Here is a 144,179-nt window from a genome sequence, read left to right on the forward strand (position 1 = left end):
ACGCGTCCAAACTCCGGGCGATGGGGACCAAGGGGACAATCACGTCAGACATACCGGCAGGTGGGGCCTTGCGGCGGGGCAGAGCCTGAGGCACCACGTCGAGGTGGCTCAAGCCCCGTAGCTGTGCTGAGTCCAGGGACATCGAAGCACTTACCTGGCTCCTGATACCCACCATAAGATTGGCCGGGGAGGGGGGGGAGGAATATCATCCCCGCAGTCCATCGGAACCAACCCGATGTGGCTGTGTTCATGCCACAGCTGGGCGCGCAGGGGCGGGGGCCCGCTGCTGGAGCTCCGAACCTGCCGAAATGGGACGGTGGACAGCGGTCATGACAACGGCCGTGTGCACCGGATATATGACCCAGGGAACAAAAAAAACACTCTTTTGTTGAACTTTTGGGTACCGCAGCCTCTTGGGCATGCGGCAAAATAAAATGAAACAAAAGATTCTCCTCCCAGCCCTCCACTGGGGGATGGAGTGGTCTTGTCCCTGGGTCGCCCGTCTCAGGAGCGCTTCGAAGCCTTCCTCGGGTTCTTGGTGGCCGGCCTAGAGATGGGTGACGTCTGCTTCCTGCGGTGGGCTCCACGCCGGGGCGGGCTGCGGCAGATCCGGTGTTATTGCTGCAGGAGGACGCCCTTGGCGACGAGCAGATGGGGTGTGGGGTCTTGAGCCACGCTGGGGCAGGATGTGTTGAAAAACCTCCGTCTGCTGCTTCACCGCCGAGAACTGCTGGACAAAGTCCTCGATGGTGTTGCCGAACAGGCCAACCTGGGAGATGGAAGCGTTAAGGAACCGTGCCTTGTCATCCTCTCTCATCTTGAACAGATTGAGGAATGCGGCCGTGAATGGTGCTCTGGGCCCAGGAACCAATCATCGAGCCACGAGGGTTCAGGGGAGAGTGGAGGGTTCAACTCTAGCCTGACGCTCACGGCCACCCAGGAAAGCATGTCCGTCAGCTCCGCGTCAGCCTGAGACTGGGCGACCATACCTGAAGGAGGAAGCCCAACCGAGGCCTCCGTGTCAGACTGGACGAACCCGCTCTCTGATGCTGCGATCGAGAGCTCATCGTCTTCCCGGGTTCCGAATAAGAGGTCGAACTCGCCCTGAGACGAGCCGGCAGTCTCATCCGAGAGCCCGATCGGGGCAAGCGAGCGTGCTGAGGAATGGTAGGTCCGTGGGGGGTTACTCGGCGGAGGTGCTCCCATTGAAGTCTCCAAATCACCCCCAGTGCTAACTGACGTGGCCTCATACCCGTAGGTAGAAGGACCAAGGCGGGGAGCCGCTGGGGTGGCTTGCCCTCTTACGAAGGAAAGCCGCGACCGCAACGTTGCCATAGTCATGTTCTCGCAATGAGGACATGACCCATCCACGAACGATGTCTCTGTGTGGGCAGCACCCAGACACGTAAGACAGCGATCGTGGCCGTCAGACGCGGAGAGATAATGACCGCAACCAGGAATAATACACAAACGGAAATGCATCTTTAAAAAGATGTTCCGTGTGTGCCAATCTTTTAGTTAGAAAATATACTCTTTTTAGAATATACTCTTTTTGTACCCAGGGGCATTCTCTGCTTTCCACGGGTACAGAGGGGGAGAAGCCGCTGAAATGCGCCTTAGATCCAGCAGTTTAAGGTGAAAGTAGCAAGATTGAATTCAGTGCACTGAACGCAACCGCTCGGCTCCGAAGAGAAAATCTGAATGAGTGGTTGCGAGCCAGCTCCTTTTATACCCGTATGTCCAAAAATTTTAATTCTCTAATCATTTACTCATCCTCATGCTATCCCAGATGTGTATGACTTTCTTTCTTCTGATGAACAGAAACAAAGACTTTTGAAAGAATATTTCAGCTCTGTAGGTCCACACAATGCAAAGGAATAGATGCCAAAATCTTGAAGCTCCAAAAAGCATATATAGCCATCATAAAAGTAATCCATATGACTCCAATGAACTAATTAATGTCTTCTGAAGAGAAATGTTAGGTATGTGTAAGAAATAGTTCAATGTTTAATACTTTTTTTTACTAAAAATATAAACTTCTGGCCAGATGTGGTATGAATGGTCATGAAGGTGGAGTTCAAATTGCCTCTCGTGTGACGTAAGTGCATTGGCATGTCAATATTGTCGGATCCTTTGGCTGGTCTGAAATCGGCAGGGGAAAAATGTTCACTGCACACCCTCAATATTTCGAATGACTCAAAGGGTGTTTTGATATCCCAGTGAAGAGCAAGCAGCCATAGCTTCAGTCGCTCAGGATTATTGATAGGGAATCTGTGAAAAGTTGGTCTTTCCTCTTGCGATTATACCCGCGGACATAATCTAACATTTTTTAGTAGCTTGAGGGATCCAGGATAAGCACACATAAGCATCATCTTGAAAAAGAAACAGATACAAATGCAGCATCAATTCAGTTTCTGTATAACATTCCTCCTCTGTTGTAAACAACACTGTGCTTCCTTATTTTTCATATTTCACGCATCAGTTCTCGTGTGAAATTTCCATCTCGCTTAGATCATGCGAGAGACAGTGTGTATTCGACCCTCGTGACCTTGCATGCCACAGCTGACCGGAAGTGAAATTTTATAGTTAACATTTTTTAAATATTGATCCTTTAAAGGGATATTTCACTTAAAAATGAGTGTGTAATGAGTACATATTTTGCATTATTCTCACCCAAAAACGATTGGATCACTTCAGAAACATTGAGTAAACCACTGGAGTCTTATGGATTACTTTTATGATACCTTTATGTGATATTTAGACCTTCAGGGTTCTGGTCACCATTCACTTGCATTGTAAAGACCAACAGAGCTGAAATATTCTTCTGAAAATCTTCGTTTGTTTTCTGCAAATGAGAGAAAGTCATACACATCTGGGATGGTATGAGGGTGAGTAAATGATGAGAGAGTTTTCATTTTGGGGTGAACTATTCCTTTAAAGGATGTAATACAGTAAAGAGGAATGCATATTTTATCAACTATACCACAAACCTAACCATCAGTGGAGAAAAAAATTAAATCTTTAGGCCGATATTAGTCTTAAATTTGTGATCGGCGATCTTGTCTAGATTTAGGGCCGATTTTTTTTGCAGCATGCAGGGAATCACACATACACTGCTACTCTAATAAATGAGTGCTTGCTCAGCCCTTGCTCAGCCCTTGAAGCATGACAGAGTGCATGATGTTGTTGGCAATGATAGGGGCAGTGGTAGCTCAGTGGTTAAGGCTCTGGGTTACTGATCAGAAGGTCGGGGGTTCAAGCCCCAGCACTGCCAAGATGCCACTGTTGGGCCCTTGAGCAAGGCCCTTGACCCTATCTGCTCCAGGGGCGCCGTATCATGGCTGACCCTGCACTCTGACCCCAGCCTAGCTGGGATATGTGAAAAAGAAGAATTTCACTGTATATGTGCAAATGTATAATGTGTGATAAATAAAGAAAAAATTATAAAAAAAAAATTATAATTCTAAGCATTCATGAATTTAAACTTTCAGACATGATATATTCAGATGAATATTCAGTTTTGTTTTTAAAAATGTGTAAGAATTACATGTGTATGAATATTAAGTTGCCCATTTTCTAGAGTCAATACAGTAGTTATTCTGACTCACTGCACAGTGAGCAGGAAGAGGATAAAGAGGCTGCTAACGGGTATAAAAACAAAATAAACAACAAATAAACATGCAAATACAAATCTGAGTACACGTGATGTAATGTGAGTTGTCACAATCAGATGCCTTGTGGAGTGATACAGACTGTTTGAGCCTTCATGAGCGCTTTTAGCTTTACTCTCTTCAACATAAGTGCTCTCGGTGTCAATCAAACATGCGCACTCTCCAGGTGCTCTCAATATCTCATAATCAGTCACTCATCCCAGCACTATTCTGTGAGGATCCCAATTTAAATCAGATTAATGTTGGTCACAATACCACTAATCACAGCAATTACATTTTAACCATAACAGCACCGGGTCTTCACGCATTTGCTTAATAATTAGTGATTTGTGTTACAGCAAAATGCCAAAGACAGTAAACAAATCATAGATATTAATGATTTCTCACTGGAGCAGTTTTAGAGCTTGTAATGGATGTCTGTCTTATTTTTGAACATACAATATTTTGCCAAAAGTATTCGCTCACCTGCCTTTAGACGCATATGAACTTAAGTTACATCCCATTCTTAATCCATAGGGTTTAATATGATGTCGGCCCACCCTTTGCAGCTATAACAGCTTCAACTATTATGGGAAGGCTTTCCACAAGGTTTAGGAGTGTGTTTATGGGAATTTTTGACCATTCTTCCAGAAGCGCATTTGTGAGGTCAGACACTGATGTTGGACGAGAAGGCCTGGCTCACAGTCTTCGCTCAAATTTATCCCAAAGGTGCTCTATCGGGTTGAGGTCAAGACTCTGTGCAGGCCAGTCAAGTTCTTCCACACCAAACTCGCTCATCCATGTCTTTATGGACCTTGCTTTGTGCACTGGTGCGCAGTCATGTTGGAACAGGAAGGGGCCATCCCCAAACTGTTCCCACAAAGTTGGGAGCATGGAATTGTCCAAAATCTCTTGGTATGCTGAAGCATTCAGAGTTCCTTTCACTAGAACTAAGGGGCCAAGCCCAGCTCCTGAAAAACAACCCCACTCCATAATCCCTCCTCCACCAAACTTCACAGTTGGCACAATGCAGTCAGACAAGTACCGTTCTCCTGGCAACCGCCAAACCCAGACTCGTCCATCAGATTGACAGATGGAGAAGCGTGATTTGTCACTCCAGAGAACGCGTCTCCACTGCTCTTGAGTCCAGTGGCGGCGTGCTTTACACCACTGCATCCGACGCTTTGTATTGCACTTGGTGATGTATGGCTTGGATGCAGCTGCTCGGCCATGGAAACCCATTCCATGAAGCTCTTTACGCACTGTTCTTGAGCTAATCTGAAGGCAACATGAACTTTGGAGGTCTGTAGCGATTGACTCTGCAGAAAGTTGGTGACCTCTGCGCACTATGCGCCTCAGCATCCGCTGACCCCGCTCTGTCATTTTACATGGCCTGAGTTGCTGTCATTCCCAATCGCTTCTACTTTGTTATAATACCACTGACAGTTGACTGTGGAATATTTAGTAGCGAGGAAATTTCACGACTGGACTTGTTGCACAGGTGGCATCCTATCACAGTACCACGCTGGAATTCACTGAGCTCCTGAGAGCAGCCCATTCTTTCACAAATGTTTGTAGAAGCAGTCTGCATGCCTAGGTGCTTCATTTTACACCTGTGGCCATGGAAGTGATTGGAACACCTGAATTCAATTATTTGGATGGGTGAGCGAATACTTTTGGCAATATAGTGTATGTCTACTGTGTGTGATGCTCTCATGGTTTTTACTGCTTACCAATATGTCACAATGACCTTCTGATATTAACAACAGAACTATCCATAACTGTTTTCAATACAAATAAATGTTAGCAATTCACAATTAATGTAATTTTAATGTAATTTTGGTAACTTTATAAAAAGGTTTCATTTCTTTAACATTATTTAATGTTAGGTATCATGCACAAACAATTGCAATTGTTCATTGTTAGTTCATGTTAGTTCATAGTGCATTAATGTTAACTAATACAACTTTTTGATTTAAAAAAATTATTAGTATATGTTGTAACTAACATTAAGTTAATTAGTTGTTAACTACAGTAATGTTAAATAATGTTAACAAATGGAACCTTTTTGTAAAGTGTTACCATAATTTTATTGTGTGGGGCATAAACATATACAGTAACTGCAGCATATAACTTGCAAAAGTATGGCAAAGGCCGATCTTAGTGTTAAAAAAATGGAGATTGGTATCGGCCTCAAATTTCCTGATCAGTGCACCACTAGTAATCCTAGAGGGAAAATGGAACCTCAGAATCGCAGTCATCATGGATAATGCAAATGCAATTTCTTCCTGGTTTTAACACAGCACACGAACCTGGGTGTCCCACACTGCTGATGCAACGGGCTTCCAGTCATCCCACAGGGGTTGGTTTGGTGTGCAACTCAAATATGAATTATGCTGCAACAAATGCATCACTGTCCTCCCCCAGTATGGCACTTGCATTTGAAATGTTTTCAGTTTAGAAAAATATGAAATGAAGTTTGAAAGTTTGAGGGTTGAAGTTTCATGATGAGTTAGGCCTATACCTCAAATTAATATGTGCCCCACTGCCAAAAACAAACAGTATCAGTCAGAATACTTTGAATGTCAAGTAGTTTTTATTTGTATAGCTCTTTTCACAACACACATTATTTCAAAGCAGCTTTACAGAAAATCATGCTGTAACAGAAAATGGAGCTGTAATGTCTTACAGTAATCATGTGGTTTGATGAAAAACATGATGTAATTTTATTCATGCCAGTAACTGTAATCAGATTACTTCAATTTAAAATGCAACACACTTCACCACTGCACTATTACACTACTTGGTCAGCAGCCATATCACCCTGTAGACTGGTTGCCCACTGAAGCAAAACAGTGTTGAGTCTGGTCAGTTCCTGGATGGAAGACCTCCTGGGGAAAACTAAGGTTGCTGCTGGAAGAGGTGTTAGTGAGGCCAGCAGGGGGTGCTCACCCTGCAATCTGTGTGAGGCCCAATGCCCCAGTATAGTGACGGGGACACTATACTGTAAAAAGGCACCGTCTTTCAGAAGAGACTTTAAGCCGAGGCCCTGACTCTCTGTGGTCATTAAATATCCCAGGGCACATCTTGTAAAGAGTAGGGGTGAAACGCCTGTGTCCTGGTCAAATTCTCCCCATTGACCCTTATCAATCATGGCCTCCTAATAATCTCCATCCATGAATTGGCTGTATCACTCTACTCTCTCCTCTCCACCAAACAGCTGGCGTGTGGTGAGCGTACAGGAACACTATGGCAGCCGTCACATCATCCAGGTAAATGCTGCACACTGGTGGTGGTTGAGGAGAATCCCCTGTTCACTATGTAAAGCGCTTTGAGTTTAGTGTCAGAAAGTGCTATATAAATGCAACATTCATTCATTCATTCATTCATTCATACTATGTTACCACAAAATTAAATTAGATTACAGTAACGTTTTACAAAGTATATAAACTGAAGATTAATGATTAAGTGTCTTTGAACTGAAGGACTGCACTTTGAACTGATGAACAGAAGTCCATCTTGAATTAATTGCAGGAGTGCACATAGATGCATTGTCCTTTGTTATTTGTCCGATGAAGTCTTTAGTTTGCATTAATTTGTAGTCTATGTATTCCATTTTTAAGAGAGTGTAGTCCATCCTAATACCAAGATGATGCAGGTAGAGTTTAGTGAGTGGCATCGCAGTCCAGCTGGAAGATTGTTGCAGTTCATTTCTGGTGAAGCCCATCCTAAGTCCAAGGGTCAGGCAGTGGCCAGTGAAGTATCCTCTGTCTTACAGTCAGAGTTTGCAGCAGTTCATCCTCTGTGAAGTCCATCTTTGTAGACTGAAATAATGTCTAGCTGGCACAGACTGCAGTTAGTAGTCATCATTTATCGACACATAGCAGTGGAAGTAGGACATCGGACAGGACCGGGACTGGATCTGGCAGGCTCTGGTAACCTTGGGATATGTATCGAGAGGATGGAACAGGTAAACAAAAAGAATAATCTAAGCGTAGATTCCATTCACTTTAAAGAAGTGTTATAGAAAATGAGAAGTGTTTCTGGTTACGGCAGACCTGACTAATGCAACTTAACTATGAGTTGAGGGATAAATTAGGTGTATGCATGGCTGAAGAGATGAGTATTTAGTCTAGATTTAAACTGAGAGAGTGTGTCCTGATCAATGCTAGGAAGAATGTTCCATAGTTTAGAAGCCAAATAGGAAAAGGGTCTGTCTCCTGAAAAAAAAAAAAAAGAAAAAAGAATCAAGCCCAAAATAGCAAAACACTAAGCTTTTAGTGGTCTCTACAACAAATCATTGGTCAGAAAATTAGCAAGAATTAAACAAATGCACTCCTGGTGAACTGTTTGGGGAAAAAGCTGGAAACAGGGAAAATCATTTATATATTCTTCTTGTATGCAAAGGTAAAATAATCCCAGATAGCAAGGAGACATTGATACAATGTTGATTTTTTGTCCAAACCATCATTTTGGTTGAGATTGAAATTTCAACATTTAAAGTATGCTGGAACAACATTGAAATTTAAATGAAAGCCAACTGCACACATGGGTGGAGACAGCGACATTGAACTACCATTGATTTGTGGTTGATGACCACGAGATCATGTGTGCTTCTGTAACGGGAGCCAGCTGGTACAAGATGGCTGTGTGGTATGTGTAAACCTCACTTCCCTGGCCTAGTGTGCCCACCTCCCATACCAGCTGACACCGGTTTGAAACCTGCTTGGAGTGAATCGAGCAGGACCGGTTACACTTCTCAGTACTCTAATTGATGCTTCTTCGTTAGTGAGAAAACAGGTGCATCCTATACAAAAGTCTTACCCAGATAGCAAGGTGCTGTTGATACAATTTAGATTTTTCAGTTTGGTTGTGATAGATATTTCAATGTTTTTTTTTTTCTCCCCAATTTGGAATGTCCAATTCCCAAAGTCCTCGTGGTGGCGTAGTGACTTGCCTCAGTCCAGGTAGCAAGAAAACAGGTGCATTCTTTACAGAAGTTTTATTAGTTGAACCACCTAATGCACTTTGTTTTACTGGTTGTAAAATATTTAGGGATGTCATGGAATTCTGGATCTTAGGGGAATTATCGCAATGTTGTGTCAGTCTTGACATCATGAGACATATGTCCACTTGCATAATTTATTGCATGACCAATGCCAGTACACACAAAATAGTCCATACTCCAATTAATTATTGCAGACATTCTAACAGATTGGTAGTATTATGGTGTTAATGTGGTTGTGACTTTATTGTATCATTCACACAAAAGACACTGCTGATGACAGGCCCAAACTGTAGGAACAAGGTGCTACCATGAGAACCAAACACACACTCACTTTTAAAGGCTGCTATCACATTAGCAGAAATGAGTTGCAACTGTTGATAGTGAATGGGGCTTCAATTAGAGCAGAGTCAACAGGATGTTCTACATGGCTTGTTTAAAAAAAAAAAAAAAAAACATTTATCATTATTTTTATCTTTTTGATCTTGGATTCTATTACTGACATTTGTTAAATACATTAATTTTAAAAGTGTGAAAATACTTTGAAGAAACATTTCCACATAGGCCACTTAAAAAGTGCATCTTGTTTTATCAAGATTTATTAGGAATGTCTTCATTGAAAAAAAAGTTCAAACAACATTATGGCAGATCCCTTAAATTACAGTAGAAATGCATTCTGTGCAAAATCATCAGTGATTGACGTCACTCAGAAGTGACACTTGAGAGAGCAAGGTTATTCCATTTTACACATGTACTGCTTTAATTTCCTTTTTTGATTCTGCACTTGCATAGCATCTGTTGCATCTATTCTGTCTAACTCTGCAGCAAATCCAGGCTCAGCCTATATTCTGTTACAATTACAGATTTATCCAGCTGGAGCAGCATTTCTATTACCCATGCCTATAAATAGGTGTAGACTGTGGGTGGGCAGAGCTTCCACTATGTTTTGTGACCATGCTGTTAAAATGCTTCATGCTATTTTTTTTATTTTTGTTTAATCTAATAAACTTCTTTCTTAGAAATTGTCTTCATGTATTTAAAAATAAATAATAATAATAATGATACACATTTAAAGAAATAAGAAGCACCTCATGATGGAGTGATTTAAAAAAATACATTGATGTTTTGTCTATCGTGATCACCTGGGATCTGGAAAGAACCGACCTGTGCCTCACATCTTTGGAGCTATATCAGGTAAGGAAAGGATTGAATTTGTCTTACAATGTTTCAGTGTTGGATGGTGGCAAACTGATTATTAGTGAATAGTTTTATAACAGATTGTTTATGCCTTGCATTGTGTGGATTATTGTAAAATACCAAAATGATGTGGTGACTAGATGCTATTGCTAGTTGAACTAGCCAACTTTAAGTGAACTTTCTGCAAATAATGATTATTTTGATAAATGATTAATCTAGCAATTTTTAGGAAGAACATTTAACTTTTGGAAAATTAATGCAACTTTAAATCAACAGCTCTTACAAAAAAAAACATAGGTGATTTTGCATGGATTTTCTCAATAGAATGAGGCAGAAAATATATTAGACACTATTAAAAGAATCAAGAAAAAACATATATTTTCATAATTGTCTGTTGCCACTGCACATTTTGGATGTTTTTCTTTTCTGACACCAATTCAGGTCATTGAACATCTATTAATGAGATGAATGGAATCAGGTGTGTTCAATAAGGGAGACATCCAAAATGCACAGGACAGAGGTACAGTGCTTCTACAGCCTGGGCCCACCCAAATTAGGCCTAGGCCCACCCAGAATATTAGAGGTTATCCTTTGACTTCAAATATATATTTATAAAATAGTAAAAAAAAAAAAAAAAAAAAAATGCATGAATTCTGATTTCTGAAAGTGTGAAAGAACTGTTTGAATGCTCCGCTTCTTTGTTAAGACAAATTTGATAAAAAAAAAAAAAAAAATATATATATATATATATATATATATATATATATATATATATATATATATATATTGGGGGCCATCCATTTTTATTGAGACCCACCCAAAAGGAATTTCTTTGCTACGCCCTTGGTCTACAAGATTGATTGTCAAAAGTGACACCACTGGACTGTACAAACTAAATTTCTGTTCTGTTCCTGTGATCTTAATCTTACTGTTATTATTTTTTCTCTTTGATCTATTCTGTTTTAGATGCCTTGATTCAGTAAATGAGTGTGGGAGCAGTTCCTCTGGTGCCTCCAACAACCTTTTTATTTTTACTGTTTTTACTTTTGTCATGAAGATAAACTCAAAAGACTATGTGAAAGTTTTTATTAATATAATTGTTTTTAACCAAATGTCTTGAGTCTTTGTTGATACTTTAATGTCGTTTCAACACTAACGCAGGATGCAAAAGTGATCACATTCTAACATTAATTTTACGCTGAAATTGTAATATTGTTTCAACATTAACTGTAGGTACAAAGGTGATGTAGAATCAACATCAGATTGTCATGTTGATTCAATGAAGTAATTTCGATTTAGTTAAAAAAAATTTGATATAGAATCAACATTGCAGTGTAACGCTGATTCAATGACATTAACGTTGATTTTATGTTGATATTTCAAGGTTGATACAACAAAAGTGATGTAGAATCAACATTGCAGTGTAATGTTGATTCAGTGACATTAACATTGATTTTTTTGTTGAAATTTCAGCATTGTTACAACATTAACTGAGGGTGCAAAAGTGATATTGAACCAGCATCAGATAATTCAACATCATTACCATTGTTTTCTTGTTGAAATTTCAGCATTGATTCAACAATAGTGATGTAGATCAACATCACACTGTAACATTGATTCAGTGACATCAGCATTGATTTTTTTGTTGAAATTTTTTCAATATTGTTTCAACATTAACTGAGGGTGCAAAACTAATATTGAACCAACATCACCTTGTAACTTTAATTCAATACCATTAACGTTGACATATCAACATTGATTTAGCATTGTTTCAATGGTCGTATGCTATCTGGTATGATGTAAAATTCAAGCTAACACATGTCTGGGTGTACACATTTTTCCAAAAAATATCTTCTGGGATGTTTTTTTTTTTTTTTTTCTTAAAAGATTAGTCATTAGTTGGTGATCTGCCACATCTGATGCAGCCCATCAAAGGCCTAATAACAAGCTCATAAATGGAACCAGGAGTGATAGAGCAGGGAGAGATCTACAATATGCAGAATTGTCCAAAAGTCCAAAGGTAAAGAAGTGAGAAAATCTGCTCCAAATAAAAGCTAAATATCATGCAGGGGTTGCTGTCAGAAACCACATAACTGGTCTGCGTCAGGCCAGCTGCACTTATTCTGAAGTTTACAAGACCCTAAAGGCAGAGAAAAAAAAAACCTATTTCTCTATCAGCTATTAAGAGAATAGATCAGCGCTTTGAAACAACAGGTGATGTTGCCAGAAAGAAAGAATCTGGATGGCCCAAAAGCCTCTTCATGCAGGGGTGAGCACCAGCTGAAATTCTCACAGTTCTCAAAGACAGGAAAAAAAGCCTACAAAAACTGTCAGCAGAATTCAAGACCTCAGAAAACAACACTTTCGAGAAGAGCAATAACAAGAAGGTTATCTAATGCAGGTTTTGTGTCTAAAATATGTGTCAAAAAGCCATTCCTGTCTCGGAAAAACATCAAAGTTTTTGGCAGAATATGGAAAGTTTGATTCAGAGTGGTTCAGCAGAGTTGTGTGGAGTGATGAATCACGATTTTAGTTGCATGGTGATGCTCCAGAGAGGTGTCTTCGAAAAGCTGATGAGAAATTATTTCAAGAACAAATTCTTGTTTGTACCTGAATGCAGCAATTTCTTCCAAAAAAAAATCTCAAAATAATTCCTTTTTTATTGATGTTTTTAAATATCTCAAAGACTTACCAAATAAGATATTTAGTGACCCCAAAAGTATTTGGACAATTGAGTCTACTTGTTCAAGAGTTCATTTGAGAACTTGCACTGTTTTTGCTTTTGTGTGGATTAAGCGTAAACAAGCTTCCCTAATGCACTTATTAAAGTGCACAAATAACTTTGGATTTCGGGTTGTTTCTCACCAAAACCTACCATATGTCTTGTTTTTGGGATAGGATGCATGAGTTGTATGAACTACTTTTATGACAGTTTTGGGTGACACTATACATTAATGTTCCCTGTGTTAGGGATTTATAAAGGGGTTCATTAATGTTTACTAATAAGTCATTATAAACAGTGTTGGGTAAGTTATTTGAAATGTAATCCATTAAAAAAAGTACTTATTACCTCTCTAAAATTGTAATCAGATTACCTCACTAATAACTTCATTGAAAAGTAATCACATTACTAATTACTTTACTTTTAAGTTCCTTTCAAAACACTTTTCATATAAATGTTATTGCTTTTCCTCTCAACAAATTAAAAATAATGTTTATAGTTAATTGCCGTGCACCCTTCAGCTGTCACACAAATGTGAACAGATATTGATTTGAACACGGGAATTCATATTTTAAATGTATTGTACATAGGTTACACATTTCTAAAAATGCTATTTCTAGCCATTTTACATGCACGTTACCAGGCACGATCATATTTTTTTATCAAGAAAATTCACGTTGGATAATAATTTCTTTTTTTCTAGTAAGACCTTTGATATTAGGACAAAAATCATATTCTTGATAATAATTTTTTTGTTTTCCTGTAAAAATATCTAAAAATCCTTAAAACAAGATCAATTTGATTGATCTTGTTTTAGAAACAACACTGCATAAGATATTTAGGTCTTTCAGAGGATGTATTTTTAACATGTGTATTTTATCTTACTGTACTGGCAGAGTTTTTATAATCAAAACAAGTGAAAAAATCTACCAGTGCTGAAGAAGTAATCCAAAGTATTTAGAATACGTTACTGACCTTGAGTAATCTAACGGAATACGTTTACAAATTACATTTTACAGCATGTATTCTGTAATCTGTAGTGGAATACATTTCAAAAGTAACCCTCCCAACCCTGTACATTACAAATATTATTACATTACACATTTTCAAATAAAATCTCTATATCAGGTACTTTTTCAATATTACCAAAAGCACTACTCAACATTACCATTATTTAAATAAAAATAAATTGTTGTAGAGTTACTACACTGCAATAATCAAAGCATTTATTATTAGCTATCACAGTTAAACAGCTATCAGACTTTTGGAGCAATATGTCGATTCCAAAATATAAAACCAGTCAAACGTATAATATTTACAAAAAAATTCTTCACAAACAAGAATTTGAAATAAGCCTTTACGAAAAAAATAAACAAACACCTGAGTGTGGGACTGCATATACCTCTTGGTTGTGGTGTTCCGCAGGGATCAATTCTTGGTCCGGTGTTGTTTTCCCTGTATTTGCTCCCTCTGGCCTGTGTGGAGTGTCTTTTCATTTCTATGCCGACGACACCCAAATCTACTTCCCTTACACCGTAACATTAAAAACTCACTTCAGCTGCTGTTGGATTGCCTAATTGAATTTAAACTATGGCTTTCAAGTAATATTTTAAACCTTAACGAAAAGAAGTCTGAAATCATTTTGTTTGGCCCTAAGGATTTTCATCTTCGCCTTCATTTTAAAGTTAAGCCCTTTTTATCCACGAGTAATTTTGAAACCGTAATCCATGCCTTTGTAACATCTTGGCTAGAATACTGTAACTCGCTGTATTACGGCGTCTCTCAGTCTTCCATTTCTCATCTGCAACTAGTATAAAATGCAGCTGCTAGGCTTCTCAAAGAGAAGCGCAAATATGACCATATTACGCCTACGTTAAGTATAGGATTGATTATTTAAGGCTCCCTGTCAAGTATAGGATTGATTAAAATCGTATTATTTGTCTACAAAGCCCTCAATAATCTGGCTCCTCAATACTTAACTGATTTATTGCTCCCGTACACTCCTTCTCGAACCTTAAGTTCGTGTGACCATGGCCTACTCACTGTCCCTAAAGCCAAACTTAAAGGTGATCGCGCCTTCACTACCACTGGTCCGAAATTTTGGAATAACCTTCCTCTTTATATCAGACATGCTCCATCCATCTCTGCATTTAAATCTTCTCTTAAGACTTACTAAGACTTAAGACTTTATATTCATGATTGTTTATTGTTTGCTTATTTTTTTTTTTTTTTTTTTTTGTCTTAATATATTCCTTTTATTTACTGTACAGCATTTTGGTCAACCTCGGTTGTTTTTAAATGTGCTTTATAAATAAACATTGATTGATTGATGGATTGCATCAATCTGTGAAGATGTTGTGTTCGGAGATGCAAAAACGCCAAATAACTCACATCAGTCCTATTGCAAGCACGACCACGGACTCCATGATGGGCTCCATGGTGTTCTCAAAGTGATGAAGGGTTTAGGGCATTCCATTTCATACCAATGCACATCTTCCGCCTGTAATAATAATGAATAATAATAATAATTCCTTACATTTATATAGCGCTTTTCTAGGCACTTAAAGCACTTTACATAGTATAGGGGGAATCTCCTCAACCACTAACAGTGTGCAGCATCCACCTGGATGATGCGACGGCAGCCATAGTGCGCCAGAATGCCCACCACACACCAGCTATTGGTGGAGAAGAGAGTAGAGTGATGTAGCCAATTCAGGGATGGAGATTATTAGGGGGCATAATTGATAAGGGCCAATGGGGGGAATTTGGCCAGGACACCGGGGTTGCATCTCATCTGAAAGACGGTATAAAGCTTTTTTGCAGTATAGTGTCCCCGTCACTATACTGGGGCATTAGGACCCACACATACTGCAGGGTGAGCACCCCCTGCTGGCCTCCCAGTAGTGGACCCTTGCACAAGGTAAGCAGTGACGTACATCCGAATCCATGAGATGGAGTAAAGTTAGTGAGGGAAGGGAATACAAATTTGAAATGGAACACAGCCCTATTCCGAGTCCCAATTGTTACCATGTTTTTGTACATGTAACGGAAACCTTGCTAGCAACACAGTCAAACTGTTTTATTATACAAAAATATTTTCTAGGACAAATGACTATTTTCCAGGATATTTAGTATTTTAGTATTTTTCTAATTTTCCATGACTTTTCCATGACTGGAAAACTGCATTGCAAAATTCCAGGTTTTCTAGGATGCGTGGGAACCTGAACATGTTGTTCTGTAAAATTCTCACAAGATTCACATTTGCTGCTATTGAGGTTGAGGGACAGGTAGGTCTAGGAGCAGCGGTAGGGGTAGGGTTGGGGTTAGGGGTCAGAGTTAGGTTTTAGGGTAATGGTTTGGTTAGGGTTAGCTTAGGGATAAGGTTAACAGTAAAACTACAAATTCCATTAAATGCAGGTACTTTAAATGTAAGTACAATGCAACAACACATATCTATATAATAAGTACATTGTATCACATGCTTAAGTACGTAGCAGATAAAGACAGATAGAGAATACTAGATAAAGAATACTGTATATTACAGTAGCTAACATTTTAATTAAATTGCACCCAACTAATTATAAATAATCTAAATGCAGTTGTAGCAACATGCATTAAAAAGGGCACATTTTATCCAGTACTTGCGAAATACTGCACATTTTAAACTATAGTACATGTTGTAAAGGTTTAATAAAACACCAGTTCAAACTTAATGATTTAATGAATTAATTATTTATTTCATGCAGGACAAATAGACTTTTATAGTGAGATTAAAAAGGAGGGATTATGTCATTTTGCTACAGTCCACTTTGTATTTACTGTATATTCTATATTCTAGAATGTCTTGACACACTTGTGTTGTCACTTTCCTGGTCACACTGATGTCAAAAGAATGGTGCTACTCCGAGTGCTGTCCCAATTTAACTAGTCCTAGTTACCTAAAGTCCTCTGTAAAAAACACTTTTCAGATCTTCATGCTCATTCACAGCATATATCATATAATAAAGCCTGGTGAATGAGGCAATATGATGGCTGTGGGTGAGAAACAGATCAATATTTAAGTACGTTTTAACTATAACATTTTCCGCCCTGTCCAGTAGGTGGCAATATGTATGAAAAAATTTGAATAGCCAAAAACAAAAAAGAGATTGTGAAATGTGAAAGTGAAAGTGGAGATTGATAGTAAAAAACAAACAAACAAAAAAACAGGCATTTTTATCTGTTTCTCACCCACACATATCATATCGCTTTTTGGATTAAAACAATGGAATATTATGGATTACTTTTATGCTGCCTTTATGTGCTTCTTGGAGCTTCAAAGTTCTGGTCACCATTCACTTGCATTGTATGGACCTACAGAACTGAGATATTCTTCTAAAAAGCTTAATTTATGTTCTGCGGAAGAAAGAAAGTCATACACAACTGGGATGGCATGAGGGAGAGTAAATGATGAGAGAATTTTCATTTGTGGGTAAACTATAACTTTAACAAAGAATACATGGATGTAAATTGTTACAATAGTTTCTACTGAAAATAGTTTTATGTCCATTTATTTATTTATTTGTTAAGTAAGAAGGTAATGTATATGTATAGTCAGTAGGTCGTTATCACAAAATAATTAGTCTTAATCCAAAAATAAAAAATGTAAATTTTTTTGCCATAGGGCAGGCATTATATCTGGGAACAAACTGCAGGAAGCAAATAAAATAATGTGAAACAATGATAAAACAATACAGTGACTCTAATTACACATTCAACCTTTTGCTTTTTCAGCATTTTCAGTGATCCAGTCTGTGATGATTCCAGAAGAAGTTCATCCAGTCATCATCGACGATGATCTAGTGGTAATTGTTGTCATAAGAGCCTGGAGGGGCTCCCTGCTGTCTGCAGTCTATTTGTGGCTTTTTTTTTTTTTTGCTCTATAAATGGAAGCATACAAGACTCCAGAGTTATCACAGCTCTACACTCTCAATCATGTGAAGTGAAATGCAGAGGGCACAGGAATGCTAGCACAGAAACCTCTCTGTACAACCAACACAAACACACAGATGGCCTTGGAACAACCACAGAGGACCTTTGGAAAGGTAAGTGGCCAAATTAGAAAAAACCCCTGTGTTCTGTGTTCTAAATAAAAGAAAAAAGAAAAAAAAGAAAAAGAAAAAGAAAAAGCAAGTGGATTAAGTGTCACAGTGAATTATTTAGTGACTTTGTTCTCAGTTTTCTTCAGGATTGACAGTGTCTCAATTTCAGCTGATATAAATGTACCTATATATTTTAGTATAAAGTGTTGAATTAGTCTTTTACTTCCAGTTCCAGCATATGGTTTAGATTTTTTGGGTAGCAATGGGTCATTTTCAATGGAGCTGGAAAAAACAATCACTTTGAAATAATTTGCTGCATTATAGTTCACAGTTAGAAAGGCAACAGGTGTTTGACAGAAATTAAAGTGTATCATGGCACAACAGTTATGAGTCACTGAGCTATATGAGCTATATGTAAAATGAATTACTTGCAAATCACTTCACTTATTAGTCATAACTAATTTCTCATTACTAATATGCTAACGAATCAAATGAAATAACCCACCAATATGATTTTGGGATTTATTATTAATATTAATTTGATATATGGCATATATTACATATTTTATTATGTATGATTTTCATTGATACTGCATAAAAAACTAATATATATATATATATATATATATATATATATATATATATATATATATAAATAATCAAATTTATGTCACAAAAAAATATTGGAACGGAATATACAGTGGCCCTCGAATTTATTTAGACAGTAAAACAACAATTAAAAAATGAATACATGCCATTGCATTAGATAATAAAATATCAAACCATGTGCCATTTATTTTAAACAAGTGATTTACCACAATATGGTTTGACTGTCTATATCATTAATATTTGATCCAGTCATATTAACATGGCTCCCAAGTGTTAAGTAAGTGTTACTCTATCTACCTAACTCCTGGTGTTGGCTGTGCGTTGTGTGTTTCATTTGCTAAACTTTATTTATGAAGCATTGTGCAAGACACTTTACTTTTCACTCTTGATTAACAAGAGATTTTATATTGGACATCAAGTGACTTATACCAAGTGACAGATACATTTGTGCCAACATATCTTAGAGTTTGATTGGATGTTCAGCCTTTGATATCAACAGCAAAAGATATGGGAATACAGGGATACAGGGGTTTCTCCTTCCTTTTAAAAGTCAACAAGGCTATGTGTTTTGCTGTCCTAACTAAGGCCGTAACCACCATAGACATTTAGGGGGTGGGGGAGGGTGAAGTGACAATAGTTGTCGATCAATATGGATTTTTCAATGCCTAGTTCTTAAACCTTTACATTTGCCATCCCGAGCTTTAATATTTGGTCACACTTGATCTTAACTATGCCTATATGGTTAGCTGCATGTTACAGACCTTATTCACGCTAGTGCCATCTTTGATTTTTAACAGGAATGAAAATGAGGATGTGAGGGATAGACTTACCATCTCTTCAATGGCATGAACGGTATAAAGCTGTATAAAGCTCCAATATCCCATCTGATTTTCCACAACTCATGTTGTCTGGAGTTTTTTGTCTACTAAATGTTCTTGGAAAGATATTTTTTTCAAAGTTTTGTCTGCGGAATGATCCAAAAACACTTTAAACTGCAGTCCAGCCCATTGAAGAGACTATACATCTATTCCTCACAGCCTCGTTGTCATTCCCGTGGCAGATTATCAGTTCAGTTCACAATGCTATTTTATGACATCCAAACACTTTTACTATAGTGCATGACTTGTTAGGTGACACATTTTAATGTTTCATTACATAACTAACTGCATTTACAAGCTTTTAGTATTCAGATCTTTTGTATTTTATTTACTAATATATTTACCTATTTGACCTTGAGCTTGAGCTTGAAAATGGACTTTTTTGTGTTTTCTTATGAATATTTTCTGAAATACTGAACCAGTCCTCAAATTATATACCATTTGTAAGCTTAAAGTCTCAAGAATCAAACTGTGCTGTCCATAAAAAAATAAATAAATTAATAAATAAATAAATAAAAATAAAAAACAGATGAAATTACAAGTATAAACACTAGTTGGCTGCAGAGAGCTTCTTATTCATCCATGGTTGAAGAGAAGATGATTTCTAGATTTTGTCACAAGTTCTGCATTTAGATATATATTTAAACATTATCAAAGACTACTTTTGTCAAAGTTTAGCATTTAGTTTGATTTGTTTGAGGTTATTTTTGTCAGTTTTTGCATACCTGAAATAAGTAGAATAACAAGTAATAACCTAATTTATCCCTGGTTGTAACAAGATGAATGTTTGTGTGTGTGTTCAGCATTGTAGATGTGTTATGGTCTCACCAATTCATTTTGGTGTGTGTGTGTGTGTTCTGAATTGTGGCTGATTTATTTATAAAAAAAATAAAATAAATCATCATACATCATGATTGTGCCACGGATGGCCGCCTCGGTGTGGAGCGCTCCTATTGTTTTGTTATTTTTGTTTATTTGTCCTGTGTTTAGTAATCTTTTTCCAGTCAGTTTTACCAGAGACGAACTGCTGAACATTCGACAGCTTATACCAGACAGTCTTTTCCCGGTTTTTGAATATTCAGACGTTTTGCTAGACATTTTAGTTGGAGGCGCGGCTTTGTTGTTCAGGAGACGCAGGCGAGGAAGACGAGCCGGTGCGCTGGTCAAGCTCCGTCGGCAGGGCTTTCGAACAACGCTGCAGAGCATTCATCTTGCGAATCTCCACTCTCTTCCTAACAAAATGGACAAACTACATCTCCTCACCCGCACAAACAAGGACTTTTCAAACTCTGCTGCCTTGTGCTTCACAGAAACCTGGCGGAGTGAAGCCATTCCGGACAGCGTGTTACATCTGCCGGGCTTCCAGCTGTTCAGAGCGGATCGCATCGCGGAGTTAACGGGGAAAACGAGAGGCGGTGGAACATGCTTTTATATCAATGAAAGTTGGTGTACAGATGTAACAACATTAAAGAGGATGTGCTGTCCTAATTTGGAAGGGCTCTTTATTAACTGTAAGCCTTTCTACTCGCCGCGCTTTCCCCGTTTATTCTGGTGAGTGTGTATATCGCGCCAAACGTGTGTTTGAATGCGCCGCTGCAACAGCTGGCTGATCAAATCACAGACACGGAACAACAATACCCAGACTCAGTTATTATTATTCTTGGGGATTTTAACAAAGCAAATCTCACACGTGAACTGCCCAAATACAAACAGCACATTACATGCCCCACCAGAGACTTATTTAAAGTTCAACAACAACAAACCGTGGTTTACAGCAGAGCTCAGGCAGCTTCGTCAGGCCAAAGAGGTTGCTTACAGGGGTGGGGATAAAGTCTTGTACAATCAGGCTATGAACTCACTGAACAAGGAAATCAGAGTGGCTAAAAGAAGATACTCTGAGAAGCTGAAAAACAAGTTTTCAGCTAATGACGCTGTATCAGTGCAGAGTGGCATGAAACAACTCACAAATTACAGGACTCCTACCCCCAACCCTGTGGTGGACCTACAACTGGCTGATGACCTGAATGTGTTCTACTGCAGATTTGAAATGCCCAATCTCACACCTCACACCCACTCTGACCTTCACTTCACACAAACACCAACACCTCCTGCAACCCCCCTCCTCCCTCCTCCTGCTACTCAACCTGCACTTAAGATCTGTGAAGATTATGTGAGCCAGGTCTCAAGGGAAAAAAAAGACGAGGAAAGCTTCAGGCCCAGATGGCGTCTCATCAGCAATCCTTCGATTCTGTGCTAACCAGCTGGCCCCCATCTTCACACAGATTTTCAATAGATCACTGGAGCAGTGTGAAGTCCCATGCTGCTTCAAATGCTCAATCATTATTCCTGTCCCAAAGAAACCAAAAATCACAGGAATTAATGACTACAGACCTGTCGCCCTGACGTCTGTGGTCATGAAATCATTTGAGAGTCTGGTGTTGGCCCACCTGAAGAACATCACTGGACCCTTTCTAGATCCCCTTCAATATGCTTATCGAGCAAACAGGTCTGTGGATGATGCAGTCAACATGGGATTGCATCATATCCTGCAACATCTGGACAGACCAGGGACATATGCAAGGATCCTTTTTGTGGACTTCAGTTCGGCTTTCAACACCATCATCCCAGCTATACTCCAGAATAAATTACACCAACTCTCTGTTCCCATGTCTACCTGTCAGTGGATTACCAGCTTTCTGACAGACAGGCAGCAGCTTGTGAGACAAAGAAAACTCACTTCCAGCACCTGTACAATCAGCACTGGTGCCCCCCAGGGATGTGTGCTCTCCCCACTACTCTTCTCCCTCTACACCAATGACTACATTGCCAAGGACCCCTCTGTCAAGTTCCTGAAGTTTGCAGACGACACCACTGTCATCGGCCTCATCCGAGATGACGATGAGTCTGCATACAGAAGGGAGGTTCAACAGCTGGCTGTCTGGTGCAGTCAAAACAACCTTGAGCTGAACACGCTCAAAACAGTGGAGATGATTGTGGATTGGAGGAACACCCCAACATTGACCCCCCTCACCATTCTAAACAGCACTGTGGCAGCAGTGGAGTCATTCAGGTTCCTGGGCACTACCATCTCACAGGACCTGAAGTGGGAGACACACATTGACTCCATTGTGAAAAAGGCCCAGCAGAGGGTGTACTTTCTTCGCCAGCTGAGGAAGTTCAACCTGCCACAGGCGCTGCTGATACAGTTCTACTCAGCGGTCATTGAGTCTGTCCTCTGCACTTCAATAACTCTCTGGTTTGGTTCAGCTACAAAATCAGACATCAGAAGACTACAAAGGTCAATTTGGACTGCTGAGAGGATTATTGGTTGCCCCTTGCCCCCCCTTCAAGAACTATACACTTCCAGAGTGAGGAAAAAGGCTGGAAAAATCACTCTGGACCCCACTCACCCTGCCCACTACCTTTTTGAACTGTTGCCTTCTGGCTGACGCTTCAGAGCTCTGAGCACCAGAACCGTCAGGCACAGGAACAGTTTCTTCCCTCAGGCTATACAGCTCATGAACAGTTAAACTGCCCCATTGAGCAATAACTATGTGCAATACACAGTTTAGTCTTTTTTTATATTTATCCAACACATCCAACCTCTTCTGCCATTTCATTCCTCTGAAAAAACCAAAAAAAATATTTGCACTGTACATAACAGATTTGTATTAGATTGCACTACGTATGTATATGTGTGTATGTATGTATGTGTGTGGCTGTGTGTGTATGTACGTATGTGTATAACAATTTTTTATTTTTATTATTATTATCTATGTCTTGCTGCTGTTTTTGTATTGTTTTTGTATTGTTGTACACTGGAAGCTCCTGTCACCAAGACAAATTCCTTGTATGTGTAAGCATACTTGGCGATAAAGCTGATTCTGATTCTGATTCTGATTGTGGGGACCAGCCAGCGGTCCCCACAAGGGAAATGGCATATTAAATGATGTTTTTTTGAAAATGTAAAAATACAAAAAGGTTTCTGTGAGGGTAGGGTTAGGGGATAGAATCTATAGTTTGTACAGTATAAAAATCATTATGTCTATGGAGAGTCCTCATAAGGATAGCTAAACCAACATTTGAATGTGTGTGTGAGTGTGTGTTTGTATTTTGCACTCAAGGGTCAATGTTTGGTAGTCTCACCCCTTCATGTCTGTGTGTGTTTGTGCTGCATTGTGGCTGTTTTTTAGATTTTGTATAATAAATAATGAAAACAAAAATCGCTTTTCCCATTCATTTCCTATGGCGTTCACTTTTGACCAGAAAAAGTACAAGTGTAACTTTTTTTTTCTACCACTTCTGGTCTGGTCAATTTTGATCGAATCAACTCCAATTTCTTTGTGTGTGTTCAAATATCAAATGGACGAAAAGTCACCAAGTCTCATATCCGCCAGATAAAGGAAACCAGTTTTATTGAAGAAACAAAATTGATTTCAGCAAAAAATGACCGAACAGTGCATGAGGATTAACCCTAAAAAACTCTTTAGGAGAAAATGTAACATAGTTGACATTTCACCTCTGAATTGCCGTGGTCAGTGAAAAAACAAACAAACATGTCATATCATTTTGAAAAAATTTCACTACAGTCAAGCAATTTTCTTGAGATCAGGCTGTTTTTTCCTACTGTCCGTGGCCCTATCAGTTGAGAAACACTGGTGTGTGGAATTTCTCACAGTAAAGTGATGCAGAATCTTGTACAGACGAAAGGGTTAAGACAGCAGAATTGTAGGGGAAGTTCAGATCCGCCTGTCTGAGCTGTGTAAATAGATCCCTGCTAGTGTTTCCCGGCTTTGATGCACTCTCTTATCATATAGCAAAACCCACAGGCCCTTGACAGCATTTGGACTGTTTGAGCTGTGGGCAGAGGCGAGCTGAGCTGCGATGGGAGGGGGCTGACGCAGGAAGGGGTATAATTATCCTAAAATGCAGCGACACACCCACAAGTGGAGTTTCAAACCCCTGTTGACATGCTAGCATTTATGCAAACTTTGCTCAGTGGCATTCAAAACATGTGGCTTCGGTCTGGTGCCAGAAGCATTTAGTTTTTGCTGAGCAAGTTCCTCAAACATGCAGAACCATTGAATCAGAAAGCAGAGTCTCCAGAGCAAACATGTAAATGCTACCAGGTGGGGAGTTTGCAAGACAACAACATTTGAATCTTACGTTAAAGAAGGATCTTGCTGATTAATGGGTTATTCCGATTAGGTTAGAGTGAGATAAATTGATGGTTATTGACCATATTGTTATTGGCTTTGAAAGATCAGACAAATTATACCAGAAAACAGCAACAACAAATTAAATCAGAGGAAAAGCTAAGTGTAATTAGATTGCATGCACACACTGTCCCATAATATTAGAGTACCTTGACATTTACTATGGTACTAAATGATTAACTTATTAATGAATAATTGTTTTTACATGTACTCCAAAGTGTTAATTACACATTGAAAACACATGGTATCATGAAACCATGTCCAAAAAAGCTTATTTTTGATACTTTTTTGCAGAAATTACACACTTCAGCTTTTAGTAAAATGCAGATCATAATTCAGACTGTTGCATCACAACATTAAAGATACAGTTCATAATCCTAAATGTAGGCATTTTTGGTTGCCAAGCATTAATATAGAATATTGGTGTTAGAAAACAGGTGTGCATTTATCGCCAGTTCACAATGGCTTTGATCACGTTTCATCCAATCAGAATTGAGTCGGAATCATCCTTTTTATAATGAACTTTAAACATGTGGAAACAGCAACCTTAAATTCTATACTCAATCACAGATTTCTTACAGATGCTGGACCAATCAGCTTTGAGCAAAGTGATATCTCTGATGCAATAAGGTCATATATATACTGTATATACTGTATATCCTTGTGCGACTCTGCACCCTTCTGCATAGACATTGTATTTTGGCTTCACTATACACAATGCATAATTTACATTTATTTCAGCCATGCCAACTCTCAGAAAGATTATGCATGTGAATGTGGGTATGACATTTTGATAGAATATTGGTCTTGGCTGACTAGATCTGCAACACTGCTGCTGCTGCAGTGCGAGTACAAAGACATGCTTCTGCCAGAAAAACACATATATAGAGAGTTAGCATGTGGACATGCTGCTGTTGCTACACAATTACATGCTGTAGCACGTTACATGCTGCGACACACATAGACATTAACAATCCCTGTGTAGCAGATCTAGGCAGGTGGAAGCTAGGGTGGAGGTGGGTTTCAGAGAAAACTCACAGCGTGCTGCAGAGAAACCAGCTTGTAACTGCAAAATTGAGCCATTTAAATAAAACACAAAGAGAGAGACGGAAGATGATTGGCTACCCGATAACAAGTCAAAGAACCTATCAGCTTGCACCACATAGAGTTGCATGGCTGAATTGTGGTCATTTAAACTGACTGATCTCATTTCAGAAGACTCTGGGCTGTTAAAGGGTTTCCGACGTACAGAGTCATGTGACAAAACAACATGGCGCCGATCACAGCCGAGTTTGTCTTTGGGAGAATCGCCAACAAAACTACATCTGGGAAGAAACCTAATTAAGTCAAAAGATTAGAGTCTCTAGTTTCACCCGAAAATAATTTTTTTTACATTTGAACGATTTATCGCAAAACGGCACGCTGTTAAACGCAATGACCACTACTGTGGACAATAGCACTATTTTTTCATAAAAAGTCCTCTATTTACTGTGCATTTTCACATTGAGAATAAAATATGTTGATTTCAGAGGCTTTATATGGAGTTAGGATGAAAATAAGGTGCATTTCGAACTGTTCAGAGAGCAGTGCTGACAGACAGCATACTGGAGGTAATTCAATAAATAGGGAGCAAGGGAGCATCCTATAGCTTTCCTATGCAACCAAGTGCATTCTCTTCTAAAATCTGAGCAAAAGTTCAGTTTCAGGCTGCAGATGATGTTTGCACCACTCAGCATGTTTGGCAGACATGGGACAATGGTGTTCAGTACACAGGGTTGGGGAGTGACGGAATAAATGTAACGAAATTACGTATTTAAAATACAAAATATAAGTAACTGTATTCCACTACAGTTACAATTTAAATCATTGGTAATTAGAATACAGATACATTCAAAAAGTATTTTGATTACTGAAGAGATTCCTTTGTATTTTATTGTCATTTGTTTCATTTAATATTTAGTCCTTTCAGATGGAAAACATTTATCCATATAAATGATGCAACCCAAAGTGCATTTGAACAGCAGTGAAACACTTTTTTATGATGTGTTAAATTCATACCAGCAGACAGAGAAGTAACTTTGAAGTAAGTTTGGAGCAGAAGAAATAGAAATAAACCTTGTGTAAATTGTCAGCTTTACGCTAAGCTAAAATGATATTTCTAGCCATTTTACATGCACATGTTAACAGGCACGATCATATTTTTTATCAAGAAACTTCACGTTGGATAATAATTTCTTTTTTCTAGTAAGACCTTTGATATTAGGGCAAAAATCGTATTCTTGATAATAATTTTTGTATTGTTTTCCTGTAAAAATATAAATAAATCCTTAAAACAAGATCAATTAGATTTATCTTGTTTTAGAAACAACACTGCATAAGATATTTAGGTTTTTCAGAGAATGTATTTTTACTGTACTGGCAGAGTTTTTATAGTCAAAACAAGTGAAAAAATCTACCAGTGCTGAAGAAGTAATCCAAAGTATTTACAATATGTTACTGACCTTGAGTAATCTAATGGAATACGTTACAAATTACATTTTACAGCATGTATTCTGTAATCTGTAGTGGAATACATTTAAAAAATAACCCTTCCAATCCTGTCAGTACATAGATTCAGAATTTGTAATGTAGAATTAAATTTTATCATGGTTGCAGTGATTGGATGATGCTGGCCATTACTTTGATTTAGAATGAATTATGCTAATTTCTGATTGGTTAAATGCTTCAGCACTGGCTATTATTTGTTTGTTTGACAGTGCAAAGAGAGAACACTGAGATACTGTTGCCAAAGTAGAGATTTCCCATTACACATTGTTCCAAAGCAGCTTTACAGGAAATCAGCTGACTTTCAATAACTTGGTATTATTTAAAATGTCACAACTTAGTCCTGCTGTCCACATATGTTGACATCAATTTTTAGGAAAACTATTTATTGTAGGTTTTTTATTTTTTTTATTATTTTTTTTGCATGTTTATTAGGTGCTACTAGTTACAAATCAAAAATGGAAATTGAAAATGCACACAGCTGTCATGCGGGGCTCAGGAGTATATACAGTATATATACTGTATTTTCTGTATATGTGCATTTGTGTCTGTGTGCATTTAATAGTAGGCCGTTTTAAGCTTATATTTTAAATTAATAAAAAAATCTTTGTTATTTTAAATGTAGATTTTAAGCTCAAACTGTTTAATCCTGTATGTTCTTGTTGTGTACCAATTTTAATTCAATTACACATTGATATATCCGTTATTTTTCAACCTTATATTTTTTTTTTTCAGTAGTCCTTTTGAGCTCTTGTGAGAGCAAAGTTGTTTGTTCTTGCTGTGTAAATCATAATTTTATAGTCCTCTCTTGTGCTTTGGAAATGTGTTATAATTATTCATGACTTCAAAGTCTTCTTTTGTGCTTCGTAAATGTGTTTTAATTGATCATTTTTTTATTTTTTATAATAACCTCTTGTGCTGTGTAAATGTGTTTAAATCATCATTTTCATAATGATATAAAGCGGACAAGTAAATGACTCTTGCAAGAAGCGAATCCAACTGTCTCCATGTTGCATGCTGTTTGCTGCAAACGTCATTCATTCACATTCATTTGGGTTTTGTCAAGCTTAAACTAATCCTGGAGTTTGTTAAGCTTTCTTAGTGATACGTAGCATAAGTCTCATAGAATCACATTACTATACATAAATGTTTGCTAAATGACCTTGGAACTGCCATGCTACATGTAAGGAAACACACAATATAAAATTATTAATACCTAATAAAAATATTAAAACGTTAGCAAAGTTATGTGCCATTCTTCCGCAAGAAGACATAGTCCCTGACATAACAGAAAGTTCAAGTTCATGTAGATCAACTACGAGTCATTTTCAAGTCAAGTCATTTTTATTTGGATAGCGCTTTTCACAATACACATTGTGAAAATGATGCTGCAATGTCTGTAATGTCTTACAATCCCCGTTGAGCAGTTTCATTGAAGAACGACATTGAAAATCATGCCCTAAAAGATTAGGCCCCCAGTGAGCAAGCCAAAGACGACAGTAGCAATGAACCCAAAATTCCATAAGATGTTAGTTAATGGAGAGGGAGAGGGAGAGAGAGAGAATGTGAGTGAGAGAGAGAGAGAGAGAGAGAGAGAGAGAGAGAGAGAAAGAAAGAGATAAAGAGAGAGAGTCAAGTCATTTTTATTTGTATAGTGTTTTTCTCAACACACATCGTTTTAAAGCAGCTTTACAAAAAATCATGCATTAAAAAAAAAAAAAAATGTAATATCTATAAAGTCTTAGAGTGATCATTGTGTAGTTTGATTAAATATGATTGTAAAATGAGTATAGAAATTAAATAATTAAATAATAATTGTATTTAGAACCCATGTGAGCAAGCTGAAGGCGACTGTGGCAAGAAACACAAAACTCCATAAAATGTTGGTTAATGGAGAAAAATAACCTTGGGAGAAACCAGGCTCACTGTGGGGCTTAACAACATGATATAATGCCAATATTAGTTATTTGTGTGCAGTGCAAGTCATGGTTTTAAATGTGTAAATTAAGTAAGAGTTAAGGTCCAGTGTTTAAAAACAAAAAAATTATGAACTTTACAATTAATGATTAATGTCTTTGAAGTCCATCCTGGATTAACTGCAGAAGTTTACATAAATGCATTGTCCTTTGTTAGATGGCTGATGAAGGCTTTTGTTGGCAATTAAATGGCAGTCTATGTATTCCACTTCAAGATTGTAGTCCATCAATAGACAAAGGTGATGCAGGCAGAGATAAATGATGAGGTGATTCGCAGTTCAACCTGCAGGGCATTTCGGTGAGGTTCGGTGGGGTCCATCCTAAGTGGCATATGAAGTATTCGATGTCATACAGTTGGAGTTGGCATCAGTTCATCCTCTGAAGTCAAAAAACTGAAGTGATGTCTGGCTAGCACCTGACTGAAATTGTACATATATTCCATTTCTCTGTAGAAATTAACATAGTTGGGAGGACACTACCTTTGCTAGTATTTTAAACATAAATGGTAGATTTGAAATCGGTCTGTAACTAGCCAATTCTCCAGGATCAAGCTGTGGCTTCTTAATAAGTGGTTTGATAACTGCCATTTTAAAGTTTCTTGGGACATGTCCTAAGGATAGTGAGGAGTTAATAATAACACCTCTTAAGAGCTTAGTTGGTATTGGATCTAACATACATTTTGTGGCTTTTTATTTTTTAAGTTTTGTTAGCTCTTCATGACAGCGAAGGATTGAAGATGCTCGTGAGCAAAATTATGAGACTGTTTTCTGAGGTGCTGTGACAGTTGATTGCATTGTTCCAATTTTATTTCTGATTATTTCAATTTTATCAGTAAAGAAAGTCATGAAGTCATTACTATTGTGCTGCGACGGAATATCTGGTTCAGTCTATGTTTTATTCCTAACCAATTTAGCCACAGTACTGAATAAACACCTAGGATTGTTGTGGTTATTTTTGTGGAGTTTGATAAAATATGCTGACCTGGCAGCTTTCACCACGAAATACCTCTAATCTTGCGCTCCATTTTCTTAGCTTCTCTCTTGAGAGCATGAGTGTGAACATTGTACCATGGTGCAAGGCTTTCTTTAATCGAAGGGGGGCAACACTATCAAGGGTGCTAGAGAAGACTGTATTTGTAATGAGTCAACGGAGGTGAGATCCATGTTCAGCTTTAATAACAATAAACGTAGTAATACAGATAGGCAGGGGTCAGTCACCAGCAACAGTAATAACCAAGGTAGTCCAGAGAGATAGTCAATAAACAGGCAAGAGGTCAGGGCAGGCGGAAGACAATCACAGGTTATATCCAGGTAAACAAGGCAGTAATAGTAGGCAGGCAGCAACGGGTCAAAACAGGGTAAACAGTCCAGGATCATACACAGGAAATACAATAAACTCAGAGAACGCTCAGAAATGTCAGCCAGGGCAAAACAAGACTTCACAATGATAGCGAGTGAGAGTGAGACTTAAATAGCAGAGTAGATGAGGAACAGGTGAGAAGGTAATCAGTGCCAGGTACGGGGATTATGGGAAATGGAGTTCAGAGTGTAAAAGTCAATATTCAGGTGATGGAGCCCTCAGGTGGTGAGTGGGAGGAACTAAAGAGGCGGGATTCGTGACAGAGCCCCCCGCGAATGGCTCCTGAAGCGAGAAGGCTGGCGACGCCGGGGTCTTCCACGAGGTCGAGGGGCCGGTCTAAGCGGATGAGTCCTATGAAACTCTGCAATGAGTGTGGGGTCGAGAATATATTCAGAATTGACCCAGGACCATTCCTCCACACCGTACCCCTCCCAGTCAACGAGGTATTGCAGTGGCCAGCACCTGGAATCCAAGAGATCTCCTACCTGATATGCCTCCTCGCAGTCCATGATGATGGGTGGGGGACCCTGGTCCCCGGCCTCCTCCTCCTCCCCTCTTGGACGAACAGCAGTCTTGAGCAATGAGACATGGAAAGTGGGAGAGATGCAGTAAGTGGGAGGCAAGGCAAGGCAGTATGAAACAGATTTATTTGTCTAAGCACTTTGAAAGGACTAGCGTACCTGGGACTGAGTTTTTTGCAGCCAAGGTAGACCTAAAATTACACAGTAATGAGGTGATGGGATGATATATAGGCGAATAGTTTCAGTATGCAGTGCTCCAACTTGCAGAGTGATATCTTTGGTAGTGTAATGCACATGACCGTCACCAAGCGGGCGTCCGTCTAACGCTGCCACTGCCAAAATGGAGTGACAGAGGTTAAGTGGTATGTTATGAACCCTGGCGAAATCCTCATCAATAAAGTTGCCCGCTGCCCCAGAGTCCAGCATTGCTGTGGTTGAGACAGATCTCCCCGAAAACATTAATATCACAGGCACTTCAACACATGAATTAGGAGGGGTTTAATAAACTACAAAAAAAAAAATAAATAAATAATAATTGCCAGGGTGATCTATATACTGTAGTAAGGGCAAAAGACGACAGAGATTTTTTATTTATATCTGACAGTGTCATATTAAGCATTATTAGTTCAAAAGACTTAAACTTATATCCTGTCCTCTGAGTAACACCAAAAACTTCATTATAAATTGTAGCAACACCTCCTCCTCGACCCTTCAGATGAGGCTCATGTTTATAACAATAACCTGTGGGAGTAGAGAGAGAGAAACTTTGGGAGAAACAAGGCTCAACTGGGGGAGCCAGTTCCCCTCTGGCAATTATCACTGTGTGATATGGGAACTGTTGTTTGCATCATATCATTTAGGCTGTTATTTCATGTATTTCAGCACAGCTGGAATGCTGTACTAGCCAGTCAGCATCCAGAACCAGAATTATCAGTTTTGTAAATATCTGTTATGTAATATGTCCAGACCCTGCTGGAAAAAGAAAGATTAATCAGAATCAGAAAGAGCTGTATTACCAAGTATGCTTCCACATACAAGGGAGTTTTCTTGGTGACAGAAGCTTCCAGTGCACAAACAATACAACAAGCCAGAGATAAAAAATAAATAAATAACAATAAAAAAGCGAATATATATATATATATATATATATATATATATATATATATATATATATATATATATATATATATAGAAATACACAATAAGACAAAAATATACATAGTATGTACAAATACAAATCTGATACTGTGCAAGGGAATGTAATGCAGAAGAGGCTGGGAATGTAAACTAGATGGTTTGCTGGTCTTAGCTGGTCTCCCACCTGGTCATGGTCTGAGGGCTAGTTTAAGAGGGGCTTTGGGCACTTGTCAGCAGATTGAGCTGGTAGACCAGCTAATGCTATCTTAGGCTTACCTGGTTTAAGCTGTTTTTCAGCAGGACACTCAGATGGTTTATATTAGCCTTCAGGATTTCTTGATAATTATATCAGGCTATCGTTCTATCCACAGACGGACAACAGTGAAGCAAAGCAAAACAAACTGTAATGATCGTAGCATACAGCTGTCTGTCGGTTTAGCTGCCAACAGCTTTGACTGATGCGTCAGCTGTGTTTCAAGCTCAGCTGCCAAATGAGTTTTGTTTTGGAAACTGAACTGTCCATGTGCAAGTGTTTACTATGAAAAGAAATCCAAAGCAGTATTGTAGGTGCAGGCAAATCTTAGCATTATAAACTGAATTGGTTTTGAAAGCTTTTGCATCAGTGGGCCACTGAGTGCACAACATGTTTTCTTCCCTATAGCAATTATTCTTAGAAAACAAGAGAAATTGAGATTTCTGAGCTGAGAATCTAAACTACAGCTGTTTTTCTCCCCAAAAGCTCCCTTTGTTAAGAGTTTATGAAGGGGTTCAGAAATGACTAATAATTCATTTACAAATGCAAATATAAATTATTGATATGTGGTTATAAAAACACTGCACACAACACCTGCATTGTAAAAAACCTAAAAAACAAACCCGGTAAATGTATGGCAGCACAGGGTGCCAAACGTTTACCATATTCTGAAATAACATGTTTATTGCAATTTCAAATACTGTGTTAACATTGTAAGTTGAAATGACGTTTAAAATGTAAAATGAAATAACATGTTACAACTAAAAAATGGAATTAGGCTATATGTTTTGTCTGGTCATTAAAAAAAAAAAATTTGAAGACCAATAATAAAAAACATGTTTTGACTGTAAATAGAAATAAGACTGTTAGACCATTCATGTAATTACTGTGCTTTGCCAACAAATACATAAACATTTTTTTTAACCCTGAGTCTGGGTTTACTCCATTTTGCATTTCAAGCTCAATTAGATTAGCTTAATTATTTAAAGACCTAAAAACTTTTGATTTTAGGAGCTTTTAAGCTCAACTGTGGTAACCCCCAAAACTCCAACATTACAGAAACTCCTCTAAATTTCAACATCACGGAACATAAAATACTTACAAATCTCCCCCATAATTCATCTTGCACAAAAACACATAATATATATATATATATATATATATATATACACTGCTTCTACACTTGTTTTTTGGAGCGTCTGGAATCCGCTCCTTAAAAGAGGGGCTCTGTCACGTATTCCCTGTGTTTTTGCTTAGACTTTTATTTTGAAATTCTTGTTTAGTTCCCCATTCCTGTTTCTTGTTAATTTTGTAGTCCTTTGTAGTTTCTTTTCATGATTGGTTTTCCCCTGATTGTTTTCCCCAGGTGTTCCTCGTTTCCTTGTTTGCTCATTTGTATTTAAGCCCTTGTTTCCCCTGGTTTCTTTGTCAGTCTTCACATGTTTGTTTTGTTTTGTTTTGTTTTGGGTTTTGTTTAGTTTTATTCTGAGTACTTTGTTTATTTTTGGTTTCCATTAAAAGCTGCATTTAGATCCTCATTCCTCACCTGCCTCCTCACAGAAAGACTAACCAAGGAATGGATCTAGCGGCTGTCAGAATTCTACTCCTTCAACGAGGGGACCGTCCAGTTGAGGATCATGTCGGTGAGCTTTTAGAGCTGGCAAATGAAGTGTACTATCCAGACCGCTCTCTGGTGGTTTTCTTCCGGGCCGGTCTGAATAGCGCACTGAGGGAACTGATGCCTCCGGCTGATCCTCACTGGGTTCGGCGAATATGTGGAGAAGGCTCTGGAACTTTGCGGTTCCCATTATACAGTGGATTATGGTGGGAACCCCGGGCCAAAACCTTCATCTTCGGCTCCCTTGTAGAAGCCTTCCATGGCCCCTGTCTCGAAGCCTTCCATGGCCCCTGTCTCCAAGTTGTATGATCTGCCACTGATGTCGGTGGTATTTCCATGGAGACCCTACCTCAAAAATTGTCTGCGCCCACACGTGCCACGGCCAACGAGTTGCCAGCCTCATCCGTCCCAGAGCCAGCGTTGCCAACCTCGTCCATCCCAGAGCCAGCATTGCCAACTTCGGCCATCCAGAGAAGGAGGAGGAGAAGAAAAGTTTCTGTTCCCAAGTCTCTTCCCATGTACACGACCACGGAGGTCGTTCCCGAGTCTCCGCCCATGCCCACGACCACGGAGGTCGTTCCCGAGTCTCCGCCCATGCCCACGACCACAGAGGTCGTTCCCGAGTCTCTTCCCATGATCATGACCATGGAGGTCATTTCCCATTCATCCAGGACTCTTTGTCTCGAGTCTTCCACGGCTCCGCCCCCAGAGTCTTCTTCCCCAGCGGCTCCACCCGTTCCCCCAGAGACTATTTCCCCAGCAGCTCCACCCGCTCCCCCAGAGACTCCTCCTACAGCGGCTCCGCCATCTGACCCAGTCCCTGTCCTGCGGCTGCTTCCCAGGCCTCCTGACCCTGTCTCGGCCCTGCAGCCACCTCCCAGGCCTCCTGACCCTGTTCTGATCTGATCTGCTCTGGTCTCCTGGCCGTCCGCCTGATCTGCTCTGGTCTCCCTGGTCTCCTGGCCGTCCGTCTAATCTGCTCTGTTCTCCCTGGTCTCCTGGCCGTCCGCCTGATCTGCTCTGTCTCCCTGGTCTCCTGGCCGCCCGCCTGATCTGCTCTGGTCTACTTGGTCCTCCGAGCCTGCAGCATCGCCCTGGCTCTCCATCTCTCCAGCTCTGCCTTGGTTTCAAGCCTCCCTGACTTTGCGTTGTTCCTCTGCTCCCCTTGTACCCCCCTGAACTACTTGTTTTCCCCCACACCCCATGGACAATTTGTTTTTTTTGTTTTGTTTTTTGGAGCATCTGGAATCTGCTCCTTAAAAGGGGGCTCTGTCACGTATTCCCTGTGTTTTTGCTTAGACTTTTTTTAAGCCCTTGTTTCCCCTGGTTTCTTTGTCAGTCTTCACATGTGTTGTCATGTTCTGTGCCTTTTCCATTAAAAGCTGCATTTTAGTGGTGGTGTAGTGGACTAAAGAACTGAACTGGTAAGCGGAAGGTTGTTGGTTCAATCCCCACAGCCACCACCATTGTGTCCTTGAGCAAGGCACTTAACTCCAGGTTGCTCCAGGGGGATTGTCCCTGTAATCAGGGCACTGTAAGTCGCTTTGGATAAAAGCGTCTGCCAAATGCATAAATGTAATGAATTCTACCTGTTCAACACCAGTTTCATATAGAACAGTAAAGAGAAGACTCAGGGGTGCAGGCCATATGGGAAGAATTGCAAAGAAAAAGCCACTTTTAAAACAGAAAAGGTTCCAAACTTTTGGCTGTGTGTGTGTGTGTATATATATATCAGTATATATTTATGTTGTCCCAACACAAGTGGATTAAGTATACTTGCATTTAACAAAAAAAGTGTATTTCACTGAGTGAAATAGTGTTAATATAATTTTAATGAAGTAAATCGAATGATATCTTTTCTAAACTCCAGATTATTTTTTACACAAAATTATTTGAGTTTCTTGATTATTATAAGTACAGCATAAACTCAATATCTTGTGTCGTAAATGCAGCATCAAATTAAGTAATGTTCATTACATAACTATAAGTAAAATCTGTTTATTTCAATGAGCAATATTTGCGGATTTTTTATTTTTTATTTGGTGTGAATAAATTTATTTTTAGGGAAATGTAACAATTTAAAAATGTGGAATTAATGTAAAATTATACTGTATTTTCTATGCAAAAATAATTAAATTTATTTACAGTGTGCATAATGGTGAGCCATTTTACCTTACTTATAAATGCCTAATAACACTTATTCAACATTGGGAACCTATAAAAATGTACCATAATGTAAAGTGAACATATATGAAGCATTAATGAGTTGCCAACATTAGAAACCTGTACATAAAGTTAAGTATAGTTTAATGGGCATCGGGCTTTATTATATGATGTATGCTGTGAATGAGTGTGAAGAGCTCAAAAGTTTTTTTGCAGAGGACTTTAGGTAACTAGTTAAGTTGGGACAATACTCGGAGTAGCACCTTACTTATGACATCACTTTTGTGAAAATCCAACTGAAAAGCGATTTTTTTTTTTTTTTCAAGAATTGGACACTGCAAATTATCTGTCATGAATGTGGCAAGAAGATTTTCAGTGAAAAATGTCTTACATTTTGGTGTGTTCCTTGCACAAAGCTAAAATAGGACTTCAGAAGTCATATGGCCAGGATTTTCTTCAAATATATCTTTTGTGTTTGGAGGAAAACATAAAATCGTACAGGTTTGGAATAATTTGAGGACAAGCTTTGTTAGATGACTAATTAAAGAGAATCCCAGTCTTGTGTTCTAGATAAAATATTGTGCTGGGAATAGCCTGGGACAAACACACCCTTGCTTGGCTGTGGTGCTGGAAATTTGAGCTGCAAGGAACGGTATGATCCACATTACACTGTGGGCAAGAGAGATTTTACTGGCAAGTAGGAAATGCCTGCTGTGGCCTTTGACTGCTACTGTTTGTTTGTTGGTTTCTCTGTCACTGTGGATACACTACCGGGGTGCAACAAGCTCTTTTGAGCAGTGTCTGCAAGATTTGAGTCTGAGCCCCCATCTGATTCTGTCCAGGGTGTCAAAGTTTGGCTCGTTAGCTTTTAAATTTAGCCACTACTGGTAGATGCCACTACATCATTATCCAGGTACAAAGCATGCTTCTCATGATTCTTCATGAGTGAAATTTAACCAGTGTCCAATATTTTGGGGGGGCCTTAAAAGAAGGGCTCACAATGAATTGACTGAATAATTAAGACTAAAATTACAGTTGCCACAATTAACTAATCATGAAAAAGTGTCAATTATCGCAATCTATGTAGGTCTACTCATGTTGTGTCAAAATTTTCTATAGAATCTTCTAATTTTCTATTTTTTTTTTGGCTGATTTTGAGGGAACATTTGCTGAATTCTGTGGAATGGAACATGGTAAAAATGTCTTAAAGGAGTAGTCCACTCAAAAATGGTAATTCTCAGATCATTAACTTTCCATCTCAGACTCATGTGACTTTCTTTACTCTGCGTGTGTACAGCAATTTGCACATGCGTAAACAGGCTTCTCTCATGGAGGAGCCTAGGAGCCTGCAGATGTCAAGATTTATAGTGAATAAGGGTTACATTTTGGTCTGTTTCTCACCCAAAACCAGTCGTATTGCTTCAGAAGACAGATTAAACCACTCAAGTCGTATGGATTACTTTTATGTTGCCTTTAAGTCCTTTTGGAAACTTGTAAGTTTGGGACCCCATTGACTTGCATTGTATGGACAAAAAAATCTCCATCAAAAAATCTTTGTTTGTGTTCCACAGAAGAAAGTTAAACAAGTTTGAGGCTGCATAACGGTGAGTACATATTGAGAGAATTCTCATTTTTGGGTGAACTATTCCTTTAAATGGAGCTGAGAGTGTTACACTCTTATATTTTTTACTTTAATTATGAAAAACACAAGTGGCGGTGGATGTGTAAATGTCTATGAAGCTTTCAGTGATGTTCTGCATGCGCATATTCAGTCTGGGCCTCCTTGAGCTATGTTAAAAGAAAAACAAATTCTTTTCAGTTACTTGTGTGCTGACTTATATTTACAGTATATTCAACTTTGCAATTACTTTCTTATGAAATTGACTTTTAAAGGAATAGTCCACCAAAAATGAAAACTCTGTCATCATTTACTCTCCTGTCGTTGACAAAAAAAAAACAAAAAAAAAAAAAAAAAAAACAAACACATGCAGAGCACAAAAAGGGAAATTTTAAAGGATGTCATATTCGCTGATATTCTCATATCGGTATCACTTTACAATAAGGTTCTATTTGTTATGTAAGGGATAATGTACAGCCATACGGCTGTTATCGCAAAATAATGATCATGGTCTCGACTCAAAGTGGAGGACTCTTGTATCACCCTGTTGTATCACCCTGAAGGGGTTTATTTTGCAATAACAACCGGCTGACTGTACATTATCCCACTTATTACACAGCTACTTACCAAATAAATAAATATATGGATATGAAATATTGATTTGCATCGAAATTGTGTAATTATATGAGAAGTAATTTATTAGCTTACTTGAAGACATCTCAAAGTGATCCGAGAAGTAAGAAAGATGACTCACAAATCCCGGACGACTGGACTGATACGTCTTAATCCCTGGATGTGCGGTTGTTGCTCAGAAATATTAGACCACTAGATGGTGCCATTGACCAATCAGAATCAAGTATTCCAAAGCGCTGTGTAGTAACATTAATGGATTAGTTAACACAAACTAACAGTAAACAATGATTTTTACAGTATTTATTAGGCTAATCTTGGTTAATGTTAATGGGGTTTATAAGGTTTATGGGGGACCAAAGGACTAATGATCAAACACGATCAAGGGGGACCAACCCAAGCCAAATGATCAAGGAGGAGCACCCCCAAGGCCCGACAAAGAGATATAAGTTTTGCCACCCTAAAGACCAAAATGCCTGCCCAAATATTATATCCTAGTACCACCCTTGGTAGATATTAACATTAAACAATATTAATTAATACTGTCAAAGTATTGTTCACTGTAATTTTTTTTTCATTGCTCCAAAATAGTTCACAATTTTTATTTATTCAGCTAATATTAATCCATCATCATTTGTTTATATTTCTTCAGAAAAGGTACTACAAAATAAAAATTTTATGAAATTTGGTTGATTTGAAATTGACGTAAATCATTGCATGTTCACACTGAACTCAACAAACGTCCAATGAGCTGCTGATGCTGAACATGTTGTTTATATTAACTTAGTGTCTAAAACTGACAATCAGCAAACCGTTTTAGACCTGCCCTTTGCTTCATTGTTATGCCAGTCTATCAGTTATGTCCTATTAGAGCAGGGGTATCCAAACTTTTTCGGTCGGGGGCCAAATGCAGAAAAAATAAGGTTCCGCGAGCCGCATCGCTGTAATAATTTAAAAAATGTCAAGAAACTAGATTGCCACTATGCATAATCTTTATATTGCATGCTTAATATTATGTAAGTTTTAATCATAATTTGTGCTCTATGGTATGCTTGTGTAGGCCCTAAGAGTAAATAAAGGATAAGGTATTTTAATCACAAAGAACTCTTATAATGGAACAATAATGCGTCTTATACAAAATATTATACTCATTTATTCACATTTATATCTTTTTGACATCCATTCAGTGGTACTGCAAAGAACATATAGATCTGCTACTGAGTGTTGGGTGTGACCCATCAGAATAATCAGAATCAGATTACATTTTATCACTTTATGATGTGATGCAAGGAATTTATAGCTATACAATTATAACTTCTGTTCTGTGGTTACTTGCATTACAAATAAGATTTTAATTTGATCAAAATTATTGCACTTCATTTTATTTTGTAGTCATGCAAGTGTTTTAAGTGCTCTCATCTACAGTAGAGTATGTCCTCAAACAAATGGCGCTGGGAAACCCGTGAATCATTTTTCTTGTTTCAACGAAACATCAGAACAACCAATTAATTACAGTATACTTCCCAGAGCTACAGAGGACGTTCTGGAATAGTATGCTCAGTTCGCGCGTCTCTGTGCGCGCTCATTTAACTCTGTTCGTCCGCTTGCACAACAACAGCTCTACTCAGTTGTATGATGTGAGGTGTTGGTACAAGAACAAGTACATGAGTAAAGTATCTAACCTGATGTCAGTCCTTTAATAAATGCATAATTCTTTCTGCGGGGCGTATCATCCTTGGAAATAATTATTCTAATTCCAACCTCCTGTTGAACTCTGCCAGTGGATGAAGCTGGTGATGACACAGAACGCAATAGCAGAGACGATGCATTGTGAATAGCGGCCGCATGTGATAGAGACGTCCAGTGCCCAGAATATGAATTTCATATAATTTCTCCATAATTATATGAAATTATAATTCTGTTCTATTTCTAAAGTCTCTCGCGGGCCGCATCGGAGCAGTCGGAGGGCCGCAAATGGCCCGCAGGCCAGACTTTGGACACCCCTGTATTAGAGTGACGTTCAGTGAATTTGCAACTTAAAATTCAAACAAACAAGGAACTGTGCTCTACACTCACTCTATAATACTTTTTGTGGTAGTTTCTTTCTTTGTTTGGGCCACAAAGCCCTTTGACAAGAAGGTCACGGGTGGTCTTTAAAGTTTATTTTATCCTGCATTCATGACAGAGGGAACGGTTGAATGTCAAAGCTAAAATATAGATCCCACTTGAGGCTGAACATGTATGGATGTAACATTCAGAGGAAAAGAGGCCTTTTAAATGTATAGCACTCTCATATGCTTTAATCACCAATGCTATGTGCAAAAGTCAGCGATTATCATCAGTAAATTAAGCTTGGAGAATTACGTCCCTGTCTCAACATTTATTATCTTTAATGCATAGGAACTTTGTAAATTTGCGGTTCTGTTTGTGTTAAAAATCATTGATTGTTCGTGCATTTGAGTTGACCTACAATTTTCTAACCTGCTTTATTGCATCATGCTAATTCCTGTTATTTTGTTTATCTACTCTAACTAATTCATGGCTAGAGGGTAGAAAATCTCCTGCTAAGCTTAATTAGTGAACCTTTATTATAAAGACACAGCCACCTTTTACCATAAAATTGATGAGAGACACTGCCAGGCAACGATCAGTGCATTATTCTGTATTCAGACGCCCTCATTTAAGACTTCCGATAGTACTGCAAAAATTAAATGCTAAATTATAAGTTAATTCCATTTTCCAGATTTGTTTGATGTGCATGATGCACCTTGTATTCTAAGTGATAAATAATAATTAATGTTGGATTAGAAGACTTCTCCGTGACTGAGTACCTTTGTCTTGTTTTAGACTAACTCAGATAACCTGTTTTGCAAGTGACAGACTGACAGGAAAAATGATAACTAGGGAAATGAAAATAATTCTTTATGTAATCATGCAGAAATTAATGGTGACAGAACTGGCTAACTCCTCAGAAATATTGAGAGTAATTGCCCAATTAAATGTGCCTTAGCGTGGTGGCATTCATTAAGAATGAGGCAGTGCTTGGGAAGTGTTACCATCAAATGCTTGCTGAGGTGCAAGAAGCCCTTGAGTGAAATCACTTTAGTTAAATCATCTCACATATGGCAGTAGACTTGCTGTCACAGATAAACAAAATAAGAAAAATAAAAAAACTTTAGTGGCGAACTCTCAGGGCATGTAAAGCATTCTCTGCTGGTGTAACATGTCTTTAAAATAAATACATAAATATATTTATTTCTCATTATGTGCCTATGTCTTTTTGATTGCTTCCCACTCCTTATTCTGTCCATTTGCAGATTTCGTCAGTATACAAACGAATAGTTTATCCAATTAGATTTTATTTCTTGATGTTTATAAGTCAGTTTGAGCTCCACCCTTAGAGCATCTAGAATTTCCAGTGAATCCTTCAACATTGCAAACAAATAGAAATGTTATGTCAGATTGTATGATTCATCAGCCAAATAAAACAATCCAATAGATTTATTTGTACCTAGTAGCTGTAGTGTTTTAGATAGGGCTGTCAATCGATTCAAATTTTAGAGCACAATTAATTACAGTATATGCCAATTAATTAATAAACAATTACAACAATGAATCAAATATATCAATATTTGCAGAGAAAAGCCCCACAATAAAATAATTAAATATATTATGATTAAGTAAATATAAATAATTATATTCAAATAATTTGAAATATAATATTATATACATATACAGTGTATATATATATATATATATATATATATATATATATATATATATATATATATATATATATATATACAGTTGTGCTCAAAAGTTTGCATACCCTGGCAGAAATTGTGAAATTTTGGCATTGATTTTGAATGATCATGCAAAAAATCTGTCTTTTATTTAAGGATAGTGATCATATGAAGCCATTTATCATCACATAGTTGTATGGCTCCTTTTTAAATCATAATGATAACAAAAATCACCCAAATGGACCTGATCAAAAGTTTACATACCCTTGAATGTTTGGCCTTGTTACAGACACACACAGGTTTAAATGGCAATTAAAGGTTAATTTCCCCACACCTGTGGCTTTTTAAATCGCAATTAGTGCCTGTGTGTCAATGTCAATGAGTTTGTTAGCTCTCACGTGGATGCACTGAGCAGGCTAGATACTGAGCCATGGGGAGCAGAAAAGAACTGTCAAAAGACCTGCATTACAAGATAATGGAAATTTATAAAGATGGAAAAGGATATAAAAAGATATCCAAAGCCTTAAAAATGCCAGTCAGTACTGTTCAATCACTTATTAAGAAGTGGAGAATCCGGGGATCTCTTGATACCAAGCCAAGGTCATGTAGACCAAGAAAGTTTTCATCCACAACTGCCAGAAGAATTGTTCAGGATGCAAAGAAAAACCCACAGGTAACCTCAGGAGAAATACAGGCTGCTCTAGAAAAAGACGGTGTGGTTGTTTCAAGGAGCACAATATGACAATACTTGAACAAAAATGAGCTGCATGGTCAAGTTGCCAGAAAGAAGCCTTTACTGCGCCAATGCCACAAAAAAGCCCGGTTACAATATACCCGACAACACCTTGACAGCTTCTGGCACACTGTAATTTGGAGTGATGAGACCAAAATAGAGCTTTATGGTCACAACCATAAGTGCTATGTTTGGAGAGGGGTCAACAAGGCCTATAGTGAAAAGAATACCATCCCCACTGTGAAGCATGTGGGTGGCTCACTGATGTTTTGGGGGTGTGTGAGCTCTAAAGGCACGGGAAATCTTGTGAAAATTGATGGCAAGATGAATGCAGCATGTTGGCAGATAATTTGCATTCTTCTGCACGAAAGCTGCGCATGGGACGCTCTTGGACTTTCCAGCATGACAATGACCCTAAGCACAAGGCCAAGTTGACCCTCCAGTGGTTACACCAGAAAAAGGCGAAGGTTCTGGAGTGGCCATCACAGTCTCCTGACCATAATATCATCGAGCCACTCTGGGGAGATCTCAAACGTGCGGTTCATGCAAGATGACCAAAGACTTTGCATGACCTGGAGGCATTTTGCCAAGACGAATGGGCAGCTATACCACCTGCAAGAATTTGGGGCCTCATAGACAACTAATACAAAAGACTGCATGCTGTCATTGATGCTAAAGGGGGCAATACACAGTATTAAGAACTAAGGGTATGCAGACTTTTGAACAGGGGTCATTAAATTTTTTTCGTGGTTGCCATGTTTTGTTTTATGATTATGCCATTCTGTTATAAACTACAGTTGAATATGAATCCCATAAGAAATAAAAGAAGTGTGTTTTGCCTGCTCACTCATGTTTTCTTTAAAAATGGTACATACAGTATATGACCAATTCTCCAAGGGTATGCAAACTTTTGAGCACAACTGTGTGTGTGTATATATATATATATATATATATATATATATATATATATAAATTCAGATAATATAAATACTTTACATTATTGTAGTAGATGAGTACAGCATTGATTAGACAATTTAAAAAAATTGGCTTTAGAAGGCACTACTGTATATTGGTTATTTCCATATGAATGAAAATGACCTATGACTGGCCTGCAGTCCACAGCAATCCATTTTGCAATTGAATTCACCTGAGATCCAAGGTACAGGATGTGTCTATGTACACATGCATCAGAGACTTTTGGAACATCTCACTTTGTTTGCGTTGTGTCATAAACACAGCGTTTTAAGGATGCTCTGTTAAGTTAAACATAGTTTAAAACGCACTTTCAAATTTCCGCTCTGTCCAGCTGTGTTTGAATGTAAGAATGCATCCTCATCTTGTGCTGTCTGCTGTCAGAAAGTGTGGTTTGTTGCCTGTACAGCTGGAGGTGTGCTTACTGCCCCTTGCAGTAAGTTTGGAATAATGTCATTGCCTTCTAGTGGGCCATGAGTTACGCAATCACACATTAAGTGACGTATTTAATTAGATAATTAAATGCTTGAGAGATAGATGTTCTGTAGAACTTTTTATATAGGAAAGGATGGCAGATTTTCACTTCAACTAGGCATTGGTAGGTGCTTTTTGGCAAGTTTATGAGATTTCTAATTTGTACAAATAATGCTCCTCACACAAAGCGCAAAGCTTTATTTACATTGAACTATTTATCATCTATACTTTTCAGCATTGAATGGATTACAGGTATGCTTAAAATCAGAAATTCTCTTGCTTTGTCCATTATCTTGGTTGGATTTTAATGGACAGGGAGGGAATTTATATTCTGAAATATTTTTGCATTCCCTCACAATAGTTTTGTGTTCCCTCACAATAGTTTGCATTTCTTCACAGAAAGTTTTACGTCTGCTCGCAGTAGTTTTGTGTTCCCTCACGAAAAGTTTTATTTTCCCTCACAATGGATTGCATTCCCTCACAAAAGTTTGCGTTCCCTCATGAATAATTTTGGGTTCCCTCGCAATACCTTTATCCATCCCTTACAAAAATTAACCATGGTTTTACTACATTAACAATAGTTTAACTATTGTATTAAAACTACAGTATATTAACCACAAAATTTGCCATGGTTTTAATACATGAAATATAGTTAAACTATTATGTATCATGCCCAAGGGTGTCACACTGTCCCCATCACATGTTTTTTTACCAACAGTAAGCATATTTTAACCTTGAAATTCAAAATAAAACCATAGTAATAGTATTGGAAAACAACTTGGTTACATATGTAACCCTGTTTCCCTGAGTAGGGAACGAGACACTGCTTAGAGCTGATGCTTTGTGAAACACGTAGAGTATGTCACAAGGTCTGAAGCCCTTTGCACCTCATAAACACATGAAATTGCATCCACAATCCAATGAGACAGCCTCTTCTTAGTAACTGAAAACATTCTGTTGCGGCCACCAAAACATACAAACAGCGATTTACGCCACTGGCTAGTGCGATCAACCAAGTTTCGTGAAGCCCTAACAGGGCACAGCATCTCTGTGGCCGAGAGCCCAGGCAGTTGCAGGGAAATGGCCTCCATGGCTGCGAGCATTGGAAGCGGCAGAGTAATGGCCTCCATGGCCAAGAGCACTGGGAGTGGCAGAGTAACAGCTTCTGTGGCCAAGAGCGCTGGCAGCGGCAAGGGAACAGCCTCCATGGCCTAGAGCGCTGGCAGCAGCAAGGGAACGGCCTCAGTGTCCGAGAGCGCTGGCAGCGGCAAGGGAACGGCCTCCGTGGCTGAGAGCACTGGCAGCGGTGATGTAGGGGGCATGGTCTCCTGGTCTCCCGAGGCAGAGACCACCGATGTTGAGACCCCCAAATGTGGGACCACCAAGGTAGAGACCACTGGGGCCACCGAAGCTGGGACCACCGAGGTTGAGACCATCGGGACGATCGTAGTTGGGACCACCGAAGTGGAGGCAACTCAAGCTGGCACCACCGAGGTTGGGACCTTTCTCCCTCTTCTCCTCCTCTTAGAGCCCATCGTCTCAGGTGAGAGAGCGCTGGATGGTGCAGAAAGGGGGGGGGGGGGTTGTTACTGTCAAACCCCACAGTGTAGGGGGATAGCATGATCCACAAGGCATAATCAATAAAGTCTACCAAGGGGAGTTCACACTTGCCTCCAGGCAGGCAGGACTTCACAGGCTCGTTGAGTCCAAAACGGTAGATGCCCCAGTTGAGGGCATGGGTGAGCTAGCAGAACTGCTCTGTGTATTGCTCGATGGTATTGCTTTCTTGCCTTAGAGAGAGCAGTTCAATAGCAGCTAGATCCATAGGGTTTCGGTCGGTTGATCTGTAATGTTCTGAGATTGATGAGAGGAGAAGTGTGGATCTAAGTGCAGCCTTTTAATAAAGAAACTCAAAACACAAACATAAACAAAAATCACTGGAAACAAGGAATCAAAATAAATGAGAATACAAATACTACAGCCTGGAAAGGAAAACAACTGACCAAGAATACCGGAAAACCAAGGGATAAATACACTAGGGATATATGAGAAAACGAGGAAAACCTGGAACTAAATAACCACAGGAACCAATGAACAAGACAATGAAAAGGACTACAAAACCCATAATAAAACACAAGACAAGAGAACAACAATAAACACACATGGTGATGACCGGGGGGTGTTCTTCTCTTTAAAGTTGGGTAGTGTAGAATGTGAAAAGGAAATGACAAGAAAACAACAGCCAGTGATTATTTCAGTGCACTGTTTGCTAAGATAAACATCACCATTATTATTACTCATACTTACTGTTAGGGATATAAACAAACTTTGTTTTAGTATGTTTGTGCTTTTAACTCAAATGGTGTGGTTTGTTAAGGAGAGGTGTGCTATTATACTGTAAGTGATCAGACAATTTTCCCCAGAACAATAACATGATGTAAAAAAAATCCCATAGATTTACACTAAAGGAGGAAACCGAACCTTAAATATACATACTCAGCTGGTCGGGATATGTCAACTGAGTCACCATTTTGGAACGTTCAACAAGTTGAATGTAAGTAAATAGAGGACATGCAGCAGAGCGCTGCATAAGGTGCTATAGTGTGGAGAGTTCATCATATAAAAAAATGTATTGGCTGCCTGATGTTAATATTTAATATGGTTTCCATTATATATTAATTTGTAGAGAACTTTATTTGGAGTTTGCTAAACAAAACAAAACAAACAAACAAACAACAAAATGCTGTTTTTGGAGAGAACTCACAGGAATGTTGATATCTGTGGTTGTATTTCTCAGAAATCAAAAGATTGGCTTACTTGATGTAAATTATGAATACTGCACTTTCATTATCTGTATAATACTGAACACTGCAATTATTTATTATCTCAGTTTAATTAATAATTTAATGTAATAGTTTAATAGTGTTTTGGTTTAAAATATATTTAGAACTTATGATGTGTATGATAAGTGCAATATGATTTAATAACATTTATATGATTTGAATAAACAAATACATGTATATGGATGTTTTTGGAGCTAGATTCATTTATGATTATGACCTATCCATCCTGTCATGTTTATGATCACTAGTCCTGCCACATTCATTTGAAGCTTAAATCATCAGGCACTGCTCTGACGATCAACCTTTTTTTTTTTTATTTTTTTTTATATATATATATATATATATATATATATATATATATATATATATATATATATATATATATATAAAAGCCTTTTACCCTTTTAGCCCTTTACTGTTTAATGAGGATTTTTTATCTTGTGAAAATTAGCTTGAAAAGACTTCAGACTGTTGCTGACTGCATCTGTCAAAGTACTTTCATGTGTTTACGAATAGCTCTCAACCTTTCCAATATTGTGGTCCAACAGCTGCTAATGCAGGATCTATGTATGTATATCTATGACCCTAACCACATCTAGAGACCAGAATATCACAGCAACTTTGAGATAGGCTATTTTGATTTGAAAAACTACCTAGCAATGCCCTACCAACCCAGAACACTCTAACAACCGCAGAGCAACACACGAGAAACCAACCACAACTAGCAAACGCATGACCACACGCTAACAAAACCCACAGAACACCTAAGTAACTGCACAAAAATTCCATACCAACCAGCCAGAACACCCTAGCGACCACATAGCAACATATAAAAAAACCTTAGCAATACCACTCACAATAACTTAGCAACACAAAGCAAAAACATGCAGAGCAGCTTAGCAACTGCATAGCAACGCCAAAGAAACACCCAAAGAACCCTAGCAACTGTAAAGCAACAACCACTCAGAACACCCTAGCATCATGACAGCAGGTTTTGGATGAGCAAGCACCACTCACCATGTTTTTTTCTACAGAAAATGTAAAAAGCTATGTATACAGTATATACTGTGTATTTTATTTTCATTTGTAGTTCATAAAAGATTTGCTGAAATAGACTAGTTTTGACATCTGCTACTGCCTGCACATAATCAGGAACATTTCAGTTCTCTGTCAGAAGAGCAAGGCAACAATCGTTAATTGTGAGATTTTAAATGAAAGTAGGAAAGGGCAGTCCCACCTCCTACAATTATACACATGAATAGAGCCTCTGTTTCTACAGCATTCCAATGAATATACAACAGCCTTAAAGTACACAATATTATTTTCAATTCATTTCATGTCAACGGCGGTGCTAAAGTCAGCAGAATGTTCAACATTCCTCTTAAAATCTATATTCTGACATAATTTATAAGGTTGCTTACAGTTTCTTTCTGTAATTGTTTTTTTTTTTTTTTCAGGAAAATTGTAGTACAAAACTGTAGCCTAGGGGATGTCTAATTTTTATTGGAATGCATATAGCTGAACAAAAGTGCTGTGTGAGGCACTCTTCACTCATTTATATTTTGTATCAAATGATGCATCAAAATATTTTGGCACTATAAGCAAGACGAGCACATATTCCATCCCGATGCAGTTTTCTGTTGACTATATATGCTGAACCACTTCTGCTGTATAAAAGAAAAGCATGATTGCAAAGTGTTACGAAAAGCTTTAGCATGATTTTATAATCACATCCCTTGATTTGTGTCTCAGACTGAAGACGTTTTAAATGTTTTCTTAACATTCAATGCTCTAATCAGACTACATGTGAATGACACATTACTGATCATTTGGATACGGCACTCGTTTTGAATCTGGCAGAGACTTGATGGCTCTTTGTTGTTTTCATTTGCATGTGCTCAAAGCTGCTCCTCTAAGTGTACTGAAACCACTTTAATTATATGATTTGACAGGTCACCACTGTCTTCGCAACCAAGCTCAAGTCTTTCACCTTTGTACCTCTGCTGAAAAGACTGCCTAATGAGAACAGGGTTACGGTAAACTGGAAAAAGGCACTTCAGACAAGCTGGCCAAACAAGGTGAGGTCTATACCCAAAACATCCAGCTCAGTATGGTTCTTGTTATGCCATATGTCACACAGTAAGCAGGAAAAGAACATGCAACCAGATATAAAAGCTATTATTATTATTAAATAACCCTTATGTTGTTCCAAAACCATATGCTTTTATTTTCCAAAAGAAGAAATTTTGAAGAATCTTTACACAGTTTTTTCAATGCAATAAAAGTTCATGGCCATAGCTGTCCAGCTAAAAAAAAAAACACAAAAGTAGTCCATATGACTCATGCACTATACTTCAAGTTTTCTAAAACCTCCTTTTCTGCCAAAACTCTCAAATCTCCTTCGCATTTTCATTCAGATTCAAAAATGGCATGTTTATCGCAAGCCCTTTCAACATTTAATCATGTGCAGGATATGAATTATCAATATCTACAATTAAGTATTTCACTAGTTAAAATGCACATTCTTGATATCAGTAAACACATTTGCACTAGTAAAAATGCTGAAATACCTATTTTTGATATCTACAATTTAATTTCAACTAGTAAAAACATAATTGCTAATGTCTGTAATGACATTTTCACTAGTAAAATTTCACAATGATCTGTCATTCAATCCTATTCAAAACGCAATCAGAGACATCTAAAATTTCTTACTGGTTGAAAATCCAGTTTCACATGACACCAATGTACTACTCACTATAAAAACTTTTATATACATTTTTGTAATATTTTATATCAATAATTACATTTTTAGAAGTGCAAATGTCCATTCCTTATATCAACGTTTGTATTACATCCAGTAAAAACAAAAAAAAAACAAAAAACAAAAAATGACATGCCATTTTGAATATGCAAAATGGAGAATGAGATTTGAGAGCTGCAGCTCCAGGAGAATTTTCGGCATATAACAACTTAAATTTTTTGTCTGATCCTCACACAAAGCTGTCCTATGTCTTCAGAAGACTCGGAATATAGCAGAGAAGTCATATGGACTACTTTTATGGTGTTTTTGACAGTCTTGGTCACAGTAAACTGTCGTTGTATGGAAAGAGCTGCATGAAGATTATGGGTTTGGTTTTGGGTATGGGTTTGGAGCCTATGAGGGTAAGTAAATAATGACAGAATTTTCATTTTCGGATGAACTATTCATTTCAATCTCAAATACCACTCAAACATGTCAGATGGATTGAGATTTCAGTGATTGTGGGTGATGTTCTACTTAGACTCCCTTGGCAGAGGAAATTACATGTTTCTCGCATGCGAAAGGCATTTGCTGAAGGGCTTACACAATCTGGGTGGGTCATGTGCTCTTGCATGTGAGTGATACATGAGGGACATGGTCTTCTGGTAAAAAGATATGCAGGCTGGAACAGGATGCACAGGCACATATGAATGCATTCACTCACTCTATCATATTCTCAAAATGCCCAGGAGCTGGAAATAGCCATTCGTGGCTGAGGCTCACTTTAGGACAGCTGCCGTATCAGATTTGGTGTCGCTTAGTAACATTTCCTGTTTCAATGTTAGACACGAGAGCCAGGGGACTCTGAAGACATAATGGCCGATGAGAGGGTTTACAAGGCTGAGGTTATTTACATCCAAGACCCAGAGGAGGGCAAGACTGGAGAAACCTTCAAGAACACCACTCAAAGTGAGGTGAGTGTTTTGGTTTACTCTGTCCGTACAAACCCAAATTCGTAGCCAAATAATATTTTCTGTCAATTTGCTGCTGAACTTTCTTTATGTGTTTCATAACTACATATAATAGTTATATTGTGAAAAAAATATTGTAGACAAAATTATGCTAGAAAGTTATTAAAGCAATACTTTTTTAAGAAGTAATTTAGAGATGGACTGTTTGTAGAGTACAAGCAAAAGAAATCAAGACTCAGTCATCATTTAATTATTCAAGTTGCTATGCAATGACTTCTTTATATCTTTTAACTTGCTCGATTGGCAGACATCATGATAATGAGTATGTTGATCACCCACAGCTGTTCCCTGTTGTGATCAAAGTTATTTGCGGTCCCCTATTAACAAAAAACACATTAGGCAGCTCTAACAAAGTATTTGATGGATAGGAACTCTTAATGTGTGTAATTTCTGCACCACAAGAGGCACCAAACAGACTGCAAACATAATGACTGTTTTCAGACAAGTTTTAAACATTTCCCTCATCTGCCATGCAAACAGGCCCAGCTCAAGCCAGCATCAAACAATTCCATTTGTTTCACCTTTCAGATGTGTTTTGAGGGTGTAAGAAGAATTAAGTTAGTAAAATCAAGCAGAAATAGTGCAAATTCAATTTCTAAAAGCACAACTGGACCCACCTCTCCAAACTTCTAATTGGTCAACGGACGCCAATGTCAGAGTGTGCTGCAAAAGTTACAATTTTCTTAACTGTTGGTCCCATAATGAAGGGTCATTTTTGCAAACCCTTGCGTTTTTCATTTACACCCTTGCCATGCACCATCCCAATTGGAATCATTTGCATCATCCTTTGATACAACGTAAACTCTAATGTTTAGGTTCCATTACAGCAAAGAGTTAGACTACAGTGAATGGGTTCATTAGCCGAGTCATTTCGGAATCAAAGGTGAATACAGTGAATTGGATTTCCAAAAATACAACTGGACACCTCTCTAAAAATTTCTACAATTTTGGTCACATAATGGAGCATCACTTTTGGAAACCATTGTTCCTTTCCTCTATGTCCTTGCCATGCACCTTCCCCATTGAAATCAATGGATTCACAATGTTCTCTGGCACAGTGAAAACTCTAGTGTGTAGACATTGATTCCAATCAATGCTGTGACATGCGTGTAGCTCATTAATTACTCCAATGAGGTCTGTTTATGCTTCTTTAATTTTTTTGCTTTCTCAGATTCAGTCAACTGACAACTTAATGCCTAACCCACACACCACCCTAGTTGGGCCTCACACAGAATTTGGCAGCATAACCCCCAAGTCAAGCCCTGCCACCATGGAAACCATTGATAACAAACACCTTGGCATTCCTCATCTAAGCTTTCACAACACTTCAGCGGTTGCTGAGGTCAGCTTGCGTCTGTTTTTAAATAGCACATCCCAGAGAGATGAGGTCCTGAGCCCTGCTAACTCGATGGATTTCATCACCTCCTCAGCATCCTCTAAGGAGTCTATCCTCTCGGAGGGCTGGGACAAGGACAGGAGCTGGCCAGCACTCCACATGTTGTCACCCAATGGTTCTCCTGTCCCCCTTAGTCGCACAGTCTCCCCGTGCTCTTCCATAAGATCAGGGTCCTTCACGCCCTCAGTTGTGCGAATTAAGAGGCACGCCTTGGCTCCTGGCTCCAGTTTGATGTCGTCTGCTTGTGGAACACCATGCTGTGGCAGTCGAGCGACCTCACCTTGTCCCCTCTCTCCACATGCCCGACACAGGCCCCCACCAACCCAGCTCTCCCTGCTAACAGCCATCCTCAGGAAAGGACGTCTACCAGTTCTGTCTTCTACTTTACAAAGACACTACACCCCATGCTGGCCCATCAGTCCAATTAGCATGTCCTCCTGTTTAGCTTGTTCAGCTGCCTCTGCCATTGCACCCATGAACATGTCCAAAGCAAAGTCTTGTTCCTCCATAGATAGACCCAGTAGTGAGCCTTGCCAGAATTCTAAGCCACAACCTCTGAAACCAGACCATAGTTCTCTGTCAATGTCATCATTTTCTAAGGCACCCAAAGAAATCCCACTGCAACCACCTAAAAGACTAGACTCTTGGCTACATGTCACCAGTAGTAGCATCATCTTGCCTACAAAAGACAGCCCTTTGACTTCACCAAGCTTACTAACAGTCAAGGCTGCCCCTACTCACCTTTCCATATCAGATCACAAGGACAACCATTTGCCTACAGTTCCTAGCCCCCTTTCGTGTACCTACTTCTCCCACTTGAGGTCCTTGTCTCCTAAATCGAGCTCTCTGTCCTGTTGCAGCCCTGAGACTACATCAGTGTCAGGTGATCACACTGTTTCTATGGATCCAAACAATTCTTTTGCAACCTTAAAGCTTTATGATGAACCAAAATCAGAAAACGGTTCCTTAGAACTAAAACAGGGTCAGAAGACATCTGATCTCTCTGCTGAGCCATCTCTGAAACATACAGGAAGGTCTTCTGACAATTTAAGCTCCTTGATACCAAAACCCGCACAGAATTCATATAAATCCTACTGCCCTACTCTGAAATGCACAGTATCATCATGTGATAACTCCACATCACCAGTTTTAAACCACACAGAGAACAGACCAGGTACTCTCCTCCAAAATGGCAGCAAAATTGATGTCGAAAGAGTGCACCTGTCTCCCTCTCCCAGACCCCTGGGTCTCACCCATCTGTCCTTTACACCTCCAGCCTCTTCTGCTTGTCCCTCAGTCTACCCAAACTCCCGGTCTTCCACCCCAGAGCGCTGCACTCTTTCTCCCTCCCCAGCGGCCCTGAGCCGCCAGCTCTCCCCATCACCCTCATACTCCCTCAGTTCATCACCCTCTCCGTCCCTCTGGGGCAGCACACCAGACTGCGCAGACAGGAACGATAAAAATAGAAAGGTACAGTGCATGCCTTTTTGTTGTTACATGCACGCTACTTGCATGCCCTTCCGCAGTGAAAGCAATGGCATTAATTCTGTGATTGGCATGCATTCCTTATCTCGGCCTTCAACATTACTGGGAAACATGAAAATGCACAACACTCATGCAAGAGAAGTATATTTTTGGAAAAGGTAAATTGGCATTTTGCATGTTTTGCATTCGTTTGCAATCTTGGGTAGGTGGATATGTGCATGGTAGGGCTGTGCAGTATGACAGTATATAGCATGCATTTTGCTATACTGTTTATACAGTGGTAGATATATTTTTATGGCTTTCAATGGGTAGGATTGCTTTATGTGCAGTCTCAAATTAACACAGTAATATAGAATTCAATGTTGGCTATTTTACAATGGCTTTGAACGGGTCTCATCCTGAATTTACAGTCAAATCTGACACAAGTACATCAGTTTTTCAAAATTTGAAGCAGTTTTTACACTATAATGCCAGACTTATTATTCTTTTGTCATGAATAATTGTATCTTTTGGTTTGTGCTGATCAAGTTTCAATTAAAAAGAGAATATAATCAAATAAGAAAAATTTTTAAATTGTAAAGTATTTAATTAACTGGATTATCCACAAACAGATACCACATGGTTATTTAAATATATAAACTATTTTTCTTGAACTTTCAGGTAAAACAAAAAACAATATTGTGAAATACTGTGACCATAATTAAGAATTACTCATATTGCCCACCCCTAGTACATGGTACAGCTGTAGATTGAGTTAATTCTGCTTTTTAACTATATTGAATTGACTTTTCAACCATTCTTTCCTAATATAGACACACAAGATCAAATCTACCTACAAAGCCATCGCTGCTATTCCTACAAATACACTACTCCAGGAGCAGCAGGTGAGCTGCTTTATCTAATTACTGTAATGAAAGCTCTTATTTAACTTACAATCTTAGATCTCATTCACTCCATCAATATCAGCCATTATATTGCTGTTGTTCTGTAGATTCCATGCAATTCTATAGTCACAAAAGAGGGTCATATGATGCTAATGGAAGGAGGTAAAACTGAATCATTGATTATTTTTTCTGTTGATGGACAGCAGAATGGAATTGTTCGTAATTGGTTTTTTTCAAAAGAAATCTCAACAGGGCAAGGAGAATGAGTCATCCACATTGCATGCTTCATTAGACATTAGAAGAGGTTTAAACATATTGGACAGGGTCAATCCGTAGTGAAAAAAATAAGGCTAAGATTCAAACAGGCTAAAACCTTCAGGATTTAGTAGCTCTTTCCAAAAAAAAAAAAACCCTACTATCCAATTGTTAAGGTTATGCCTTAATAGCATGTATCATTAAAAAAATTTAAGCTTAATCTACATCTGTAATTTTCTTTTTGCTGAAGGCCATAGATGATGAGGTCAACAAGAAAGAGGCATTGGTTAACCCTGCGGACAACTATACGTGGGAGGACCCACATTCAAAGGTAGAATGAAAGCACAGCATCTGATCTTTTAAATGAAAATGTACAATGTTATTTTGGTGTTCTCTCTGTGCAGATGTGCTCACCCGCACAGCTTCGTCAGCAATCTGCTGAACTTTATGCCGCCATCGATGAAGTCCTGGAGGGCCCGATCAAAAGAGTGAGCTGTAACACACTCAGCTCAAAGCAGAACCCCAGTGGCCCCAAAACTTTTTTGGACACTTAAGCCAAACTTAAAAATGCCATTGAATTATATAACAAAATATCAAAGAAAGTGGCATTTTTTAAAAGAAAGATAACTCAAGAAGAGTTAATATATATATATATATATATATATATATATATATATATATATATATATATATATATATATATAAGCCTTTCACCAAAATAAGTTTTAAATGATAAAACAACATTCACAAATGTACAAAATGTATAATGTACAAAATGATACTATGTTGTTAAGTGTTGAGCTACACCTGTGGTTACTCTGCTAGGAAATGACTCTTGTGTGAACTTGGGATTTACTGATGCTGCCTTCATGTGACATCAGACATTTTCGTAAATATGAGTTTCCTACTTGAAAGTTGCACATGAACACCCCATCAAGACGTAATTATGATTGGAAACTTGAAGATCATTTAAATTCCCAACTTTTCAAGTTGGGACGAGACATAAACTTTCAACATAACAGAGGATAGTACGGTTTCGGTAGTGACTGATATGTTTTATTCATTTTTCTAAATGTAGCTACCTTGTTTTTACTTGCCGTTTCGGTCATAAACATTTACGTATATCAGAAATCAGTAACCATCTGATGCATTTTGTACATTTTTACTCAGAGAAAATTGCATGTATTTGACTGTTATAGTCTCTGAGTTCGTGGGCAATGGAGGAGTCAGAAGACAGCAAACAGTCAATGTGAGTATTTTTATTACTCTTTCAGCGTCACACAAAGTTCAAACAAAAAGGGCTCTTGGTGGCCAAAATACACTCAAACGAGTCGTTGGGGCTTCACACTATAAAGGCACATGCAGCCAGCTTTCTCTGTGGTCACTCTCTCCCGCACTGATGCATTGGCGTGCCTTTTCAGGTCTCCCTCTGCCATCACTATAATTAGAGACAGTTTAGTATAATTATACAGAGAGTATAATTGTGTACTCACAACCCAGGTGACAAGCCTTACCGCTCTCCCTCTCCTGCAGATGACACATGACCACGCCCCCCCATGCCACACTAACCAAAATCCCATTATTGTCAGCAAGTTGACTAACGTGTATTACGGTGTCATAATAAGAGTGCCCCAAGAAATATGCAAGAATGATCCTGCCGTCCTCCATGTTGCCTGTTTTCTCCTACAACAAAGCACTAGAATGTGATGCATTCATAATTCACATTCATAATAGCTTCAGAAGTGGGAAGTAAATTAATTGCGATAACACTTAAAGGTGACAGGACTTCATTTATCCAGTAAAAAATCAAGATGACACCAGTTACTGGGAGAGTCGCTTGGCGCCATGCGGGAGTCGGACATTTGAATGGCGAGCTTATTTTTGTGTCTTAACTGGTAAGATTCGATATGCCCTGCTACATAACTGTCCTAAGAAGTCAACATGTCAAACAATTCAAAATCCTCGGGGTCTTGAGATATTAAAAGACACCTACATGCTCAAGCTCATACCCCAGACAGGGCTGCAGACCAGGGACACGGTTTGGACGGTGCGGCGGGAGAAATTCAACGGCAACTGTCCAGCATGTCGGTGATGCTGATGAAGGTCGTAGTGAACCTGGAGGATCTTGCTGTAATACGTTGATCAATTACGGCCATGGAGGCGAAATTCTCTGAGTTAGTTACAAGAATCGGGGACGTCGAGAAATGAATCGATTATCTGGAGTCATTGGAGAGGGAATAAGCTACTAACCCGCTGGCTACCAAGGCAGATTTGCAGTGCGTTTGGGAAAAGTCGGAAGACCGTGAGAATCGTAATTGGCAAAACAACGTCTGAATTGTTGGAATTCCTAAAGCATGAGGAAGGCTGAGATATGGTGAAATTCCTAGACGAGCTCTTCCCAAGTCTGCTCGACATAACAGGCCATAAGCTGGAAATCAAGCGAGCTAACAGGGTCCCGGCTCGGAGATCTCGGGAGGAGACAGGCCCCGATCAATTCTGGCCAAATTTCTGAGATCATCCGATAAAGATCTTGTGTTATGCGAGGCAAGAATTAAAGGAAGGCTTTCTTGGAAGAACCACAGCATTTTCTTGTTCCCAGACTTTGCGAATTTGACAAGAGAGAAACGTGATCAATTCAAGGAATGCAATAAACTCTTACATAAATGGAAGGTTGCTTTTGCACTGATGATTCCGGCTAAATTGAGAATAGATACTAAGGATGGCTGCAAAATATTTACATGCCCACAGCAAGTGATATCATTCATAGAGACAATGGGGTGAGTAAGCCATTTGGTGATTTTCATGTTGCTCCCAAGTGAGCTTGACTCGTTGAACATACATTTGGCTGTCTGAGGAAGCTGGGTGCCTTTTTGTTTCTTTTTGCGTTGGTTCCACCTAGCGGCTGGAGTTTGTTTTGTGGAATAACACTCCTTCAAGAAACTTTTGCATCGACGGAATGCAAGAAAGTCTTACATCAACGGAAGGTCGCTTTTGCACTGATGTTCCCAACCAAATTGAGAATAGATACTAAGTATGGCCGCAAAATATTTACATGCCCACAACAAATAATGTCTTTCATAAAATCAATGGACTGAGGAAGTCATGGTGTGTTTCTCACATTGCCCCCAAGTGAGATTGACTTACTGAACATATACTTGACCGTCCGAGGAAATGGGACGCCTGTTTTTTTTTCTTTTTGTGCTGGTTCCACCTAGTGGCTGGAGTTTGTTTTGTGGAATAACACTCCTTCGGGATGGTTGTGGATGAATCTGTGTGTGCCTTGTGTTTATGCCTGGAGTTTGTTTTGTGGAGTATTTTTTGCATGAAATTGGAAGGATTTGGTCATCTGCTGCACTTATGAACAGCTGGCTCACTAAACATTCCTTTGACTGCCCGAGGAAACTGAACGTTATTTTTTTTTTCGTGCTGGCTCTGCTAGTGGTTGGAGCTTGTTTTGTGGAGGAACACACCTTCGGGACAGTTTTCTGAATGAATCTACATGTTCTTTGTGTTTATTCTGCCTATTGGCTGGAGTTTGTTTTATAGATTATTTTCTGTTATGTAATTATATCTCACAAAATTTGTATAGAAACACCGGACTTGAGCAATCCGATGGCAAAGTTGTCGCGGGGGCTCTCGTAGGTGTGCATGGACTGTTTGAGTTTAGAGGGATGGACGGCAGTTGGTGCTGTCATGCACAGGGTTAATGTGCACATTCTTCTTTTTTCTGTTTTTTTTTTTTTTGTTCTGGGGAAAGTTCGGGGTCTGACTGTTACACTAATATTGGAATGTGGTCTTTATAATATTATTTTTGACACACAATCTATTTTTTCTCATATGTCAAAATGTCAAATGTTAATATGAGTTGATTATTTCTCTCCACATGGAATGTGAATGGGTTGGGGCACCCCATAAGAAGAAGAAAGGTTATTTCTTTTCTTAAACGAAAGAAATTTGATATAGTGTTTCTTCAAGAAACGCATCTTTCCCCGCAGGAAGCTGAAAGATTTGGGAAGATATGGGGTGGACATGTTTTCTTTAGTGCTGGCTCGAGTAAGATCAGGGGAGTCATTACATTGATAAGTAAACATCTACAATTCAAATGTCTCAAACAGATTAAAGATAAATTAGGAAGAGTCATTATTGTTCTAGCAGAAATTCAGGGGCAAAGGTTGATTTTGGCTTATATTTACGCACCTAGTGCTGATGATCAGGGCTATTTTATAGATCTTGAAGGGATGTTGCAAGCCGCTGGCAACCCTCATGATATAATATTGGGAGGAGACTTTAATCTTTTTATGGATTCAGTCCTTGATCATAGTGAAGCAAAAGCGTGTAAGCCCCCTTGAGCAACAGTGACGCTTCACAGGATGTGTAAAAATCTTGGTCTTACAGATATTTGGAGACTTTTGAACCCATCTGGTAGGGACTATAATTTTTTTTCATCAGTCCCTAAGATTTATTCTTAGAATAGATTTTTTTTTAAATATCTAAGTCCCTCATTTCATCTGTTCATGACTGCTCAATTGGAAACATTTTAGTCTCAGATCATGCCCTGGTGAGTTTAGAGGTGTTGCCACATATGGAGAAAAATAAATCATATAGTTGGTGCTTTAATGTATCCCTTTTGCAAAATCCTGATTTCCAACAAATGTTAAAGGCTGAAATCAATGTTTATATGGAGACCAACTGGTCTTCAGTATCCTCTGTGGGCATGGTTTGGGAGGCACTTAAGGTGGTTCTTAGGGGTCGGATTATACAGTATGCCTCATTCATCAAAAATCCAAAGAATGAGAACTCGTGGATTTGGAAGGGAATATTAAAAGTGCTGAGGCAGAGCTGAAGTGCGGAATGTCATCTGATGGCCTCAGAGAATTTACCTGATTGAAATACAGATACAGTTGCAATAGAAATTATTCAACCCCCCCAAGACAGAAAGGATTTACAAAGGTAAACTTTTCTGATGACCCAAAATTTTTAAACTTTACATCTATATCAGTTGAGTGACACATTCAAAGTCATAGTGTGAATATATAACCTAATATTTGTAAATAGCAGGATTTTTTTTTAAATACAGCCATGTCATAATTATTCAATCCCTATTGCATGTAGCTGTTCCTTAAATATGTAAGGCTACACAAGTAATTGTTTTAAAACAAAATTAAGTCATCAATCTGCAATGGCACTTATTTAAGTTTTAAAATGTAAGTTTAGCATTGTAAGCAAAAATGTAGTTCTATACAAAAAATGCAATTAAAAATAAACTGTCTCAAAAGCTAATAGAGGAAATTATTTCATTACACAAGAAAGGTCATGGTTAAAAGTACATTTCCAAGGCACTTCAATTTCCAATAGACAAAGTTGGCAGCACCATTCATACATTTTTTAAATATGGTACAACAGCAACCTTCTTGGGGTGTGGAAGAAAGCAAAACTTCACCAAGGGAAATGTTGACTTGAATATTCAAGAAGTAATAGGAAAGAAGTAGGAAAGACCTGTGGAGTCCTGCAAGAAGATTTTATAGACGTATGACACTAACTTGAAAATGAGGTTTAGACCCATGGGTCAGCAGTACATCTGGAGTAAGATGACAAGGTGATGACAAGAATGACACCATCCCCTCAGTCAAGCATGGAGGTGGGTCAGTCCTGTTATGGGGGTGTTTTGTGGCTGAAGGAAATGGCTATCCTGACTATGTGACTGACACCATGGATTCTTTCAGGAATCAGGCCATTTTGGCATGAAAAATGTGATGCCTTCAGTGTGTAAATTGAAGCTCGGTGATCACTGGACTTTCCAGCAAGACAATAACACCAAGGATACATCCAAGTTGTCCAAAATCTGGTTCAGAGATAGGTTGTGGAATGTCCTTAAATGGCCCTTTCAGTCCATCATTAAAATCCCATTGCAAACTTTTGTTGGGATTTCAAGGAAGCAGTGGCAGCACAGAAACCAAAGAATGTCAATGAGCTGGAAGCTTTTGCTCATGAGAAATGTGTAATAATTCTAATAGAGAGGTGTCCGAAGCCTGAGAACACTTACTTGAAACATTTATTTGCTGTTATTAAGGATAAAGGATGCTCCACAAATTATTGACTTTGGGGGTTGAATATTTTCAATATCATTGACATGACATTTGTGGAGAGAATTAGTTATTTTTTATTTTAAAATTTGGGTAAACTGAACTCTTTGTTCTCAAAATCACTCAAATGTGTATTATAAACTTACTTTGACTGTTTATTGAGGTTTTAGTTGGTGTGTTTTAATTCACATCACCAGAATGTATTGCTGGTCAGGGGGGTTGAATAATTTTGATTGCAACTGTATAATACTATTTTGTCACGGAAGGTGGATTTTTGGTTATTCAGGACAAGACGGTCATATTTTGAGTTGGGGGACAAAAAAGCTTTTGGGTAGATATATAAAGCAGAGAGAGTCTTTTTCTACCATTCCCTCAGTGAAATCTGCTGGTGGTGGAATTTTTACCTCAGCCATTGATATTAATAATGCTTTTAAAGAATTCTATCTTGATCTCTATAGTTCCACGTCTTTGTCTACTGATGAAGATATTAGAAATTTTGTGGAACCATTAGAACTCCCTAAACTGACGACTGAGCAAATAAATTCTCTTGATTCTGAGATAACCTTGGAGGAGCTTGCCGAGGTATTTAAGGCCTTGCCCACATGCAAAGCTCCCAGGCCAGATCTTATGCTACAGAATTGGCTCCACTTTTATTAGAAGTTTATATGGAATCATTAAAGAATGGAAAGCTTCCGCCAACCATGACACAAGCCAGGATCAGTCTAAATTTTAAAAAGGACAAAGATTCAAACATGTGTAAGAGTTACCATACAATTTCCCTGATCCAGCTGGACGTTAAAATATTGTCAAAAATGTATTTTTCTAACTGAGTAAGTAAAGTTATGACATCTCTTATACATATAGATCAGGTGGGGTTTATTCGGGGCCGCAGCTCTTCTGATAACATCAGGCGTCTCGTCAATATCATGTGGTCAGCGGCGAATGATCAGACTCCGGTTGCTGCCATCTCACTTGACGCCGAAAAGGCGTTCGATATGTTAGCATGGGATAATCTTTTTAAGATTTTGGAAATATACGGGTTCAGGAACACTTTTATAGGAATGATTAAGTTACTTTATAGACACCCGGTAGCGGCGGTACAAACAAATGGATTAATTTCTGATTATTTTACTCTGGATAGGGGCACCCGGCAGTGTTGCCCTCTTTCCCCATTATTGTTTTGTCTTGCCCTGGAACCATTAGCAGCCGCGATAAGAAAAGAAGATGATTTTCCAGGGGTTGTTGTGGGAGGTATGACGCATAAGCTTTTGCTTTACGCATATGATATTTTATTATTCATCTCCGACCCCACTAGATCTATGCCTTGCCTCCTCGGGATACAGAGTCAATTGGTCTAAATCTGAAGCTTTGGCTCTGACAGCATACTGCCCAGTAACAGCTTTTCAGCCATGTGCCTTCCAGTGGCTTAATCAGGGCATTATGTGTTTGGGTATTTTATTCCCAGCAAATTTGTGTCATTTAGTTAGAGTTAATCTTGACGCTTTAATAAAGAGGTTTTCGAGCGATGTGGGCAGGTGGGCTTCATTACATTTATCTATGATTGGGAAGGTTAATGCTATTAAAATGAATTGTATTCCAAAATTCAACTACCTGCTACGGTCTCTCCCTGTAGATGTCCACCTCTCTTATTTCAAGCAATTTGAAAGCATAGCGAAGTCCTTCAGTTGGAATGGTAAACGTCCCAGATTACATTTCAACAAATTACACAGGCCGATTGACAAAGGTGGGCCAGACCTACCCAAGATTTTGTTTTATTATTATGCATTTGGTCACAGACATATGGCTCATTGGTCGCTTCCACCTGAGAGAGCCTCTCTGTTGGTCAGATTGTGAGGGAGGTTAATATGCTTGGTGACATATATGAGAGTGGAGTGTTGAGATCTTTTGAAAATTTGGTTCAACATTTTAGGATTCCCAGATCTCAGTTCTTTAGGTATTTACAGCTGCGCCATCTGCTCTGTACTATTTTTGGGAGTAGTTTACACCCCCCTAAAGGGGCAGATACTCTTGAAGTGGTGATTACTGCCTTTGGAAAAGGTCATGAGGCATCAGTGTATTATTCCCTGTTAATTCAGAGTCTGGGGGACGGAGCTTCAACTTCTCTCAAGAGATTATGGGAGAAAGATTTAAACTTGGTATTGGAGGAGGGAGTGTGGGCTTGGATTCTAAAAAACGTAAGTCTACATCTAGAGATGCAAGGGTGCGTCTCATGCAATTTAAGATTTTACATTGATTCTATTGGACCACCTCTAGATTGTATAGACTTGGTCTTAAAGACACACCCACCCGCTGGCGATGCCAATCAGAAGACGGGGACACAACCCATGTTTTTTGGAATGTTCGGAGGGAAGGGTTTAGGTCCATGTAGTTTGATTCCATGTTTCCTTTGTTTGTTCCTGATGTTTGTTTGATCTGTCATTGGAATCAATAAAAATTGTAAAAAAAAAAAAAAAAAAAAAAATGACACCAGTTACTAAAAAATAACTGCCAAAAATTGCTCTTAGTAGGTTCTGGCATAATTTTTTGCAGATTCCACTTGCTTTTATACTTTATTGAATGCATTTTTAAGTTTGGCTTTAGTATACAATACATTTTTGAACCACTGTGCATGGTTTTCCATTTATGTATAAAGTGTAACGATGATTGAAAATGAAAGTGTTTACATTTTTTAATAATAATAATAATTTAAAATATTTATTTAATAATATATATATATATATATATATATATATATATATATATATATATATATATATATATATATATATAAACGTGTTTTTTTGTTGTTTTTTGCAGCATCAAACACATCATGTTAACAAAACCCCTGCTTTGGGAGAAGAAGCACCAAGGGTATGTAATTAACATCTGCACCTGCACTGATTATAAAAATTACATCAGTTGTCTAGATATTAAATATGAATTATTTGTATTAATTATCCAATCAGTGTATTCTGTAATCTTGGTCAATCGAACCAATAATAAAACTTTAAGGGCTTGAATTATATTAAAGGCCATTAATACAGTATATTGTTTTTGTTCTGAATAATAATAATAAAATAAACACACACACACACACACACACACACACACACACACAAAACAATAACATCTTTGTTGTTGTTGTCAGAGCTACAATTTCCTGATTATATAAAAAACAAAAACAACAACAACAAAAAAAAAAACATTTCGCAAATGTGATCTGAAGAATTCAATCATCCACTCTGGCTAACAGTGATGAATCTTAGTCAGGTACCACAGGGCATTTAGCCCCCGCTGTTCATACCCAGCCTGCAACAGCTACATCTAAGAGCCATTTTGATTACATTGGCTTTATGAATTGCTTTGAAATCATTGGCAATTTTTAGGCTGCTGAGATCATATTTCTTGACTCACTCATTCTAACCTTTTTATTATGAATTTTAAAGCCACAGACATCATCACCATCTCCAAAACTAGTGAGATGGGAAACAAAATATGTACATTTTTGAAAATGTTCACTGATCTTTTGTTTCTGTTCAGAGACTTTTGCACTGAAAAGGCAAATAAGAAAGGATCATTCATGGTGAAATCTCACTGAGAATTAGCTATGGAAATATTCTAAGTAATACATCTTAATGAAAAGCCATCTCAGTGCTGAAGAAACTTTGCTACACTCATCAGTCATCTTTGGGTAAAAGTCTATGTACCATAATAATCTGGATCCAATCCCATTATCCAAACTTCTATTTTTGTATGCTGCTGAGTTATGCCTATGAATATGCAGTACAGTAGCCCCACAATGAATTTGGACAATTAATCCACACATAAAAAATGTATGAATGTCATTGCATTGCAAATGACAACAGAGCTTTTCTCAAAATTAACTTCACTTTTCAAAGCCAATTTTTGCAGTGACTTTTAAGCAGATGGTGTCTATAGGTGATTTTTAATGGATATATGAAGTAAATTCCCCTTAAGTTCCACTAACGTTTTACAACCACCAAGTATCACAATATTTTTCATCTTCATTTTGAACAGGATATTATCATTTAAAAAAAGAACAAATTATTTTATGAAACATTATGCTGCATAAGTGTACTTTTGCTTTTTTTCCCCCTCAAATATATGAGACTGTTTTGATATATTGTTATCTAATGCAATGACATTTGCAAAATTAAAAAAATACATTTTTAAGTGTGTCTTAATTCTTTTGGGGGTCACTAACACTTGTTATATACAGTATATACTGTATGTGTGTTTGAGAAATGTACAAAGACAATATTAATTGGGCCTTTATCTGTTGCTAAGATTTTATTTTTTCAAACTAGAAGTGACAATAAATGGATAATGGGTGTGATTAAACATTTCACTTTTACTATGTTTTACAATAAGGCTAGATATAAGGTTTCCACTCAGACTGGATCAATAACTTGAGTCGAGTTGCAGGTTTTCTGATCTTTAAAAGTCAATTTATAAAAATGGTATTTCAGACCATGTTTACAATCTTAGAGCTGGGCTGAAATTATGTTCTCCCAGATTTTCTCACGCTTGGGCAATTGTATCAGATTTTCTTGTCATACACAAATAACAGGATTTGAAGAAGCAGCTTCTTCCTGCTATTCTTGTGATTTCGGCAATAGGAAGATTCAACAGAATTTCACTGACACTTAAAGACAGTATTTCAAAAAGATTACAGATTGGACAAAGAGGGGTCCATGGCTGATTCATATGGAATTACTTGAAATAATGTTAAATGTACAGTTGTAATTAAAGTGTGGGAATGAAAGGCTTGACTTATCCTTTCATAATAAAGAGGCTATTATACAATCACATCTTTTAAAATTTGCTCATTCATGTTTCGAGTGGTCTTTTTTGTCCCAGCTTAACAAAGAACCTACAGTATATTAGGTTTAATGCAACATATATATATATATATATATATATATATATATATATATATAAAGATGCATTTCATTACTTACACTTTAATGTAGATGTCATGGCTAAGCAACTTTTTTTCTCTCCTAGGCAAACTTTCACTGTCAACCCTGTCTACCTACTGAAAAAACCCAGGTAGGTATTACATTTTTAATAAAACATAATACCACTTACACAACTAATGTATGTACATGTACACATTAATACAACTCCTCTTAATAAATGAAATGTTGGGCTATGCTATATAATGTCCTTAGATATGGAGTGGTGATTTTCTTAAGGAATGTTTAAATTCTGAGCATTATGCAGATATTTGTTCTTGTAGATGAATGTATCAGATAAGTTCTTCTTTGTCTTCTTGTTTAGTTCTCCCAAAGTTAATCTGAAAGTTCGTACTAGCAAGCTTTTTCATAATGCTTTCTTTTAGGCCATTTTGTACGAAATGGTGTCACATCCATTCTTTCTTAGATTTTGCTAGAAGTATATTGTCACCTTAATGCAGGATTAAGGCAGGGTGAAATAGTATCGCTGATGGAGACAGTGAAGGTATTTTTAGTGTTCACTTAAATACTTTTCTCTTATTTAGTCTTTTTTTGTGCTGAAATATTTTGTAAAATTTGTCAGGTGTATGTTTCAGTTAGAATGCTTATTTAGGCAGTAGATAGCTAGATTTAGGACCAGAGCCTTGGAGTAGGCCAAAGGCAATGTGACTAAACACTGGATGACTTCTTTGCTTTATTGTTAGGGTTCATGTAATATAATTACACTGTTAAATTACCATTGAATTAAAACATTTTTTTTAATATGTTTAATTGCTATTCATTGATGAAGCTATGTGCATCAGTGTTTGTTGAAAGTATCAGACATATGCTAGATTTGCTGATTTTGTGAATTAGATTGTACTGATTATGAGTGTTGTTGTTGTTTTTTTCTTTGCTCTTTTTCTTGCAGACAAAGCCTGGCGTTATTAGACCAGTCCTTATAACATCTAGATTAACAGATGATAAAGAAGATGAAGAATTCCACCCAAATCCTTTTAAGAGCTATAAAGTGAACACTTCCAGTCATTACAAATACAAGGTGCGTTTCTCTGAATTTCTCCAAATTTTTTGAGAATCGGCCACAAGGTGGATTTCCATTTCTGAAAGTAAACGTTTCCACCACTTAAATTTTTATTTTATTACCTACTGTACAATATACCTACTGATTCAAACATATCCTAGGTTGTTTGTCTGATTTGCATGACATTTGATATGCATCATCTATAGATACTCCTAAAAACGTTTTTAAAATACACTTTTGGGAATGGCCCATAATGTCTAATTGGGCTGTATCTTGTGATTTCAACATCCAAACATAACAAAACTTTGTACACATGGACAACAGAACATTCTGAGGTCAAGTGCCAAATTTAATCCAGTTCCGATGCTAGGTGAAATTTACTTTCACCTATTTTTAATCAACTTAAAAATCCTCCTTGTGCAACAGTGATCAAAGCAGTTAAAATCTGACACCAAAACAATGGTACGCACATTGCATAGGATCTATTCTGTCAAATCTGGCCATTTTGGGCATGTTCTTGTAACATGTGCTTAGACTAGGGATGGGCATTTTCAAGTTATTTTGCAGTCAAGTACTCTAACCCACAAAACATTTGTCTTCTGGGGAAAATAAATAAATAAATAAATGAGCAATATGCATTAAAAAAAATAAAATAAATAACAGCAAAAATATTTATTCTCACCCGGAGCTTACTGATGGTATGAGGGTAACGCACATATATATTGTCAACTCTGAATCTACATTAAAGCAAATTTTTGTAATTTCACATGTTATTATTAAAAAAAAAAAAAAAAAAAGTGGGGAAAACTGGCTTTTTATAAAATGCGCTCTGCCGGTGTTCAGAGATTTAACACACATACATACATACTGGCATTTTATTTCCACCAATAAGAGCTGATCCTGGTCCATTGGTTTGCATGACTCCAATAAGAACTGAATACAAAGTGCAGAATTCAATAAGAATCAAAATATTACAAGTATTGCCTTGTAATATAACTTGAATTTGCTTTCGAAGCATAGCCACGATTTCTTCCTCTCTCATCCAACAACTAGACGACACACATCCACATCAACAGAAGTGGAGATGCAGCATGTCCTGCTGGGTTAAAACTGTTCCCTGCAGAAGTAGAAGTGCATGCATCACTAGAACTATAGGTCATGTGTAATTCCTCTGTCAAAACCTCTCGAAAGACCATAAGATGTGATCACATGTATGGACCCAACATATCACTATAGAACAAGTGCAGATCCCCACATCAGGATCTCTCTAAAAAGTGTCAGATAAGATCACACTGATACACTTGAAATATCCCTATAGAACTCTCAGACAGCATATTATTCACAGAGGACATAGAAAGTAATATAATATTGTAGGGCTTTACTGGTTGTTTAGATCAGTGTTACTGTCAGAAATAATTAATAATTATTTCTGTAGTTATTAATCAATATTTAAATTAATTAATTGTATCTAACTCATTAAAACCTCATATGGGACTCCAGTAAATGTAGTGCGCTACGTTTAGGAGCAAGTTTGGTTATTAGCAATAACTAATAATGATCAAAGATGATTATTAATTATTAAAATCAATAGAACATTGATGAGAATCAATGTTAGCTTTTTTTAATCCTTTAAATCAACAGTTATCAAAGATAATCGTTAATTGTTAACGTCGATGAAACATTAATTAAAATTAACACTAGCTTGTTGATCATTCAAATTCAATCAAAGATAATTATCAATTATCAAAAATCAATAGAATATTAATAAGGATTAACATTGACGGGGCACCACCCTGGAATCAGGGACTAATAACCGAATATTAAAACAGTCTCAATATTAGATTGTTTTCTTAGGAAAATCGACATCCGAAGAATATCGATTTTCGGGAAAAAAAACAATGAATGAAGGTTTGAATCCGAGCACTGACATCCCGTCAGCACGACACAGGCGTATGCAAAACAAACCAAAACACTTCTCTTTGTAATATAAACAAAAGTTTATTTATGCAGTGATATCAATTAATAATTAATACAATGCAGTCAATAAACTTCCGACTTACAACTACAAACTAAACAGTGACATGATTAGATATGGAAATAAAATAATCCTATAACACATAAGGTGTGTGTGTGACAGTGTGTGTGTGTGTGTGTGTGTGTGTGTGTCAGTGTCAGTGTGGTTAGTGAGAGAGAGAGAGAGAGAGAGAGAGAGAGAGAGAGATGATTAAGTGACAGCCTGAAAGCTGATTTCGCGATAGCTGGAGATAAAGCAGCCGTGTTCATCACTCAGAGACGCGGTTTTATGAGCGGGGCTCGTAAAAGTCCCTTGTTATTTGACTCTTTAATGGATGAACTCAGTTGCTGTCTCACCCATGATGGCGAAAATGCACAACAGTCCAATTTGGTTGGACCACAATACAGCAAAACAAATTCGTGATAATTAATACCCTGAGTATTAATAATGAGCGGACATGGCGGTCCGTAAACTGTACAAGCAAAAACCTTGAAACACAAGAATAACACACTATAATATTCTATCTCTGCCCAGACGTAACCTCTTACTTGAATCGCATGAGCACACAGGTAGAATGTGTTTTCCTCCGTCCTTTAACTTTGACCCGGTTCCTTGAGGCTCGGGTGATGACGGGGGCCGTTTCCTCGCGCTGTCGGCGGGCGGTACGGCTGTTGATTCTCGACGGGCTGGCGGAGAACTCAGAAATGTCGACTTAATTGAAGATGGAAGAGAAATCTTTAATCTCTTCACTTCTGTAGGCCAACGGATGAAGATGCGAATTGCTCAGCGGTCTCCTTCGGATCCGTTAGAGTGTTCGGTTGAACACAGAGTAATCTCAACTCGTCCAGCGAGATGGAGATCGTATGGCTACAGTTTCAAGTCGGACATTACTTCCTTAAGCCACGAGGTTGCACCGGAGAGCAGCAAAAAGCTACGTCTGTATTCGGTGAACAAAGTCGCTGGAAGCAACTTTGGAAGCATTTCAGAATTATTTGAAGTCCTGATGATGTCATGTTTGAGGGACGTTCTGTTGTGTGCCTCATCCAATAGGAGTTGAGAGCTCGATCCTTTAGAGGGCAAGGCTTCATGGATCTGTAGTCTGTTTTGGACTCCCTTTGTTTGATTTTGGCGCGATTTTTATCAGTAAAATTTACGACTTAGAAGGAGGGGGCTTGAGGAATGTTTTTTATGACTGTTAGGCCTGCCTTTGTCTTCTATCTGAATACATGAGGCCCTACAATATATTATATTTAAACTCTTGTTTGCTATCGTTTGAATGACATTTATCATGTTAAGGGTAATAATTGAAATGCCTCCAATTTTTGTACTTTACTTCCAAACAGCTTTTCAATAGCCTCCAGTGTCTAGGTGTAACATAACAGGTTCATATATCACTATAATAAAACTAATTTGATACAATGCCCTGCGTCAAACTAGTTATAAATGCTCATTTACCCTACAACGGAAAAACTGTCGTCCAAATTTTTCACATGAAGTGTTTTTGTTTTTTTCATTTATTAATGTGTCTTTGAACTGTTTACTTTTCATTTTTAAATCACTGGTTTCCATATATTGTTTTTATATATATATTGTGGCAGAACGACCAGCCACTCCCTCTCGTCATTGTCGCCCTGCCTATGAGGGCCATTCTTCAGCTAGGCTCACAACGGGAGTGGGCTGGACAGTGAGAAGAGGTGCATAGTTAATAAGCCTCGTTCTGACAGTGGTTGATGAAGCACAGCTGGTGTTAATAAGGCTTCATCACCGCTCTCTTTAAAACACAGAGCACAACTCTTCTCGGGGAGCCGTCTTCTATTCTCCATGTGTGGACACACCGGCATCCTCGCTGTTCCAGGGCAGAGCTGACAGGTTGCTGGCCGCTTAAGAAGAGCGGCTGAGCCTGATCTTCGGGCCCCCGGTTCAAGTTGGAGATGTTAAGTAGGAGAGCATGCGTCGTGGCCGACAGGCTAGAGGCTGGGCCACCATTTCCTCACACCTGCCGCGGGCCTGGGAAGACAGGCCGCCAGAGATGCTGCCACCCCTCATAACTCGGAGGATAGGAGAGGAGCGTGTGTGGTCGTCGAACCCTGCTTATGCCCTGGACTTTCCCCTGGAAACTTCCCTGACTGTCACGGAGCCCCACGAGGATGCCAGATCCCCCTTTGATTTGGACACCATTCCACTTGGAAACTTTATTCCCCATTTTTTAACATTTTATATTTATTATTATTTTCAATAAATGCCTAGAAATTGGTACTTTTATTCACCAAAGTGGCATTCAACAGATCGCAGCGTATAGTCAGGACATTAATACGTGAAAAATTACTATTACAATTTTTAAAAAAAATTCAGAACCACTTCAAAGAATTCTCATCAAAAAATCCTCCACGTGCAGCAATGACAGCTTTGCAGATCCTTGGCATTTTAGCTGTCAGTTTGTCAAGATACTCAGGTGACATTTCACCCCACACTTCCTGTAGCACTTGCCATAGATGTGGCTGTCTTGTCGGGCACTTCTGACGCACCTTACAGTCTAGCCGATCCCACTAATAACACTCTTTTCCAATTATCTTCTCTTTACTGTTGTACATGAAACTGGTGTTGAGTGGGTAGAATTCAATGAAGCTGTCAGCTGAGGACATGTGAGGTGTCTATTTCTCAAACTAGAGACTCTGATGTACTTATCCTTTTGTTTAGTTGTACATCTGGCCTTCCACATCTCTTTCTGTCCTTGTTAGAGCCAGTTGTCCTTTGTCTTTAAAGACTGTAGTTTACACCTTTGTATGAAATCTTCAGTTTTTTGGCGAGTTTCTAGAGGAAGCTAGTTTCTTTTTTTGCCATTTTTGACCTAATATTGACCTGAAGACTATTGCATACTGTGGCAACTCAAAAACATACACAAAGACAATGTTAAGCTTCGTTTAATGAACCAATAGCTTTCAAATGTGCCAAATTCACAATTTAGCATGACTACTCAAGGATATGGTGTTGGAGTGATGGCTGCTGGAAATGGGGCCTGTCTAGAATTGATCAAAAATTATATATATATATATATATATATATATATATATATATATATATATATATATATATATATATATTTTTTTTTTTTTTTTTTTTAAATAGTGATGGTGCTGTTTTTTTTTACATCAGTAATGTCCTGACTATACTTTGTGATCAGTTGAATGCCACTTTGGTGAATTAAAGTACCAATTGCCTTCTGAAACAGCAAAATCTTTACATTATTCCAAACTTTTGGCCGCCAGTGTATATACAGTGCATTCAGAAATTATTCAGACCCCTTTTCACATTTTGTTATGTTGCAGTCTTTTGCTAAAATGCTTTAAATTATTATTTTTTCCACATCAATCTACTCTCCATACCCCATAATAACAAAGCAAAAAACAGATTTTATACAACTTTGCAAATTTATTAAAAATAAAAAATTGAAATATCACACTGACATAAATATTCAGACCCTTTGCTATAACACTTGAAATGAAGCATCTCATTTCTCTGGATCATCTTTGAGATGTTTCTACACTTTGATTGGAGTCCACCTGTGGCAAATTAAATTGATTGGACATGATTTAGAAAGGAACACACCTGTCTATATAATGTCTCACAGCTGAAAATGCATATCAGAGCAAAGACTAAGCCATGAGGTCAAAGGAACTGCCTGCAGAGCTCAGAGACAGGATTGTGTCGAGGCACAGATCTTGGGAAGGCTAAAAATTGAGGTTCCAAAGAGCGCAGTGGCTTCCATATTTCTTAAATGGAAGAAGTTTGGAACAGCCAGAACTCTTCCTAGAGCTGGCCGCCTGGCCAAACTGAGCAATGGGGGGAGAAGGGCCTTGGTAAGAGAAGTGACCAAGAACCCGATGGTCACTCTGGTTGAGCTCCAGAGATCATGTGTGGAGATGGGAGAAACTTGCTGAAGGACAACCACCTATCGGCTTTGTGGCAGAGTGGCCAGACAGAAGATTCTCATCAGTGCAAGAGACATGAAAGCCCACTTGGAATTTGCAAAAAAAAGCACCTAAAAGGACTCTCAGACTGAACAAGATTCTCTGGTTTGATGAAACGAAGATTGAATTGTTTGGCCTCAATTCCAAGCATCATGTCTGGAGGAAACTAGGCACCGCTCGTCACCTGCGCATTACCATCCCAACGGTGAAGCATGGTGGTGGTAGCATCATACTGTGGGGGTGTTTTTTAGTGGCAAGGACTGGGGGACTGGTCAGGGTTGAAGGAAAGCTGAATGCAGCAAAATACAGAGATATCCTTAATGAAAACCTGGTCCATAGCGCTCAGGACCGCAGACTGAGCCGAAGGTTCACCTTCCAACAGGACAATGCAAGAGTGGCTTAGGGACAACTCTTTGAATGTCCTTGAGTGGCCCCGCCACATTCATATACATGTACATACACATCTACACATATAAAATCGATTAAATAAAATAAACATAAAAAAACCAACAACAATAAATCACCGGTTTGACGTCCATTTAAAATGACAATGAAAAGCTCAATCAATGACTAGACATTATTTAGATCCATGGAAATAGTCCAAAACAGGTTGCCAGATCTTAAAAAAACGTTTTTTTCCAAGCCTCATAAAGAATATCTAATCTTTTCGAGGTGGAGACAAGGCATTATATCTCTGTACATCTCTGGTGTGTGTATAAGTGGGTGGGGCAGTCTCTTTCCACTTTAATAGTATTGCTGTGCATACTAACAAGGAGGTAAAAGCAAGGACCTCACGCCTTGATGTCGATAACCATGATTCCTCTGGGGCAACCCCAAACAGTGCCACCAAATGATCTGGATCTAGCCTGTATTGGAGGATCACTAAAAGGGTCTCAAATACAGATCGCCAGTAGCACTCCAGCTTGGGGCATGTCCAGAACATGTCACTTTCACATCGGTTACATAGGGGATTAGTTCCAGGTTAGATTTGGGATAATTTAACTTTTGACATGTTGGCTCTGTGTACTACTTTAAATTGAATGAGTGAGTGCCTAGCACATATTGATGAGGAGTGGACCTGCTTGAGATCTGAACTCCATGTATTTTCTGAAAGTGGGCAAACAAGATCTTCCTTCCAGACACTCTTTAGCTTAGACAAGGAAGAGGATGCCAGGTCTGCTATCAGATTATGAATGGTAGAAACTCAACCTCTGGCCAATGCCTTATGAGAAAGGAAGTTGTCTAAAGGATTCTTAAGGGGTAACAATGGGAACTCTGGAACAAGTGGCCAAACATAATGTCTGACTTGCAGGATTCTAAAGAAATCTGATTTGGAGAGGCCAAATCGCTGCGATAATTGATCAAATGAATCAAATGTATCATCGATAAATAAATCTTTAAAGCATTTTAGCCCTTTGTCATACCAACTCTGAAATGTTCCATCCTGCGTTGATGGCAGAAATAGGTGATTATGGGAAATGGGGCTTTGGAAAGAGAAATTTCGGAGGGCAAAAGTTTTCCTGAACTGAGCCCAGATCCTTAACGAATGTTTCACAACTGGGCAATTGACGTGTGTAGGGTATCTGTGGCAACACAGCACCAAGCAGCGCTGGAAGAGAGATTTGCTTATGAGCACATGCCTCTGTAACAACCCAGCATGGACCATCAGAAATCTGGTGATAATGACACCAATATAACATGCTTCGTATATTGACTGCCCAGTAGTAAAATTTAAAGTTAGGAAGGGCCATGATTCCATTGCTTTTAGATCTCTGAAGAAATGCTTTGTGCAGGCGGGGATGCTTACCATTCCAAATATACGAAGAAATGGTAGCATCCAGAGATTTAAAGAATGACAGAGGAATAAACAGGTGTAGGCACTGAAAAAAGTAAAGAAATTTAGGAAGCACTGTCATTTTAATAGAGTTAATACATCCAATTAGTGAAATTTTGAGGGGAGACCACTTAGCAAGATCTTTTTTTGTCTATTCAAAGAGTTTAATAATGTTGTTTTTGAGAAGGTGTTTGTAGTGGCACGTGACGCAAATCCCAAGATATGTAAATTTATTTTTTATAGAACTCTGATGGAAACCATCAGTTCCTGGTGACTTCCCTGACTGTAATGAAGAGATGGCAGCTGCCACCTCCTCCTGAAAATTGTCTCTTCCAAAAGAGTTCTAAATTGTAAAGATGATGTAGTTGTACTTAAGCTCCCAAAGAATTTTCCCATGGCGTCCTGCTTATGAGTGGAGTCTGATGCATACAATGTAGAGTAAAATTCTTTGAACATATCGTTAATCATTATCTAGATGAAGCCCACTGATAATTTGTTTTGCTCTGATCCCACGTAGCTGATCGGCCAATAACTTCCCTGCTTTTTCACTAAATTCATAGAAATTAATTCTAGTTCTTCTGAAGAGTTTCATTGGTCGAAAGCAAATCATATTCTGTTTTAAGTTTAAGGCGCTCTTTGTACAGGTCTGGTGTAGGAGACCTAGCGAAACGTTTGTTTAATTGAGATATTTCATTTGCAAGGAAGATTTGTTTTTCTTTAGATTGTTGTCTTTTATTGGCGGTATAAGAGATAACTTGGCCTCTTAAGTACGCCTTAAGAGCCTCCCACACTGTCAAGTTTGAAACACCTTCTGATTTATTTATGCTTAAAAAAATGGGAAATTTGTTCAGATAGGAAAGAAACAAAGTCCTCATCTGCTAAGAGGGAAGAGTTGAAATGCCAGATTCTCCTAAAGCAAGACAAATCTGGAAATGCCATGTCAAGAGTTAAAGGAGCATGATCAGATATGACAATGCTTTGGTATGCACAAGAGTGAACCCTAGAAATCAAAGTATTGTCGAGAAAGAAGTAATCGATACGTGAATAAGTGTGATGTACATTTGAGAAGAATGAATATTCTCTATTTGTAGGATACAAAAAATGGCACACATCTGTTATACCATATTCAGAATTTTTTTTTTTTTAGATAGACGGATGATTTGCTAGCGGTACAAGGTTTAGAGGAAGAGCGATCCAGCAATGGGTCCAGGCAGCAGTTGAAGTCCCCGCCAAGTATAAGAGAATAAGAATTCATATCTGGAAGATAAGATAATGAGTGTTTAAAAAAGCTAACATCATCTATATTTGGGGCGTAAAAATTGGCCAAAGCAACACTGGTGTTACATAGTTTGCCCAATACAATTATAAAACATCCATTCTTACCTGAAATGATGTTTGATGATACAAAGGGTATGATTTATCAATCAAGATGGCCACACCTCTTGCCTTCGCCTGAAAGGATGAATGAAAAAACTGCCCCGCCCACCCTTGTTGAAGACGTGGATGGTCCATACACCATAAATGTGTTTCTTGCAGGAAAGCCACCCCTGCCTTGAGCTGTTTAAGGTGAGAGAGAACCCTATTTCTCTTCAATGGATGGTTTAAACCCTTAACATTCCAACTCACAAATCTAAGTTCTTTACCCATTAGAACAGGTATAAAAACTCTGTGTGTAACAAGAAAGTTTTTGGTCCATCCTCCCAAAGTGCAACAACAAGCACAAAAAAAAAAAAGGTCACACATGAAAGGTGCAAAGTCAGCAAAACATAGCCCTCTGACGATTCCCAATCCGCCCCCCAAATTCTACCAAGCCTTTTTAAGCATTACAATAAGCAAAGAACACTTCTAGTTTTACCTTACCTTATTCAGTCCTCAATCCCTTAAAACAAAATAATAAACCCTTAGACTTAAATAAATAGACAACAACAAAGTGTGCCAGTTGCTAGGTCTTAAAATGACCAGCCAAATGGCATACATGTCATGCGTTTGCAACTCACAGATTAGAATTTAGGATAGACCTCCTCACAAGTATGTGTAACGGAACTGATATAAATTATCAATAAACAATAAAAAAATGAAAATGAATAAAAATCTTCAAAGCAGGAGAATATGAATACTAAAAGTTGCATATGTAAATATAATGACACTAATAGAACAATAAGATGAAATTAGGCGGATGAGACAGACAAAAGGTAAAAAATGAGACGGACATAAGTAAAAAAAAAAAAAAAAAAAGGGTTGTCCTATATAATTTGTCTGTCATGTCGAGTGGAAAACTCAGAGCATAATGCAGGGCAAAAAGTGTGCACCCAACCACACCGAAAGATATCTTCTTGTAAAGTTATTTAAAGGAGGCAATAAGACCATCATTTGCGCAGAGTAACAAATCGTATAGCCAATCAGCACCAACTCGCTGTTTTTCAGAGCATTATACTGAACAAGTGTGAACAAGAAATAACCTGCTGATTACAGAAAAACCTTTATCAGGCGTTTTAACAAAGCTCCATATTATAACAGCTGATTAATGAATAATAACAGCTGAATAATAACAACTAGATGACACCCAAACTTATCTGGTCCATAGCTTTTTCTACCTACTACAAGGTATTGCGGTGAGACGTCAGGTAGTCCTTCGCTTCAACCATCGATAAGAGCAGCCATTTCTCCAGATTTTGGCTTGGAAACAAGGGCTCTGTGAGCTCTGTCGAGCTCAGGGGGAGAGACCAGGACCTTATCACCTAAGATCTCAGACAGCATTATGGAAAAAAACTCAGTGGGATGAGCACCCTTGATAGATTCAGGTAAGCTGACAATCCTGATGTTGTGGCGACTGTGGCTCTCGAGGTCGGCTGTCTTCATCTTAAGCGTTATGTTGCTTTTGGTTAGTTCTGCACATGTAGCTTCCAATGCGTGAATTCGCTCGCTCAATAGATCGGCATTAGATTCCAGTGATGTCAGACGTATTCCGTGGTCCAATACCATAGTTTGGACGAGATCTACTTTTGCCTCGATTGATGTCATGACAGCTTTAAATTCGGTAGAGAGGGCGACTTTGTGCTCCTCGAGTAGGCTGAGCAGAGCAGGCATGCTGACTTAGCTGTGGGCCGCGTGCATCTCATCTTTGGCAATGGTGTCTTTCTTAGTTTGTTTGGCTGATTTAGAAGTCATTCTTTACTCTGTTACTGAAGCACCATGCTGTCTAGTTTAAAGTCGAAACAACTCATCAGTTAGTGGGTTTTATTAATATTAGAGATGGTCTGTGGTGGAAGCGAGAGGCAGACACATCTACTCCATTCGCGTCCAGAACCAGAAGTGAGTTTTTTATTTTTAATAAATTTGCAAAGTTACCAAAAATCAGTTTTTTTAGTTTGTCATTATGGGGTATGGACTGTAGATTGATGTGAAAAAAAATATTTGCATAAAATCAATCAGATACGGGTCAGGAGCTTCAGTTAAAGTTCACATCAACCATTTGAATGGGGAAAAATGTGATCTCTGCGATTTCGATTTGATTTTTCACTGCCCGACTGGTTGTTTGAATGTTTATGGATATTTCTTCCTCTACCTCCCTATTTGTCAATACGGGAGGTTTGGGGAGGTTATTTTGATGCTTTTACACTACCATATGGGCCAGAGGGCATTGTTCAAGTGCATGTGAATCAGTAGTGCTGCATTGTGGTATCGATTCCCATAGTGTTAGCTACTGAGTTTCAAAGTGACCGGTTTGAAAAGGAACATCTCATTTACCTTGTACTGTAACCTTCGTTCCCTGAAAGGAGGGAACGAGCTGCTGCGTAGCTTGATGCACTACTGATTTCTTGCTGTTAAAGAAAGTATGAGATGGCTCCACCCTTCAGTCAAAACATCCTGATGAAAAGGCACTGTGTTCAGGTGTTTATTACGAGACCGATATACAAGACTGATTTGGAACACTGTACATAGGCGTACATTAATCTGTTACCTCTTTTTTGTCCATGCATTTGTCCATATTGTCATATTGTTGTTGAGGAAATAAACTAAAAAAACGTAAGCCCATGAGCACCCAAACACTGCACATGTGCTGCAGCAGCAAGTACGCTATTGGCTGCTGCTGTAACCCATCACATCATTGGCCGCTTCTTTAACCTATCACGCAACTGACCACTGATATACTTTCACGTGATTGGCTGCCGCTGTAATCAATCACATGATCAGTCTGTGTAGCCATTTGTGCGTCCGGTGAGAGTTGATGCAGTTTGACATGAATAAACCCCTACACAATGTCAAAATCTTACATATATATTTTATACATTTGAATACTTATACTGGGGTGGCAGATGGGATGGCAATGCCTTTTCTTAGGGTGGCATTTGCCACCCCAGTAGATCCGCCCCTGGCCTGTCATTCACTTCGGTGTGTTCCAAATGCACTGCTGCTATTTAAAACGTCAATTTTCCACTGCTTCCTGCTTTCAGTAAAGTTGCTGTGGCAGAGTGCCTAAAGTTCAGTAATATAAGTAAATATAAGGCTGGTAAATATAAGGCTGCTGTTTCTATTTCCACAAGCTGTTATTGAGCAAAGCACTGATCTGTAATGCCAGGTTAGTCTAGGGGGATTGTCTCTTAAAAGGGGTCATATCATGTCATTATTATTATTATTTTCATTTATTTATTTATTTTTAAATGTTTTATTTTTTATGTGCATTCTGGAAACTTCACCTTTATCTTGGAGTTCCCATCCAGAATTTTTATGCGATATCCCAAAATTTGCATAAAAACACGTGGATGGAAACCCAGCTAATGAATTCAAGCCATAGTTTGAAAAGTTCCAGGTAATGCAATGATAATTTACATAAATCATGAATTTGAGAATTCAAGCATTAAACTCAATATCAAGCCATTGTCCTTCTCCAAAAACTGCATTTTCAATGGAAGGCTCAGTCAAAAGCAATGTGTGTACTCTGACCTTTGTGAGCTATGAACACTCGGACATTATCCCATGATGCATCGTGCCAACATTTTCCAGTATTGTTCTTCTGCTTATTTCAAATCTTCTCCCATTAGTGTCCAACAATAAAACACCAATCCGAGAAAATGTAAGCTCTCTGGTAATACCCATGTGTGCTTCAGCCCTGTCAAACGCAAGCTCTTAGAAGCTATCAATGTTTGAGGAATGCCTTTGTTTTGACAATTTAAACACTGTATTTATCTCTTAACAGGCTTTTTTATGCAATCGCATGCAGGAAAAGTCATCAAGATTTTTCACTAAATTATTGTCTTGGAAGGAGATTACTGAAGATAGTAGAAACATTTACAGTATTTCTCTATGATGTGTGAACTTTTTCAGGCTCATCTTTAGAATGTGTCATTTAAAAAGTGTTTCAGGTGCGTTTGACATTCATGCTTCATTTCATTCCTATTGAGAAGGCGTATTAGTGGTGAGCTGTACCTACAGTCACATTCACTCAATTCTGATGTTTTTTTTTTTTGTTTTTGTGGAATCCAAATGACCCTCAATGAATGTTTGCCTAAGTAACTGAATGCACTATATGACTATAACAATGGAATGTTTTTCAGGGTATCTGCATATATGGTAGAAGTTGGCTGTTTAACCTAGTTCCTGTAGTTCAACTGGTAGGGCATGGTGCTAATAATGCCAAGATCATGGGTTTGATTCCCAGGGAACACACAATGTATGTGCAAGCTGCTTTGGATAAAATCATTAACCTGTTGCACACTGTGCTTTGGTATATCATATTCAATATGTTGTTTGTTTCTTATGTAGCACTTTTTAAAGTGTCATGAAATTTCAATGCGGGTCAGCGCTCACCACACTTTTGAAAAAATGAAGGTGTGGAAGGCTGAAGGCAGGATGTAAGCACAATAATTGTCTGTTATTTCTGCATGAAAGTTTATACTCTTGTTTTATTATGTGGCACTCCACAGCTGTGGCACTACTAACCTAATGTCTGAGTGTATTTGAAGTGGACAAATCTCAAAACAGTTTGGACATCGTTACAGCTGTTTCAAACGGATCTGCCCAAACAGATCTTTTATGATAAAATGTATTCACAAACTCATGCAACTTATTCATGATACCATGTCAGACATGAAAGAGTGGCTCACGCCCATTTTTACATTGATTTGCACCATTTGCAATGAAAAAAACTTCTGAAAAACAGCTGAAAATAATAAAAACAGCGGGTAGGGAGTTGTGGGTGATGTTTTATTTTATTTTCTAATATTTGTTTTTTGTCTCCTGCCACTTAATACCTTGCTCTACTCTTAGCTCTCTCTATATTTCAATGGCTGTGGCTCATTGTCGGTCTCTCGCTCATCGGGACAGTGCACACAACTGAAGACAAAACATGTAGATATCTACCGTAGCTAGTTTGAAATTTGAAGTAGCTTCTGCGACTAGTCTCGGCATGTCGCAAGAGTGCGCACATTACAGGACCGATGCAGTCGCTGCCCCGAAGTTTTGGAACAGTTTGCCCCTGCACATAAGAACAGCACCTACTTATCTTTTTTTAACTCTCAGTTAAAAACATCTTTTCTTTCTGGCATTTGGTCTCACAGAGTCATGATAAATGATTTGTTGTTTGTTCTTCATTGTAAACTTTTTATTTTTCTCTTATGCATTTTCCATTTTATATACTTTCATTTTACAGCACATTGGTCAACGGTATGTTGTATTTAATTGTGCTTTATAAATAAATTGTTGTTGTTGTTGTTCTTCGAGAGATCTGAGACTTCTTCTCGCAGTGCAGTTGGCGACTCAAAACATCAAAGGAGACAAGCTTGAGGCATGTAGAGTACACTAGGCTTTAGTCCATGCGTGTAGAATGTGTCCCCCGCACTTTCAATAAAACCACTTTTTTTTTTACAGGGTAAATGTGTTGATGTGTGTTGTGTGTTTCAAATGGCAAATGTGTATATGTGTAAATGCAAACATTAAAATTCACTGATTAGGCAAATATCTTAAGAGACTTCAGCTGCTCAGTCACGTACTACATGAGCTCGCCATACAGCTATGTTTCCATGGCAACCATGTCACTCCCCCAAGCTGAATGCCACCGATCTCAGCCACCAGTCATTGGTCACGAGTGTAATGTGGCAAGTGCTGTCCACTCATGTATTTACTGTGACATAAAGAATTGTACATTGTGGTGTGGCATCTGTAGATGTTTTTGGTGATGATCTGTGATATTATTATGGTATTATAGCAGGCATCTGAAAGCAGAAGAAGCTTTATTTTAATTACACACGTATTCGGCACTCATACTTATTACACGCAAATTAATTTGCACTTCTAATCCAACACTGGATTACAGTGAGTGACACAACTGTGCCAGAGCAAACCAGTTCATTTGCAAACTTTGAAGATTGTGTGAGCCACTCACAGCAATAATGCAGGCACAAGAAATAAGTTGTAAAAATTGTTTTTATTTCATAATGCTTCCAAGTCTCTACTCAGTGATCATTAGATATAACGATTGCCTATTGATTATTTACTGTCGGAGTTTAACTGAGAAGTAGGGGCCGGTTGCATAAACATAGCCATTAACTTAAGACTTCATCTAACAAATAGTCTGACTAGCTAAAGACACCAGAGAAAGCCTGATGCATAAAACAAGTTCACAGTTGTCTTTAGTAAGATAGTCTAATTCGCATTGCATTATGGGAAAAATAAGACATTGAGCAACTTTAAAAAATGTCCGACAGTGGGCATAGTTTTCCCTCGCTGAAAATATTTGCCAATTAGGAGAATGTAATGCTTCAAAATCGACTGATTTTAACATATATATATATATATATATATATATATATATATATATATATATATATATATATATACACACATACAGGGTTGTGAGGATTACTTTTGAAATGTATTCCACTACAGATTACAGAATACATGCTGTAAAATGTCATTTGTAACATATTCCATTAAATTAATCAAGGTCAGTAACATATTCTAAATACTTTGGATTACTTCTTCAGCACTGGTCTATTTTTTCACTTGTTTTGACTATAAAAAGTCTGCCAGTACAGTAAAAATACATTCTCTGAAAAACCTAAATATCTTATGTAGTGTTGTTTCTAAAACAAGATCAATCAAATTGATCTTGTTTTAAGGATTTTTAGATATTGTTACAGGAAAACAATACAAAAATTATTATCAAGAATAAGATTTTTGCCATAATATCAAAGGTCTTACTAGAAAAAAAGAAATTATGATCCAACGTGAATTTTCTTGATAAAAAATATGACGTGCCTGGTAACATGCATGTAAAACGGCTAGAAATAGCATTTTAGCTTAGCGTAAAGCTGACAGTTTATACAAGGTTTATTTCTATTTCTTCTGCTCCAAACTTACTTCAAACTTACTTCTCTGTCTGCTCGTATGAATGTAACACATCATAAGAAAGTGTTTCACTGCTGTTCAAATGCACTTTGGATCACATCATTTATATGGATAAATATTTTCCATCTGAAAGGACTAAATATTAAATGAAACAAATGAAAATAAAATGCAAAGTAATCTCTTCCGTAATCAAAATACTTTTGAATGTAACTGTATTCTAATTACCAATGATTTAAATTGTAACTGTAGTGGAATACAGTTACTTATATTTTGTATTTTAAATACATATTCCCGTTACATGTATTTCGTTACTCCCCAACCCTGTATATATATATATATATATATATATATATATATATATATATATATATATATAAATTGTTGCCGTTATAAAAGTCAAAGTCTTCCGGTCCTTGGTCTGTAATTAAAATTAGCCATATTATTCAAGTATTATTGCATGGTGAGATGGCTTATTCATGCTGGTGCCATCTTTGATTTTTAATGGGAATGACAATGAGGCTGGGAGGGATAGACTTACAGTCTCTTCAGTGGCATGAACGGTATAAAGCTGTATAAAGCTGCTAGATCACAACTGATTTTCCACAACTCGTGTTGTCTAGAGTTCTTTGTATACAGGGTTGGGAAGTAATCAAGGATTTCCTTGATGGCATACATGGGTCCATCCTCCAGAAGTAGCGGTGGGGGGGGGGGCTCTTCTGCTGGGCCAGGCTCTGTGGAGGAGGCAGACAAAGGTGGGTGGAAGGCTTTGAGGAGTGGTACATGAAATGTTGGGTGAATTCTGTAGTGGGGGGATAATTGCAGTATATACGTCACCGGATTGACCTGTTCCAGGATGGTGAAGGGACCAACGTATCTGGGACTCAGTTCCTTGCAGAGCAGATGTAACCTGATGTCCTTGGTGGAGAGCCACACCTTCTGTCCAGGCTGAAAGGAGGGGGTCGAGGATCTCCGGGAATCAGCGTGTCCTTTATGATGGCACACTGCTCGCTGCAGATGGTGATGGGCAGCGTCCCAGATCCTCTCACTCTCACGGAACCAATGGTTGACTGCTGGAACTTCAGAGGGTTCCCCATCCCAGGGGAACAATGGTGGCTGGTAACCGAGTACGCATTGAAATGGTGTTAACCCAGTCTCAGGTTGGTGGAGTGAGTTCTGGGCATACTCGGCCCATGCCAGAAACTGGTACCAGGAGTTCTGATGGCTGTGGCAGAAGGTTTGGAGGAAGCATCCTACTTCCTAGATTTTCCTCTCCGTTTGCCCGTTAGTCTGGGGGTGATATTCTGATGAGAGTCTGACGGTCACGCCCAAGAGCGAGAAGAAGGCTTTCCATACTCTGGAGACAAATTGCGGTCCTCTATCAGAAACGATATCCTCAGGAAGGCCGAAGTACCTGAATACATGGTTAAAGAGTAACTCAGCAGTTTCTATGGCTGTGGGCAGGCCTTTCAAAGGGATCGGGTGGCAGGTTTTGGAAAACCTTTCCACAATGACAAGAATACAGGTAAATTGGTTAGATGCAGGTAAGTCTGTCATGAAATCCACCCAAAGGTGTGACCACGGTCTTCTTGTAACAGGCAACGGGAGGAGTTTTCCAACCGGAAGGTGACGAGGTGTTCTAGCCATGGCGCATTCTCCACAACACTGGATGAACCTTCTGATGTCTATGACCATTCTGGGCCACCAGAACCATTCCTGGATGAGCGAGAGGGTACGATTGGTCCTGGAGTGACCAGTGCTAACAGAGGAATTGATGGATTCAATGAGGGGAATACGTTGAGAAGATTGAATAAAGGTTTTGTTAGGTGGGCAGCTCGGCGGAGCTGGCTCTGTGGCGGCAGCCTCGGTGATCCTATCGTCCAGGGTCCACTGGATGGGGCTGACCAGCCTGGGTGGCAGGATAGATTCAGGTTGGTCAGAACCTTCCTCAGGAGCATAGAGTCTAGAGAGGGCATCTGATTTGCAGTTTTGGACCCTGGGCGATAGGTGATGGTGAAGTTAAACCGGGTGAAGAAGAGGGCCCATTGAGCTTGCCGGGGATTCAGTCTCTTGGCATCTCTCAGATATTCCAAATTCCGATGGTCAGTTAGGACCAGGAAAGGATGACGGGCCCCCTCCAAACAGTGCTGTCACTCTTCCAGAACTAGTTTGATGGCTAGGAGTTCTCTGTTGCCGATGTCATAATTTTGCTCCGCCAGGTTGAGATTCTGGAGTAGTATGCGCAAGGATGGAGATGGGCTGGATTCCCCTGCTCCTGTGAAAATATGGCACCTACACCTGGTCAAAAGTTTTGAAACACTTACTCATTCTTTATTATAATTTTTTTTTTTTCACATTTTAGAATAATAGTAAAGTCATCAAAACTATGGAATAACATAAAAGAAACTATGGGAATTATGTTGTGACTAAACAAAATACAAAATAAATAAAAACTGTTATATTTTAGCATCTTCAAAGTAGTCACCCTTTGCCTAGAATTGACATTTTCTCAACCAACTTCTTGAGGTATCACCCTGGGATGCTTTTTAAACAGTATTGAAGGAGTTCCCATCTATATGCTGGGCACTTACTGGCTGCTTTTCTTTATTATTTGGTCCAAGTCATCAATTTCAAAAACATTTTTTTTTTTTTTTTTTTAATTTTTTAATTACATTTTAGTTTTATAATGAAATAAATTATTATGGTGGCACAATTACATTTTTGTCTACAAAACTAATTTCAAACATTTAAGCATATGCCTTCAGATCAAAAACATTTTAAGATCATGAGAAACATTTCAGTCAAGTGTTTCAAAACATTTGACTGGTAGTGTATGTATAGCCCCTAATGTTTTGAAATCCTAGAGACGCCCCTACTTTCAAAGTCAAAGCTTTTGACCCAACCAAGAAACAAATGTCTGTCTTCCTGTGTAAGAGGTTATAATTACTAGTACACCCAAAATATAACAGCAATTTCACATTGTAAATACAGATTACATGAATTCTGAAAGTATTTCATAAGCATTAAAGGTGTAGACATGCTAATGTGCTAATCGCAATTAGCATTTTCTCTGTTTTTACACCATATTTTACAAGGCGATTTTACAACATTACTTTATGAAACAGAAATATAATACCCTTTTAGGCTTCATAAAACATTCCAGAAGCAGCACAACAGTTAGTTGTCCCCAAACTCTGGTTTATTTTATTGGAAAATTCTTCCTCGCTCTGACTTTCTCGCGGTGCGAGCAGTAGTGCACCTCAAATAAGCCCCACCCCTCTAATGCAAACTCAGCGAGATTGATGGATAGATGACCAATTAATACACATTAAACTAAAGAGAGCAAAACATTTGTGTGTCACTAAGTGTGTGATGAGCAAGTGCATTGCAACCAAACTTTTTAACCCTTTAAGGTCTGTAACATTTTATGTTATATGCTTAAACTATATACAAATTTTATTAAATTTTGGTCTGGGCTACAACTAAATGTTCTTGGACAGATATTATATCACTGTTTTGACTGCGGAATGATCCAAAAACATTTTAAACTGGAGTACAGCCCATTGAAGAGACTGTCAATCCCTCACAGCCTACAACAAAGATGGCACTAGCATGAATAAGGTCTATAAAATCTAAAGTCATTTAGCCAAAGAGTAAGTGTTTTACTCTAGATATTTGCTGTCAAATCCAGCCCCACAAAGGCATAATGCAGTAACTACACCAACACTGAAACTGAAATTGGCTTCAAAGTTTTCTGATTTTCCCTCAAAATGTCCATTATAAAATTTTCACACTTCATTTTCTCTGAATCTTAGGATAGTTGAGCCAAACCTGTCTGTCACAGCACAGATCATTGGAAAAAATGTGTTAACCTTCAATTGTTACGGGAACTATTTCTACTTGATCTAACCCCTAATGCTGGCTTTTTGTGGTGTAACCTAATGTAGTTAAGTTAATTCAGTTATGTTAAATAATATTTTTAACTTTAATCAAAAAATTTAAAATCTAATTAAAATGGCTAAATCAACCTGATTACTAGTTATACCAACAAAAGTCCTTTTTTAAGGTATGAAAATGACTCCTTTTACAGTGTTGGCTATCCGACATCTAAAGCTTTTTGGTAAATGAAATTAGTAATTTCCACGAGCTCTCTTTTAATTACACAATTTCCCCAATATTGGTTTCTACAGGAGCATAAAGTTGATTCTGGGCTTACTATAAAAATATATATCTTATATACCAGTGATTCCTGCAATGCTATTCTGCAGCGGCCCTCCACCGCTATGAATCTCCAGTGCCACGGCAAGAGAATGATACTCAAGGTGTGAGCTTGCAGTCTGAAATCAATGTGATGAGATAAAAAGAATATGTTCACGCAATAATGCAAAAACAACACGTGTTCCCTATCTGTCACTCACTCGACATTGTGTCAATGTAGTGACACTAGGGGTCACTCTTGGGAGCCCGAGACCCCTCTGGTCTTTGATAAAAGGCCAATGAAAATTGGCGAGTGGTATTTGCATGCCACTCCCCCAGACATACAGGTATAAAAGGAGCTGGTATGCAACCACTCATTCAGATTTTCTCTTCGGAGCCGAACGGTCATGCTCATTGAGCTGAATTCCCACTACTGTTCATTCACCTCTGCTGGATCTGACGGCGCGTTTCAGCGGCTTCTCCCCCCTCTGCACTGGTGCACTGCAGAGAATGCCCCTGGGCGCTTCGGCAGAAATAAAAGAGTATATTTTGCTAAAAATGTACATTTCTCTAAAAGAGCGGCACACACAGAACGTCTTTTTAAAGACGTGTCTTTTTAAAGATGGCTTTCCGATTGTGTGTTATTCCTGGTTGCGCTCATTATCTCTCGCCTTCTGACGGTCACGATCACTGTCTTTCGTGTCTGGGCACTGCTCACGCGGAGACAGCATTCGTGGATGGTCATGTACTCATTGCGAGGACGTGTCCATGGCAACGATGTAGTCGCGGCTCGCCTTCGTAAGAAAGCAAGCCACCCCAGAGGCTCCCCGCCTTGGTCCATTTACCCACGGGTATGAGGCCAGCGCGGCTAGCACTGGGGGCGATTTGGGGACAACAATGGGACCGCCTCCGCCGGGTATCCCCCCGCAGACCTCCCATTCCCCAGCAAGCTCGTCTGTCCCGATCGGGCTTCCGGATGAGTCCGCCGGCTCGTCTCACAGCGAGTTCGACCTCTAATTCGGAGCCCGCGAAAGTGATGAGCTCTTGAGCGCAGCATCGGAGAGCGGGCTCGTCCAGTCGGACGTGGAAGCCTCAGCTGGGCTCCTCCCTTCGGGGACGATTGCCCAGTCACAGGCTGACGTGGAGATGATGACATGCTTTCCTGGGTAGCCGCGAGCGTCGGCTAGAGTGGAACCCTCCGCTCTTCCCTGAACCCTCGCGACTAGATGATTGGTTCCTGGGCTCGCGGCGCCGCTCAAAGCCATGCCCCGCCCCCGTTCCTTTCTTCCCGGAAGTGCATGAAGAGCTGACAAGGTCGTGGGAGGTCCCGATCTTTTCAGCTTCCCCACCCTCACTACCCTCGATTGGGGGGCGGCCAAATGCTATTCGGCAATCCTCCGGTGGATAAAGGTGCTCGCAGTGCACCTATGCCCGCAGAGCACCGCCACCTGGTGCGGGTGCCCAAAGCCCCCATCCAAGGCCTGTAGATTTACGTCGTCTCTAACGGCCAAGGCCTACGGTACCGTTGGACAAGCCGCCTCTGCCCTGCATGCCATGGCTCTCCTGCAAGTCCGCCAAGGCGCTAAAGGAACTGCACGAGAGTAGTTCTGCCCTGGGATTGATGCAGGAGCTGCGCTCGGCGACAACCTAGTTGAACCTGGTTGAGATGGGTGAGGCCAACAGGACACAATTCCTTGCTGCCCCCATCTCCCAGGATGGCCTATTCGGCGACACCGTCAAGGACTTTGCCCAGAATTTCTTGACGGTGGAACAGTAGACGGAGGCTATCTGGCATATCCTGCCCCGGCGCGGCTCAAGATCCCGCACCCCATCTGCTCATCGCCAAGGCGTCCCCCTGTGGTGACTGCACCGGTTCCACCACAACCCTCCCCTTCGGCCCGGCCTCGGCGTGGAGCCCACCACAGGAAGCAGATGCCACCTGTCGCGGCCACCCAGAACCCGTGAAAGGCTTCAAAGCGCCCTTGAGACGGGCGACCCAGGGTTGATGAAACCTGCTGCTCTGGAGCTGGTAAGCAGACCTCTCCATCTTTGTTACCTTTGCGTTTAAATGCGCTGCATGCCCAAGTGGCTGCAGTACTCAAGAGTTCAGCAAGAGCGGTTTCCTTGTTCCCTGGGTCACGTATCCAGTGTGCACGGCCATCATCACGACCACCGTCCACCACTCTATTTGGCAGGTTTGGCACTCCAGCGGTGGTCTCCCGCCCCTGAGCGCCCAGCTGTGGCTCAAATCCGCCCCTGATGTGACAGTCTCCACGGGTCACGAGGCCAGGCCTCTTTCTGGCTGTTCCAGGGGTGGTCACAAGGAGCCAGGTAAGTGCTTCGATGTCCCTAGACTCAGCACGGCCACGACATGGTGTGGCACCTCGAGCTCCAACCCACCGCAAGGCCCCACCTGCTGGTATGTCTGACGATGTTGTCCCTTTGGTTCCCCTTGCACGGAACTTGGACGCGTGGCTTGCACTTTCCAATCTGTCGCAATGACTGTTCCGGACCGTCCGACTTGGCTACGCGATTCAGTTCGCCAGGCATCCGCCCAGGTTCAGCAGTGTCCACTTCACCTTGGTGAAAGACAAAAACGCTGCTACCTTGCGTGGAGATCGCTACCCTCCTACGGAAGGGCGTGATAGAACCTGTCCCTCCGGCCGAGATGAAGAAGGGATTTTACAGCCCCTACTTCATTATACCAGAAAAAAAAGGCGGTGGTTGCGGCCAATCTTGGAACTGCGAGTACTGAACCGGGCTTTACACAGACTCCCGTTCAAGATGCGGTTGCAAAAACGCATTCTGGTGAGCGCCCGGCATCAAGATTGGTTTGCGGTGGTAGACCTGAAGGATGCATACTTCCACGTCTCGATCCTTCCTCGACACAGACCCTTCCTGCGGTTTGCATTCGAGGGTCAGGCATATCAGTACAAGGTCCTCCCTTTCGGCCTGTCCCTGTCTCCTCGCATCTTCACGAAGGTCGCAGAGGCAGCACTTGCCCCGCTAAGGGAGGTGGGCATTCGCATGCTCAACTATCTCGATGACTAGCTAATCTTAGCTCACTCTCGGGACATGTTGTGTGCACACAGGGACTTGGTGCTCTCACACCTCAGCCGACTAGAGCTTCGGGTCAACTGGGAAAAGAGCAAGCTCCTCCAGTTCAGAGCATCTCTTTTCTCGGTTTGGAGTTGGACTCAGTCTCATTTACAGCACGCCTCACGAACGAGCGCGCCCAGTCGGTGTTGGTCTGTTTGAAGGTGTTCAAACAGAAAACAGTGGTTCCACTGAAACTTTTTCAGAGGCTCCTGGGGCATATGGCATCCTCAGCGGTGGCCACCCCACTCGAAATGATGCATATGAGACCGCTTCAGCACTGGCTTCAGACTCGAGTCCTGAGGTGGGCATGGCACTGCGGGACACATCGCGTGATCATCACGCCGGTCTTTTCAGAGACCATCTTTTCAGCCCTTGGGCCGACCTCTCATTTCTACGGGCAGGTGTTCCCCTAGAACTGGTCTCCAGGCACGTCGTGGTCACGACGGACGCCTCCAAAATGGGCTGGGGTGCTGTTTGCAATGGGCATGTAGCCGCCGGCTTGTGGACGGGCCCGCATCTGCATTGGCACATCAACTGCCTCGAGTTGTTGGCAATTCTGCTCATCCTGCAGAGGTTTCGGCCGTTGATCCAGGGCAAGCACGTGTTAGTTCAGACAGACAACACTGCAATGGTAGCATATGTCAACTGCCAAGGCGGTCTGCGCTTTCGTTGTATGTCACAACTCGCCCGCCGTCTCCTCCTCTGGAGTCAGCAGCACTTCAAGTCGCTGCGAGCCACTCACATCCCATGCAACCTCAACACTACAGCGGATGTGCTGTCATGACAGGTTACCCTCAGGGGAGAGTGGAGACTCCACCCTCAGGTGGTCCAGCTGATTTGGAGTCGATTCGCCTCCCAAGAATCCTCCCCACTGCCCGCTCTGGTACGCCCTGACCGAGGCCCCCCTCGGCATAAATGCGCTAGCACACAGCTGGCCCCCTGGCATGCGCAAATATGCGTTTCCTCCAGTGAGTCTACTTGCACAGACCCTGTGCAAGGTCAGGGAGGACGAGGAGCAGGTCGTCCTGGTAGCACCCTACTGGCCCACCCAGACGTGGTTCTCGGACCTCACGCTCCTTGCGACAGCCCCCCCGGTGAATTCCCCTGAGGAAGGACCTTCTTTCTCAGGGACGGGGCACAATTTGGCACCCGTGACCAGACCTCTGGAATCTCCATGTCTGGCCCCTCTGGCCCCTGGATGGGACATGGAAGACATGATCACTCAGGCTAGGGCCCCCTCTACGAGGCGCCTGTATGCCTTTAAGTGGCCTCTGTTCACTAAGTGGTGTTCTTCCCAATTGGAAGACCCCTAGAGATGCGCAGTCGGATCAGTGCTTTCTTCCTGCAGGAGAGGTTAGAAGGGAGGATGTCCCCTTCCACCTTGAAGGTGTACGTTGCCGCCATAGCAGCACACCACGACACAGGTGACGTAAGTCCTTAGGGAAGCATGACCTGATCATCAGGTTCCTAAGAGGCGCCAGGAGGCTGAATCCCCTCAGACCATGCCTCGTTCCCTCATTGGACCTCTCTGTAGTTCTTCAGGGTCTACAGAGAGCCCCCTTTGAGCCTTTGCAGTCAGCTGAGCTTAAGGCACTCTCCTTGAAGTCTGCCCTCCTGACTGCGCTCACTTCCATCAAGAGGGTAGGAGACCTGCAAGCGTTCTCTGTCAGCGAAACGCGCCTGGAGTTTGGTCCAGGATACTCTCACGTGATCCTGTGACTCCGACCGGGCTATGTGCCCAAGGTTCCCACGACCCCTTTTAGGGACCAGGTGGTGAACCTGCAAGCACTGCCCCAGGAGGAGGCAGACCCAGCCCTGTCATTGCTGTGTCTGGTGCGTGCTTTACGCATCTATTTGGATCGCACGCTGAGCTTTAGGATCTCTAAGCAGCTCTTTGTCTGTGTTGGTGCACAGCGGAAAGGAAGCGCTGTCTCCAAGCAGAGGATCACCCACTGGCTCACTGACGCCATAACTATGGCATATCACACCCAGGACATGCCGCCCCTGGTAGGGCTACGAGCCCTGTCAACCAGGGGTGTAGCGGCCTCCTGGGCCCTGGCCAGGGGTGCCTCTCTAACAGACATTTGCAGAGCAGCAGGCTGGGCAACACCCAACACCCTTGCAAGGTTCTACAACCTCCAGGTGGAACCGGTTTCATCCCAGGTAGTGGCACACAATACAAGCGGATAAGCCCGGGATAGCCGGCCGGGTGTATCGCTTGCACATAGCACCTTCCACCTCCTTTTGAGCTGAAGACGTGCGCCATGAATTCCCAGTAGTGTTCACAAGTTTTGTTCCCTAGTTGACTTCCTCCAAGCCCTGTGGCAGTCGAGTTTTCGGAGAGACTCGCTACCGGCCCAGTACACGTGCAAACTAAGAGCCCTGTTCTGGGGTAGGTGCTCTGTATGTGGTGGTTCCCTGTAAGGCTAACCCCATGCGATATATATCTTCCGCTAATTCGTTTCCCTGTTGGCAAACTGCGTCTTCCTTGGGCAGAGCCCCTCTCTCCATGTTTGTAGTAACTCCTCCCCCATTGGGTAGGATCTACCTTGAAGAATCTCCACATGGTTGGAAAGACCATGTGACATATTCTTCCACTTAAATACCCCCCCCCCCTCTTTTTGGGCGAGGTGTGGTCTCCGCAGTGTCTTCCCCTTGGGAGGGACACCCCCCGACTAGACCTGGCGGCCCAGTCGGAAAATCCCCCTTCTTTTTCAGGGAGTGGAAAAAGAGAAGGGAAAAAGTGGCCACGACTGGGTTAAGCCTGTCTCTATCTCTTGAGTAGTTGACTTGTCCCCAAAGGGCCGTTCGACACTCATAACTATGTTGGGGAAGGTTACATGTCGACCTGGTGTGCTGGCTATGAGGCACACAGTAGTCTGCCCACCACACACCACCAGTTCACGTAACACAGTTCAGCCAATTGTGGCGTTTCGTATAGGGACCCCTAGTGTCACTACATCGACACAACGTCAAGTGAGTGACAGATAGGGAACATCATGGTTACTTGTGTAACCTCCGTTCCCTGATGGAGGGAATGAGGACAGGAGTGTCCCTCCTGCCACAACGCTGAACTACCCGCTGAAATGGCCGGACCTTATATCGGCTCCTCAGCATAAAACCTGAATGAGTGGTTGCATACCAGCTCCTTTTATACCCGTATGTCCAGGGGAGTGGCATGCAAATACCTCTCGCCAATTTTCATTGGCCTTTTATCAAAATCAAAATCAAGATATGATCTTATGAATATTAAATTGCAAAGGGCTGTGATCTAATCAAGCAAACAGTCTGCATGTGCCATGCTCTGCTCTGCGGAGCTCTGTTCTGAGTGCACGTGAGGTGGTGTGCTCCCTCCACGAATCTCATCTCATGCACAGAATAACAGATATGTTGTGTTCAACTGTATTTGCAGTGCTCTAAATTCACTTTAACTGACCATTACAAGTTACTGTACAATTACAAATACAAAATCTCATAACACCAGTGTGGCAGGGCGGAGGGCGGGGCCGGGTCGTGATTCTGCACACCCGGCCCCTAATCAGGCTGATCAAGCCCGAGAGGGATAAATGCGACCGGAGACGGCAGTGCGACAGAGAGAGAGTTGTGGGCAGCTGCCCGACACCTGTGTGTGTATTTGTCTTTTTGGTTAAGTTTATCATTAAATTATAATTTATATTGTCAAGCCGGTTCTTGCTTCCTCCTTTGCATTGAACTGTGTTACAACCAAGTTTTCAAGAAGCGGAGATGAGAGCATTTTACCAAATTGGAATTCACAGGCGCTCATTCAAAGGCTTTTGTTAACTGGACTTCACACAGTTAATTACTGCATTTTTTTAACCAGATTCCATAGCAATGCCGCATACAAATGAAGAAATTATTACAGAATATTACTTGTGTAATAATGATAGGATTGTTGTTATTTATTATTATAATACATTTGTAATTAGGGCTCGAAATTAACGTTTGTTTTTTATTGCAAAACCTAGCCCCTTGAGAATGCAAACAATAGAGACCAGGGCGCATATTACAAAAAAAAAAAAACGTCCTATCTCAAGTCTTAAGTTAAGATCTGATCAGTTAAGTTAGATTTTTCACAGATATTACAGAAGTAAATCCTAATCTTTTCTTACAAAATCTTGTCTTATCTCTAGTTAGGAAATCCTAAACCACTCCATCGAGATCGATAATCAACTTGTTACCAAGCAACCAATGAAGTGCAAATGGCTGCTGTGAATTAAACATTAGATAGGTGAAAATGGAGAAACAAAATTGACATGCTTTTTTTTTTTTTTTTTTTGGTGAGGGGGGGGATTTTCCCCCTTTTTCACCCAATTTGGAATGCCCAATTTGGAATGCCCTATTCCCAATGTGCTTTGAAGTCCTCGTGGTCGCATAGTGATTCGCCTCAATCCGGGTGGCGGAGGACGAATCCCAGCTGCCTCCGCATCTGAGACCGTCAACCCTTGCATCTTATCATGTGGCTTGTTAAGCACGTTGCCACGGAGACATAGTGCATGTGGAGGCTTCACGCCATCCACCGCGGCATCAACGCTCAACTCACCATGCGCCCAACCGAGAATGAACCACATTATAGTGACCACGAGGAGGTTACCCCATGTGACTCTACCCTCCCTAGCAACCGGGCCAATTTGGTTGCTTAGGAGACCTGGCTGGAGTCACTCAGCATGCCCTGGGATTCGAACTAGTGAACTTCAGGTGTGGTAGCCAACGTCTTAATTGACGTGCTTTTAATTTCAAGGCTGCAGAAATAAAAGTTATGATAACTGCATTATCATATTTCGTGGGAGTCTGTAATTATTTTTAGTGTTTTCTCATCAAAGCGCTGCACATCATCTGGGTTTTCCAAAAGTGTTTCCACCATCAAACATTGCTTTTTTGCATTTTGTATTGCTAATAAATGTAGTGCTATTCTCGGACAGTTTTCAGTTAGGACGCCAGTGAGGTTGTCCTAAAGTTAGGACACTTATTTAAGATTTTTTGCAAATTAGGATGCTTCTTTAATCCTCTTTTCCTTTCTGGAGTTAAGATAAGATAATGCATTTAGGAAATGTTATTCTGTGATAGCTTTTGTTCTAAATGAGATCATAACTGAAATTGCCATGGTTACCAAACAGATAAGATAGGATTCTAAACTTAAGATCTTTCTGTAATAGGATCGGAGACAATTATTTAAAATGTGAATTCTAAAAATATACAATTAGTAATGATATATTGTACATAACAGCTACTTTTTAATACAATTGTATTATTAATTTATTAATTTAAATATTTGTTCAGATTGAGAATTAGTTTTACCTAACTCTATCAATACAAAAAATTATCCCAAAGGACAATACACTGTGTGTGTTTAATCTGGCTTGAAAAATATAGTGGATCATTGAATTATCTCCCTGACAATCACAGTTGTAGCCATTTTATGAAACAAGAAATTATGAGATTTATGTTAAATGTGTTACATTTATGTTCTAGTTCATTAAATTATTACTATTATTTTAAGTCATATTTATTGTCTAATTTGTATTGGTATTTTTACATCTGTTTTCGAAGTGTGATTTTTTTAAGTCACTGCAAATGGGGCAAGTGGATGAAGTGAATGGTTCCGATTTTTTTTTTTTGACCACTTCATTATTTTAATTATTCAATTAATCATTCGTTTTGTTTGAAATGTAATTTGAATTTTGAAATATTTTTGGTTTCATTTTTTTTGTGTTTCAATAAATGAATAAAAACATTTCAAGCAAAATTGACCAATAGAAGTGAATTGTGTGCAAAAAAGGTAAAAAGTGGTAAAAAGAAAATCTTGGAAGAGGAAAAACCTGTTTAACTAGTTGTGGTTTTGGGGCATTTGCAGATTGGAAGCACAATTGAGTGTGATTTCTATGGACTGTGTCAGAAACTACATTCATAGCCAATCACCAATTTTCCACTATGCTCAACAAAATATTATATGACGTGAGCAGCGAGTCTCACATCATACAATAGTTTGTTGAGGAGAGTAGAAAATTGGTGATTTGTTCAAAGTTTTCATCTAAGGACACTACAAGGCTTTGAACAATTGCTAATGAAAAACATCTAAACCTACTCATTTATTTTCCATATGTAAAACACTTTCAACATGAGGAGGTCTGCTTTATTGTCTGGATAGAAGTTAACCCTACAACACGAGGAAGGCGGTCATTAAATGTGTACATTTAGAATTGCTGTTTGTTCATGGATTCAAGCCGTCAGTGTGACAGTATAATTAGATGAGCTGTTTGCATTTTACTGTAACATCTGTGACCATGCTGACCTCTGTTAATCTGAGCATATAGTTGTACCCAGTTTAAAAAGACATATACTGACATTTATAAATGAATACTATGCATGATTTTGCTTGTTTTTACATTTTACTTTTAAAAGGGGTGAGAAAAACTTCCCATATCTTCTGTTGTTTTGCCGCAAAGTCACTGGGTAATATGGCTATTACTAATATAATGCTTGGCTCAGTGTTAGTCCATTGGTAAATCTGACAAATCACACTTCTGCTCCTAGTTTTTGCATTTACACATTTGTTTTGCCAATTTTCCTAATCAACCTGTTATGTTAATAATTTTAAATCTTGATGTTTGCCTGCCTGATCTCATGAAAATTATGTGACTGTGGCAACATTTTAGCAAAATGATATTACGTGGTTCATTACACATACTATATTGCAACAGTTCTGAGGTGAAATGTAAAATGTGTGCCACAAATAGTGAGATAACTTTTCTTACGAAACAATATTTTTTTTTCTAATTGACTAAACTAAAAACTTAAACTAAACCTAACTGATAGTGTCATAAAAACACAATATGACATGAAAAACACAATTGCTGAAGCAACCATGTCATTTTCTGGTGCTTTTATGCAACTTTCGTCTCATGTGTCAATTTGCATGCTCCTCGGGACACGTACCATCATTCTTTGCATCGCAAGTGCAACGCTCTATCTGTTGGGATTAATTTGAAAAACCGTTAACATATGAAATAGCTTTGTGATCCCATGTGAAAGCAGACTGATCTCACAATGAAATCGGAAACTGTAGACTGACTGTTCTTTAGCTAAAATCGGTATGTGCTTACCGATATTGGAAACACTGCCCCCAGTGGCCAAAGCGGTAACTGTTGTTGGCCATATTGGCACGCGTGAGCTTTTTCCAGGTGTAATGTCCATGGAGGGGTGCCAAAAGCAAGTTGTGAAGTGAGTTGTTTTCAGCTGTACAGGCTGTAATACAGTGAAGAGGAAGGCATATTTTATAAACTGAACAGAGCTTGATAAAAGTAATCTGTAAAGGAGACCAAACTTTGCCCCACTGTCAAAAGATTTCAGTTTAGCCCTATATAAATATTTTTTTTTTATTTTTTTATTTTTTTACAGATGTTACTGTTGTTAATATCATAATTTTCATCTGCATCCCAACCTCAAAAATAATGCTTTATTGTCAAATGTGCATTTCAGTGCACAGAGTATGCAATATTATTGGTAACTGCATGGGTGCTACTGCCAGATTTCCAGCCAGCCCATCGATGACACACATAACGCTGATGTGGAACAGGCTGAAACTGAGTTTGACACCCCTGGCCTATATTATATAATCATAGCTAATTACTGAAGTGTTTCATGTACAGTATGATTATACTTCTTTTGAATCTTTGTGACTCTATATTTTAATGATCATGACGTTATCACACAGTGCAATCATTCTGTTATTCATATATGTCATGAAAAGCTCCCTAAATCACTCACATTTGACCCCTCCCCCTCCTGTTAGATTGTGTCATTGAGATGAAATAATTGAACTAATTGATGGCTGGATGACATGAGGCCAGAGGGAGATTAAAAAACAGCAAGTAAATTGCCAGCTGTAATTAGGACTATATTTAGAAGAAGAGTGATTTATAACCTAACAGACTGTTGAAAAGCCCCATTTTGGTTTTGACAATACAGACACTTGAGGTAGGTGGACAATTTTCAAGAATAGCTCCTGAATGTATAAGAAAAGTGAATTTGATAATGAAACACATTCTAAGACAGCAGAAGACATATTCTAATTTCAGCTCTTCCAGCTATTTGGATTCCTGAGTGACTTTCGAACAAATGTACTTTATACCAAACTTAGTCTTTATTATTTCTATTTTCCACATTTTTAAATAATTCAGCTATTAAAAAAAGCTATTAAATTAAAAATTTAGATAAAGAAAAATCACTCATAGGCACAATTTGTATTTGTCTACAGAACTTAGACTAATTAAGCACAAGTCAAAAGGTTTTTATGATCATAAGGAACATAAATTCAGTCAAGTATGTCCAACTTTAGACAGGTAATGTAATACCTCCCAGAGAAACTACGAGGCAGCTACAACTTATAATATTACATTTCAGCATAAAATACAGGTGTATTCTATTTTACTGATGGTCATAGGGGTTGCTCTGTGAATCATGTGAATCATAAGTACCCCCCCCCCAGATGGAGTCCCATCTGCTGCTCTTTAAACTTGACACATACAATACTACTAAATTGTAAACAGTGTAATACTTTGTTTATATACAAAATAAGGAAAAGGGGGAAACAGAACAAAACAGAAAATTAAACACACACACACACACACAAAACATTCCCACCCCAAAATACACAACTAAAAAAAATATATAATTCCAAATTTCACACTGAATATGTCTTAGGACGTAACACCTCCACACCGAAAAGATACAAACAAATATTTTTGTAGCTACATCAAAAGGTTACACTTTACAACAGAACAACTAACTGCCAGTTTTCAGCAGTGTGGACTCTGCACAGCACATCTGTGACAATGTTTTTGGTGAATGGCGAATGTCCAGGGCTGCTTTTCCCAAAAGCATCGCAAGCCTAAGTAGATCATAGAAACCACTGGCGCCAGTTGTCTCTACGATCAACTTAAGCTTTTGATGCTTTTGGGAAATGCAGCCCAGTTTGAATTCTTGAATTATGAGGGACCAACGCATCAAGTGTTGGTCTGAGTTACACATGTGCGACAAAAAGACAAGCAGGTGTCCACAACAATTGGAAACAAACTACCACTGAATTACATTTCGAAGAACTGGAGCAAAAATAACAGGGCAAGGACATCCTTTTCAATGGTGCTATGCTTGGGATTGCATGGAGAATTTTTTATTTTATTTTTTTAAGTAGCAAATTGGCTGATCAACACTGGCTTCACTGTCTTGCAACAGGACTGATCCAGCAATAATAGTGCTTGCATCAAACTCCAACTTAAACGGATGAGTAAAGTTAGGCACGGACAGTACTGGAGCATTAAACAGAATATCCTTTACTATGTTAAAGGCATGCTCGCACGTAGGTGTCCACTTAAACACCTGGAAGGCACTGAAGAGATTGGCTAATGGTGAAACAATGGTTGCAAAATTATGACAAAACCCTCGATAATATCCCAACATCCCCAAGAAGTGGCATAACTCGTTTATTCACCGGCGTGGGATCTCAATAATGGCAGAGAATTTTGCATCCACTGGGTGTACCTGACCTTGGTGAACATGTTTACCCAAGTAGGTGACTGTAGCTTTGGCAAATGAACATTTGGCCAAATTCAAAGTCAAAGAGATGCTTTGTGAATCGAGTAAACACACCATGTAGCATTTCTATATGTTCTCCCCAACTGAAAGAATAGACAAAAACATTGTCTAAAATGCCTCACTCCTCTGCATTCCAAGCAGCACTGTCTGCATAAGGCACTGAAAAGTAGAGGGGGCATTGCACACACCAAAGGTCATAACGGTGTACTGTAGGAAGTCATCAGGCATAACAAAAGAGATATTTCAGATTCATGAGAGGTAGGAAGAACTTGACAGTATTCTTTCGAAAGGTCTAGCTCTGTCACAAATTTAGCAGAGCCCTGTCTGTCAATGCACTATTTCATACATGAGAATGAGTCGGGCTTCATAACTGCAGAAACCCTGTGATAGTCAGTGCAGAAACGGAACCACAGATCAGACTTCGGACCAGCAGATACAGTAGGGCAAACTCCACGCACTCTGACAGATTGCATTGGTTTGGGTTGGAATGTGTAGGGATTTACTGGTTGTTTAGATTAGTGTTACTGTCAGAAATAATTAATAATTATTTCTTTAGTTATTAATTAATATTTAAATTAATTAATTGAATCTAACTCATTAAAACCTCATATGGGGCTCCAGTAAATGTAGTGCATTACGTTTAGCAGCGGGTTTGGTTATTAGCAATAATTAATAATTATCAAAGACAATTACTAATTATTAAAATCAATAGAACATTGATGAGAATCAATGCTAGCTTTTTCTAATCCTTTAAATCAACAATTATCAAAGATAATTGTTAATTGTTAACATCGATGAAACATTAATTAAAATTAACACTAGCTTATTGATCATTCAAATTCAACAATCATCAAAGATAATTATCAATTATCAAAAATCAATACAATATTAATAAGGATTAACATTGACGGTGCACCACCCTGGAATCAGGGACTAATAACCAGATAGTATAACAGTCTCAATATTAGATTGTTCTCTTAGGAAAATCGACATCTGAAGAATATCGATTTTCGGGGAAAAAAACAATGAATGAAGGCTTGAATCCGAGCACTGACATCCCGTCAGCATGACACAGGTGTATGCAAAACAAATCAAAACACTTCTCTTTGTAATATAACAAAGTTTATTTATGCAGTAATATCAATTCATAATTAATACAATGCAGTCAATAAACTTCCGACTTACAACTACAAACTAAACAGTGATATGATTAGATATGGAAATCAAAATAATCCTATAACACATGAGGGTGTGCGTGTGTGTGTGTGTGTGAGAGAGAGAGTGAGTGTGTATGTGTGTGTGTGTGTGTGTGTGTGTAAGGAGGGACACACACAAAATTGCGGACGTGACTCATGGAGAGTGTGTCACGCGAGACTTCCGGCCAGAGAATATGGCCGCGAATATGGGCGGAGAGAAACCAGTCAATGGCGTCTATCAGTTACCACATGTATCCGCTTGTTCGATAGCTTAGGGACAAAGCTGAGCTTTATCACGAAGCTATCTACTAGCCAAAAATGTGTCCGAGAATGTTTGTGAGGGATCGCGCGCACGCGTGTGTGTGTGTGTGTGTGGTTAGTACGAGAGAGAGAGAGAGAGAGAGAATAAAGTGATGGCCCCAAAGCCGGTTTCGCGATCGTGGGAGAGGAAGCAGCTGTTAGTTTATCACTCAGAGACGCGGTGGATGGCTCGTAAACTGTCCCGGTCTTTGATTCTTTAATGGATAAACTCAGTTTGCCGGTCTCACCCACGATGGCGGAAATGCACAACAGTCCAATGTGGTTGGACCACAATACAGCAAATCAAATTCGTAATAGTTAATACCCTGAGTATTAATAATGAGCGGACATGGCGGTCCGTAAACTGTACAAGCAATAACCTTGGTACACAAGAATAACACACTATAATATTCTATCTCTGCCCAGACATAAACCACTTACTTGAATCGCATGAGGTTGCACAATGTGTGTTCATCCGTCCTTTAACTCAGACTCATTCCTCGAGGCTTGGGTGATGACGGGAGGCCGTTTCCTCACTCTGTCGGCGGGCGGTACGGCTGCTGATTCTCGGCGGGCTGGTGGAGAAATCAGTGACATCGACTTGATTGAAGATGGAAGAGAAATCTTTTATCTCTTCACTTCTGCAGGCAAACGGATGAAGATGCGGATTGCTCGGCAGTCTCCTTCGGATCCGTTAGAGTGTTCAGTGGAACACAGAGTAATCTCAACTCATCCAGCGAGATGGAAATTGTATGGCCACAGTTTTAAGTCGGACGTTACTTCCTTGTGCCACGAGGCTGCACCTGAAAGCAGCGATGAGCTGCATCTACACACGGCGAGCAAAGTTGCTGGAAATAAATCCCGGAAGCATTTCAGAGGTATTTCTACTCCTGATGATGTCATGGTTGAGGTGCGTTCTGTTGTGTGCCTCATCCAATAGGAGTTGAGAGTTCGATCCTTTAGTGAGCAAGGCTTCATGGGATTTGTAGCCTGTTTTGGACTCCCTTTGTTTGATTTTGGCGTGATTTTTATCAGTAAAATTTATGACTTGGTATGTGGGGGCCTGAGTTAGGTTTTACGACTGTGTTAGGCCTGCCTTTGTCTTCTATCGGAATACATGAGGCCCAAAATTCCCCCCTTTGGTCTGAAGAGTTGGTTGTTGTCCAGCATCTTTAGAGCAACTGAAGGGCTGAACAGTTCTTGTCGGTTCACAGTAACCTGTGGGTTACGCCATCCATGTATTCCTGATAGGAAAGAAAACGGTTGCACAGTCCATACAGTTCAATAGAGTTCACAGAGGCTTTATCATCTGGACAGAGATTGAGGCACATCTGGGCATAGAACTTCTAGCTAAATCTAAAACTACATTCATCACACATAAACATTTCAAGTTATTGGAAGGCACAGCATTAACCATAACACAATCCTTTGTTGTTCTTTGGTCATAACCTGACATTGGTTACTAGGAACAAAATGTTAGAGGAAAGGAGGGTTAAAGGTTAAAAAGCTTATCCTTGGAAATGATTGGGGTTAACCTGTGGGATGGGCTCAGACTGGTGTGTAAAACGCGGCTGTATGAGGAGTGAGTCCAGTCTGGCCTGTAGGTGTTGAATGTACCTGTACATGGCGTGTGCAATAATTGCGATGATCCAACCACTAAGGAGGAGCCAGAGGGCAACTAAACTGATAGGTTGTTCTTGGTAAGATGACGATCTGCTTTTGTGACTAGGAAATATAGTGGTCAAGCCAGTCGGTTTGAGACTGAACTTCACTAATTTCATCCCTTCAGCCTGAAGCTGCTGTCGAAGGGTGTCATCAATGGTGAGGCTGTGACCTCTAAATGCGTCCATGATCTCAATTTCTGCGTCATGTTTGTTGAAGTTGAGATGATGAAGGACAATATCGTCAATGTACACGGTGGCTCCTTGGGGAACCGTTAAGAACACCGTTTGGTTTGGTAGTGTTAGTTTAATGGCTGTATCATGGCAGTCATATGACTTCGGTGGCTGGTGATAATGAGCCAGCGATTGCCTGCTCGCTCTACCCTTGTCTCTGTTCCTTCATCTTTGATGGACATGCTTCCTTGACACTTGTTCAGGGAATTCTGCTCTTAGGCCGCAGAGGTAGTTAGTCACCTCTCTAACAAAGGGGTTAAGTTTGCAAACCCAATGAATGTTCTTTGTCTTGGTACACATGTTTAGGTTAGGGATAAGGTAGAGCGAGGGGTCCACATCACGGTAGGCGAGTGTTGGTGGTGTTTTGAGGTGAACGTGTGCATTACCTCTCTGAAAACCAACATTAAATACGGACTTTAATCTGTATATATTCTGCCTATGATGGTAGATTGAGGATAAATCCTATTTTGAGGTTCTGAGGATTTACATGGATTGGAATTTCAGTGCCAAAACTATATGCCAGGTGTATCTGTGAAGGTTGCACAATGGAGATAGTAGCAGATCTAAGGATTTGTTCGACAAGGTCTAGGAAGACCAGGTAAGCTGGAATCCTTCCACCACTCAGACTGTTGACTGAGGAGCTAATTTCCCTGAGGAGATCCTGCATTAGATCTCTAAATATATGCACATAAGTTGTCTTCTCTGACAAAGTCCCTAAAGCATGCAAAGTGTTATTGATAAGAACGGAGTGCAAATTTACAGTGACTATAGTACCCTGAAGGGTTTTATTCAGGCCCTGTAATTGTTCTTATTGGAGTCGTCATCTCTGCTGGATTTTTGGACGATGGCGACTTGTCCATCTGAAGCTGGCAAACTGTTTTCTGGACCAAGTGGTCTCGGTATGTCAACCTGAGCTCATGTGTCCACGACGGCAGTCAATGAGCGGAGCCAGTCAGTTCAGTAGGTCCTGGCCAATTAACAGTGGTTCTGTATTAATGGGACATATGTAAACAGGGTCTATTAGCATCATCCCTTGAAAGGTGTCAATCCAGGCCTGTTTTGTGATAGACAACCTATCTTGCGTGTAGCTTGTAATGCTTACGCTGCAGTTCTGTCTGTAACAGTTTGCCAAGGGAGAGCTTTGCTCTAGTCACCTCTGCGAAGGTGTTGGAACCCATTAGACTATTTCGAAACCGGTGTCGAGTAGTGTGTGGGAGCTGAATGACCCATGTGTCAGGTGTTGCCCTTACAGTACAGATCGCCCAAGAAGGTCAGAAAAGGAGGGTGTGGCATGTTAGGAGTGACTGTTTTGGGGAGCAACTTGGACCCTGTTCCCCTTTCCCAACCTACAAAGTAAACTTTGGCGTTAACGGGAGGGGGTACATCGTTTAGTCATACTGACAGGGTTTCAGCGCTGTGTTACATTGAGGAGTTCGGCGGACCTGGTGAACAACGGAGCATGTCAAGCTTCGTTACTAACTCAGTCAAGCATCTCCTTATATCCTCCATTTCTTTTCTCAAATCTTGTTCTCTTAGGGGATTTGAAACCTTGCCTACCCACTCACCTTCTTGTTTGGGTTTTCATTTGAAACGCGCCTTTCCTTTCGAATGTTTTGTCGTTTAGGCCTGCCATGACCCTGGGGGTGTGTCTGGTTACCACCCCCCTGGTTCTGTTGCCTACCCTACTGGCAGGGTGATCGGTGCCTCTGGGGTCCGGTTCTAGCATTCACCTTAACGCGAGGCATTTTGTTGCCTTCAAACGCTAGGTCTGCATATTCTGAGGCTTGGATCCCCAGGGCTCTGGCGTCGCCTTCGTGCCCTCGGGCAGGGCGCACGTGTGTCTCCCATGCCAGTTTCACGTACCTTCTGATTTCTTGCATGGTGGGGTTGCCCGTTCTGCAGTGCATCGTGACGTCATATCGCACGCACGTGTGGAGGTTGTGAAGGAAAAGAAACTTGAAAGCTCGTTCCTCCTCCAGACCTGGTGCGTTACTTCCTTGGAAGTACGTGGTTCTCAGGCATCTATAATACTCACGCGGAGGCTCGTGCCTCTTCTGGCTGATGGCAAAAGCAGCTATGGTAGAGGAGGCTTCATCGATATACAGCGAATACTCCTCGCGTAGGGCTTTACACAGAGCTGAGTAGTGGTTTCGTTTACCAGTCGGTAGCGTTTCCATGAACACTGGACACTCCTTACCGTGGTATTCCATATAAGCTTGAGTTTTTCATGTGACGAAGCGTAAGGCAAGTCAACCAGACAGTGCTCAATTTCTCTGAGATAATTGTCGATGTTTGAATCTCGATTACTTGGGTCAAAGCGCTCTATGTCCCCTGCGAGGGACTCGAGTTGTCGATGCGCAAGCGTTGGTGGCGGTATGACCATGGGTCATCCGAGTCATCCGAAACACAATAGTCACTCAGATCGCTATAGCGATGAGGACAACTTCCTCCCCTTCATGGTGGGGAAGGAGTCCAGTCGACGCGTGGGGGTGAACCCCGGGTTGCGTACAGCTCTCTGGCTAATGGGATCTTCAAGCCGCTTACACCACTCTGGGCTTGAAAATAATTGTCCCCCCTCCATGGTGTGGAATCAGTCGGTTTGAAACGCATGGTGGCGTGACTGAAAACTGACTGAGGAGGGCAACTATAAGGAGGGGCACCTTCATCCAACCAACGGGCCGCTGGAGGAGCTTGAAAAGTGTCTTGGAGTATGAAGTCAGAGCCTGTACCACTAGGGGCAGCTCGGCTCCTAGCGTGTGTCCCTGGGTTTCTCAGGGACATGTTTCTACGCGTAGTGCTAAAGAGGGTGTCCTCTTCTATGTCAGATGCTGTGCTGTGCATTTCAGCTGCACTTACCTGATCTGACTCTACTCTTAGCTGGGTAGCTTGAAGCTGCCTGCGCAGGGTTTCGTTTTCTTCCTGCATCCGGGCAATATCTTCCTGTGCCTGGACTTTCTCAGCTTGGATGCAACTAACGTCTTGGTGCAGGCTGAGATTTTCCCTCTGCACCACTTGATAGCTGCTCTGCATCTGGGCGAGTTGGGCCTGGTGCTCTGCGGTTTGCAGTTGGGTTCTGCGGTGATGAAGAAGGAACATTTGGCCCACTAGGTCCGGGATTGTGCTCTTTGGCTTCCCGACCGGGTTATTGACATAATCAACTAGGTCTTGCAATGCATCATCACAAAGACTAATATTGTAGCCGTTAAGGTTATCTCTCTCCTCTACGGAGAGACGGAGGACAGCAGCGACTACATCTTGCAGTGCTGGGTCGACTGACCTCTGTGGAGCTTCAGCTCCAGTCACGCAGGGTGATTGGTGACTCATTTTACTGGGACAGTAAAAATTCTTGCGACACAGTGGCTCTGATAGCTTGTTGTTTTACAGTTTCTATAATGCCGAAACGAACGCACAGGTGAGAAGCTTCTATATCAATAGAACATTGATGAGAATCAATGTTAACTTTTTCTAATCCTTTAAATCAACAATAATCAAAGATAATTGTTAATTGTTAACATCGATGAAACATTAATTAAAATTAACACTAGCTTATTGATCATTCAGATTCAGCAATCATCAAAGATAATTATCAATTATCAAAAATCAATAGAATATTAATTAGGATTAACATTGACGGGGCACCACTCTGGAATCAGGGACTAATAACCAGATAGTATAACAGTCTCAATATTAGATTGTTCTCTTAGGAAAATCGACATCTGAAGAATATCGATTTTCGGGAAAAAAAAAACAATGAATGAAGGCTTGAATCTGAGCACTGACATCCCATCAGTTTGACACAGGTGTATGCAGAACAAACCAAAACACTTCTCTTTGTAATATAACAAAGTTTATTTATGCAGTAATATCAATTAATAATTAATACAATGCAGTCAATAAACTTCCGACTTACAACTACAAACTAAACAGTGATATGATTAGATATGGAAATCAAAATAATCCTATAACACATGAGGGTGTGTGTGTGTGTGTGTGTGTGTGTAAGGAGGGATGCGCACAAAATGGCGGATGCGACTCTCATGGAGAGTGTGTCACGTGAGACTTCCGGCCAGAGAATATGGCCGCGAATGTGGGCGGAGAGAAACCAGTCAATGGTGTCTACCAGTTACCACGCGTATCCGCTTGTACGATAGCTTAAGGACAAAGCTGAGCTTTATCACGATGCTATCTGCTAGCCAAACATGTGTCCGAGAATGTTTGTGAGGGATCGCGTGTGCACGTGCGTGTGTGTGTGTGGTTAGTATGAGAGAGAGAGAATAAAGTGATGGCCCCAAAGCCGGTTTCACGATCGTGAGAGAGGAAGCAGCTGTTAGTTTATCACTCAGAGACGCGGTGGATGGCTCGTAAACCGTCCCGGTCTTTGATTCTTTAATGGATAAACTCAGTTTGCCGGTTTCACCCGTGATGGAGGAAATGCACAAAAGTCCAATGTGGTTGGACCACAATACAGCAAATCAAATTGGTAATAATTAATACTCTGAGTATTAATAATGAGCGGATATGGCGGTCCATAAACTGTACAAGCAATAACCTTGGTACACAAGAATAACACACTATAATATTCTATCTCTGCCCAGACGTAAACCTCTTACTTGAATCGCATGAGGATGCAGAATGTGTGTTCATCCATCCTTTAACTCAAACTCGGTTCCCGAGGCTTGGGTGATGATGGGAGGCCGTTTCCTCGCTCTGTCAGCGGGCGGTACGGCTGCTAATTCTCGGCGGGCTGGCGGAGAAATCAGTGATGTCGACTTGATTGAAGATGGAAGAGAAATCTTTTATTTCTTCACTTTTGCAGGCAAACGGATGAAGATGCGGATTGCTCGGTGGTCTCCTTCAGATCTGTTAGAGTGTTCAGTGGAACACAGAGTAATCTCAACTCATCCAGCGAGATGGAGATTGTATGGCCACAGTTTCAAGTCGGACATTACTTCCTTGTGCCACGAGGCTGCACCTGAGAGCAGCGATGAGCTGCGTCTACACACGGCGAGCAAAGTTGCTGGAAGCAAATCCCGGAAGCATTTCAGAAGTATTTCTACTCCTGATGATGTCAAGGTTGAGGTGCGTTCTGTCGTGTGCCTCATCCAATAGGAGTTGAGAGTTCGATCCTTTAGTGAGCAAGGCTTCATGGGATTTGTAGCCTGTTTTGGACTCCCTTTGTTTGATTTTGGCGTGATTTTTATCAGTAAAATTTATGACTTGGTATGTGGGGGCCTGAGTTAGGTTTTACGACTGTGTTAGGCCTGCCTTTGTCTTCTATCTGAATACATGAGGCCCAACAAATGTCAGAAAAGAGAGAGGGGTAGTCTTACTTTCGATAAGTCTTATTATGTTATTTTTCTGGGGTATGCCAACCGACTCTGGTGCGACTTTAAATTGTTAAGGACTACAGAGTTTTGCAGATGCCCGCAAGAAACAGGAAGATCTCTTGCAACAAACTTTTCATACTTAAAGGAGACAGGTGGTAACACAGCAACAGAAATGGGCTTGGGAAGGGCTTGGGATTCATCTCTAGGGTGGTAAGCCTTCAACATATTAATATGATAAACACATGAGTTTCAAGGTCTGGTCAGGGGTGCAAAAAACATAATTTGTGTCAGTCAGTATGGACCTGTAAATTTAGCTTGGAACAAAGAACCTGAGAGAAGAACTAACACGGAATCACAAGGTTGGAACTGAAAAAACATTGTTGATTTTAAACATGAGCGATTGTTTTATAGTGACGCTCATTTGCAGAGACGTGGTATGGCACCATCTGCATGTCGAATTTATAAGTTTATACATCTTCAAGTTCAGCTAATATCCCAACTTAAAATATGTGCTTCCTTGGCTCACTGCATGCTCGACATGGAAGTATTGAGCAAGATGAATTTATGTGAGGTCTTGCATCAAAACATTCTGTTTTTGCAGCTGCATTACCTCACTGCACTTCAGAGATCTGCCATTATAATCTTAGAACTTGTTTATACAAGATATTTTTAGAAATGTTAATAAATCAAGATGAAGATGAAGTATGTGACATTTATGGTTTATTTAAACCGCAAAAGTAAAAGTGATTTAAAACAGTTGTCAGATGTGAACTGAGAGGAGAATTTATGCGTGCCTAACACATAAACGACTTCCGCATAGGATACACCTGTGCATCCAAACTCAAGACTCCTCAGGAAGCTTTCTTGCTCCTCACCTCTTTGCAGTGCATTTAAAATTCATATGTCCTTACATCGACTTTGGTCGATTTCCAGGTCACTGGGGAAATCAAGAAAGCGCACAAAGAGCTAGCATAGCACTGTTAGAATACACTTGCGATGGCAAACAATCACTGGACTATTGCCTTATTGAGGAGTACTTATTCTTGTTATGGATTGCATCACGAAGAAGTGCTTACCTGTAAGGACATTTACATTTGTGACGGATTAAATACACATGAGACTGTTTGAACACAGGTGAGGTCACCAACACTTCTCTACTCTACATTTAGAGATAAAGAACTTTAAATGCTACAGCCTGAGAGTTGTCGCATTTGTTATACTGTATATTATGTGGGTTATTGCCTGGTATATATTGTCTATATTGTAAAGACAACAATTATTTAGTCATTACACAGCAAAGATCAGAGCCCTGTGTAGCATGGTCGAATTGGCAGATCATTAGATGTCTTACGTTCAATGAAAAGGAAAATTTCACAGGATTTTCGGTAACACTTTGTTTTATGTTATGTTCCCTTTATAAAGGGTTTATAAAGGAATTCATTAATGACTAATGATCCATTATCAAGCGCATTATAAACATGACATGTGGTATAAAATATGCATGTATGGTGACTTTTTTGCAATACTTTCCAAACAGTGAGTCATTTATGCTATAAATGCTTAATAACACTTATTCAACATTAGTAACTTTTGAAAATGTACCTTAATGTAAAGTGGACATGTTAAGCATTTTTAAGGGGTTTCCAATGTTAGAAACCTGTACATAAAGTTCAGTATATTTTAATGGTCATCAGGCTTTTTATTTTTAAAACATTTAAGTTAGAATGCTCACTATTAAGTATTGCATGAAAGTCACACTTTTTATTCATGTTGTTATAACCGCATATCAATGATTTATAATGCATTTGTAAGTGTCTTCTTAGTCGTAAATGAACACCTTTATAAACACTTAACAAAAGGATAATAAATGTAGTGTTACCCTATTTATTTATTTATTTTTTATTTATTTTTGGTGATAAATGCAATTACTTGTGATTAATTATTTCCCACAGCCAATTAAAACATTTTATTAATTGACAGCACTACTATTAAAATAAGAAAGTGGAGGCAGAGCAGTCTGTTTATTGAATATAAACCACTGATATACAGGTGCATCTCAATAAATTAGAATGTTGTGGAAAAGTTCATTTATTTCAGTAATTCAACTCAAATTGTGAAACTCGTGTATTAAATAAATTCAATGCACACAGACTGAAGTAGTTTAAGTCTTTGGTTCTTTTAATTATGATGATTTTGGCTCACATTTAACAAAAACCCACCAATTCACTATCTCAAAAAATTAGAATACATCATAAGACCAATAAAAAAAATTTTTTTTAGTGAATTGTTGGCCTTCTGGAAAGTATGTTCATTTACTGTATATGTATTCAATACTTGGTAGGGGCTCCTTTTGCTTTAATTACTGCCTCAGTTCAGCGTGGCATGGAGGTGATCAGTTTGTGGCACTGCTGAGGTGGTATGGAAGCCCAGGTTTCTTTGACAGTGGCCTTCAGCTCATCTGCATTTTTTGGTCTCTTGTTTCTCATTTTCCTCTTGACTATACCCCATAGATTCTCTATGGGGTTCAGGTCTGGTGAGTTTGCTGGCCAGTCAAGCACACCAACACCATGGTCATTTAACCAACTTTTGGTGCTTTTGGCAGTGTGTGCAGGTGCCAAATCCTGCTGGAAAATGAAATCAGCATCTTTAAAAAGCTGGTCAGCAGAAGGAAGCATGAAGTGCTTCAAAATTCTTGGTAAACGAGTGCAGTGACTTTGGTTTTCAAATAACACAATGGACCAACACCAGCAGATGACATTGCACCCCAAATCATCACAGACTGTGGAAACTTAACACTGGACTTCAAGCAACTTGGGCTATGAGCTTCTCCACCCTTCCTCCAGACTCTAGGACCTTGGTTTCCAAATGAAATACAAAACTTGCTCTCATCTGAAAAGAGGACTTTGGACCACTGGGCAACAGTCCAGTTCTTCTTCTCCTTAGCCCAGGTAAGACACCTCTGACATTGTCTGTGGTTCAGGAGTGGCTTAAAAAGAGGAATACGACAACTGTAGCCAAATTCCTTGACACGTCTGTGTGTGGTGGCTCTTAATGCCTTGACCCCAGCCTCAGTCCATTCCTTGTGAAGTTCACCCAAATTCTTGAATCGATTTTGCTTGACAATCATAAGGCTGCGGTTCTCTCGGTTGGTTGTGCATCTTTTTCTTCCACACTTTTTCCTTCCACTCAACTTTCTGTTAACATGCTTGGATACAGCACTCTATGAACAGCCAGCTTCTTTGGCAATGAATGTTTGTGGCTTACCCTCCTTGTGAAGGGTGTCAGTGATTGTCTTCTGGACAACTGTCAGATCAGCAGTCTTCCCCATGATTGTGTAGCCTAGTGAATCAAACTGAGAGACCATTTTGAAGGCTCAGGAAACCTTTGCAGGTGTTTTGAGTTGATTAGCTGATTGGCATGTCACCATATTCTAATTTTGTGAGATAGTGAATTGGTGGGTTTTTGTTAAATGTGAGTCAAAATCATCACAATTAGAAGAAACAAAGACTTAAACTACTTCAGTCTGTGTGCATTGAATTTATTTAATACACAAGTTTCACAATTTGAGTTGAATTACTGAAATAAATGAACTTTTCCACGACATTCTAATTTATTGAGATGCACCTGTATAATATAGAACTGGATTGCTGATGACGTCATAACAGCACTGTGCCACCATATTGCTTTGCCCAAATATTCCAATGTCACTATTGACTTAATAGAAAATCATCTAATTTAAGCGAGTAAACATTAGTCATTCAATCACCGATTTTATATCTGAAATCTACATGTACATCCCTACAATGCAAACGTCCCACACATGTAATTATTTATTTAAATCTGTATTTTTTCCTGTACATTAAAAGCCCGAGTGAGTTATGTATATCTATAACAAACAGTTTCCACCTCTAACAAACTTCATTGGTAAACAGATCATCTGAATGTAAACAAGTTCACTGAAACTGAGGTAAGATACAAACAGACATTTTCAGAATTATTTATTGTGAACTTTGAAGTGTTTGTTCAGAGTTACTTGTTTAATTTTTTCATCAAAAAGTGCCCTTTTCTCACGAACACGTGAAAAAGAGCGCAATCTCTCTCTCTCTCAAACTCTATCATGCACAGCGGCCATGCAGGGAGTGAGGGAGACATGCAAAGCAAAGCTGTTTAAAATTAAACTGATACGCTAGGTTTAAATGGCAAACGAACACGTATTTATGACATGTATCCATGTATGACTACAGAGAGCACTTCAATATGATAACAAGGAAATACCGGGCATTTAGGGCGATTTAGAAATCCCGGTTTGAATTTTTAAGTCCCTTCTGGAGTAAGGACGTATTGTCACCCTAAACAAGCAGATATTACAGCTTTTCCTATCTTTGGTGATCGTTGTGCTGCACTGATAGACTGAACACCGGGGCAGGTGTATGCAGGACATCGCAATCCGCGTATATCTTCTCCCTCATAACAAATATTATCCAGAACAAGCAAATGAAACATTAAACATAATTGTCACTAGAGGGTGAAATGTGACTGTTGTATCTGGAGATCAGTGACGGTGAAATGGTGGCTTTTTCGCCTGTCAGTCACTGATGCTCTATGACAGTTTGCCAAGATGGCCGCTTGAACACTTCTGGTGTCTTCAGCTCCTGCTGGCAGTTTACCATTGCAATTCTATATATATATATATATATATATATATATATATATATATATATATATATATATATATATATATATATATCAGTGAAATTTTTTTGACTTGTTGATGTTCCGCATAAACACGTACATTCTACGCCAAGCCCTGAAGGGACAAATGCACAGTCACACACATTCAAAGGGTATTACTCCACAAAGTCACAGATGGTGACTTGCTTTTGTAATAATCACTTTAGTTTCACTTATAAAGACAATTATTTGGCCTATTTAGTAGAAGTTCATTATATCTACCATTCTCTGTAGTCTCAAATTGCTATCTTGACTTATTGTCCTGCAATTACTCATACAGTAGTGAATAGTGTTTAATAGAGTTGTGATGAAGCACAGGTGGCCCCTGGCTGCTGGTGATGTAGAGAAAGAGGCTGCAGGCGGGAGTCTTCTTTCTCTCTCAGACTGTCTGTAGTTGATTAAGTGTTTCTGGAATGGTTCAGCGAGAGTGATGGAGACCAGTGCTCAAACGCCACTCTCCAGACTGATTGAGGTATCGCTCTCCTCTTCCAAAGGTTTGGGAGGAAGTTTCATGAGAAACTTTTTCTGTGTGCACATTTCCTTGTTTTTTACAGTGCTTCTAATGCAGCACTGTATGAATAAAGGTTCACCCAAAATTGTAAATTCTCTAATTTTCTCACCCTCATGAAAATGATAGAATGATGAGAAAATGATGAGAGAATTTTCAATTTTGGGTGAGCTATAACTCCATTAGCACCATTCTTTTGACATCAACATAAAACTACAACACAAAATTACATAATACTTCTTTCAGTCTCAATAATCTATTTTCACTGCATTGTGGCATAAGTCATAAGTATGAATACAATTATTTATTAAGCATTTATAACATGTAAGTTAAAATTGTCACTATTTGGCAAATATTGCATGAAGTGTTGTTATGTTGTTATAACTGCATATCAGTCATTTATGATGTAATTGTCAATGATTTAACTAGTCATATATATCAGTATAAACCCAATAAAAAGGGAATATTAATGTAAAGTGTTACCTCATTTATTCATGGTTCCATGGTTTGATGAGTTCACACCAGTTTTACCCCTAATGGTTCACCTCCATTTCATTAGTAACCTGGGTGTGTGTGTGTGTTTCAGTTTGTCAGCAATCCACTCTTGAATGAATCCACAACAGATGGCAGAGGAGCTCCAGACTGGCACTGCGCTGATGGAGAGGAGCAAGGAGACTCTAAGAGCAGCCTCGTATCTCTGATCACGCAAACCAGGAGCTCTCAACAAGATGTTCCCATCTCCATCCACACTCACAAGACACACATATGATGCTGAAAGTAACTGTAACAACACATCAAACTGCTCAGTAATCAGTTAAAAGTGCATTAAGTAATTTCTACCTAATTAAATGAATGGTACAGTTGTCAGTCTGTTTAAAATGATGTAAAACACATGAGACAAAGATTACAGTCAGAGCCTTGTAACAAACACCAACTCCAACATTTTCAAGTGAGCTGGTGACAGCAGCAGAGAGACTAAAGCTGACATTGTTGTTTAGGAAAATGAATAAGAGCACGTCAAACATAAACATGTAATTAATTAGTGAGCTTTTACAGCCAGACAGTGATTATTCTGATATTGCACATACTGTCAGCATCGCATTCAATTAATAACACTTATGCAACACTTCTGATGCAATTCTAATAAATTTAATAATAAATATATGTCATGTCCAAGATATTTCTCTTGTGCTTTTTGAACTGTCACTCAAAAGCTGTGTTGCACAGTCGTATATAGTGGGGCATTATGTTATACTACATATATACAGGGTTGGGGAGTAATGGAATACATGTAACGGGATTACATATTTAAAATACAAAATATAAGTAACTGTATTCCACTACAGTTACAATTTAAATCATTGGTAATTAGAATACAGTTACATTCAAAAGTATTTTGATTACTGAAGAGATTACTTTGTATTTTATTGTCATTTGTTTCATTTAATATTTAATCCTTTCAGATGGAAAACATTTATACATATAAATGATGCGATCCAAAGTGCATTTGAACAGCAGTGAAACACTTTCTTATGATTTGTTACACTCATACGAGCAGAACAGAGAAGTAAGGTTGGAACAGAAGAAATAGAAATAAACCTTGTGTAAATTGTCAGCTTTACGCTAAGCTAAAATGCTATTTCTAGCCATTTTACATGCACATGTTACAAGGCACGATCATATTTTTAATCAAGAAAATTCATGTTGGATCATAATTTCTTTTTTTCTAGAAAGACCTTTGATATTAGGGCAAAAATCATATTTTTGATGATAATTTTTGTATTGTTTTCCTGTAAAAATATCTAAAAATCCTTAAAACAAGATCAATTAGATTTATCTTGTCTTAGAAACAACACTGCATAAGATATTTAAGTTTTTCAGAGAATGTATTTTTAACATGTGTATTTTGTCTTACTGTACTGGCAGAGTTTTTATAGTCCAAACAAGTGAAAAAAATCTACCAGTGCTGAAGAAGTAATCCAAAGTATTTAGAATATGTTACTGACCTTGAGTAATCTAGAATATGTTACGAATTACATTTTACAGCATGTATTCTGTAATTTGTAGTGGAATACATTTCAAAAGTAATCCTCCCAACCCTGTATATATATATATATATATATATATATATATATATATATATATATATATATATATATATATAAATATATATATATATATTACACTGGCGGCCAAAAGTTTGGTATAATGTACAGATTTTGCTCTTATGGCAAGAAATTGGTACTTTAATTCACCAAAGCGGCATTCAACTGATCACAATGTATAGTCAGGACATTCATAATGGGAAAAATTTGTATAACAATTTGAAAAACAATTCAGAACTTCTGAAACTACTTCAAAGAGTTCTCATCAAAAAAATTATATATCAGCATATCAGCAATGACAGCTTTGCAGATCCTTTGCATTCTAGCTGTCAGTTTGTCCAGATACTCAGGTGACATTTCACCCCACGCTTCCTGTAGCACTTGCCATAGATGTGGCTGTCTTGTCGGGCACTACTCATGCACCTTACAGTCTAGCTGATCCCACAAATGCTCAATAGGGTTAAGATCCATAACACTCTTTTCCAATTATCTGTTGTCCAATGTTCATGTTTCTTTGCTCACTCTAACCTTTTCTTTTTGATTTTCTGTTTCAAAAGTGGCTTTTTCTTTGCAATTCTTCCCATAAAATCATAAGGCCTGCACCCCTGAGTCTTCTCTTTACTGTTGTAGATGAAACTGGTGTTGAGCGGGTAGAATTCAATGAAGCTGTCAGCTGAGGACATGTGAGGCATCTATTTTTCAAACTAGAGACTCTGATGTACTTATCCTCTTGTTTGGTTGTACATCTGGCCTTCCACATCTCTTTCTGTCCTTGTTAGAGCCAGCTGTCCTTTGTCTTTGAAAATTGTAGTGTACACCTTTGTATGAAATCTTCCGTTTTTTTTGGGGGTTTTTTTGGGCAATTTCAAGCATGTTATAAGCCTTCATTCCTCAAAACAATGATTGACTGATGAGTTTCTAGAGAAAGCATTTTTGTTTTTTTGTTTTTTTGTTTTTTTTGCCATTTTGACCTTATACTGACCTTAAGACATGCCAGTCTGTTGCACACTGTGGCAACTCAAAGACAATGTTAAGCTTCATTTAACGAACCAAATAGCTTTCAACTGTGTTTAATATAATGGCAAGTGATTTTCTAGTACCAAATTAGCAATTTAGCATGATTACTCAAGGATAAGGTGTTGGAGTGATGGCTGCTGGAAATGGGGCCTGTCTAGATTTGATCAAAAATAACTTTTTTCAAATTGTGATGGTGCTGTTTTTTTACATCAGTAATGTCCTGACTATACTTTGTAATCAGGTGAATGCCACTTTGGTGAATTAAAGTACCAATTTCCTTCCGAATCAGCGAAATCTGTACATTATTCCAAACTTTTGGCCGCCAGTGTGTATATATATATATATATATATATATATATATATATATATCTATTATAAGTGTCTGATTCTTTCATATGTATTTAATCGTAAATTATTTGTTGTAGGTTCATCTGATGTAATTGTTTTCTCCAAGCACTTTAAAACAATCTTCTTCACGAAACTGCAGACATATGTCTACAGTGCACTCAAACATATTTCTTGTGTCATTTCTTTGACATCAAAATATATTTTTATTTAGAGTGCAGATCTGTTATTTGATTTGGCTATTTTATAAGCGATATAAGATATGCAATTCTGTCTAAAGCTACAATAATAGTGCTTGAACAAAAAAACATATTTGTCATGACAGCTCTCAGAAAGATTTAGCATGTTAATGTGGGTATGATTGGCCTGTCGCGATTATTATTTTTATTATTATTATTTTTATCCCCTTTTTTCCCAATTTGGAATGCCCAATTCCCACTACTGAGCAGGTCCTCGTGGTGGTGCGGTTTCTCACCTCAATCCGGATGGCGGAGGACAAGTCACAGTTGCCTTCGCTTCTGAGACCGTCAATCCGCGCATCTTATCACATTGCTCGTTGTGTATGACACCGCAGAGACTCCGCATGTGGAGGCTCATGCTATTCTCCGCGATCCACGCACAACTTACCACGCGCCCCATTGAGAGCGAGAACCACTTATCGCGACCACGAGGAGTTTACCCCATGTGACTCTACCCTCCCTAGCAACTGGGCCAATTTGGTTGCTTAGGAGACCTGGCTGGAGTCGCTCAGCACACCCTGGATTCGAACTCGTGACTCCAGGGGTGGTAGTCAGTGTCAATACTTGCTGAGCTGAATACTTTTTTCTCACGTTTCCACGTTCTTCATTTGCGCTTCCAAAATTTGCTTGTAGAGTTTCATGCAAAACAGGGCAGGGTTTAGCATCCCCATTGTTCCACTAGTTCTACATTGACAGCTCTATTCTAGCCAATCAATCAAAGTGGGGAAAAGACATCACTCCAGTGCGACTTTGGCTTACTGCTCAAACGTGAACAGGTGAAGAAATCCTCGACGGTGTCGCCAAAAAGCCCCCCTTGGGAGATGGGCACATCGAGAAAGTGGACTTTCTCGGCGTCACGCATCTCCACAAGGTTGAGCCACAGGTGCCGCTCTTGGACCACAAGAGTGGACATCATCCAGCCCAGGGCGTGGGCAGTGACTTTTGTAGCCCGTAAGGTGAGGTTGGTCGCAGTATGCAGTTCCTGCATCAGCCCTGGGTCGATTCTACCCTCGTGCAGATCTTTCAGCGCCTTGGCCTTGATGGACCTGCAGGATGGCCATGGCATCCAGGGCGGAAGCGGCTTGATCCGCGGCCTTGTAAGCCTTCATCATTAATGAGGAAGAGAACTTACAGGCCTTGGAAGGGAGCTTTGGTCGGTCGCGCCTGGTGGCTGCACCCTGCTGGCATAAATGCACTGCTACAGTGCGCTCTACCTGGGGGAGCTCTGCATATCCCTTTGCCGCTCTGCCGTCAAGGGTAGTTAGGATGGACGAGCCCACAAAGCGTGTACGGGCAGAAAAAGTGCCTTCCATGACTTCGTTAGCTCCTCGTGCACTTCCGGGAAGAAAGGCGGGGCGCGGCTGTGAGTCGCACTCCAAGCCCAGAAACCAATAATCCAGCTGCGAACGCTCAGGGCAGGTTGGAGGGTTCCACTTCAGCCTGATGTTCGCAGCTGCCCGGGCAAGCATGGCTGCCATCTCAGCGTCTGCCTCATCCTGTGCTCTACCGCCTGTGGCTGGGAGCTCAGAAGATTTGTCCGCTTCCGACAGCAGAAGCCCACCCTCCGATGCTGCGACCGAAAGCTCATCCTCGTCGTGAGCCGCGAATGACGCCTGTATCGCTCGACAGCTCTTCCAGATAGAACGAGCCTGCTGGGGGATGGGAGGTCCGCGGGGGTTGAGCCGGCGAAAATGCTCCCATATCCACATCCAGATTGCCCGCAGTGCTTGCCGACCCGGCCGGCTGAGCATCAGCCAAGGACGGAGTGGGTCGGGGAGCAGCCACGGTGGCTCCTTGCTTCATGAAGAAGGAAGTGAGCCGCGACCGCAACGTTCTGATGAGCATGTTCTCACAATGAGAACATAACTCTTCCACGAAAGCTGCCTCGGCATGCTGGCGCCCCAAGCACTTGAGACAGATTTCATGGCTGTCCGGAGGGGAGAGAGAACGGCCACATCCAGTAGCACAAACACAGAAGGACATCTTTAAAAAGACGGCAAGCGTTTGCACTGCAAATTGGGAGAAAAGGGGATAAAAAAAGAAAAAAGAACAATGGGTAACTATTACAATGCAAAAAGAATGTAAAAATACAGATCCCAGAGTTGGTCAAGTATATCAAGATTTGCAAAGAGGCAGGATTGATGGGTAAAAAGAAGGTAAAATTCATGACCTATTGAGGATGAGTAGATGACAGTATTGACAATTATCCCTTAAAATTTTTTAATCTTTTATTCAGTTTTACCATAACATTTATTTTTTTAGGTCAGTAAGATTTTTAAGAGAGCATGTCTCTACAATAAAAGTGACTCATTGGCAAGTCTGTTGACTCAAAAGTATTTGTAAATGATAAAAAAAAAATAATAATAATAATACATAAATAAATAAATAAATAAATGAAACTCAGTCTCATCTGTCTCTTACAAAATCATAATACAAATAAGAATGTGGTATTTTTTTAAATGTTTTTTGAGGGGAAATTAGGTGTGTAGCTGCAAAAAAAAAAAAAAAATAAAAATAAAAAATAAAAAAAAATTAAAAAAATTTAAAAAGGATAGTTGTTTACAATAGACAACACTACATTTGGGTACATTTTATATGCACACACAAACACTGAATTTGAACATCACAGCTGGAGATCTTGTAGCATTCGAACTTTCTCATTCCTCATCGGATCTCTGGGACAGATACAGAGAAAGACAGATACAAAAAATAATTACTAATTACACATGACATACCTCAAGAATATCATGAGGGTGAGTAAATAATGAGAGAATTTAAATTTTTGGGTGAACTATCCCTTTAACATTAAACAAAGTAACAAGACTAAACACTTTCCATCTCTTTGTGATGCCGAGCAGAGAGCACCATTTCTCCAGTATCCTCCAAATTCTTTGATCCTCCCGAACCTCACAGCCATATACCAATTCGTTAAATGCACATTGTTTACAAAATATTTCTCATCAGTGACATTAGACTTGTCTGCCAGAACACTCACATAAAAGTGCTAAAGAATGCAAAATACAACGTCTTTGAAATGAAATGTCTTTTGAAACATATTACTTTATTGATGAAATACAGTGAGATTGTACCATTTGATTGTGTGTTGTTTTGTGCCTTTATAATACTAGCTTCTAAACCCGACACAACATGCCATAGGTGTTTGGATCATACATGACACAAACAGATATTTCCCATGATGTAGCCCAGAAGTTCAGTTTAGAAACTTAGTTAAGATAAAAAACAGCTGACTGGCTGATGCCTAAAACATCAAAGGACACAGCCAAGTGTCATTTTAGCTATAAAGCTAGTGCCATGTAACACAAAAGTTTCACTTTAAGAATGAGCTATTTTCAATTTAGAGCATATGATGTGACACAGTTCTTAGTTTAAATGAGAGCAAATAAGACAAACCTTAAACCACAGTGAGATTTTCTCTGCTGTAAATTTTTACCTGTTCACATTTGAGCAGTAAGCCAGAGTTGCACTCGAGTGATGTCAACTCCCCACCTTGATTGATTGGCTAGAGAATAACTGTCAGTCTAGAATAGGTGGACAATGGGGACGCTAAACCCCGTCCTGTTTTGCATGAAACTCTACCTGCAAAACTTGGAAACAAGAGCAAAGAAAAACAGCGAAAGTGTGCAAAATGTTTTTAATATGAGCAAAAAATGTCAGACAGAGCAAAAAACAGAGTAATATAACTGAGGAAAACATTATTCTGTTTACAGTCCTGATGATTTTGCTTACATTTTTCAGTTTTTCAATACATTTTCTAATGTGTTATTAATTTTATGATACACTCTTATTATTTTTTTATCTGTGACTGCAATACATTTGACATCATTTTGATATCATAGAGCCACACCACAGACACCAACCAGGGGTGCGTTCCCCAAAATTATCGTTAGTCAACTATGGTCGCAAGTTCCATAGTTACCAACATTGTTCAACGATTTGGTGTTTCCCGAAACCGTAGTTCCAATGAACATTCGCAAACTGTGTCGCAAAGTTGTGTAGTTGGAACTACAGCCTTCTGCCTGTGATTAGAAGCATAGTTCATTGTTAGTTTGTGGTGTCAACGTCATTGATTTCACTGCAGCTGGAGTGTGTTCTATTCAGAGTTATCATCCCTATGCCCTTTCCTTTCAAATACTTCACCATCCACTTTAAGCTTTGGAAGGCTTTAAGTTGTGGTGTTCAAATATCACGTAATGTACATTTTAAGTTATTTTTACTGGAAATTTTGTTTGAAAGGGTCTTCCAACATGACTGTCACAATTGTTCTCCCTTCGAAGTGCCCTCCGAAGGCATTATTTATGCCTTTAGGAATACAGGATTGGCTTTGTTTCCGCACAGAAAATGTGAGTTATTTTATTTTTTACAAGCAAATATCTTTGAGAAATTTCACATATGGCGATTTTCACTGATATTAAAAGTTATCTGTACTGTACATATATTCAGCATATTTGCAGTACTTTGAGTGTAGTGTCAGAAAAGCGCTATGCAAGTGTAAAATTCATTCATTCACATTTCAAAATATTACACTTTCATATATGTAAAACATTATTTCCCAAATCACAGTATAATTTTATATAGCCAGTATGCCCAAATAAATGAACAATAATTGTAGAAATATAAATGTATGGCCATATATCTGATTTCTGTATGGGATTACATGTCTGTGTAAGTGGTTTTGTTTTATTGTGTCGTGTTCACAGAAGTAGAATATAATAGAATATGGAATGTTCCATATTCTATTATAGAATAATAGAATAATAGGCTTCGTTATAGAAAACAAATGTACAGTATGCTTCTTGTTTGCAGCAGTATTTCAATTAATGTTTGCAGGGAAAATAAACATAGACCAAGGTAGGCAATTACACAATATGTTTATTAACATAAGTTATGTCAGTAAGATGAAATAATAGAAAATACAGTAACCAAATTGTATTTAAAAAATTTTTTTTTTATATATAATAATTTGTTGCATTCTGAATCAAATGTTCTCTGACTTCTGCTCCTGCATGATGCATTCTGCCTTGATGTGGGTTCAAAGGATCATCATCATTGGCAGCATCATTTTCATCATCATCAGCACCAACAAAACCACTTCTTCCTCCTCAGAAAGTTGAAAATTTTCCCTGACTGCAATGTAGTTGAGAATTGCAGTAACAACAACAACAGCACAGGTTTTGGAGCGGTTCAGCTTCAGGCCGCCACTGCACTTGCTGATGCAGCAAAAATGTTGTTTCCACACTCCTATAGCCATCTCCACTATAGAGCGTGTCCTTCCATGGGCCTGATTGAACCTTTCCTCTGCAAGACTTTTGTTGATAATTTTAGATAAGTCTGCCTGATAATAGTCAGTGATGAGACATATAGTGCATCCGGAAAGTATTCAGAGCGCTTCACTTTTTCCACATTGGTTAATGTTACAGCCTTATTCCAAAATGGATTAAATTAATTATTTTCCTCAAAATTCTACAAACAATACCCCATAATGACAACGTGAAAGAAGTTTGTTTGAAATCTTTGCAAATTTATTACAAATAAAAAACGAAAAAAATCACATGTACATAAGTATTCACAGCCTTTGCCATGACACTCAAAATTGAGCTCAGGTGCATCCTGTTTCCACTGATCATCCTTGAGATGTTTCTACAACTTGATTGGAGTCCACCTGTGGTAAATTCAGTTGATTGGACTTTATTTGGAAAGGCACACACCTGTCTATATAAGGTCCCACAGTTAACAGTGCATGTCAGAGCATAAACCAAGCCATGAAGTCCAAGGAATTGTCTGTAGACCTCTGAGACAGGATTATATCGAGGCACAGATCTGGGGAAGGGTACAGAAAAATTTCTGCAGCATTGAAGGTCCCAATGAGCACAGTGGCCTCCATCATCCGTACATGGATGAAGTTTGGAACCACCAGGACTCTTCCTAGAGCTGGCCGCCCGGCCAAACTGAGCGATTGGGGGAGAAGGGCCTTAGTCAGGGAGGTGACCAAGAACCTGATGGTCACTCTGACAGAGCTCCAGCGTTTCTCTGTGGAGAGAGGAGAATCTTCCAGAAGAACAACCATCTCTGCAGCACTCTACCAATCAGGCCTGTATGGTAGAGTGGCCAGACGGAGGACACTCCTCAGTAAAAGGCACGTGACAGCCCACCTGGAGTTTGCCAAAAGGCACCTGAAGGACTCTCAGACCATGAGAAACAAAGATTGAACTCTTTGGCCAGAATGGCAAGCTTTATGCCTGGAAGAAACCAGGCACCGCTCATCACCTGGCCAATATCATCCCTACAGTGAAGCATGGTGGTGGCAGCATCATGCTGGGGGGATGTTTTTCAGCGGCAGCAACTGGGAGACTAGTCAGGATCGAGGGAAAGATGAATGCAGCAATGTACAGAGACAACCTTGTTGAAAACCTGCTCCAGAGCGCTCTGGACCTCAGACTGGGGTGAAGGTTCATCTTCCAACAGCACAACGACCCTAAGCACACAGCCAAGATAACAAAGGTGTGGCTACGGGACAACTCTGTGAATGTCCTTGAGTGGCCCAGCCAGAGCCCAGACTTGAACCCGATTGAACATCTCTGGAGAGATCTGAAAATGGCTGTGCACCGACGCTCCCCATCCAACCTTATGGAGCTTGAGAGGTCCTGCAAAGAAGAATGGGAGAAACTGCCCAAAAACCTACCTAGCCAAGCTTGTAGCATCATACTCAAAAAGACTTGAGGCTGTAACTGGTGCCAAAGGTGCTTCAACAAAGTATTGAGCAAAGGCTGTGAATACTTATGTACATGTGATATTTTCATTTTTTATTTTTAATAAATTTGCAAAGATTTCAAACAAACTTCTTTCATGTTGTCATTATGGGGTATTGTTTGTAGAATTTTGAGGAAAATAATTAATTTAATCAATTTTGGAATAAGGCTGTAACATAACAAAATGTGGAAAAAGTGAAGCGCTGTGAATACTTTCCGGATGCACTGTATTGTCTGAGAACTGCTGTAAAAGAACTGTGTTAACAATTGATAACAGTGGGTGTTGCCAAGATTTAGTAAATGTCAGACATAGCTAAATTTAAGTTCCTAAATTTAAGGTTAATTTAAGTTGATTGATTAATTTAAATTTGATCTGGCTCATTTGAGTTGATTTGGCTAAATTAGGTTGATCTGGTTGGTTGAGTTTATCTGATCAGTGAAACTCTGTGAAAAAAATATTTTAACTTAACTGTGAAATTGACCTCAGACAAGAGGTGATTTAAGCTATAAGACACGGTTAAGGTCAGGTGTCATGACCAGAGCATGTGAGCGAAGCAGAGCGGTGTGACACTCTGCTCAATAGCCCGCTCCTTGTGTGTGCGCTCCGCTCAGTCGCTCACGGCCCAAGCGGACTCTCCGCTCAAGTACCGCTCACGCTCACCGGTAAAAAAGCGGTCGCTCAAATCCCGCTCCGACATTAAAATTCTCTGTAGTTTACTTGGTTCCAAACACATACACAGGGGGTAGCTACAGTGGCCCAAGCAACTGCCTCTTTGCCCACATGGGTTGAGGTGAAATATAGACTATAAGGCAACATTTATTAAATTATCAAATGATTAGTAATGTACACATCTGAAATTATGTGATCGTATTGTGTTTTAGTATATAAAATCTCGCTGTTTATTTTGGACTGGTTTACAACTGCTGTTAGAAAATCGGGTCTAGCAGACCTTCAAAAAAACTGTTCTAAATTGCCATTATTTACTTTAAACAAGTCATCAAACATGCCTCTACAAGTGATAAAACATATGTGCGTTGACACGGAAACTTGCATATGCGCAAATTTGCGCTTTTCAGTTTAAACTGGACCTGACCCAGAAAACCACAATCTTTTCAACTTTAAAGTTTGTTCGAGTCGTTTATGGCAATAATGAAAACATGGACTGATACCAGGAAAAATATTGCAGGTAAAAGTGAAATTCATAATTGTTTTTCAGTTGTCTCCACAGAATGATTACACTGTAGATTTGATACATTAATAGGTTTCTGATTTAATGCTATCAGACTTTGGGTCTGTAAATTAAAATGAGCAATTTCTCCTCCTAATTTTGTGTTCAGTTTTAAAGGGTTTATTAAGTTATCCAGAAAAGAGTAGTGAATGTTTTTCTTTTTCATTGTTGTTGCTTTATTAATATTCCCAACAATTTTATATGTTATCAAATGCAATCTAAAGGACTGTGGTTATTTATACAATACTTATTATATTAGTAGACACCATGTGCCCCCTTTGCTTTACCTTGATATTTTTAAAGCATTATAAAGTGAATCTGGACTTTATATGTGTCAAACGATCATGTGTTGTGCATGTGCTCTTTATATGTACAGCAAGGTTTAACCATGGATTTAACAAATAAAACATATTTGTCCTGCATAAAGTGAGATTTTGTCCAATATATATATTAGATGAAATCATGTTTAATGATCCTAAAACAAATAAAAAATATTTAATTGACAAATTACACTGCCTTCATTTAAGAAACATTATTTTTTTTCTAATGTAGCATCATTTATAGATTTTTTCTCTGTGCATGAATGTAGCTAGCGATGTCGAAGATGTTTTCTGCAACCTTAATCTATAGTCATTTTTTTTATTTTTTTTTATATATTTCACTTATCCTTAAGGTGTGGATTTGTCTGAAACTGACCAGCAGTTATGTGCCACTTTATCCCGAAGCAGAAATCAAAGCAACAGACGATCGATTAAGTGAGATAATTCCGCTATGAAATTCTCTATGCCAGAGCAGAAGTCTTTATCAATCAAATGATCAATTGTACAATGAAGGCATGAAAGCAGAATGCTGTGCCTGCAAATTAGAACACACTGATCTGCAAGATCATATATGTTTATTGGTTTTGATGCAGATATTTTTTGTGTGTTTGCCGGGATTCAAGGAAAAATGCTTTGCCAATATACAGTATTATTAAGCTTACATATTCAATTGAGGGTGCTCAAACGTTCTCAACCCTGCAGAACCGGGGCTGCATTATAGGCAGCTGCACTGACATGATGGCAAAACAACAAGATACATTACTTATCTATTAATTTATTATCGAATAGTAGTGTAGCCTAGCTCACATTTTGCTGCACTACCATCGCATAGCACATCCTCGTGCTCTCTGACAATGTGACCTTTCTAATACCCACACACATATAGCCCCCTGCCATTCGGCTTTCATACTCAGATCAGTTACACACATTTTTTTCCTTTCCTCTCTTATACATATAAAGAGGATTTAAATTAAGATAGGTTTAGACATTTCAATTACAAATACACACACACACACACACACACACACATATACATTCCAGTTGCACAATGGCTGAAAGTCAATCGATCACAAAATGGTTTCTCAAAAGAATGAGAGGACTCAAGCTGAGCTGTTGAAGAAAGCCTGAGCTGTTGAACAAAGGCCTGAATTTTGAACTATCCATTAAAGAACAGATCAATTGGTCTGAAAGGCAAAACGACTATATGAAGCTACAAGCATATCCAATACTCACAGCACATGGATGACGATTATCCAGTTCCACATGCTGGAACAATGAATCCTCAAATAGAAACAAATCACAAATTGAATAAAATCATGTTAAATAAATGTCCAGAAGAAGAAAATACAAACAGCAATGACTAATTTGATCCAGACACTACAAACATAATGCCAGAGTCTGAACGAAAACATCTGCAAGCACCCGTCGACTCAGCGATGACTTTAATGTCACCACCTTACGAACTGATATACTCACAACTGCCTAAGCTGAAAGAAAATAGTTCCACTATTCCCTTTATAGAGCCTCATGTATTGGGTCCGAATGGAGCCACAGTTGATAACCTTTATCATGCCTCTGCACAAGCAGCTCCAATTATTCACCAAATCCAAATCTGTCCAGCCAAACAGAGAAATGCAAAGATGTACACCGGCAAGTACTCATGATGAGACTGAGACTGATGAACTGGTCACAATGGATAAAGTTGGTCCTGATTATTCTTCCCTAAAACCAGAAGAGGAGGATCTCAATCTGAGATGACAACAATGGAAGAAAGACCATTTACACCACAAGAACGTCAAGACATTCTCACAGCCTTACCACCACCGAAGAGACAAGACCCAAACACAGAGTTCTGACAAGAGCTAGATTCCTTGGTTGAAGCACATCAAATGAGTTTGAGACATTCATACCATTATGAAAGCTAAAACCCCAAAAGATCGATGGGAAAAATCTCCATTTTACAAAACGACAGCCCAATGGATTGACTTGTGGACAGATGGCCAGGGATGACCACTGGGTCTCTGGCAGGCGTTGGATGAGTTTAGAAAAGAAATCCAAGAAGCTTTGGGCAGTGGAAAGATGGTGAATCGCCAGATAAATATGCCCTACGTAAATGGAATGCCTATGAAAGGTGGGCTCTTTGCACTAAAAAAGTACATGACAGAGATGATATACAGTTTACTGACATGCTTATGGAAGGATTTGGCCACAAGCTTTATCACTCTGGGTCAATCCAGGAGACATGTATGACCAAATCCTGCAATGGGAAAGTCGCCTAGAGATGGCTATGAGATCAGATAAAGAAGAAGGAAACAAGCCAAACCAGAAGGGTGTGGTGGCAGTTCAATCCACTGTGAACACAGACAGAAGGCCGAAGTTTTGTGGCAACTGTGGAAAGCACGGTCACTACAGAAGGGAGTGCTGGGCTTAAGGAGGAGGAGCAGAAGGCAATTGGTTTGCTGTCAAAAGGATGACAAAAACTCTCAAGGGAGGATGTGGACTAAGGCACAAGATCGTAAGCTCATTGAGGAGATCACACCCAAAAGCCATGAAAGTTCAAATCAGCGAGACTTGGTGGTGGTGATGAATGATGAGAGACATTGATAGTTTCTGCAATGGACACATCAACAAATCATTTTCACAGGACCAGTGGAGGGTAACAGTACATTCTGCCAATATGGACAAGATTTACCAGATGATGGACAGATTTACAACATTTTGCAAAAGCATTCCATTTCTTCCGCAAATACATGAAGAGGAAGAGGCTATTACATTGGTGTCATGATCCACTGTTGTGTTGCCTTGTGTTTATCCTCTGTCTTCTGTTTTCCCCAGACTACACTTCCCAACATGCACTGCCCTCATCTCTGTCAGCTGTTCCCGATTGTTCTGCGTTCCATTCCCTCATTAGCCCTTGTGTATATAATGCCATGATTTCTGCTCAGTCTTGGTCAGTTGTTGTTTTCTCCAGTTCATGTACCAGTTGCTATCTTGAATGTAACGTTTGTTTTGTTTCCCAGTTTCTAGTCTTGCCTTGTTCCAGTGTTTACCCTGTTTTTTGTCATTTGATTTATTTTCTATTAAATTTAAGCTGTATCTAGATCCTAGTCTTGTGACTGAACACAGGAACGGACAAGGACGATGATGATGTGAGAACCCAAGTGCAGTTTTATTTACAAATTGCTGGTATCCAAACATGTGAATCCAAAACAACATAAATGACTTGACTTGACAGCATGAAAACTGATACAACATTACACCAACACAATACTTGACAAAAGACAATGGCAACATGAGGGCTTAAATACATGGACAAGGGTAACATGACAACCAATGGGAAAACTGAACTACTAACAAGATAACTAGATTACCAAAACATGAACCAATGACACAACAAGACTGATAATGAGACAATAAACTAATGAAAACAAGACACATGAACCTGGAGGGAAACAGGATATCACATGACATGAAACAGGAACTAAACATTCAAAATAAAAGACATGAACACAAAACATGAACAAAAACACATTTAAACATGACAACAACATCTGCAGCCTGGAACTGAATTCCTAACCGGAAGCGAGGAGTTAATAATATTAAGAAGAGGTTCTGAGATTACAGGGAACACCTCTTTTAAGAGCTGGGTTGGTATTGGATCTAACAAACATGTTATGGCTTTTGATGTACTAAATCAAGCACTAAAAACTACTTAACAACATAAAAAACAAATAATTTAGAAAAAAAATATTATGTCAAACTTGTAAAAACAAATTGGAGATAAACATTATATAAAGTTAGGGCTACTAAACATTATGTAGCTTTAATCCAAAGCACTTTTTGTCAATGAAATTATTACAGATAATAGTTTGGATTCGCTCTGACTGAAACTTGGCTTAAACTGGATGAATATATTAGTTTAAATGAGTCTACTCCCCCAGGTTATTGTTATAAACATGAGCCTCTGCTGAAGGGTCAAGGAGGAGGTGTTGCTACAATTTATAGTGATGTTTTGGTGTTACTCAGAGGTCAGTATAAAAGTTTAATTATTTTGAAGTGATAATGCTTAATGTGACATTCTCAGATGTATATATATACACTATATGGCCAAAAGTTTGTGGACACCCCCTTCTAATTAACGAATTTGGTTACTCCATTAAATCCAGTAAAGAAAAATCTTAATGTTTCTTTATGTAATGGCTTGGGCTTTGTATGCTTCCAAATTTGTGGCAACAGTTTGGGGATAGCCCTTTTCTGTTCCAGCATGACAATGCCCCTGTGAACAAAGTGAGGTCCATAAAGAAATGGTTTACTGTGTCTGGCGTGGAAGAAATTGACTGGCCTGCACAAAGACCAGACCTGAACCCCACTGATCACTTTTGGGGTGAACTGGAACAGCAACTGTAAGTCAGGCCCCATCGACCAACATCAGTTCCTGACCTCACTGATAGCCTTGTGTCTGAATGAGAGCAAATCCTTGCAGCCATGTTACTACATACAGTATAGTGGAAAGCCTTCCCAAAAGAGTGGAAGCTGTTATTACAGCAAAGGGGGAAACTGATGCCTAAGGTTTTGAAATCAAATGTTCATCAAGCACATATGGTGTCCACAAAATTTTGGCCATATATACACTATAAAACGACATTATATATATATATATATATATATATATATATATATATATATATATATATATATAAATCAATGTCGTCTTTTGCTCTTGCTACAGTATATAGACCACGCGGGCCATATTCTGATTCACTTATTGAATTTGCAGATTTTCGTTCAGATCTAGTAGTTACTGTGGATAGAGTTTTAATTGTTGGTGACTTCAACATTCACATAGATAATGAAAATGAAACACTAGAATTAGTATTTATCGATATTCTCAATTCTGCTGGGGTTGGACAAAATGTGTGACAGGACCAATTCATTGCCATAATCATATGCTAGATTTAATTCTTTCATATGGAGTTGATGTTGATAATTTAGCAATTCTGCCGCAGAGCAATGAAATCTCATTTCATGACCTTGTCTCTTTCATGACACTTAACTAAGGTAACTCAATCTATGTGTTATCGATCAGGTAGAACTATTCTCTGGACAACTAAACATAGCTTCACTAATAATCTTCCAGATCTGTCTCAAATACTCAGTATGCCAAAAAGTTCAGAAGAACTTTATGCAATCACAGAAAATATGGATACATTAATGTCACATTAAGCCCCACACTGTGGTACAATGATCACACTCATGCTCTGTAGAGAGTAGCTCGTAAAATGGAACACAAGTGGAGAAGTAAAATATTAGAGGTATTTTGCAGTGCATGGAAGAATAGTGTCTCTAGCAACAGACAGGCACTAAAAGCTGCCAGGTCTGCATATTTGAGCAGACTCATAGAAAATAACCACAACAATTCTAGGTTTTTTTGCAGTTCCGTGGCTAAATTGACAAGAAATAAAGCTTTGACCGAACCAGATATTCGATCGCAGAACAGTAGTAATGATTTTATGAATTTCTTTACTGATAAAATCGAAACCATCAGAAACAAAACTACAATTATCCAACCATCCCCCACAGCACCACAGAAGACAGTGTCTCATAATATTCCCTACAAGCAACTTCAGTCCTTCACTGCTTTAGGGCAGGAAGAGCTAACAAAATTTATTAAAGCATCAAAAGCTACAACATGTACGTTAGACCCCATACCTACTAAGCTCCTGAAAGATGTATTTCCTGTAATCTAAGAAACCCCATCTTAATATTATTAACTCTTTGCTATCCTTAGTGCATGTCCCAAGAAACTTTAAACTGGCAGTTATCAAACCCCTTATCAAGAAACAACAGCTTGATCCAAGAGAGCTGGCTAATTATAGACCAATCTCAAATCTCCCATTTGTATAATAAATACTGGAAAAGGTAGTGTCCTCCCAACTATGTTCATTTTTACAGAGAAATGACCTCTGTGAATAATTTCAGTCAGGATTTAGGCCCCATCATAGAACAGAGATTGCACATAACAGAGTTACAAATGACTTGCTCTTATCATCAGATCGTGGCTGCATTTCTCTTCTAGTGCTTTTAGATCTTAGAGCTGCCTTCAACACCATAGATCACGACATTCTCTTAGATAGGCTTGAGAACTATGTTGGCACTTGTGAACAAGCATTAGCTTGGTTTAAGTCCTATTTATCCGTCTGCCACCACATGGTTTGTGTAAACGAAGAACTGTCAGATCAATCTAAAGTTAAGTATGGAGTGATCAGTTTTAGGGCATCTACTGTTCTCATTAAACATGCTTCCCCTGGGAGACATTATCAGAAACCATGGAATTAATTGTGATTTTTATGCCGACGATACCCATCTTTATATTTCCACCAAACCCGATAAAATGTCCCAATTCTCCAAGTTAGCACAGTGTATCAATGATATCAAAGATTGGATGCCTAGAAATTTCCATCTACTCAATTCTGACAAAACAGAGGTACTAATTACTGGACCAAAAACCTCTAAAAATAAGATGCTAAAATATAATTTGACTCTAGATTGATGTACTTATATGTCAGATTCTATAGTGAAGAACTTGGGTGTTATATTTGATAGTAATCTGTCCTTCGAAAATCGCATTTCCAATATTTGTAGAACAGCATTCTTCCATCTCAGAAATATACTGCTGATTTATGACCTATTAAACCTCTCTGTTTTTGATGCCAAAAAACTAATTCATGCATTCATGGCCTTAAGACTAGATTATTGTAATGCATTATTGGAAGGATGTCCTGCAGGTTCAGTGAATAAACTTCAATTGGTTCAAAATGCAGCAGCCATAGTGCTGACTAGAACCAAGAAAGATGGTTGTATCATCCACTTTATCATCGCTTCACTGGCTACCTGTTATGGTTCATATTCATTTTAGAATTCTGTTAATTACTTACAATGTTTTGAATGGTCTAGCTCCACAGAACTTAAGTGATCTCCAATCATGCTATGATCCATCACGTTCACTACGACTGCAAAGTTCCAGCCTGTTCTAACCCTGCTTTAAAGTGAATGGCATCTATGCTAATATTATTCTATTTGTTTCCCTGTCTCAACCTCGGGATACTACGGTTACCAAAGCCTGACAGATACTGCTCCAGTCCTACCCAATGTTATACTCCCATTACTATGTGTCGTTGATTGATGACTGCAGTCTGTGCCAGCCAGACATCACTGCAATCTACAATGATGGACTTCTGATTGATGACTACTAACTGCAGTCTATGCCAGCCAGACATCACTTCAGTCTATGATGATGAACTTCACAGTGGATAGTCTCCTGCCAACTCTAACTGTAAAACATGGAATACTTCACTGGCCACTGCCTTAATCTTGAACCAGAAATGAGCTGCCACAAGTTTCCATCTGGACTGCGATGCCTCTCACTGACCTCTGCCTGCATCGTCTTGGTCATAGGATGGACTATGCTCTCTTAAAAAATGGAATACATAGACAATAAATTAATTGCCAACCAAAGCCTTCATTAGCCAAATGACAACGGACACTGCATCTATGTGCACTTCCACAGTAAATTCGGGATGAATTGTCACTAATCTTACTGTTCATACAAAATAATTTAGTGTAAACATTGGCCACCAACAGTTAATTTATTTACTAATTTAAACCATGACTTGTGGTCAGGTACTGATGACTCAAATATATATAATCAATAAATATCAGTGTCTTTATTGAAATAATGCAGAGAGTTAGGCAAAAAATAAGTGCTTCTCCCAGAGCAGAGGAAGATGCTGAGCTGAGTTCAATAATCCAAGGGGCATGAGCAAAAGTGTAATCCAAAAGGGCAGGCCAAGGTTTATAATCCAGGAGAGCAGACTGGGCAGGCAAACAAATCCAAATGCAGAGGGCACATGTGGCGTAGTAAAGGCAGGCAAGGGTCAAAAACCAGAGAATAGGGGACTTCCGGTTGGGCTCTTGTCAAGATGGCTGCATAATTTTCCTCTCGCTAAACCACTTTGGCTATTTTACTTTGCAAAAACCGCCTTGATCATTGGGAATAGTTGAGGTGCATCATGGAATCGGCTGAGAAAAGATCTGCAGACGACATGTGTCCTGTAACAACTTCTCATCACTCTAAATCGGCAAAGAAAAAAGCTAAGAAGCAACTGTTCGATGCTAAAGATCTTGCCATGCCGTTCACTACCAGAGACATTGGGACTGTCGTTGAAAGCCCTCCCAATGTGGTGTCATTAATCTACGAGATGAGAGGTTTTTTTGTGAGAGCTTTGTTCGGATGTGAAGGCGCTACCTGCGGACATGGAGACAAAAGTGAAATTTCTACTATGAACACCTCAGTCATGTTGCTGACCAAACGCACTGACATGATGCATGCAGCTCAGGGGCAAGATAGGGAGTGCATCAAAGAAACAACCTCCACGACTGAGAAATTACAGAACCATGTTCAGGGTATTAAGACATGTTAAACATATTTGTTTCTGCCAACATACAGTACTGTGCTAAATGTTTAGGCACTTAATATGTTTCACAAAAACATTTGTCTTAAGATGGTTATTTATATCTTCAGCTTTAGTGTCAATAGGAAAAATACATTGTAGACTCCCAAACGTTACTTTTGCAAATAGAAAAGATTAGAATAGAAGAAAAGGGTGCTCTGCAAGAGATGGCATTGCCCCCACAGTGGCCCCCACTGAACATCAAGTCATTCTGGGATTACATGAAGAGACAGAAGCAATTGAAACAAATAGATAGAAAAACTAGATAGAAAAACTGTGGTGAATTCTCCAAGAAGCTTGGTACATCCTATCTGCCAACAACCAATAAAAACTGTGTTCAGGCGTACCTAGGAGAATTGGGGCTGTTTTAAAGGCAAAGGTGGCCACACCAAATATTGATTTAGCTTTTTTGTGTTTACTGGACTTTGTTGTAACGTTGGTGTCTAGGAGTGGAAGAGGGGAGATGCAGGAGTAGAATCTTTAAATCCTTTAATTATAATTGCTGGAGTGGAAACAAATGCTTGAGTGCAAATAAACACTGGAGTGGAATCAAACAATAAAGCTGCTAACGTGCTAACATATCACAACATAACACTTCAAGGACTGACAAATGACTGAACAAAACTAGAGGGTATTTATACACAGAAAACTAATGAGGGAAGGGAAGGCAGGTGAGGATGACGATGAACAGATGAAAGCAATTAGGGCAGTGAATTCTGGGAAATGTAGTGCAGGGGAAAACTTAAAAATAAGAGTCCTTGAAGAACATGATGGAGACAGACTGTGACATCCCCCCCCCCCCCCCAAAGGGCGACTCCTGGTGCCCAAAGACGGATGAGGAGGGTAGGGTGAGGCAGAAGATGAAGGATCCCAGAAGGATGATCAGGAGGCCTAGGGGACGGCTTCAGGGCTGGGAAAGGATCTGGAGGCCTGGGAGGCAGCCTTAGGGCTGGGAAAGGATCGGGGGCCTGGGAGGCGGCCACAGAACAGGGAATGGATCCGGAGGCCTGGGAGGTGGCCACAGGGCAGGGACTGGGTCAGGAGGCCTGGGAGGCGGCCACAGGACAGGGAATGGATCCAGAGGCCTGGGAGGCGGCCACAGGGCAGGGAATGGGTCAGGAGGCCTGGGAGGTGGCCAAAGGGCTAGGACTGGGTCAGGAGGCCTGGGAGGTGGCCACAGGACAGGGAATGGATCCGGAGGCCTGGGAGGCGGCCACAGGGCAGGGAATGGGTCAGGAGGCCTGGGAGGCAGCCAAAGGGCTAGGACTGGGTCAGGATGCCTGGGAGGTGGCCAAAGGGCTAGGACTGGGTCAGGAGGCCTGGGAGGCGGCCACAGGGCAAGGACTGGGTCAGGAGGCAGAACCACTGGAGGAGGAGACTCTGGGGAAGCAGGCAGAGCCGTGGAAGTGTCTGAGGGTGGAGCCAAGAGGGTGGAGCCATGAGAGGCTCGAGGGGCAGAGCTGAGGAAGGAGGAGCCATGGAAGACTCGAGGGGCGGTGCCATGGAAGGGGGAGCTGTGGAAGACTCAGAGGGCGGAGCCGTGGAAGACTCTGGGGGTGGAGCCGTGGGAGGCTCGAGTGGCAAAGCCGTGGAAGGCGGAGCCGTGAGAGGCAAAGCTGTGGAAGGCGGAGCCGTGAGAGGCTCGAGGGGCAAAGCCTTGGAAGGCGGAGCCATGGAAAGCTCGAGGAACAGAGCCATGGAAGGCGGAGCTATGGGAGGCTCGAGGGACAGAGCCATGGAAGGTGGAGCCATGGGAGGCTCGAGGGAAGAGTCCGTGGAAGGCTTGGGGCTGAGAGCCATGGATGAAAGTACAGGCTGAGGATCAACCTCTGTGGTCGAGAGCTTGGGCAGAGACTGGGGAACGACCTCCGTGGTCGTGAGCATGGGCAGAGACTGGGGAATGACCTCCGTGGTCGTGAGCATGGGTAGAGACTGGGGAACGACCTCCGTGGTCGTGAGCATGGGCAGAGACTTGGGAACGACCTCCATGGTCGTGAGCATGGGCAGAGAATGAGGAATGATCTCTGTGGTCGTGAGATTGGGCAGAGACTGGGGAACGACCTCCGTGGTCATGAGCATAGGCAGAGACTGGGGAGGAGGAGTCCTTTTCCTTCTCCTCCTCTTCTGACCAGCAGGTAGCGTAGTTACGGGATGGTCGAGGCTACAGGCACTGGGTCTTGGACGAGGCTACAGGCACTGGCTCTGGCTTGTCAACCGTGGCAGGCACGGGCACTGGCTCATTAACCGTGGCAGGCACGGGCACTGGCTCGTTAACCGTGGCAGGCATGGGCACTGGCTCATTAACTGTGGCAGGCATGGGCACAGGTTGTGGCCCGGGGTTCCAGCTATAATTTACAGCATAAGGGGGAAATGCAACTTCCGTAGTCGCTACTGCTGACTGCGGCAGGGAATCAACCACCGGAACCTGGAGAGGATGAGCCCCCCCCAAAAAATATTTAAGGGAATTGAATGGAGAGGAGCTACCTTGCAGATAGGGGGCGTGGAAGGCGCAGAGACAGGGGCCATGGAAGGCATGGAGGGAGGAGTCAATATCTCTATCAAACGTGATGAAAGTGAAGGGTAATGGATATTCAGGGTGGCTAGGATGTAATTCGCCATGGAAAGATTTTCTGACTCTGGGTCTGTGGGTCTGTGAAAGTTTAATCCCATTCCATAAATGGGCTTGAGGTATAGGTCCGGTATTGATGTCGAAGCAGTGAGGTGAAGGAACTTGTGTTGGGCCTCATGTATTCAGATAGAAGACAAAGGCAGGCCTAACACAGTCGTAAAACCTAACTCAGACCCACGTACAAAGTCATAAATCTTACTGATAAAAGCCACACCAAAATCAAAGGGAGTCCAAAATAGACTACAAATCCCATGAAGCCTTACTCACTAAAGGACTGAACTCTCAACTCCTATTTGATGAGGCACACGACAGAACACCCCTCAACCATGACGTCATCAGGAGTAGAAATACCTTTGAAATGCTTCTGGGATTTGCTTCCAGCAACTTTGCTCACCATGTATAGACGCAGCTCTTCGCTGCTCTCAGGTGTAGCCTCGTGGCACAAGGAAGTAACGTCCGAATTGAAACTGTGGCCATACAATCTCCATCTCGATGGATGAGTTGAGATTACTCTGTGTTCCACCGAACACTCTAACGGATCCGAAGGAGACCGCTGAGCAATCCGCATCTTCATCCATTTGCCTGCAGAAATGAAGAGAGAAAAGATTTCTCTTCCATAGTCAATCAAGTCAACATCGCTGATTTCTCCGCCAGCCCGCCGAGAATCAGCAGCCGTACCGCCCACCGACAGAGCGAGGAAACGGCCTCCCGTCATCACCCGAGCCTCGAGGAACCGTCGGAGTTAAAGGACGGATGAACACACATTCTACGTTCTCATACGATTCAAGTAAGAGGTTTACGTCTGGGCAGAGATAGAATATTATAGTGTGTTATTCGTGTGTATCAAGGTTATTGCTTGTACAGTTTACGTACCGCCGAGTCCGCTCATTGCTAATAATAATACTCAAGGTATTAATTATCACGAATGAGATTTGCTGTGTTGTAGTCCAGCCACATTGGACTGTTGTGCATTTCCGCCATCGCGGGTGAGACCGGCACACTGAGTTTATCCATTAAAGAATCAAAGACCGCAGGACGGCTTACGAGCCGTCCACCGCGTCTCTGAGTGATAAACTAACAGCTGCTTTCTCTTCCACAATAGCGAAATTGGCTTTGGGGCCGTCACATTATTCTCTCTCTCTCTCTCGTACTAACCACACACACACACACACACGCGCGCGACCCCTCACAAACATTCTCGCACACATTTTTGGCTAGTAGATAGCTTCGTGATAAAGCTCAGCTTTGTCCCTAAGCTATCGTTCAAGCGTATACACGCGGTAAACTGGTAGACGCCATTGACTGGTTTCTCTCTGCCCACATTTGCGGCCATATTCTCTGGCCGGAAGTCTCGCGTGACATACTCTCCACGAGATTCACGTCCGCCATTTTGTGCGCATCCCTCCTTACACACACACACACCCTCATGTGTTATAGGATTATTTTGATTTCCATATCTAATCATATCACTGTTTAGTTTGTAGTTGTAAGTCGGAAGTTTATTGACTGCATTGTATTAATTATTAATTAATATTACTGCATAAATAAACTTTGTTATATTTCAAAGAGAAGTGTTTTGGTTTGTTTTGCATACACCTGTGTCACATGCTGACAGGATGTCAGTTCTCGGATTTTTTTTCGAAAATGTATATTCTTCGGATGTCGATTTTCCTAAGAAAACAAACTAATATTGAGACTGTTATACTATCTGGTTATTAGTCCCTGATTCCAGGGTGGTGCCCCAGAAATATTAATCCTTATTAATATTCTGTTGATTTTTGATAATTGATAATTATCTTTGATGATTGTTGAATTTGAAGGATCAATAAGCTAGTGTTAATTTTAATTAATGTTCATCGATGTTAATGATTAGTGATTATCTTTGATAATTGTTGATTTAAAGGATTAAATAAGCTAACATTGATTCTCATCAATGTTCTTTTGATTTTAATAATTAATAATTATCTTTGATAATTATTAATTATTGCTAATTACCAAACCCACTCCTAAACTTGCGCTCTACATTTACTGGAGCCCCATATGAGGTTTTAATGAGTTAGATTAAATTAATTAAAATATGAATTACTAAATAAATAATTATCAATTATTTCTGATAGTAACACTGATCTAAACAACCAGTAAAGCCCTACACTTGGTTGAGTATTCCAAGAGGGGAAGATCCTGCCTGAACAGCTCCATGATTAACTCTGTTGGCTCCACGCTCAGTGATGTGCTCGTTGAGGTGAGGCTTTGTAGGAGAGGAGGATTAGTGGGATCGCTGGAGTAGAGGAGGACGTATGGAAGAGCAGGTAAGTATATCTGTATTCTTTGTGGGTCAGTCCTTCTGTAATCTTGGTGTCTAGGAGTGAAAGAGGAAGAAAGGAGATGCAGGAGTAGAATCTTTAAATCCTTTAATTATAATCGCTGGAGTGGAATCAAATGCTGGCGTGGAAACAAACAATAAAACTCAATGTGCTAACATATCACAACGTAACACTTCAAGGACTGACAAATGACTGAACAAAACTAGAGGGTATTTATACACAGAAAACTAATGAGGGAATGGAAGGCAGGTGAGGATGACGATGAACAGATGGAATTGATTAGGGCAGTGAATTCTGGGAAATGTAGTGCAGGGGAAAACATCAAAATAAGAGTCCTTGAAGAACATGATGGAGACAGACTGTGACATTTGTATGATGTTAATTGTTAAATGAAAACTATTTATGTCATTATTTTTGAAGACATCCTCACTATGCAACATTTTTCACAAGTGCCTACAACTTTTGCACTGTACTGTATATTGGTAAACTATTTAAATATATGCAGCATTGGTTCTTGTATACTGCAGGGTTGGTGTTTTTTATTTTATTTTTATTTTTTTTAACTGTTATGCCCTTGAAGCATGCGCTCGTGTCTTTACTAAAATCATTACGCTGAAGATGGTTTAGCAAGACTGTCTTGGTCGAATCCAAGGAATGTTTAAGATTTTTCGTTGGCTAGTCCCAGCAGGGTGTTCTGTCTTGTAACCTGGCTGACTAGCAAAGTTCAAGTTGTTGTTTGTATGTTTGTTTGTTTTTTTTGTTTTTGACTTCATGTGATACTTCATCAAGCCCGATGGGGGATGCGCTTATACCGACCTTCACTATTGTAAATTAGTTCTGTCTCTTTGAGCCAATTACATGAGCGAATTTACTTTTATTTCTTGGAATGTACATGGTCATAATGACCCCATTAAAAGGGTAAAATGCCTTGATTTTATGTGTAGGAAAAAGTTCATGTTGCATTTATCCAGGAGACTAATTTTAAACAACAAGACGTGGGTTTCAAAACAAATATTACAGGATACTTTCAAACTCTTGTGCCCCAAATAAGACCAATGGTTTTCTTCTTTTAGCTGACAGGAATCTACATTTATGTGTGGAAACATTAGTTGTGGAAGTTAATGGTAGATTCTGTTATGCCGTAATTACTTTGAATACATCTAAATATATATTGATGTTTGTATATGCTCCCAATATTTTTGACCCGATTATTTTTGATGACATAAAAACTATACTGTTGGCTTTAGGTAATATTCCATTACTTATTGGTGCGGATTTGAACCTTGCAGTGGATCATTTGGAAAGATCTGGTGGCAGTATGCCTACTACTTATCAGGCCACTGCATCTAAATTGTTCAAAGCCTTTATGGCTGATTTAAATGTTGTAGACCATTGGCATATTAGAAACCCTAATGTGAGGGATTATACTTATTTCTCATCACGTCTTAAAGCTTTCTCCAGAAATATTATTATTTATTTTTTTCTATTCTGTTTTACTGAACTTCATTTTGGTTGCTGAAATCTTGCCAGTGATTAAATCTGACCATTGTCCTGTCCAAATCAAATTATATCCGGCTTACGTTTCTCCGCGTTTTCAACATTGACGCTTTAATGTGTTTCTTGTTCAAGATAAAACGTTTTTGGAATATATTAAGAAAGATCTTAGTAATTTAATTGATTTGAATAATACTCCAGATGTTAATCCTCATACTCTATGGAAGGTTACAAAATGTGCAGTTAGAGGTAGTCGTATATCTTATTCCTTTAAAGTCACTAAAGCCCAAATGGAGAAAATTGCTTCATAATAATAATAATAATAATAATAATAATAATAAAAACAATTCATAATTTAGAGGTGTCACAGAAACATAATTTTGATGAAAATAGAGCTACTGTTTTAAATTAATTGAAGGTGGAATTTAAAGAGGCATACAGTGTCAGAGTTTTTGATATTCAGAACAAGACACCTTGGTAACACTTATAATAACTACATGGTATAAAGTATTCGTAAAGCATTAGTTTATAGTCAATTGATCATTTATAAACTATTGTTCCTACATTAATAAGCTACATACAAATAGTTTGTTATTTGTTTATATTCACTGTAGCAAATGATTTATTATTGTTTAATAAGTTCATTTATAGGCAGTTTGATAATGTTTTTTAGCATGAACAAGGCATGAGTTCATAGTAAATAAAGATTTTATATATGTAATTAATTGGATACATTTAAATGCAATTAATGTATTTGTTACTGTTTTAGTAACACTTACTATTAAAGCAATTATTACTTAATATATAGGTCGTAATAAAGCATTTACTAATTGCTAACTAAGCATTTTGCATGACCTAATCTAAAATGAGAACTCTATATGCCTAATTAAACATTTATTAATGATCTGTTACTCTGAAAGCTTGGCCCTGAAATAACCATCTCCACAGCATCTCAATCACAAAAGCTCAAAACAGACACTAAAGCTTAACAAAAAAAAAAACAACAACAAAAAGTACAGGAATAATAGTGAGAGACACCTATATACAGGTGGCTGTACCAAAATATACATAAATCTGTTAGCCCGCCCGTAATAAAAGGGCCTGGGCTCACCTGCTGAGTGTTGGAACGATAAGCGCTCAAGACAGAGAGGACTTTGAAGGAGATGGATGCCATGTAGTGTTTGTGACAACCAACCTGCTGCAAAGCATATGTCCTGCAAAGACACACCAGTTGTCCATGCCCATGAAGAGGCCATGCCTCTAGTTGAATGTGCTTTCACACCAATAGGGCATCTCACGCCCTGTGATTCATAGGCGAGGGCAATCGCATCAACGATCCAGCGAGAGAACCTTTGCTTGGAGACAGACATGCCTTTTGTGCGTCCTCCAAACAAAGAGCTGATCCAACAGCCTAAACTTGTGGGTCCACTTCACATAAATGTGAAATGCCCGCACAGGGCAAAACAAACCAATGCATCAACTGCTCCTCGATAACAAATTATTGATGACAACAATAATAATAATAGTAATATTATTATTAAAATTAATATTACATTTTTTACTGTGCAGTAGTAACATACTTTTTGTCATAATATTTTCAATTTCATGCATCCATTTAAACCAAAATTTTATTTTGATGGATCACTGTATCCGTTTCTATGTCTGTTTGAGGGAATTTTCACACTTCTGGATAAGCATTTCACTATGTAGTCATTTGATTGTTACACCGTAAGAGGCTGCAATTTCATTAAATAAATAGTCTGGAATGTGCCGCACACTTCGCATTAAATGAGTGTTTTACTTTCTGTAATCTAATACACAGATTACAAAAGTCATAATGTGATGTTTTTAGCAGGTCAACGCCTTCACATATCACTTTGAGAGCACTGGATATTTTTAAATGAAATCGCAGGTTGCTGTAGTTTGATAATCAGACTAGGACACGTGTACGACACATTTACAGATCCTTGTAAGATTTTGTGACAATGCAGTACTGGCCCGAAAGGGCAAAACTCTCACACTGGCCATGCTTACTGTTGAACCATGTTAATAAATGTTTAATTTGGCATATATAGTTCTCACTTTAGATTAGGTCATGCAGAATGCTTAGCTAGCCATTAGTAAGTGCTTTATTATGACCATTATTAAGCATTAATTGATTTAACAGTAAATGTTCCTAAAACATTAAAATACACATTAAGCAGAAATGTGTATCCAATTCATTACATATTTATTATCTTTATTAACTATGAATTTATGCTTTCTTAATGTTCTCACAAACACTTCTTTACCACTGGTTTGCATCAACTAAAATACATCAGTTAGGTATGATTAACAAGTTGTTTGCTAAAGATATAAAAAAACAACAACATTATCATACTGCCTATATATGAACTTATTAAACAATAATAATTTGCTAAAGTGAACAGAAACAAATAACGTACTATTTATATGTAGCTTGAATATTGATTTAAATTGGGACACTATTTGGAATAATGTTTTCACTTCATCAAAAAATTTGGCCCATCAGCTTATACATTTTAAGTTGGTGCACAGGGTTTATGTCACACAGTGTCATGCATATTTGATGAAGTTGTCCAATGACAAAAAAATTAACAGATGTAATACTGGTTCTGTTGGTGATTATATTCATATGTTTTGGCAATGGCCTTGCATTATGGCTCTTTGGATGTATGTGGTAACACGCTTTGGATATTCCTTTATGCCCGGGTCTGTTTTTATTAGGCAATGATTCAAATGTTATGCTTAATTTGCAGCAAAAGAGAGTGTTAATGGCTGCTTTCACAGCCTCTAAAAAGGCAATCTTAAATGGCTGGTTTGAACAAGATTGTTGCCTTTTATTGATATGCCATGTTTATTTTTTAGATGTTCTTATTTCGGAGCATGCTACATCCAGGTTCCATAATGTGGCATTGAAAGCAATTCAGAGCTGGACAGCCACTATTAGATTTGTAAGAGACCTTGTACATTAAAATACTTGTATGTTGTATGTAAATTAGTCAAGTACGTTTATTTGTACAAAAATATTATTATTATTATTTGTTTTTTTCTTTTACATCTGGTATATCTTTCATTCATTTAAAAAAAAAAAAAAAACTGAAAAATACACAAACAGACAAAACCGACTAGAAGAATGAACAGGCATAACGCTTAACTGAACTAGGCAAACACACAAGACCATCTGGCACACGACGAAGGGAGAATAAATAAGGTGAGAAATCAAACTGGGTCATGAGAGACAGGTGCACCTATCAAATAAAGACAAAAACAAACACACGAGGAGAGGGGGAACACAGAGACAGACAGGAAGGCAGCATGTGGATCACTCTGGAATCT

General features: G+C 39.6%; 1 protein-coding gene across 4 annotated transcripts; it reads left to right on the forward strand.

Annotated features, from left to right (window-relative positions):
* Positions 1-17,510: 17,510 nt before the first annotated feature.
* On the forward strand, positions 17,511-115,019 carry mlip (muscular LMNA-interacting protein). Of its 4 annotated transcripts, XM_051650888.1 has the most exons (12): positions 17,511-17,658; positions 48,895-49,020; positions 50,531-50,659; positions 51,888-53,286; positions 53,389-53,582; positions 54,410-54,481; positions 54,987-55,067; positions 55,141-55,224; positions 63,637-63,690; positions 65,848-65,892; positions 66,709-66,837; positions 114,430-115,019. In XM_051650888.1, exons 1-12 carry the CDS (start codon positions 17,578-17,580, stop codon positions 114,610-114,612), a joined length of 2,577 nt encoding a protein of 858 aa, XP_051506848.1. In that variant the 5' UTR covers positions 17,511-17,577; the 3' UTR covers positions 114,613-115,019. The 4 variants fall into 4 exon arrangements, 3 of the variants coding, with proteins under 3 accessions (XP_051506848.1, XP_051506846.1, XP_051506847.1); XR_007892617.1 differs by lacking the exon at positions 55,141-55,224 and adding an exon at positions 55,936-55,985 and having other exon boundaries at positions 51,888-53,582; positions 114,430-114,578; XM_051650886.1 differs by having other exon boundaries at positions 51,888-53,582.
* The last annotated feature ends 29,160 nt before the right edge of the window (positions 115,020-144,179 follow it).

This window comes from Myxocyprinus asiaticus, chromosome 23, assembly GCF_019703515.2.
Source record: "Myxocyprinus asiaticus isolate MX2 ecotype Aquarium Trade chromosome 23, UBuf_Myxa_2, whole genome shotgun sequence".
In the NCBI taxonomy this organism is placed as follows: Eukaryota; Metazoa; Chordata; class Actinopteri; order Cypriniformes; family Catostomidae; genus Myxocyprinus; species Myxocyprinus asiaticus.

What these genes read in the sequence shown, in the direction of transcription:
- mlip (XM_051650886.1), top strand. Translation starts at nt 17,578, where the DNA reads ATGCTAGCACAGAAACCTCTCTGTACAACCAACACAAACACACAGATG. An exon ending in GGAACGATAAAAATAGAAAG is followed by an intron (nt 53,583 to 54,409) that starts GTACAGTGCATG and finishes TTCCTAATATAG; the next exon opens with ACACACAAGATCAAATCTAC. An exon ending in CACTACTCCAGGAGCAGCAG is followed by an intron (nt 54,482 to 54,986) that starts GTGAGCTGCTTT and finishes TTTTTGCTGAAG; the next exon opens with GCCATAGATGATGAGGTCAA.